The sequence below is a fragment of the Falco peregrinus genome, chromosome 9, assembly GCF_023634155.1.
Source record: "Falco peregrinus isolate bFalPer1 chromosome 9, bFalPer1.pri, whole genome shotgun sequence".
In the NCBI taxonomy this organism is placed as follows: Eukaryota; Metazoa; Chordata; class Aves; order Falconiformes; family Falconidae; genus Falco; species Falco peregrinus.
In genome coordinates, this window is record NC_073729.1 from 11,791,044 (window position 1) to 11,935,222 (window position 144,179).

The following is a 144,179-nucleotide window of genomic DNA, read 5'->3' on the forward strand; positions in this document are numbered from 1 at the left end:
CATAATGCTCTCCTTACAGCAATTTTAACTCCTTTGGCAAAAGTCCAGTCTCAGAAACAAAAACATTGACTTCAGTAAGCATTTTGAGCGTGGCTCTTACATTGTGTTGAGCCCTCTAGGCTTAATTTGAAATAAATAGAAGCTGAATAGTTGGTGGAAATCTCTCTTTCTTAATATTTGTATCAGGTAGGATCTTTCAAATTAAGAATTTACATACCAATTAAAACATAAATATCAGGACACAAGGAGCAATGATCATTGACAAATAATCTAAATATAAAATGATGGGATTAGGGTTAGAGATACTGAATAAATTAGAATGATCCTAAATATGAATATAACCTCCTTTTCTCCTAAGCAAAAATTTATGTAGAACAGAAACAAACAAACAAAAAATTACTTAGCACTCATTTGGTAATATGCATGGTCTGGAGGTCTTTGTGTAACTTGCCTGCAGCCCAAGGTTAAAATTGTTAAAACTCTCAAACTCAGCTTAAAAAAAACCACACACACAAAAACCCACCACAAAAACATGTTGTCTATAATGTCTAACACAGGTTGGTGTTCCTTTATTTTTTTACAGAGCTTGAATACAAGAAAAAATCAGAAAGTTTTGCTGGCACAAACATCAAAATAGTAGACCTCATGCAGTATCTACCTCATCTTATGGACTAGTGATATATTGGCCCCATTTATCAGTAGAGCACTGAACTTTGGGGCAGTAATTGTGGGAGGGTTGTGAAAGATGGGAACAGAGAAAAATGCAGAAAACTGAGAACAAAGAGGTACAATATTTTTCTTCATAATTTTATTAATTTTCCATTCCTTTTGTCCATGTACTATGGACATGATGAGATGATTTGTATGATTCCCATTAATTGACTAATAACCTTAAAATAAAAAGACATTTTAATGTTAGATATACGAGGATATTTGTAGAAGAAATGTAATTATGTGGTAACATCTGGATGTTAGCTTGAAAACAGAACCTGTGCCAGCCCTTCATTTTTGTTGCTGCTACTCCATACATTTAATGGGTGTAGAAATACCAGGTAACATTGGGATTGCAACCAAAGATATGGAAGGAGCAGTAGGAATAGACTAACTCATGAGAAATAAAATCTAGTTTCCATAAAAAGACCTTAATTAAAAAAAAGGATAGGGAAGGGGGAGGAAAAGAAACACAGAACTCACAGAAACAGATTGCTTTTTATGGCTGTATTTTTAGCACTTCTCATGGGTGACAATTATTGTGGAAAAAAGGCTTCTCTAATGCTTTTTTTCCCAATATTGAGTATGGTACAATGTGTGTATGAGTATGAATATGGATAGATACCGGGCTAATATTGAAAGATTTTTAGCATGACTTCAGTCATTTAGTCCATATGTTAATTCCCATTTAAACTTAATCTGATTTTGTCATTTAAAGCTGAATTTCTCTAGACAGGTAATGGAAAATAACCTCTGTTGCTTTTTCATTAGTTACAAACTTCATCTTCTAATTTAAATGTACCTGAGCTGAGGTATTCTGTACCACAAAGGCACATAAAAGCAGATGTGAATATCAGAGAAATAAGCATTCTCCTCTTGTGTAAAGAAACAAACTTATTCCTGTGCCTGAGGATGTAGTGAAGTATCAGAAGACCCAGTCAATCCCACATTCATTTGATGGTACCACATCATCCTGATATAGGTCAGGGTTTAAGGGCTACAGGGGAGTCCTCCAGTATGATTTTCACTTTTCACTTCTGAAATGTTTTTCTTGGGTATTGTAGATACGTTGATTACAACTGATAATATTAAGAAAACATATTCCTCCTCCTCACCAGCATGGGAAGAAGTCCCACGTATGCATGTACTCACATGTGTACATTTACTGTATGTAGTGCAGATAAATGGAGTCATTAATCAACTTGATTGTATCCAAGGAACGTGGAAAACATAAGATTATTGTGGTTTCTTACTATCAGAGACCACGGAAGCTAGGAAATTTTTCCAGGAAAAATAGACTGGATAAATTTTGATGGAGATTCATCTTTGGAACCAGTATGGGCTGCAAATGTGATAAACTAAAGCAGCTTTTCATAAACAACATTTTTAGTTTATTAGGCAAAGTAGTTTGATTTTGGTATTCTGAAATAACAAAGGAGATACTTCACTCTATTTCTATATATATTTCTATGGCTCTGCTTTTCTGTTTCATTTGTTTTGGAGCCTTTGGAGATCTTCTTTGACAACCCACTAAAGTTGTCAGGATTTTTTCTAGATCATTGCCTTTAATTCTAGTCCTCTCTCATTTTTTTCCATCATATTCTCCTCTCCTCTCAGTCTCTCGTGTATTTTTATTTTTCTTTCCAGCTATCTTGCTGTTGTCTTTCTTTCCAGTTCTCTTGCTGTTTTGCTTTCTGATTCATTATTTGAAGTAATTTTTTTCTCCATTTGATGAAGAATCACAGGCATGATTTACATATTTACTTTCTTCAAATACAGAAATTTATTCCAAATTGTGGGCAGGAGCCTCTGAGTAATGTGATTTAAGAGTATCTCTTGAATCCCTGGAGTTTCAGCAGAACACTGATTACTACTGTGATAATGTTGTTCAAAGTTAAAAAGACTGTCAGTAATGTAGAAAAGAAAAGAGAAATGGGAAGACCATTCTGAATCTGATGTGAGGAGAAAGCACACTGGAACAAACTAAAACCCCTTAATGGCAAAGCCTTGTAGAAATAAACAAGGCTTGAAGCTGGGGGTGTATTTATTATGGCATGTGTTGCAGAAGCTCAGCACAGATATTTTTTCTCGTGATCTCTTGAATAACTGGGAAATATATAAAATGTTTTTTGTGTATAATGTAGACAGATAGGTAGATGTAAAATGTCTTGAGCAACAGCAGCTGTTTAAAATCATGCCCGTGAATTTGTTGCACTTAGATGGGACAAGATTTTCAGAAGTGATGAGTGACCTTGAGTGTCTATGTTCTCGTGTCACAAAGTGACTTGTGCTAAGCCCTTGCTGCAAATTATATTTATCTCTTCCCCTAAGTATATTCCCAGCTAGGCATCAAAAATGGAAGCACATTGAATCAGCAAAAACTGTTAATTTTGCTTTAAAAGGAATACTGATAGGGAGAATTCTCAGCCTCCTCACCTGGGGGCCTCTGATGCAGAAAGGGCAAGAAGATAAGCATTTTATAATGAGAGAACAAGACTAGTAAGAAGAATTGTTAGCAGTATTAATCACTGGTCCTTCAGTGGTGTCCATGGAATGGCTTGGCAGGATATGAGCAAAACGTTTCCATTTAATAATATGTTATCAATGGGATAAATGGACAGGAAGGTTCTGCAGTATAGTCTTCATATGATTGCAGTGTAACTTGTCTGAAAATGCAAGTTAATTGTAGAATGACTGCTTAATAATATCACAACTGTTTTCATTAGATTGCAATGTCAGTCACATTTGCCAACTCATGAATGATAAGCCCTTTGGAAAGCCATTAATTTTTGAACACTATCATTCCAGTCTCTGATGGGCTGGGGCAACAGAATATAGATGTTGAATGGTTAAAAATGTGAGGTGGCAGGAATTGCCTGTGGTTGATGATGGATCTGGCAGAGACTATTAATACTTTCCTTTGCTATCGTCCAGTTATTCTGCCTCTATTCTGACATCCCTGAGTGCAACATATACCTCCAAAAAGAATGGCTTGCAATTACCAAGTTAATAATACCAAGTTAATGATATCCTTAAACAAGGATTTATTTTTTATAATACTGAAGAAAAAGAAGCACTGCAGTCTTTTGTTAATGTCCTACCTCTGTCTACTCTATGTGTTCGGGTCCTTCTATTTTATATATAAAAATGAATTAACAGATGTGCACCATGTTAAACTTGTTGACTTAGAATTTTATAAACTGAAGGATATATTAGATTAGGTATTCTTTTTCCTCACTGTACTCAACGGCAAAATTCTGGGGAGTGTTACTGAATGCAAGAATAGGTCAGAAAGCTGTTTTTGCTTGAATTAAATGAAGGTACAATAGATTATTCTTCCAAGAACTTGGAGCCTATTTAAAACATTTGTGGGTTTTGGTGGTTGTGGTGGGGTTTTTTTGTTTGTTTTTGTTTTTTTTTTAATGAGAGAACAATGTGCAGTCATTGTTTGCATGAAAAGTGCACTAAAATGACTAAAATCCTCTAATGAGTCACTGAGGGACTGTACTAATGCCTTCATCTGTTACTTATATGCAAAATGAAAGACTTTATCATTCAAGCTCAGTGCTGTGAAACAGAATGTAAATTTCTAGCAGGGACTGTTCACTGCAATTAGGAAGCGGCAATGGTCATTGGAAAGATAGAGACTCCACCTTAGTCTAGACTAAAGGCCTTCTAGCAAAGATAATAGAAATCTTCCTTCAGAAACTAGATGGAGTCAGTAGCATTTTGTGGTTTTTCAGTTTCTTAGCAGATGACCAGAAGGTCTCCACAAACTAAGGTATGGAAGAGTTCTAATTCTGCCATTTCAATAGACTTGACTTGCCATTTCCAAATTACGACTGTGACAAGGTTACATCACAGCCTGAGAGCACCACGGAATCCACCGTGAGAGCTCCACACCTACCAGATACTGAAAAATATGCAAACAGAAAAGACAAAGTTTATTAGGTGGTCACAAATTCAAAAATCATAAATCATGTGAATATCACATGACAATCACTTGAAGTCTGGAAGTAACAAATGTGGATGGGTTAATTTGCTTTCTGATTTCTGAACACTTTAGATACCTTCTCAGAAACTAAGTGAAAGCTGAGATATTCATTAAGCGTCTTGGTTCTACTTCAGTTTTAAGGAAAAATACTGAACATGTAACTGATGAAAAAAATCTGGTGTTTTGTGTCACTAATGAGCAGAAAAGCATGAAGTAGGCATTTGGGTGGAATTTAGGTGCCTAAATCCACAGCTGCAGTTATGAATACTTTTGCTCTGTTGAAGATATTTACATGAGTTTTGCCAAAGCATTAGATCTGTGAGATACCAAGTTTTCAATTCACTTGTCAAAATTTTATGTAGAGAATCAGTGGCTGAAGAAGACCTGAATATCCAGTTATATTTTATATGAAGAAGACAATTAACAAAATGCAGAAACAGCCTTGGACCAGACCATGGACTAGAACATGGGTTTGACTGTTCCAATTGACAGACAGAACCTTGACTGTGACTTTTTTTTTTTACTTCTTTCACTTATTCAGCCACTCCATTTCACTCCATATCTTCCCTGCAAACTTCAGAAAAATGGGTCATATCACCACTCTCCTTACATAACCTGTTATTACACTGTGGTATAACCTATCACCACATTATTTAGTGGCTTTATATTATTTTGGGAGGTGGCAGCTGGTAGGTTTGAAACCACGAGCTAACAAAGAACTTGTACATCCCATATACATTCTTAATTTCTCTACTGTAATCTACTCCAATTATTAAAAAGTATGGCCATTGATTCAGATCAGAAGGTCACATTTTCATAGCATCTGGCTATAGCTAGTTGATATAATTATTACAAAATCTACTTTATGCCTGGCTGGTTTGACTCATCTCTAATTAGCATCCCATTGTGAAGTGTGCATCATCGTAACTTGAAGGGGCTGTTTTCATGAAACATCGAAGGTGATCATTCATTACAACACCCTTCGTAATTGTCAAATGTTGTATTTGTCATTTGATGCCAAATAACTGCATAATTCTGAGAAGAGGCAAATAGCTATGAAATGATACGTTAAAAGATATGAAGCAGAAGAAATTTTTGTTACTTCAGAAAAATTACAAGCTCTGGTACATTTTACAATTTCATTTTAACTGTAACTCAGCTTGACTGTTTTCACATTAATTACTGAATTTATATTATGTGACTGTACACTGGCAGGCCTTCAAATCTTAAGAGCTAATTTAGGAAATAATATTAAATGACAAAACTTCTTTAATAAAACATTTTGTTTTATAAGTTTACAAGTATTTTTATGATTTCTGTTATTTCTGTCCTTTGACATTGCCAGTAATTTTGTGAAAAAAATTTAAGTTTATAATTTCTCAAATAGTTCATTATGTTTTGTAATGTTCCCTTTTCAATTTTTTTTTTTTTAATTTAATGGTGGCTTATTTACAATTGGGAACATATAATGGTGGGCTATTAAAAATCTATCTCCATTTTATCTTAATTAGTTTCAGGAGTAATTTGGATTAATAAAGAAAAAATAACTTCTTTGGATTAGTTACAGAATAAACTCTCACTCAAATACTGTAGCCCTTGCCATCAACACAGCTTGATGTATTTCACAGGTAAAAATATATATCCCTGACTTACAGAAGGGGAAATGAGGCATGGGTTGATGACATAGACTTGCGGAAACCAGCATTCTAAATGAAGGAGTAAAAACTCATGTTCCTGTTGTATTACTGGCACTGTGTCCACTTCATCATCCTGACAGAAGCAAAACCATCTAATGGGCTTCCAGGTGAAGTTGTGGACAGCAGGTTATATCAGTGAGGCAGCACTGGGTTTGACCTCTAGTATAAATACCTAAGAACTTTCATGGATACGCTCGCATCTGGAGCTAAGGTTAGAGACTTACATCTAACATCTGGTTTTAGTGATAGGAAGTACTAGAAACAGACTCGCAGCTGTGCCTCTTGGAAATGATCTCTTACTATTCTTAATGCCCATGGTTATGTTTAAGGCTTACAGCTTCAAACACATTCATATGAATTTGTATCAATATTCACATTTGTATGAATGAGCCATGCTAAATCCCTCCTATACAAAGGTGTTATTCTGGGGGACTTTTTACTTCTTGATGAGAAGATAAAGAAAAATGGCTGATTCTTTGAAATACATTTTGCTAGAGAAGACACAATTAGTGGAACAGATTTTGAATATACATAGGTATACATAGTAAATGAGTGTTAGTTAACTCCTGCTTTTAGGAGCAAATCTATGACTGATTTCTGTTCACTTTTCTGTTGTTGAAAGTGTGTTTTTCAAGTATCTATGCAGATTGCCAGAGAGCATTTAATGTAAGTAGTAAAATGGATCAGAATGAAATTTCTTCAAAGATAGATATGTAGCCTGGTTTCTGTTGTAGCTTTGTGGCAATAAAGCAGTTTTACCAGCTGACAGACAACAGAAATTTAGTAACTCCAACACTGCTATCCTTTATAATTATTCTTCTCTGTAAGCTGTACAACATGGGTTAGGTAGCTGAAAACCTGGACCATCTGGCTGGCTGACTTCCCAGACTCTCTTTTTCATGCTGTTGAAAAGTAAACAAAGTAGTTAAGTTTATCTTAAGTGAATTAATAAAATGTCTGCATAGTTGATTTTTTTTTGACAGGTTTCTTGCCACAATCTAGTTGCAGCAAAATTGGAGTCAGTAGGAAGACACTAAAATAAGTGGGATAATAGTTCCCTTTCTAGGTACCTTCCTTTGACCATCAGCAAAGGGATGAAGCATTCTTTATATTGAAGAAAAAAGAAGTCTGCGTCAGAGTTGATCTGTATTTAAGACATTGCAGCATAAGTGGGAAAAAATGAAGAAAAAAAAAAAAAAAGTCTTTCACAGCTTTCCCAGCAGCTTCAAGGTACTGAGAGTGGTGTGAAAGCTTTAAAGTCCCATCAGAGAAGAATGAATGCCTCCTCCATCTACTCTGCTGTGGTGGTTCTTTCCACAAGTTCCCTAAAAGGGAACATTGAGTTCTCCACTGACTCCCTGCAGAGCATCCCTGGCATTATGCTGGTTTTAAGCTGCCACAATTGGCATAGAAATTGTGTCAGTAGGTGGAAGAAGATCAAGAGACCAAGCATATTTTTCAGGCTTCTCAAATATATACCAGTTCTTTGAGTTTGTTCTACACACTGCCCTGGACAGCACAAAGATGATGTGTGTTTCTGCTGCCATTCTACTGTCCTGTTCTTTGGTAAGCATATCAGAATGAAGAATTGGGCTCAAAAGTTTTATGTGTCGTGTGTGTGGCTAGCTGCAGAAAAAAAAGATGGTCATTACTGAAGGTAGAAACTGGGAAGTCTGCAAAAATCTGGAGTGAAAAAGCTATGCTGATGGGTTGAAGTTTTGATGGAAAATGCAGCGGGGATTTGTGTGGTACCCTACAAAACTCAGCATTGCACATAAATCTGAGTCGAATTGGCTTTTATCCCACCTACCTGCAGTGGATAAACAATACTTGATTTTACCCCTCAATTAGCAACTTGACAATTGCATGTCCTTTCACTGAGAAAAGAGATAAAAGGCTCTGTTTGCAGTCCTGATATCCATAGAAGTAGGCTTCTCTTGTCATTCAATAGATGTGGTAATTTTTCACTTGGAAACAAATTTTTGTAGGTTCAGGAATTTGGGAATCTGAAATGCTATTTATGAGCAGTATTAAATGGTAATGGTTTAATTGATGGTTGAACCTGCAGACACAATGTGTACAAGCTCATAGAATCATGGAATGGTTTGAGTTGGAAGGGACCTTAAAGATCACCTAGTTCCAACCCCCCATGCCATGGGCAGGGACACATTCCACCAGACCAAACTGCTCAAAGCCCCATGGGCAGGCACTCCTTCCACCAGACCAAACTACTCAAAGCCTGATCCAACCTGGCTTTGAACACTTGCAGGAAAGGGGTGATCTTTTCAATAATATCTTTTCATGGAGCAACAGGTTTTTGTAATTTAGGTCTCAGACAGTAATTACAAACCAGATGCTATTTCAGGCAGTCTGCAGTACACCCATAGCGCTCATTTTGAAATTCAAAGTTTCAAAAAGCACAAAAAAACTGTTGGAGCACTTAAGGCAGAACGATTATTTGAAGTCATGTAAGGTAATGTGGCATTATGCATAGATACATGAATTGCTATAAATTGTTATAATAATCTCTATCTGGGTTCACTGCCGTGGAGCACGACAGTGGTTTTGGTAGAGTTAGTTTTTTAAGGCTTCGTGTTGAATCTTCTGGGTCAAAAAGCTCAGGTTTCATTTGCAGACTGTGTTGCATAAAGATCACTGTGTGTTGGTATTTGGGGGCTTCGAAGAATCAGAGTGAATTCTTTGCTGCTAAAAATTAAGGCTTGCTAACATTTGAGAGGCATTCCTGTAATAGTGTGTCAGGAGTCTGGATAAAAGACATACTGCTGTTCAGGAGCAAGATCATGTCATACTCTACCTCTGCACCCCATGCTCCTGCCATATTCAAAGCAGACTGCATTCTCTGCAATAACGAAGGATGTGTGGTGGTCAGTTGTCTATTAGACTGCTGCCTAATCTGTTGAGGCAACAGGAAGGCTATGGTATATTCAGGATGAGAATTCTCCAAAGAGAAAGGAAGGTCTCCTGGCTGAAGGCGGTAACTTGGGTGCTCTGTGCCTGCTTTTCCCAAAAAGTTCCTTGACAATGCTAAGCAAGTAATTTATGTTGCAGACCTCATGATTCATCATGCCTTGTATTATGTCCATGTCCAGAGTGCTTTCCACAGAGGGAGGATACTGACCTCTTAACATAGCAGTTGGGCTTTTGCAGAACTCTATTTTGAGGAAATAACCTGCTCCAGGACGCTTATTATTGTGAACCCACACCCTCAGTTTTTGAACTGGCACCAGAATGAATTTGTTAATATTACTTTCTCTATGCTCCTGCACTCCATATATAAAATGGAGATTATATACCAAGCTACTTTCTTCCTTCCTTTTACAGCAGCTCATTTTATACCTATTGCTTAGAGTACAGGACAAGTGAAGTGAAATCTGTGTTCTGAAGAGCCATGTAGTAGAATTCTCTCAGAATGTGCTATAAAGATTTGTGATGAACCTAAAAGGCAGATTGCTTTTGTGCTGTGGAGGCTGATCATAGAGTCAGCTCGTGTGGGATTGGCTTTAAATTTCTTTCCTTCAAATGGCTTACTCTACATGGGAAAGAGTTGAGGGGAAGATAATCCAACATGCCAGCCACTAAGGAGATAGGAAGATTTTCTTCTACTCTGTGTCTTGCTTGATTGTCATCTGCTTCTCTGAATGTTGTAGAAGGAAACTACTAAGATGCATCTTTCTTTATAGTAGTATGTTTCTATCTCTAAAAAAAAGGACTCAGTGACAGGAGATGTGAGAAAAGGTCTGATACTATGTTTATATTCCTACAGAAAACCTATTTAGGAAAGAAGGGCAGTGGTAGTGGCTGTAAGCTGGTTTGATGTTTCTCATCTTTTACAGGAGTTATAGTTTTGTCCAGAACAAAACAGACTCCACCTTCCTGACTTGGGATTTCCCTGGCTTACTGTGTCCCTGAACATTTCTCTGATGTACATATGGGGTATTCTCTTTGTATGGCATATGAGCATGCATATTGTACATCTGCTGTTTCCACGCATGTTTTCAAGAAGTTACTCAGAAGGATATACCTAAAAGGATGTGTGATGGAATCCTGACAGCAGAACAGGAAAAGTAAATTCTTTTAATTCTGTGAGTAGCTAGCAATCATTCGTACTAAATTCATGGTGTTTTGCATTCCTCATACATTGAAGAGCTGCTGACTTGTCTTACCCCCTGAAATGTGCTTTTTACTCAAGCATCCCAAATAATGATTTGGAGATTTCAGATTTTTTATTTTGTCTCATGTTATTACCCTTTTTGAAACAGTTCATAGAAGGTGCAGGATGTGGCAAAAGAGAAAGAAAATTAATATAAAGCAGTAAATCCAAATCTTTTTTTCTTTAGAGGTCCTTTCTCTTAAGGACAGTAACATTAGAAGTTCGCTGTGTCTTTGGTTTAAATAAAACTTCCAGAATGTATTCTCAATTAATGTTGGTATTTGGGTAGTTGGCTAGTGTAAGTTATTATGTCTGTTCACCTGAATCCTATGTTAATACCTTTTCTAAACACTGCTCTCTCACCTGTCCATTTGCTCTGTGTGTTCCTGAATTACTTTGGACAAGTGTCAGAATGCTCTGACATTTCAGGCTATATTATGACTTGAAACATTTTATTAATGTACTTTTCCAAACTTCACATGTATTGACAAATGTTTGATGTCTTTAGGAACAGACATGAGTAGGTATTGATTTTGTGATTTGCTGTCGCCTTGGATTTTGCAGCATTCACCAAAGTGTTTCAGGCCTGGCTATTACTATTAACTCATTAAATTGCAATCTGGCAATTTATTCTACCATGTTCTGACATTCTGTAGCAGCCCTTACGTCCCTACACTCTTGGTCTGTTACCTGAAGACAAAATACACACCTTTCTAATGAAAATGCTATTGCTGTCAAGTAATAGCAGATGAAACGTGAGTAAAGGTTGAAACAGCTCATTACCAGCCTTGTCTGTTGAACCTGGTCTCACTGGAAACCTGCAGGAGAAATCAATGTGCTCAGGAAAGTTTTCTTATATATAAAGAAAGGAAATTATTGAAGCCATCTTTCTAGTAAAAATCACTGAGGGAAGGATGATGAAAGAAAGATTTTGAGGAAAGGAGGAGAAACAAAAGCAGATACCAGGAGGGAAAAGGAAAAGTAAAACCAGTAGACAATTAAGATGAAAATCTATTAGGTGTATATCTAGATGTAACTTAGATGTTACTTCTGCTTGCAATGGAGTTTCCCAGGCAAAGCATCTTAGATCTTGTCTGAAAAGCTTCAGAACTTTTGAAGGTTTAGCTGAAATGTGCTGTTCTGCCATAGCAGGGCAATGGCAGAAAAGGGATAGGAGAGAATGGCACTCCAGTTCTCAGACAGACTGGAGGAAATGAAAAAATGATTCCGCAGAGCTTCACTCCCAAACCTAAAGATGCTCCTGACAAAAGGAAGGCATTTATTTTTTGAGTGAGCTCAACCTATTATTTGGCAGTGTGTGGAACAATTAATTTTAATTTTAAGTGGATTTAAAATAAGAATAGGAGGAAATAGCTTCCTGTCCTTTCTCTCAAAGCGTTTCAGCTCCAGTGTCATACTGAGAATTCCTCCTTCTGTTTCAATTCACTTTTAACTTTTCAAATAGGTCAAGTAGTAGAAAAAGGGAAGAAGTCTTGGGACATTTACAAACAACTGGATAAAGATACAAGAAATTAATTAGTTTGGGAAAATATGACTGAAGAAATTATCTCCTCCTACCAATAGCAAGAAAACCACCCATAGTAGTAAAATGTTTGTTCCCAATGGCTGCTGCTGAAATTGTGTGGTACTGAACAGACTATAATCATCATCCCAGGTATACAGTAGGTTTCTGCTGCCTTTGACGCAGAGTACCACTTCAGGGATTCTTTTACCATTTATGATGGCCTAAATTTATTTTATTTATTGGCCAGAAATGTACCTGTGTTTATAATTGGTGCAGCCATAAGGCTTACAGATGTTTGCAGTTCCTATAGCTGCCAAATTCCTTTTCCATTAGATTTAAAAGATTTCATTAGATGTAAGAGATTCCATTAGATGTAAAAGCTTCCTTGAAGTAAGGAAATCCTAGTAGTATGGTGAAAAGATTGTTTTCTGGAAGACAGAATAGGTATTTTTACTAGAACAGTAAATATTGAAATTGATTTTCACTGAGATACCAGAACTGATTGGTGAGTTTGAAATTGTTTTTAAAGCTATGCAATTATTTATCAAATGTTATTTGGTGATTTATTTTTTTTATTTTATGTAATGAACTCTCAGCTTTTATTTTTTTAAGAAAAGTCCGAAGTCATTCAAAAGGTCCAAAACTGTCGCATTTTTAAAATATGTTTTTCAAAATTATATTTAATTTTTTTGGAGCCTTAATGTAGCTGAACTCTATTAATCCATTGTTTTAAGGATGTTTTTGTGTCATTTACCAGGATATAAATAATATGGTTGTAGTAACATTCCAGAAACAGAATTCTGCCTGCTAAGCTGAAAATTACAAAACTTTATAAAAGTTCAGTATAGATTTTTGTTGTTATTATTAAGAATGGTGTCCCTAACAAAGATATTTTTATTGACAGCTTTTCCTTTGGGTAGGGATCTAACACTAGCTGGCTTATTGACACTTCTCACCCTGCTAAATGGTTCTGTAATATTAAAGCTGCTTTTGTTAGGCTCTTTGAACCAAACTGTTTAGGCACATCTTACGTTATCAAGCATTTACTGATTTTCCTACTTGTGCTTGTATTGGAACATAGAGTCACTGAATGTCATTTGAACGTTATTAAGTGGTTTAAGGCCATGACCTTTTGGATGGTGTGGAGGACCAACTGAAGCGTGTGATTAATTAATTTGGATATGATAATCACCGAAGTATAGTCAGCAAATTCTTTGATGCTGTTTAAATGACGATATTAGAATACTGATCAGCTCAATAAAAACAGTGGCTTGAAATAGGCTTTGTTCTTGTCACTATTAAGGAACAATTTCAGGTCTCAATTCTGAGTGTTGGAACTTCCTATTTGCACAATCCATTCAGGGGAAGAATTCAACCCTGTTCAATCTACTGATTTCTGTTTCAAGGCAGAGAGGAGTTTTTTTTAAAAATTTTGTGTAGAATTTACACCACAAGCCTTATAAAATTTGCATGTTGCTTATATTATAAACCTCTGTTAGGGCTGGCCATGACAAATTTCAGTGACAGTATTGTCAGATGTGAATGGGATTAGTTGGTGGTACAAAATGATGTGATTTCCTGGAAAGGTTACTTTTGGAGTCACAAAGTTTGCCAACCTGAGTGTGCCTTTAGATGCTGGGGTTCAGCCCTGTTCTGCATCTCTGCTCCGTTCTGAGTTACTGATTTCTTACTGTGACAGCCCGTCTTCAGCTCCTCAGGGAGCCTCACTGGATAATATCTCATTAGGTATTAGCTGTGCAGAACCACTAGGTTTCTCAGGTTTAACATTATGTGGGAAGTCTTATTTGCTATTGATTGGGCTTTTTCTGTGAGGTTTCTCAGCCTTTGGCTTCTCACCTTCAGTTCATTAACAGGCCATTGCAATCAGTCCTTCAGCTGTCCTGGTCTTGATGGAGTTTTGTTTCAAGCCTGTAGGCTACATATAAAGACTCAAAGGGTGTTTCTGCTGGAAAAGTGTCTTGAAAGGAGAGACATGTGGGCCTGTTTTGACAGAGGAAAAGGCTTTTCCTTGCTTTTTAACAAAGAAATACAAACATGCAAAACAGTATTTTTGAGACATGAAAACAGTTTTGAAGTTCATGCATCTCCTTAGCTGTAGTATAGTTTATGGTGGCTTATGGGACAGAGAGTGTTAATTAGCACTACGTTCATTGCCAGGGACAAAATGCCCATACATGTGTCCTTTGTTAATCTTTAATTTCTTGTTATCCTAGCACACCAGCTGTTTGGGGCACCATTTACAGGTACCTGTGTGTAATGCAGAAAAACGGGACTCTATGTAGGGCCTACAGGTGTCAGCATTACTGAGGATAATACCATCTTCAAAACTACAGGCCAGTTCTCATTTCTTTTCCATGTGTCTGTGATGTCTGTAGTTCCAATAAGAGAACAGAGCTATATTAAATTCTTTCTTAGTTGCATGAAAGCATTATTTTGTGCCATGTTTTATGTCAGCAGCCCTTTATTAATGCGGTATGTGCAAGTAGGCTAGATCTTCCAAATGAGGAAAGACTGAGCTTATCCCTAAAGAGACTGAGAAACTCTTGCGTAATTAGATGTCATGCACCTGTAGAAGAACGCATGCTGATGCATATGTAATTTCAGCTGGTGTGAAAAAAAGACAAGGAAAAGGACAAGAGTATCACCTTTTTAGGTGCAGTTTGTGTGGTCATACCTTCTCTCTTTTCCATTTGCTTCTGGGCTCTGCCAGGGCATCCCTGGGAATTTCCCTGAGTTGCATGTCAGGTGTTGACAGGTGAATTGCTAATAGCTAGCCTGCTATTCTAAATACTAATTTTGGTAATTAAACACACTCCCGTTTGGTAGAAGCACTTCTGCAGCTTCTTGATTTTCTTCTTAAGTATATACGATATTAATCTTTGATATGTCTAAAAATCTTTTTGTAATGTTGATTGTGGCCATGGGATGAAACAAAAGGAGGTTTCAGTATCCAAACCCCCAAATTGTGTTTGAGTGCTGTAAAGTAACTGTTGTGTTACCAACTTTGTCTCTCTGGTCTCATTTATTTTATCAAAACACAACATCTATGGAGAAAAACTGAGTTAAAACATTTCCATAGTGTTTGCTGGCTTTCTGAATAATGAACTGAACTTTATTAAATACAAAACAGTAATAAATACAAGTGCACAATTTCTTACAGAGTTTTTATTAAGGTCAAAACTTATTTGTTCAGACTAGATTTATATAAATAAATCACAGTACATTTTTACTTGTGTTTAGAAGATTGTAATACATATTATAAAATTAAGAAATTTTTGTCCCTCAAACCATCACTGCAAAAGGAATCATGCATTATTTCTACTAAACAAACAAAATGCCCACCTAATTGAGAGAGCCTTGATACAGGTATGGCTCTACTCTCCAAAATTAGACATGAAACATAGAGATACCAGGACTATTTATTGAACAGGAAATAATAAATTACAGTACAATGTTCATGTGTTATTAAAAACAAAAGTATACCAAAACAACACACCTCTCTTCACACACCTTTTGCAATGGGTATTACAAATGACAGCTGGCCAGCATGCAACTGAGTAAAACATTCCAGTTTTACAATGTCTACTTTTGAGCAAAAGAAGGAGGAACTAAAAAACCCAGACAAAACAAACAAACAAACCAACTGCCCAGATGCTTACAATTCCTCATGTCATCTTCCCCTCTGTGCCATGTGCTGTGTTCATCAGCAGTTGAGGTATGTCCTGGTGATACCATTCCTGAATAGTGTCCATCACTGCCATCAGGATTAGTGCACTTGATGGACCTTCAAGGAGATGGAGGTCCTTTCAGAGAACTGCAGGACCCTGGAGAACTTCCAGCTGTAGTTCTTTGCCCAACCCACTGTATTAGAAATGAACTGTAAACACAGGTCTTGAAACTACTCAGCCATGAATGTGCAGTGTCCTTACAAGGTAATTCACACCTTGCACAGCTTGGTTCACATATTGTAAGGCTGTCACTTCAGAACAGAATTACGGTTGCAAGCAAGGCCTTGCACTAGTGACAGCAAGATTCAAGGTGACGCTGTTACGAAGCCTGTCCTGCCATTTTTCCCAGCACAGGGGGCTTCTATTAAATTCTACAGTATTGTGGATTACTTTCTCTACATGATTTTTTCCTTCTAGGTAAGAAAGCCATTGTTTTCTCACTTGATACAGAGATGTAATCATTTGACAATGCACTGTTATAAAGGGAATAAAGCATTTAATTGATGACACTTCAGATTGAATCACCTGGTCTATGTTTTGTTCACTTCTTTCTGTTCAGACAAAATGCATTAACAGTAATTTCAGATAGATTTCTAACTGGGTAAAACAGATTTTTCAACTGAATTTCCAGGAGTATTTCTCCCTTCCCATTTAGTATTTGTTACTTTTAAACTAAAAGAGAGTTTGCAGCTATTTTTTTAAATGGCAAATAGGTCCTCTCAGTGCTCAAATGTTGCCAAGTGATGAATATGTAAATATGTCTCTTGTACATCTGACTTTGGGTGCTCATGTTAATATAGCGCCATATCATGTTTGCTGTTTAAAAACACACGAATGAAACCCAACTGAACTAAAAAAACCCAACAAACCAAGAAAAAAAGTAACCAACTCCCCCCCAACAACTATCCCCTCAAGCCAAAAATGGTGGACTAAGATAACCTCTTATTTTTCATTCTTTAGCATTGCTCTTCGCTGTTATCTCACTTTGGATTGAACCAGTGGTCCCCCCACTGGTAGTTAAATTGGACCTCTCTGTAACAAGTTTCTCATATGTACTGCTTTGGTGTTTTATGGATCTGCTGGCACAGAAAGCTGAAGTGTGCATTGACTAGTAGGAATAGTGTGAGCACTGTCTGTTTTATACTACATGCTTGCTTTCTGTTCTGGTACTCCCTGCTTCCCCAGATTGAGATGCATGTGTGTTTGTCCGCTGCCAGGATTATTTACAGGGAAAAATGAAACAAAAGAGAACAGAAATACTTTTAATGTCTTGTGATTTCAGTGGAAACAAATAAATATTTGAGCTTCCAATTGCAGGAGGGTTGTGCTGTAAGTATTTTGGCATGGGAATATCACCACACAACTGCCCATTATACTCTGCCTCAGTGTCAGTAGCTTGGAAGCCTTTCCCATTGACACTCACTGCTGTTTCATAAAGCAGTGTCTGAAATGGTGGTGGCTTGTTATGGAAAACTAAAATTAACAGTTTAATAGCACGTTGTTAATGAGTGAAGTGGGATTAAAGTCTTGCTGAGATGTGTTTCTAAGGGGTTTCCTTTTCTATTTTAGAATTATGATACTTGTCATACAGCCTAATTATGCATTCACAGAAAATAGGAAAACAAATGAGGGTTGCAGCTTTGAAATTATTCTTGTGAGCCTTCTACTAATTTACCTCTGAGAATCATAGTTCAGAAAAAAAAGACTGAACAGTGTTGGGATCATAGGTTTCTCTGGGTTTCCAGGTGATTTTGTAGCAGTATATCCTCTGTTCCTTCCAATGTACTGTTGTATTATTGTACTACAGTCCAAAGACAACAGCAGTCTTCTACTGGCCCACAAGAACCATAACATGAGAATGTTTCAGATCTAGAGAACAGCACTGGTTAAGTGGAGTATAAAGGTGAAGGGTGAAGTATTCAAATATAGAGAATAGCTATCATTCTGTATATGCACTGTTATGATAAGGCAGATATTTGTAAAAAGCACATAGTAATGCCACAGCCTGAGTAACAATTTGCAAGTTATGAGTCAGCAAGAATAAGGAGAATTTAATAAAAAATTAGGTTTTCTTCCTCATCCCTAAACCTTTGAGGTGTGCTGGATTCCAATCTCAATGCTTACCGAACAAAGATTTCAGATATTTTTTTTTAATAGATCTGTGTTCAAAATAATTCCTTGATGCCAGACCCTTGAGCATTAAATAAACTGAGTATGGTAATAAAATAAATAAAATCTGGCAATTACACTGATACTACTTTTCAGTTGATGCCCCTTTGGCTTGCTAGAGACAAATCTTAGAAAGGCTTCTGCACTCTTCCATGGACACAGAATGACCCCACTGCATACGTAGTTTACTTTTTACAGAAGTTAATGTTGCTAACATGGCAGTGGGAAAGTGCAGCTGCCTGCTCTGCATTCCAGGCTTGGATGCATGCGTAACGATTTGCCCAGGAAATTGAAGAGCTCCAAAGGAAGAGGTCCTCTGTTTTGCTCATGCCCATCTCCCCATGTTGACACCTGGGGGGCAAGCCTGGGTAAAAAGTGCAGGATTTTGCCTGAAGCGAGGATCGTGCATGAACAGATACAAACATTGTACTGTATCACTGGCCCGCTGATACAAAGTTCCAGATGAAAGTGTAGTGGGATAGTTTTGCCAGGGCAACTTTATATCTGTATTTTTTGTTCTTTTGGAAATGCCCAATTATGTGTCTGAATTTTTGATTGGGCAGGTTTTGTAGAGCTGTTCAGTTTGACAGGGGGTATCCTTGTATGTGGTAACTGTATTCTCCATAGCATGGCATGAGATTTTTGAAAACCACTGTACTTACAGGATTTCTGCTTTATAGCTGCAGCACACATTTACAACACGTCCACGATTTTCTGCAAGTGCCAATCTGTGCTTAACCCAATAGCAATTCTGATTTTCTGGAAGATCCTCACTGATAGGTTATAACACTAATTTTTCAAATTTTGGATCAAAATATTATATATTATCTTCAATTTGTGCATGCATATGTGTGTTGGCAAAATTGCAAATCCAAAATGCTTGGTAAACATTCATCACATACAAGACATGAAGCAATATGGGTGCACATACACTTATCTGAACTACATATAAAGACCAGGGCTCCCTATCTGTAAGTACATAGCAGGCAACTACATTGCATAAAGTACCCATACTTCGGATTCGCATTTTCAAAATAAAAATTCCCATGTAAAATTTTGAATAAAATTCTCTCTAGAAATTTTGAAGGAAGAGAGATCTCTTTTATTTAGCGTGGCTAAATAAGTGGCAAAAATTCATCCCAGGGCCTCTTGTTCAGGGGCATAGGTTTCATCATGTGAAGGAGTTCAGTGTTTTGATTTTTTTTTTTTTAATGGTCAGAATTTGTCTGCATTTAAAATATACGAAAATAGCCCTGTTAATTCTACTACAAATAATAAAGTAAGTCTTCACAGGCACTATATATTTGGAACAGCATTTTTAAGATTACACTGTGTGTGTGTGTGCACATGCACACATATGTGTGTGCTTGTTTGTATGATAAAGCATAGCCACCTGTGATATGCTTCCAACTTTTTGCAGCATCATGGACACAACTAAGAAACATTGACTGGAAAATCATCTACAAAGGTTGAGGACTAACAGCCTCCATGTTATACAGATGGTTATCTTCTTTCTAAAAGAACACACTGTCATTACAAGTACCATATGTATCTTGTTCTCACCCAACAGAACTTTTTTTTTCAGTTTTTCAGATCTCAAGGATTTCTGCAAAGAACCATATTAATTTGTTTTCATGTAAGGTGAAAGAAGGCACCAACTGAGACTGAGGACACAACTTGTCATCAAAAAATAAATGTCTGATGACAATCATTCTTGAAAAAAAAGGATTTAGAAAACTATCCATTCACAATACTCCACCTTTTTTTGCAAAGACAAGAACTGTATTTGTTGCTGCTTCCCATATTTGTTGGTTTTCATTACTATCATGTTGCTTGTAAAACCTGGGTTATTCTAATGAACAGGAATTATGACTTGAATTTGGGTAACGCTTACGACCATACAAATAACCTATCAGTAGTAGTAGTGTCAGCTGGAGAATTAATGCTACAAGTGAATAACATTATGCTACTTATAACCAATAGCTCTTCACACAGTAGAAGACTGAGGGTCCTATTCAGCAAATATTCAGGGTCCTATGGCTGTGGCCACAGAGGTTCCAGAAGCTCTCGCTGAGTCTAATCCTGATTCAGGAACCAAAATGATATGCTGTGTATATATTTCTCTGCACAGCCTGGATGCGCTGGACACCCTCCCCCACTTGATTCCTGGGAAGGAAAAAAATATGCCTCTGTTTAGCTCAGTGACATAAAAAGCAATCCACAGTAATGAAATCTAAAGAAGTTAGCCAGGCATGTATGAAAAGAACAGGATGCCTGTGAAAAGGGAAGAGGTGTCAAAACCTAATTGTGGGCTCTGGCTGCAATAAAGTTTATCAGAGGGAAGGCAGGTTGGATATAAGGATGTAGACAACTTCTACTAAGAGACACTTCTCATATTCTGGGAAATAGTAACCATTACACTATTCCTCACTTGGAGATGTGTTTTCTAAACCCAGCTCCCGAATGCCCAGGTAGGCATTTCAAGTGTAGGCATTTCACTTTAGCTAGCTTGTCACTTAGAGCACAAATATATAGGCAGAGATTCCCTACTTTTCTCAATCTTCTTTCACAGCATACTTGCACGTTGGCAGCACCCATGCTCTGAAGAGGCATGGTACATTCCCATTGCCACAGAGCCTGTGAGCCCTCGAAGATCTCCCTGCTGAAACTGTGCTGCTGTGGTCCCCAGGCACCAGTAAATATAAGTGCTTATGGACACAGGGCAAGACTACGGTATTTTTGCCATTTTGTAGCATCTTCTTATTGCCCAACAATTATTTATGGAACAGCCTACTAGTAGGTAAAGTCCTCACCTGCATTCTAGTAACATGGCTGCACTCTGATGCATAAAGTATACTTAGAGAGGCTGTAAACTGCCTGCCTCTCTATATTAGGTGCTTATGGCATCGTTTGTGGCTTGATATTAATACTTTAGTCTTTTCTGTCTTTCAACATTGAGGGTAACATTGTGGCTGCTCATAAACATAGTAGGTTTTTTTGACTGGGATTACTGCCTGACTTTAGCCGCGGTAGCAACAATAAAAGTAAGTCATGGTAACTCTTAGGAAGTAATTTCGTTAAGTGTTTGATGAATTTTTGTGTCTTGTGAATCAGGATTAGTATTCCCTGTACTGGGGAGAGGATTAGACAGAGGGATTAAAAGGACATCTTTACCCCACTGGACTCTGTGGAATAGCCCCTGAGGATATGGCTAAGAAAGAGTTCAACAGGAATGCCAAATTTCTGCTGAATAGGTTAAAAGGGTGAGGAAGCCTCTTCGGCAGCCATCCAAGCGCAGAAGACCTGCATAACATTTCTGCTGAATAGGGCCCTAAAGACAAAAAACAAAACAAAACAAACAAAAAAAAAACCATAGGAACCTTGAAAAGCTTTTCTGATTGTGTCGCTTCTTATCAGTGCCTCAGATCTCCAGAGACACTTAAACATTTTTTTTTCAGTGCAGTTAGGCATCCTTTGAGATGTGCTAGTGGTGTGGATGATTTATTGTTACAAGAGAAGAAATCAAATTAAGTTGTTATATATAAAAAATAGGTCTTGATTATTCTGTAAACAAGGTCAATTTCTTTATATCAATTATCAGTGAAAGTTACCCAAGATCTTATTTAAAAAACAAAACCAAACCCTTAATCCAGTGTATAATGTTTAGTGTTTTCATGTATATATTAAAGGCATTAATTACTTTCTGTCTCCCTAAAATTGAAAGGAGCAGACTTAACTTGTGTGTTACATTTGACTTTTAATATCATTATTAATGAGCCCTTTTCCAGGATTCAGTGCATGCATGTGGATCTTGGTTTTGATCATAAAATTTTATCCAACTTCTAATGCCATATGGAAAAATATTCACAATTTTAGTAACAGGTCGGCAAGAAATAAAAGCCTTACCTCTGCAAGAGGATGCCAGTGAGCAATGGGTTTCCGAGGGTATGACAGCATTTCGTTCCAGTGGTCACGACCTAGACTTTCTGCATCGTTGCCTACTTGACATACTCCAATGACCTCATTGTGACCTACACTGTGAAAATGTTCCATAATATTTTTTTCTTAAAATTTTACCTTTAAAACCATACCATTTACATATTTCATTAGAAACGTCAATCATGGATTTTCAGAATTAATTCTTGCCTGAAAAATATAATGAACTATAAAATACATAGGTTTGCTCTTTTCATTTCCCACTAATCATGATAATTTACTATTTTCCCTGTTATAGCATATACTTTGTGTCAGTATGCATTTATTTCTTATGTTTGCATGAAGAATGTAATAAGTTATTTGCCTGTGTTCTGTAATTAGTTGCACATACAAGTGTACTCTAAGCTACAATTTAGAAATGGAGACATGTGTTGAAGGGGTTAGCATAATTGTGCACAAACAAAACATCAGTGTGTGGACTGTCTGATTATATGTACAGTTATTTCAGTTCTGGTAAACATATATGTGGCTTAGTTATGTCAGTTAAGGATGCAAATCCGTATTTTAAAATTTAGAAAGGAAATTCTGCCTGACGATACAAGAAGTTTTAGTCTTCTGCCAAACTCAACAAGACATTAATTTCCCATTTATTGGGAAAAAATAGTAACTTTATTTCTAGATGCAAATCTACTGTGCAAGATTTTATAAGCCAATAGATGATGTCATTTTACAGCTACAGGTATCTCACCGGTCATAATCCATAACAGCTATCGACAAGTTAATTTGGTCAATGTTTTCTGGAGGGACGTCAAAGACTATGGCTTCATTGTAAACAGGATTAAGGGTATTCCTCTTGGTGGAAGTTTTTCTTTTCTTTAGTCGCCTTCCTTCACACATTAAAGAAACCTTCACGTAGGGATCTGTGTGAATCATAAGAACAACGTTGGTTTTCTTTTGTTGTTTTTAAGCAAACATAAATGGAAAGTGAAGGGAGCAGCTTTCTTGTATGCCCATACCTGCTTGCAGAATCAGTCACCTGGACCTGACTGGAATCTGAGCTTCTTTATTACCATGGAGTGCCTGGGAGGTAGTGGAGCTTTGAAAGCTTTAACTGGTTGACTGCTTATAATGAACAATTTAGGCTCAAGAAGCTCCTTGTTGTGTACCGACTTCTCAAAGGGTATTAAAATATCCACTGAACCGTGTTATACATGACTGTTTTATACAACAGCCTGTGTATCAGCCTATTTATAACAGACTAATTACTTGTACAGGTTTGTAGGACAGACAGAATATGACAATATTTTACACAGTGGAATTTACTGATGTATGGTTAGATGTAATTCAAAGTGTAACAATTAGCGGCTTATATTTCTCTAGAGAATTATAATTATTTTTAAACTCCTGAACGTAGTAAAAAAAAAAAAAAAAGCTATTTCTTTGTGGCTTCTTTCTTGGAGCTCTACAGCTCCCTGCTAGTATTTAAAAATCATCTATGAATGACTCTTCATTTCAATTAATTTCTGGGTTTTATCATCAAATTTTGGCAGGATTGCTGAAAGGAGTCTGGGATGATCATTGTTTTGTCCATACGCCAACGACAGCAGAATTGGCTCAGTGGCTCTCAGAGACTCTCACTGAGGGTCAGTCTTCCTCTGTACCATAACGGTAACAAATAGGCTGCTGTACAAACAAATTCCCAGTGTGAATGCAGTTCTGCCAACACACTATTCTGAATCACATTGGCTTTAGAAATAACAGTCTTGCAATCTTTTTAAGAGCAGATTATTTAAAATTGTTGGTTGCAACTCAGCAAATTAAAATATTTATTTCTCAGAAACTCCTGTACTCAAGTAACTCAAAAGCTAGCAGTACAAGAACCCTCTTCTTGGAAATCATTCTGGCATTTGACAGTGCTGAATTCAGTGTCTCAGGAGGGAAATGGGACAGAAATCCACATAGAGCATTAAATTCATTCCTACCTGATGCTCCTGTGATATCCATTGCCTTTAAATTTCTTGCCTTTATTATTGTAATAGTTAGTCTACCAGCTGTAGGAAGGTAGCAGAGTGAAAACATCAGGTCACCAAGATCCACATTGTCCTGTTCCAAGGAAAGAGATAGAATATGAAGCGATAACAACAATTTTCTCACCCATAACAGGAGCTAAAGATAAAAATATACCTTTGGGGATCTACAGTTATGCAAGCAACAGCTGAATTCTCATTCTGAAACACATCTGAAAAAACAAGCATCCATCTGCATACAAGGTTCAGGTTGCTATGTTTGTTGCTATACCACCAAAGTTCTCAAGTGTAAATGTGGTTATAGTTTCTAGCACTCGGTCCTCGGAGATGAAACATATTTAAGTGATGAAGTACAACATGAGGCACCAGAAAACCTTTGTTCTATTTCACGTTTTCTAGTGATTCGCATGTGTCATTGACAAGCTGGAACAGACCTCTGTGCCTTTCCTGCTGGGTCTGCCAAAGGATACCCAGAGAGAGGTTCACAGAAAAAAACATTGGTTGCACAGGGCAAAGTTTTATGCAACACTCAGGCTTGCATAAACTCAGGTGTGATAGGTGTGAAGTCACTATGGGAATGGAGCAGTATCCACCTAAGGTGATGAGGACATTACTGCCTGTGCCTTGCACAGACAAGCTCCCTCAAGTTACCTTATCCACTTGTTTCATTGATAGAATGATTTGCCATCCTTTCCTGTGTCAGCAGCACTGGGGTTTCATAAAAGTAGTAGAAAATGAGCAAACCCTGTTTCAAGTTAAAAAGCATCTGTCTTTTTTTTTTAAAAAAGGAAATCCAGCTCTTCTATAAAAAATATAGTGAGTAAAGGATTGTATTAAATAGTTTCTGAGATTTGATTTGCATTTTTTTGACTGAGCAGTGAACTGTCAGTTTCATAGACCTATCTCCTGAACCTAATATTTCATTCCTGACTAAAAAAAGTTATCCTGTCTAGCAAATTCAAAGCTATGTTCTCGGTTTTACAGGGAAGTGAAATACAGCTGTTGTGGAATATGTGTATATTGCCCACTTAGCTTTGTGCAATAGTTTTTCTTCTTTCCCTTTCTCAGTCACCAAAAAATGAAGGGTGGTGGATGACACAAAAGAGTGAAAATACCTTGAAACAGCATCTAACAGGCTAGTGTTTGTCTCTGAGCTAGCTGCTGTGTAGACCAAAGCCCAGAGCCTACACAGTCACTTTATGTAACTTCATAAGTCAGCAGGGGAGGTGTGCAGGACAGAAAGAATTGCTGTCACAGAGTTGTAGAAAAATATTATGTTGGAAGGAATTTCTAGAGGTCACTTGATCCAACCCCTTGCTCAGACAGGCATCTTCACTTCAGTTTTCAGGTCATGCAACGAAAAAAGAAATCATGTCCATTCATTCAGAAATATGGTCTTCCCTGCTGCTGTTGTTGGAAATGCTGTCAAAGAAGGGAAAAGCTGATATTATGGGCCCTTTGTCAGTAATAACTAGCTTTTAACCCTGACTTGACTTCATTAACTATCATCTTTTCCATTATAAAGATCAGTGTTTCATGGTAGCTGTAAAGCTAATAAAGGTTGTGAAAATATCAATATAGCTGATATGACTGTTCAGTGTCTTTTGATAGCTCATACTTGGAAGTAGACCTGCTGCAACAAACTCCCTGTCTCTGACTGACTTTGACTGTGGGAGGATCAAAGTGCTGTTTGAGAAGGTGTTGCTGTAAGGAGTCACACAGGCTAAAGTGATGTCAGCACATCCAGGAGAAATTTCTCTTGGCTAACACCTGCACTTAATGTTATAGGAAGAATAACTGATCTCTGAAATTTTCTCAGTGGTCACCTGGAGCTTGATACCTATAACCTGGGGAACAGGAAGCAAAGATTTCACTTATCCTTCCCATTGTGAGGAAGGAAAACTTCCAGCCTTTAAGTGAACTTCCCCAGCTCTGAGGTGCTGTGACTCAGCCATGGAATTCTTTCTCATGCTGCAACTCTAAGGGGAGCAGACTTTCATGAGCCATTTAAAGAAATTACTGAGTGAAGCCATGTGTTGGTAATTTGGGGAATTTGTCACTCTAGTGAATTTTGATTGAGGTTATTTTTCATGAATTGGTTACAGACTTTTAGGAGAAGATAACATTGTTGAATCATGCAGGTTTTCCCTGGCTGTAAAGAAGCCCACCAGGCATCTGTTGTTTTAACTGTTTATCTTAGTATTTTTAGATACTGTCAACCATGGCAAAGTCTTTCTGTATTCAACTCCAGTGCTCCACACAGTGACTAGGTCATTTACCATGTGAATACTGTAAATGCTTTACTGTTCCTGCCAAATAGAAGAGTTTCCAGTCCAGACTGGATCATTCTGAATGAACATTTTAAAAAACTTTTATCAATTCTTATCAAGAAGTTAATAGGTAAATGAGTTACTATACAACCGTTTTAGATACAAATTCCAATAAAAATGTTAACCCTCTGCATAAATGAACTGGGTAGGAAAGAATGGATCATGTGTGTTGCATGCAGTGTTAGGAATTATGCTATAATATACTTATCCACAAGCTTTGCCTTATGTTTGAAAAATAATCATCACCCACACTATGATGTATATTTTAGGAAATGCTGAAATCACAATAATACTTAGTTAATGCTTTTTCAAAAATTGCACTGGGCATTGTATAGGAAAACCAACGTTAAACTGGAAGGAGAGCTTATAATTTCTTCAGTCCTTTCCAGTTCTAGAAGTTGTAGGTGTTGTAGCAATAGATCACAGATGATTGTGAGATTCAGTCTGTTTGTAAGCCAATGCTAGTAGTAACTCATAGCAGAGAATATACTTGAAAGAAAGCTTACAGGCAGCAGCAGCAGAGACACATATTTTTTTGGCATACAAATCCTTCTCTGAGTCTGAAAAAGAAGCCCTACATTCTCACACTTTCATTTTGATTTGCAGGAAATTAACTACTGCTCCTTAATACCGGTTACTTGTAAATCTTTTCTTAATTTTGGAAAGACAGATATTGTAACAAAGTTGAGCCTTTCCCAGTGCCCTGGCTATTCCACCCTGCTTAGCCTTATTTTCTGTAATTGAAGGGCAACATTTTTAACTGTCCCAAACATTGTAAATTTTGCTGTTGGGGCTTCAAAGTTCAACTTAATGAGGGAACATTCTTCAGAGTACCACCAGCTGTGACTGCACCACAGAATTTGCATGTTTGTGTTCATCTGCCTGGGTAACTGCAGCGAAGTGGCAAAACGCTGACTAGAGGTGGTGTCACAGGCATGACCATTACATCCAGAAAACGCAAGTCCTTAATATAAATTCAATTTCTTGACAGAAGTAAGGTCTATGTAACAAAGCAGAGAGATTATTGCACGTGTTCACTAGTTTAAAATCACTGTGCCACATGGCTTAAGCCACAGATTGACACTAAAGGTGTACTGTGTTATCAAGAAAGAGCTTTAGGAACAGGCTTAACAAGCATAGAGAGAGGGTAGGTTCTTCTGCAAGGTTTATGCTTCTGTTTGAATTGAATACTTATGTGTTACTATGTATGCTTGACAAAATCTGGTGATTTAAATATTACTCTGCCAGAAACACTTTAAAATTTCTGGTTAGGAAAAGATTTCATAATATTGTACATTATCAAGTCATGCATTTTGTACATTCCAAATTTTTGTCTAACTTTATTTAGTGTGGTAGTAATACCATACTGTGCACGTTACAGTGCAACCAGGACAGTCCTAATATAACCAGACCAAAAGTTAATATTATTAATAACTTAAAAGAAAATACTCAGATGATAATAAAATTACAATAATAATCATTTATAGGAGTATGGCCTATATAATTTTTGTTGGTCCTATTCAGCAGGAAGTGTATTGAAAGAACTGAATAAATATGCTGTAATAAAAATACCTAAGGTCCAAGCTCTTCTCCCATTGTCCTCAAAAACTGCCCACATTCAGAGGAATATAGCACTGCCTTAACTTTTAATCTATAACGTGCTCATTCCTGTATTCTAAAAAAAGTAGAACAACACTGGTGTCTGCTTTTCTGTTCCAGTGCCCCAGGCTTCAGCTTCAGGCTTGGGTTGATGGCTGAATGCCTTGACTTGGTTAGCTGTGCCTTACAGTGAGCCTCACAACCTGCCTGTTTCTGATTATCCTGCCTAGATTTTTTTCTGGGTCCTTGTTCTGGTAATGCAGTCCTTTATTCAACAGGGGAAGAGCATGAAGTTTCTTCCTTAAAAAATTGCCCAGTGTTTCCTGGGAGAGTTAGATGTATTCAGGGTATGCAATCAGTTGGAAAGTTCAGATCAGAGGTGTAAATCACAAGGTTTGCCTGAAAACTGTATCTGCACAAAGGGAACGAATCCCTTACCAGAACCTCAAGATAAATAACACCCTTTCGTTGCTGTTTGGAGTGTGGATTTACAAACTCTCTCAGATTGTGCTTCCTCCTTATTAATTTCTGGTGGAAATACTTCATATATCATAAAAATAATATTATTTATATAATTTTCAATGCCTTCTACTGAAAGGTTTGCTGTTCCTGCTTTTCCCAGAAAACATTTCTGGTTTCTCCCCTTTAAAATTAACACAAAATTAATATATCTTTTAAAATGCTGAACTCCAATAGTAAAGTTAATAGCTTGTTAGTCTATAGTTACACAGTATTTATGGATTTTAAAATTATTAATTTCAATAGAGATTAGCCTGCAGGATAAATCACTCCTCAGTACTGTGTCAACAGCTTCACCCGGGTGCTTAGGTGACTATAACTGCGCATATTAAACAGGGAGATGTGTAATCTTAAAGAGGACTGCAACAATAGGCCCTTAAATGGCTTTAGCTTTGATTCCTTGGAGGCTGCATTAAGAAGCTCAGACTGTACCAAACCTTCTCAGTGAAACCTGTAAGTCACTTGGTAGTTAGGGAGTTTCTGGCAAACGGGGTTGACATTTAGGATCAGATTTCTCCTCTCCCTTTTCATAAATACATTTGGGTGCAGAGAATGGGTATGTAAAATCAAACAAAACAGGCAGCAAAGGACAGAAGGAAACAAGACAGATTATAGGTTACAACTTCTGCTTTTGCCTCCTGTCTACAAGAAGATATGCTGTCCTTGACTTAGGCGATCATAAGTTTTGTGCCCATTTCTTCTGAAACTTGCATTTTGTATTTCTGGAGCAGACAAGCTGTGATAGGCGTGTGTTATCACGCAGTGCCTGTGCCTCTCTAATTAAAGCATATGTCTCAATTATACCAGGTTCCTCAGCTCCACATCTATAAAAAGACAGGCACTACTTTTTCACTTCTCTAGTATGTTGAAAAAATAATACTAATTATGTATTGTGAGGTGCTCAGACATATCTTTATGCACCTCATCAACTTAGCATTAATGGGAGCACTTACAGGCAGTAAAGGCCTTATTTATTTTTTTTAAAGTTGCTAACTGTTGAAACAGGTTTTCAAGGCACCAGTGATTTTAGAGATTTTATAAATTCTTATTGCTATGTCAGAGCTGAACAGGTCAGGTAGCTTTGCATACTACCTCCTTTAGCAGTTTGTACCTGTCTCTGCAAAGGTCACTGGAAAACAGAAAAATAGCAGAGGTTCCATGAAATAAGATGATAACATTTGAGCTTCTGAAGCACAGAAAAGATTGATTACCAGTATTTAATTCAATTCTCTCTTTTTTCCCCCCTCCTAGCTGAGGAGCCTTAGTTATATTTTAAACAAAAGAAAATCTTCCCAGTTCTTTCATAATCTTTCTGGGAATTAATGGAATTATACTTCTGTAATGCAAGACAAATTTTACTGAACATCATTCTAATATTTGATAATGTAGGGTTTTGAATTTCACAAGGATTTTTTTTAGAGGAGGTTCGCTCGCCTAAAAGAGGATAATTTAAGTATACTTGGTTATGTATTAACTCTAAATGAATTAAAAATACTTTTTAAAGTACTATCTGCTTTTTGGGATATACATTTATTGAATTGTTCATCTGTGTTGAGAAGTCTGGATTCAGATTTGAGTGAGCTAAGATATTAATTTGGTTCAGGTACGTGTCCAAGACACAAGTATTATGCAAATACCACACACAAAAAATTTGAGACTCTAATCTGTTTGGGAATGATAGTAAATCTAAAGTACTTAAAATGATGAATTCATGAAGGTAACTCTACATTTTTTATTATTTCATCATAGACTTATTTTGACATATCTATGAGAAATGCATATCAAGAAAAACTATTTAGAAATGTTTGATATTAATTGAATTTCCACATGACTAGAAGAGTGTCAGCTGCTTTCTTATTACACATTTTAAAATGAATAGAGAAGATACAACTGGAAAATTCTATTTTCATGACACCTTAAATCAAATAAATGAACTCTAGTAAAGCAGGTATTTATTAATGCCTCAATCAAACAATATCTACAGATATTTGATTAAAGTTTGTGGGACATGGGAATGGCCTATCTTTGACAATAATTCTTGCAATACATCAATATCAGGCTATATTTGATGTTTTAGGCTAGTTTGCAAATTGTATTATTTTCTCAGTGTGATTCTATTTTTTGCATTTCATTGCCTGTATTTCTTTTATTCACAATTTTCTTTAAAAATGAAAGCAAATAAGTAAAGAGTCTTTTAGAGCTAGGTATGCAGAAATGAGTCTGAATTAATTTACTAGGAAAGAGCATTAAAAACAGTTCTGAAGCTTGGTTTCACTACAGTGAAGAAATATAAGAAAGCTTAAGTGTTTGCATGTAATTCACTCTGGATTTTATACTGCTTTGGGTACACAATATAATTTTCATGTCACGTCATAGACTGGCTATTAGCTTTTGTGCCTATACAACTGTACAAAGTGTATATAGAGCAGCCAATCTGATGGGATGCACAAAAAGGCAGGACAAGAAAGCGTACATTTGAATTCCTAGTACACTCTTCATGGGCTTGTCTGTAGCACAGCATTTGCTACTTGGCACACATTGATAAAAATGCTGGACCTGCGAGATTCTTGCATGACTAATACAGTGAAAAGTATCATCAGCTAAAGAATTTAAGCAAAATTCCCTTACAAAGGGGAAAGGAAGCACTTAGGCTGGCCATCCAACAGAAGGTGTTTCATGTTCTAATTTTTTAAAAAATAATCTTCTGACAGCTAAGTTTAACTTTGCTGCTTAACTAAGTATGTAGCTTGATTTTTCTCTATTGTGGTTTATATTAGTAATTCCAAGATGCTACCACAACAGAGTTTCTATTATTTTCTCTCTGAGGTATTCTAGAGCACCTTATAGTCAGACAGACACCTCGCCTGACAGACCAGTGCTGAATACACCAACTTTGTGCTGTACTTTGTAAGGACTGAAAGAAGTAGGAATATTTCCAGCAGACTGGGTTGTAGAAAGCCACTGTGATTATCAGCCAGGAAGTTTATGTTCTTATTTTAACTTACTCATAGTTTTGCCTAGCATCTTGGCAACTTCTATATAAAGACTATCAAAAGTAAAGCATCCAGCAGATAGCATATCCTCCATTTCCATTTCAGAGCCTGAAGATCTTTTCATAAGGAGGTTTTTTGTCTTTTTCTCTCCTGTTTCCATCATCTTTGTGCCATGACTACTTTTCTTTAAGGCAGATCACTGCAGTCCACATAAGGAAGATCCACCAGACACGACTTAGGTGTCTGGTCTAGTGAGTCAAGGTATCTTAAAATGTGAGTAGCTGGAGTCAAAGGATAAGCCTTTCACCTTCATATGTTTCAGAACAAATTCAATTAATGCCTTGGAGAAGAACATACACGTAACTTGCTTGTGGCACAATGTCCTTAGTAAGTCAAGGACCGAGGCCTTTTCCTGTAGGCAGTCAATGTACTTATCTCTCTAAAGACCCAACATCTCCATTGTCATGATTTAAATCCTATAAATAGGATGGCAGTGATTAACTGAAGCTGCCATTCCAATTGGTTAGCTGCATATTGTCCTCAGTGTTCTGAATGCATTTACAAAATATATTTATTCTTACTGAATCATTTAAGACTTTATTGACAAATTATTCTGTAATAAGATCCTTACTTTAAAAAGACCTCCATTCAGTAAAAATAAACTTCATACACATACTTATTTTTAAATATATGCTTAAATCCTAAAGATTTTAATGGCTTTGGATCCTTTACATAGATTTTAAATTCCGAACAACTAAAGTGCTTTGCTGAATCTGGGCCTAAGAGTGCATCTAATGAATTATCCTGTAGCTATTGAAATAAAGATAATGTCTTAATTTGTTCCAAACTAGATTGATGAACTGGGGAGATAATCTGAATTGAGCTAATGAAAATTAGTAGAGACATGATTGAAAAAGCTGGAGTTCTTGTCCTGTTTATGTGTGTGTGGCCATGTCAGAAATTGATTTCACAGGAAAAACAGAAATGAGGCATTCTGAAAATGAAGCTTCCATAGAAAGTTAATATAAGCAGTTTTTAACTTCCTCATCAGTCATTAAGAGGAAAGTGTGCACCGAGTTGTTTCTGGAGGCTTGCTAGATGGCATTGCTGGTTAGAGAAAGAAGTTAACTAAAGTTTAAGTTTCTCCTTGCAAGGTAAACTGTTCCTCTGAAAACTGTTTTGTTTTCTTGAATTGTAACTTCTTTTTGCAATTCTTCTATGACTTGTTGCTTTCTACAAAATACAAAGTCCAGTATAGATTTAATAATACAAAAAAGTCTGCCCTGACTCTTTCCCAGACATTGCAGGCTTTTGTGATTCTGATTATTATGAGGAGGCAGCAGGTGCATGCATGCGTGTGGAGGATAAGGAACACTTGAGAGCTAGAGAAAATAATCTTCCTGATCTAATATTTAACAGTGAAAATGTCATAACCTGTAAGACATGGGTTTACTAGAGATGTGCAGTGGACAGATTTGCTCCTCCGTTTCTTTCGGTGTATCCCACTTCAGCATATCCCACCTTGTCAGTGTTTACAGATTGCCTCCTTTGGTATTGTGCTTCAAAAGTCTTTTGAAAGGGAAGCCTCTTGAGGGTGAGTTTGATTTCACAATGCTAAAGCTTTAGAGGAGAGTACCTAAGCATCAAACCTTTCCCTCTGCAGAGAAGGCAGTAGTGCTTTAGAAATGTTGACAAGCTTGGGAATAGCTATGAAATATAAATTGTTCTACAGAGGAATAGATGTTTGGAGGGCAATTTTTTCTCGAAAGGAAATGTAAGGGAGAGCTTCAGCTGGGAAACATAAAAGTTTTGATGGCAGGTGAAGACATTAAAAATGGAAGGACAAGTAGGTCAGGCAGACAGGGATGCCTCACAAAGGGCAGTTTCACGAAACAACCTAACAGTGCAATCTGGAAAAATGGGCAGTAGTTTCCCAAAGTAAGGACCAAAGCTTTTAATGAATGTCCATCAGTATCTGTCATGTCAAGCCCAATAATTTTTGAGCAGGCTGTATTTGATTTGGATTAGACTGCAACTTTTTGTGGAATACTGAGATTGAAAAAACAAAGAAAACCAGAGTCACTGTAGTGTGCAGTATTCTTACCATACCAGCTAACCTGTCTGGGCCAGCCTTGCTGACTTAAGAGGAAATTCTTGATGAATATCACACAGATGGAAAGAGATGAGAAAATAAACGCTCATGATCTCAAGGCTAAATGCTAGCTTGCTGTAAGAAGGGGAGACTAAATTACACGTCAAGTGTTCACTATCTCTAGGCAAACGTGAGCTTGTAGAAAATGAAGCAGCAAATTCATTCTAAGGCATAAAATTATTTTTACCATGAATTATTTGCCAGTTACTTACATTCTTACATTAAGTTATATATATTGTAAGTTATATATATACTTACATTAACTTCCATTAAGTTCTTGCTTACATTCTGACATAAGTTGAAAGTAATGTTTAATTATCTCTATATCCCACTAATAATGAAAATCTCAAATACATCCAAGAAAAATGCAAGGGAGGAAGCTGGTTTTAAAAATAAGTTAGCTGATCAAAATATTTTAATCCGAAATGTCTTGCCTGTTAATATTTCTTCCTTCTGTGTTAAAATGAAAATGTCAATTTAAACTAATCTTTATGCAAATTAATAGATTGGCCTTTCACTCTACCTTGAGTTACAATGGCTGCACGTGACCTTACAGCTCCACTAAAATATCGAAAGATACCCTGTCTTCTAACCCCACTCAATCACCCGTTCATGTACAGGGACTGAGAGCACGCAGTGGGCCAGGGCCCAGGGCAGTAACAGGCCCTACCAGCCCTGGCCACCACAGGGCCTGCCCCCACCCTGCCGGGGCCCAGGCCCTCCCTCCAGCACAGCACTGCCCAGCCGGGGGCTGCTGGGGGCTGCCTCAGCCACACCAGTGGGTCTGTAGCTCCCCACAGCCCAGTCCTGCCTGGCCATGGGCCCTGCTGTGCTGGGTCCTGCTGTGCCAGGCCCAACCATGGACCCTGCTGTGCCGGGCTGCTCTGTGCCAGGCCTTGCCATGGGCCCTGCTGTGCTGGCCTCCGCTGTGCCAGGCCCACCTACAGACCCCTCTGTGCCATGACCAGCCATGGGTCCCGCTGTGCCAGGCCCACCCACAGGCCCCACTGTGCCAGGACCAGCCATGGGCCCCGCTGTGCCAGGCCTTCCCATGGGCCCAGGGCCCAGCCTAGCTCGGCCTGGCCTGGGGAGCTGGCTGATGCCCAGGGCTGCCACCTGGGCTGCCTGGCTGGGTGGGACCTGGATGGTGAGCAGCCAGCCCTTCTGCCCTGCTGACATAGCCTGAGTTACGGATAAAGCCTCTCGCAGAGTGGCCATACTGTATTTTTAAAAAAAAGCTGATACAGACATGGTGCTGCAGCGTGATGATATTAAAAATTTGGGCCCTCTAGCAGTCCCTCGCCTTTGCTTAGCACTGAGTGGCATTCTCAGTGAAGGCATTTTGTGTTGTGTAAAGCACAGGCCCTTTATATCATGCATTCTGAGAACATCATTCGGAAAAATGAGAGAAACCAAGTACCTGGATAGTGCTGAAAAAAGATGGAGAGAGTCATAGTATCAGGGGGAAAAAAAAGAAATACTTTTTTCAGTCTGTGTAAGCACCTGTAGTGTTTTGTGGACATGTTCATTATACTCAGGTCTTCTGTGCTGACTTCCTTGCTACTCAGGCTTAGCATAGGTCATATGAAAAATGATTAATAAAGAAAGGCCATTTTTTATAAATCTGAATCTACTTTTAACCTAAATAAAAGTTTGCTCTACAGTTTTGGGTTTGAAGTTGATATGAAAGAGGATGGTCCAGATAGTACAGTGTGCTTGAAAAATAGAAAGCTAATGTCCAATTCTATGTTGCAGTAGCATGTCTTTCTTGCCATTCCAGAGCTTTTCTCTGGAATTTTTAATATTTTTTTTTTCCAAATCAGATTATCTCTTGTTGGATTTTGCCATGTGCTCTGTAATTCCATCCCAGGTCTAATTTCAGTAGAGAAGATATGGTGGGCTGGTATATGTGTACCTGTGTTTGTGCCCTGAGGAGGCCGGGAGGGGATCCTTCTGATCAGGGCTCTAGTGTAATGAATACACATGTGCTTTGTTCGTTGTAAACAAGCAGCAAAGCAGTACTTTGGCCCGAGATTTTGACCACTTGAATACAATGGGCTTCTTTTGCCAACCAGTAAAATAACTATTAGTGAACTGTGTATTGCCATTAATCCAAACTCTGTCTAATTATTTAAAAATTCTTGTGATATCTGGAAATCAAATCCAAGTTCAATGACGTCCCTGGTGTGTCCTTTCTCTTTCTTTCTCTTTTGGATCCTTTTTGGCTTCACACCCCACTAAAAAGTAATAAAGGAATTATTACCTCTGTTAATAAGGTATACCTAAGGCAGACTTTTCAAAAGAAATGTTTTCTATGTGCAGCTCCCTTTAAGTTCAATGCCCATTTAGCAGGTGGGGAGAGAAGCATGGTTTTATGAATCTATTTCTCCTTTTTTTCTTTTCCTTCTTTTTTATTTTTTTTTTTTCTTTTTGTATGAGTTACACAGAGACTTTTTTCATCATGATTTAGATTAAAGTTATTGTTTCTTTCAAATAGGTACCTTTCCTGGGTTTTCTTGTGATTTTAAAGCCATGGATCAAGTATCTTTCTGCTGATGTTTCTCCATGTGTTTTGTTCCTCTAGAGCCAATTCTGTTGTGTCCTGTCATGCAACCCACTCAGGTCAGGAACCGCTGATAATACTTCATGTTTTTTTCTAGTAAAAAGTAGCTTTTTATCTAGAGCTCCCCGATGTTCAAATACTGTTACCTTTGAAATGGGCTTAGTTACTATTACGTGGTGCAACTAAATACAAAAACCTGGCTTGTGATCTGTCACCTGTATAAATAATAACACTGGTGCCCTGCCAGACTCAAATGCACCATCCACAGAAATTATCAATATAAGAAAAATGGTGCAAAGGGATCATTATGGCTTAAAAACATGTCTGAGAGCATTCCATGTAACCTTCCATTAGACTGAAAGCACAACTAAATTTCATAACATGTATTTTACCAGTAACACTTTGCTACAAAATTACCCACTTTTAACAATATAAAAGCAATTTCCATAGAAGTTTTGTTTACTTCTTAGTAATTTATTTAAATGGGTCACATAGAAAAGAAAATCACTGCAAATTTCAAAGCAAAGCAACCAAGGTAAAGAGACTACTTCACTGCGAGCAATATTCTGTTAAAAGGTATGCAGTTGTACTGCTTTGATTGTCCTTGCACAGCAATTCCATTTTAATTGGAAGTTAAGGGGAAGAATATAATCATGGACACTAAGGTTAATCCTACAAAAGCCATACATGAAATATGTCAAAATAGACAATCCCCCTAAATCTTCAATACTGCAAAATTGGCTCATTTCATACTTTAGAATCTCTCTGCTATTCAAATACAAAAGGAACGAAAATAATACAGGGAAGAAGGAAGAATAAGAATGACAATGAAATTAATGATAACAAGACAGTGTCACTCCAGAAGCATGAAAACGAGGACTGCTTTCATCCTTTGTTTCTCAAACCATGCTACAAAGAAAACTTCACATTTGAATCAGGAGAGAAGTTGGCGGCTTGGTGATTCTTTTTTAGGGGTGGTAGGGAAACATGAAAGAGAAGGGAGGCTCTTTGTTTCTTCCCAGGGATGCTACTTATGATTTTGTAACAGACTGCTATGTCAAGTTTGCCAACTGTAAAACGCTCTCAGGGCAAACCTCCCTGACTCACCTCCTGGATCAATGCCATGGAATCTGTGGTGATCTAGCAACAGGGGGTTACTTTTACCACTTCTTTTAGGCAATGCCAGGAACATTTCAGTGTTTCTCAGTATCTTAATTGCTGATGCTGCCCAAAAGCTCATGCAAATCCAGCTACCTTCTTTTCTTTGGAGACAGTTCTGGACTATTGCCATTAGGACACTTAGGCTATGCGGATCTGGTGAATACGAATTTATGCTGTTGCTGTGTATCTTTCACCTACCTTGCAATTAAATAGAATATTTTAATCTTGAAGCTGGTAGGAAGTGTACCAATCCAGTACTACATCTACTTAGGAGCTGTACAGAAGAAAACAGGTTTAAAATAAAACTAAAGACTGTGAGGAGCTGATGGAATGGTAAGGAAGAAGACAGAAATCCAGTTTAGAAAATGCAGACTCTGAAATCAAGTTTTCTCATCCAGGTGGCTACAGCATAAGCAGGAGAATATGTGATTTTGTAAAGTGTGATAACAGTTCTTTTTCTGTAATACTTGTTCTCTATCAGATATGCTCGTGCCTCCCTATTATATTTAGACGTGTACTGCAGACAATTTTAAGACCACTTTAGTGAGCGTGTTTTCTCTTTTAAAGAATGCACAGAGGGTAGTGTAAGGTGTGAGATTAAAAAGAGCACTAAATATAGAAGTGCTTTAGTGCTTTAAGTCCATAAAAGTGAGTCAATAGAACTTCTTCCTCTTAGAAGGATTTTCTTCTAACTTGTTTTACTTTACACATGCTACATGAGAAATGTAAATAGAGAGAAAAATTATTTTTTTCTGTGGCTTGTTTTGCTCTCCTCCTCATGTCCATTTGTGTGAGGTGAGTCTGTTGCACTGCCCAGACTGTTACCTGTTTTTTTTTAATGTTCAGAATAAATAGTATTATTAAGTACATACTAGCCTATGGATAGGAAAAAAATGTAGCGTTTTTAGGAAGTCTGTGAGTGATTTAGTAAACAGGATCTCACAGTCACTTAGATGCCTTCTCAAATTTTTGGTTTAGTTGCTTATAATTTAAATAATTTTACAGTTTTGTAAGGAAATCAAAGTTGTGAGTTGACTTGGTATAAATGGTTTCACTCTAGAACTCTTTTGTTACATAGACAATGGTCAGTGATTTAGGGTACTCAGTTTGATACCTTAAAAGGGCCTGACTTTAATTTTTTTGGAAGAAAGTATGGTTTTTGAAAGAATTCAGTGTAGTTATCTTTGACCATCCTGACTCAGTTTTTGAAACAAGTCTGTCTGAAATGAAGGTTAGTATCATTTTTTATATGTGCTGCTTTAGCACGGAAAGTTTCCTGAAATAAATGATTTTTGAGAAAAAGAGAGTGGCTCCATGGCTGTGAAGAGAATGAGCATCTACTGTTATATCTACTGCTTTGTTTTTAAAAAATATCTATATTTTGTTGAAAAACTATTACAGTTATAGATAGGATGAAAAGCTTTTTATATGTTGTTTTATAATAAAAGTTTTGTATTGAATGAAATGTTTCTTGTGGCTTTCCCAAAAATGTTGACACTTTATATACTGAATAAAGCAAAGAATTTGGAAAAGGAGCTGGCAAATGAGAAATGCTGCAGAGCTACTGGAAGGAATAGGTCCTGACTGAATAGGGATGCTCACTGTATTCTGTTTTCTATTTGGACTGCTACATCCAGTCAAAAGTTGAAGATGTGGATGTAGAACTCAGGTCATTTCTGATGGAAAAAAATCTATCTTGCTTTCTCCAGGCCTAAATTTGACAGCTCACACATATTTTAGCCATCAGATTCTGGGGAAGGAGGAGAAGATTCAAATCTTTGTTGAGCAGGTCATTGTCATGTATTTATATTGCAGAGAGTAATCAAAGGATGGTGATTTGCTTGTTCTGCTGTTCTAGTGAATTTTCTGTGTACATCTCCAGTTATTTGTTTACATTATCTCATGTGGCTTTTTGTACTGTTTACAAGACAATATATCCAAACTATAGCAGGAGGATATGCATGAAATCTGAGCCTCAGTGGGAATTCTTTCCCTGACTTTACTGTAGTCATGATCTTATCCTGAGTACTACTCATTTCTACCTGCATAAAATGTTGTGGTCCCAATGGTGAAGTTTATTGTTGGATTAGCATTTACTGTAAGATTCTGTGCTCAGTGGAGTGCAGACATTGAAAGGTTTTCATTATTTTAAAGTAATTCCTTTCTTCCTGATGATCATAAATAATTCTCTAGGGGGCTTGAAACCAAAGTCTGCTGTTTTCTTCCTATCTTTTTTGTTCGCGTTTGTTTGCTTTATTGCATACATTTTTATTTTATTGTTGGGGTTGCTTAGAGGAGTTATCGTAATATAGATCAGATGGTTGATTAAACCACAGCTGGCTTTTAAAAATATTTATAAAACCCCAGTATGCTTTTAAAAAGAAAACACACACAGAGTTCTGTGAAAACTGAAAACAAATATACAAAATACAGTATGGAGAATTGTTCTTTTGCTCTTCCATGTAAACTTTCAGAGTGTTTGGGTAGCAGCTTCTATATGAATAGAAAATATTAAGTATTGGATGATATTGCCAATCTCCTATTCACTGCTACTTTAAAAATAATTTTACTGCAGGAAAGAGAAAAGTAAATTTTAGGTAGGAGGAGTGGTGGATTTCAGCCACTTGTACTGTGGCTGTTAGAAATTGGTTGCCTGGCAAGCAAGGTTATGTTTTCTGATGTTGTGATAAACTGCTATTTTTAAGATGCCAGATTTGACCCAAGAATCTGAGTGGGGAATTTTATCCCAATAGTTCATATAATTAGCTGTGAAAACCTCCAGCTGTCAGTTGTTTTTTGCTTCCCTACCCTTCACAAGCAAGATGCCATTACTAGTCGGAAATCTTCTTCCAGATGGTGTATGTAGCTTTAATTTTGAATTTGTGTGATGAAAGGAGTAGTGAATGTTAAGCACTCAATAAGGTAAGCTGTAGCTTGTGACTACTGTTTTCTTGAGTAAATAGAGCAAGGTGTTTAACCAAGCAATGAAGTGCCAGTAACATGTAGCCATACAAATCTCAAATGCCATGATACCACAGATGTAGCTAATACCATCTTGTCATTTGAGCCCGTCATGTCACCAAAGTACATTCTGTGAAATATTCATTCCAATTCTCTGCTAGGAAGCCATAGGAAAGCTCAGACACTGCAGATGACTGTATGCTTCATTTACCTCTGTGAATACATCCAGTGAGTTCAGCAAGACTAATTACAGAAGTTATTATATCCATAATTCTAGAATTTGAATGCACGTTGCAAATTGCCTTTCAGTGTTTGGGAAGACCAGTGCAGAATGCGGAGGTTTACATGTGTTTGTCATTTAATCATGGATTTTTTCATGAAACACTGTACTTTATACATTGTTCCTGATACACATATATCTTTCTGAATGTTTAGAAAAATGTGTATGTATGAGGAGAGATTAAATAAAATAGTGAGTTAAAATTAAGATCTCTGCTGTAAAAAGGTAGCAAACTTGGAACTGATAAATCTTGATGAAAAACTTTTAGTCAGGTTATAGGTCTGCAGTTTTGCCATTGTTTTGTTAGCTCTACTCTCAGAAAGACACTTACAATAAGAGAGTGATGTCTTTCTCTCCCTCTTCCCTTGGATAGCTTGGCTTCCAAGTAATATATTTTTAACAAAGTGATATAATGGAAAAACATAGCTATGTATCTTTCTGTGATAATCTGAGTTACTACAGAGCCTTGGAAGTGGCCCTCATGCTCTGAAGGGCTGGGGATTGAATAGAGAAGCTGCCACATACATCTCTGAGGCCTCCCAGGGACAATTAGGGCCTCTACAATATCTGGAATTATACTTGTTGATCATATAACCAAATCTTAGCAAAATATATTGTCTTTTAAAGTTGCGACTATCATTTATGTCAGTTCAGTTGTTTCATCTTTTATTTCTTTCAGACTATATGATTAGCTGCTAAGATTCTGCTAGACTGGGAGAAAAGCTAAAAAAGCTATAGATACATATATAAGACATATTGTGGGAACTTCTTCACCAGTCAACTCAAACTTCAGCTGCGACTTCTAGTGTTTCCACACACACACAAAAAGGCAGGGGGGAGGAGGTCTGGAGAGAACCCTCATGTAATTATTTAGCAAATGTTACAGCCTTATCTTGATTTTGGCAAGCTCTATAATTTAGCCTGTAAGCATAAAAAGTGTGCTTCCTAAGCACTACCTACAATTATGATCCAGTAATGCCTTCCTTCTGTACAGACAAGGTTTTGTCCTCTGCAACAGGACTCTGGAAAGATCTTGGAATCCTGAATGGTTAGTGTGAGACAGGTTACATCCTCTAACAAGAGTTTGAAAGGGGACAGACAAATCTTTTGGTAAGAAGAAAAGCCTGTATATAGCGGCACTTTCTTTTCTGTTTACCTGGGGCACGGATACTAGAAAAGATGAAGTCAAGGCTGACCCCAGCAAGGACACATTTGACGATGTGTTAAACAGTCAGGTATGGTGTGCAGGACGTGCTTCCCAAGTAGCTAGGCTATCCCCTGCACAAATATCCAGTATGTCTTGGTAAGAGTTCGGAGCATAGTTACAGTGAATCCCTAAGTAAAGAACACACAATAACAAAAAAGTGCACTTACTGCTTAAATATGAGACCATGAGAAAATAACATGAGAACTGGGTAAACAGACTGTACGCAGAGGAAAACTGTAAAACTCTGAAATACCCCGTTTGGTGGAGAAAGATGCCTGATGGCTGTGATATCTTGTGGGGATTAAAGACTAAAAATGGCTTGAGGCTTTTCACACAAGCACAGTATGTTCAGAGGGAAGAATACTTTCAAGTTTGGCTCGAAATATTGAAACTAAATTTAAAAAGTAGGATTTTTCAGAAATTTTGATGAATCCATAAGCTATTGAAATGCCCTCTGTGACCTCTTCTAGAAAAACAAAGTAAGCATTCCCAAAACTGTTCAATAATTAAATGCATGTTTGAAGTGATTTTTTTCCCCCTGCCTGGCTAAATACATGTTTAAATTGAAAGTTATATAACAATGTAGAAAAAAGGCACAGTCTAATCTTGAATTATGTGCGGAATGGTTACAGCCAAGATCACCTTAATACAGCTATTTTAGCCTTAACGCTGTGAAAGTGCTCTTTGCTCAACTTTGAGGAATGGCTGCCTATGAATTGTAATATACTAGAGCATTTTTGTGTTTTTGTTTGCAACTCCACTAATGATTTTGGATGATACAATCAAAGGACAGGGTTGGCTCACTGGGATGACATTTTGGTTTTGCTTTATGTGCAGTCTGTATGCTATTGTGGGCTGTTTCACTGAAGGCTATCTCCAAAAGCCTTGTTTAGAGAGAGTTTTCTGGGAAAAAGAGACTTGGCAGAGGAAGATGAGAGGAAAGGAGAAGGGGGATTTGTAGAACAGGGACCGTTACAGACTCTTCCACTAAGCTGGAAAACCAGGAATTTAGGATTGGGTCTAACATTTTTTAGCGTGCAGCTAATGTGTCGAGGAAAATGTTCTTCATTCACTATTGCTGTTCTGGGGCTGTCACACCAGGGAAACATGTATGGTACAAAGACAAAATAGAGAGCTCAAGAGTATGCAGCATTGATGAGCAGGGGAAGAACCAGTGTGGAAACCAGGATTTTATTCCGTTTTGAAGCATAATATCCCTCACTTGACTTGGAACATTTTGTTCTGATAAAAACCAGGAAGTTTTGTTCCCGTTTCAACTTTCAGAATTTTTAAAAATGTTGCAATAGAAGTGCATTCCAAATAAGAAATCAAAACATCTTATTCTAAAATTTCAGTCTTCTCATAATACTTTTTATTTTTTTAAAAAAATCCTTAAAATTCTTTAACTGAAGTTTGTCTGCTTTATTTTTGACTTTGTTTTTGTTTGTCTGTTTGTATGTTTTTTGTAGACTGAAAAAGCTTACTTGGAAACTCTGATGTCCATACTTCTGGGTTCTGTGAACTTCAAGTGGTACATACACAAATACACAGGTCTCTGAATTACCATCTTCTTAAACTAATCCCAAAACCCCAATAAATGTTAGCTGAGGCTTCAGTGATACTGCACGATTCATCCTGTTTCTGACCATGCCTGTGGGGCACTTGCACGGAATAATCACCATGATTTTTAGAGACAAGCTTGGGGTGCTTGTACCACTAACTCAGGACCAGCCTAGCTGCACCTCAAACCATTGCTCTTCAAGGCATTTAACTTTTCTTTACTTCAGACACCACCCCAAGTTTTATTGAATATTATTCTGTATACCCAGTTGCTCCAAAGAGAATTAGGCATCTGCTGTCTTAAAGTTTTCTGAAAACATATGTCAACATTTTATCTCTATCTTATAAAATTGTACATAACTGTATCTGTCCTTTGTGTAGCCATGCTGAGTGCTGTCTCCTAATCTTTTAGATGTATTTAATTTCTGACAAACCTTCTCCTACAAAGTAATTAGCAAAATCATTAGATTAAAAAAGAAAACACAAGAAGTCAAAAGGAAAAGCCTTGTTTTGAAAATGAACCCATTTAAGTACATGGTTATTAAAAAATGTAAAACTGTAGGAAAAACACTGGCTACAGCTTGTCCTGCACTGTACGAAGACTACTATATCTGTTGAGCTGATGCTGAAGGCTTATTAATCTCTTTTGCTTCCTTATGTGGTGATCTGTAGAAATCTGAAGAACTAAAGATCTATGACTTTTCAGCATCTTTTGACTAAGAAATGGTTCATTACACATGGACTTCCATTTTTTCTGTACATTTCATTAAGAACAGTCAGAAAAATAACAAAACAGAGTGACCTTTGTGACTTAGGAGAAGATGAATATTCACTGACCTGCCTCTTGACAGCAATCATGCTTTCGATATTTTTCTCAGTACTTCTGGGTTTGGTTGTGGAGTTGTTGTGATTTTTTTGAAATTACTCTAAAATTTAAGTGAAGTGAATCTTACCTCTTGTATTTACTACCTTAATGTGTCTAGCCATGAAATAATTGTTGTTGCTCCTTAAGCTTTTGGCATGCTTTAATGTGGGCAAGACACATGGGTTTGCAAATCTATCTTTTCTAGAAAGACTTGCATTTGATTGCCTCCCTGATGCCAAAGCCTACTCATTTTAAACAAATGGAACACCAGATTAATACTGGATATTTCTGTACTACGAGGAAAAGAAAAATAAATCAGCTAATGTTTCCCATTTACTGCTACAGTCCTAAAAGTAGACATGGCACTTCACATTGATGGTTTGGATTTGAATTCATACATAAAGCCAGGGATTTGGTTTGTTTCTGTTCCTTCTCAAACTGTTGACTCAGAAATTTTTGTTAACAATTGTAAACATTTTAGATGCTTTTCTGAGATCTCACTCAATGCCATCACTTTTCTAAACCCAGGAACTTGCCAGAACAGGAATTTTAGAAATACTAGCTAAAACATCTTGACAAGCTAAACATTTTTTAAAATTGGAGTAGGTGGACTTAGTTGACTTACTGCCAGCTACAGTATCTGTACACTGTCAAAGAAGATGAGCAGTGCTACATAGAGTAGATTAAGGCTGGTGCCAGGAATCTGCAGATTCTGGACCCGGTCTCATTTCTGCTGTTAAGTAGTGTCATGTCTGGAGCAAGTCACATCCTTTTTGTGTGAGTCTGTTCCACTGTCCATGAATCAGAAAAAGTATTTACCTACTTCTTTCAAAGCACAAGATTTAATTTTCTCAAGTTTTGAGGGTGTATACCCTAAGGATTATGACCTGTACCTATGCATGTGTGTTTGGCACACATTAAAATGCTCACAGCCTCTTAGCAAGAATGGTCCTGAGCAATGCAACCTGTAAGGAAGTGTTTTTTCAGTTTGAGGACAGAATAGTTTTGAACTGCAAAAAATCTGGTAGGTTTAGTCATTTTTCAAAATTTTAGATTTTTATTATGCATTCCATAAACAACTGACTGAAATAATTTAGTCTCTTTTTGTCTCTCTTCCACACATACTGTGGTTGGCATTAACATCCCTGAAACAGGGAACTTGAAACTTCCTTCTGGTGATGTTATGATTCCAGTTGCATCTCAGTTATACAACATAAATGCCTAAAAATACAAATTATGAAATCTTTCTTGGGCAAACTTGAGAACAGTTAGCATTTCTAGAATGCAGAATTTCAATTTTTATAACCATCCTACTTTTTAACTGTTTCTTTGTGAAAACACTAGCATGTATACCAACATGCAACTTAAATTCATTTGTTTTTTTTTAAATACAGTTTTGTTTACTGGATCTGTGCAAAAGCAAATCAGCATTTTCTGACACACTTGTATTCTTGACCACTACATATGCCCTAAAAGAGTTTGAAGATTCTTAAAAACAGGTGCAATCAATTTCTTGGGTTGGCAACTTTTAGCATATGCTAGCTCTTTCTATATGTCAAGCAACTTGATATAGAGCTTGTGTTTCTTTATAACTTTGAGCTATCCAGAACTATCTTTTGGATTTTCAGTGACCCATACACATTCTATAAAGTCTGTGACATGTTACTTCTCAAATTCTGTATGTATTACCTATGGTTTTCTTTCTGTAATCTCTTCTGTCTTTCTTTCAGAAATATATTTCTTCTATATTTTCACTTTCCTTTTGTATCCTGATATACTGGTTTTTAACTTTGGGGATGGGTGCTACACTCTTCAATGCTTAGCTAGAAACAAAAGTGGAAGTACTTCAACACAGCAATTTTCAAAACAACTTTTGAATCCTTTCTAGTACTCTGATTGTTTGCAGATAAAGAATAAACCATGGTTTGGATCTGACCAACTGATTTACCTTTTTCAGAGTTTCAGTTTACTTCACACCTTCACAGGAGGTGGATACAGCAGAGTCTCAAAGGAACCACAAGATAAGGATAAATGCTAACAGTCAATATACTGCTACAATTTGTAGAATATTAGGTGCGTAATCACGGGAAACCTTGTTAATATCCTTTGAGAAAAGAATGGTCTAGAAAGATTCACAAAAACAGGTTAGTCTGGGATGTTCAGCCTCAGAGTGAGATGAGATAAAGGTGTGAATAGGGTGTTATGAGTACAATTTTTTTTTTTAAGTGTATATATAAACTTAGACATTCTGAAAAAAAAAAACAGTTTTCATTCTACCATGCCTAGATCACAAGTATAACTATATCTGACAACTGAAAAGATAGCATCAGTGTCAAAAGCTATAAATACTATAAGACCAAAGTCACAAATTTGCCTCTGAAAATGAGTAGTCATTTTGGAAATGCTGGCCCAGCTAAGAATGGAAATTTACATTGTTCTTTCTTAATCCAATTATTCCTCTGCTCTAAGGGGAGGCCACTTTTAAATACTCCTCTTGTCTAGAAAGATCAGCTGCTTAGCAAGTGACAAAGGCCAAGCATTTTGAGAATCCAAACAGCCAGTATGAACCAGAGCTAGATTTCCAGTTCACAGAAATCCTTCTCCATGCTCTACAGCTGCCTGGTGATATTTAACAAGCAGTTCTTGAGAAAAGATTTTCCTTTCTGGGTGCCCAGCAAGTTGTGCAAGTGGATATGTAGCACCTTCTAAAAGGAAAGATTCTCTTTTATCTGAAATGGACTAATGGACAGCTTCAGGTCCTTCACAGTTGTTTATCTTACTTTGTGACAAAGCCATGCATTTTTGCCTGATCTGAGTCTGAAGATGTCAACCAAGGAAATATTAACATCCCTTTTCTCTTCAGAACATACTATCAGTCTATGAACATTGAAAAAAACAACCCCAAAAACCCCACCCCAAACCCTGAATGTGTTTTAGAGGCTACTAAATAAATCATACCAACTACTGAAACCCATCCTAAAAATAAAAAGCATCTTTCTTTCCTGATGAGCCAGAAACCAGTGTAATCTGTCTGGTAGATATACAAAAAGCTTATCTAGTTCATTTCATGTTCATCTAAAGTTGATCCACTTAATTATTTCTTCCATTAAACAGCCCACTGCTGCTTTTTTTCTGGTTGGAAAAAGTGTCAGTGTTACAGGAGAGAGATTTTATGCTCAGAGGACCTGGGATTAGAAGATCAACAATTTTGATATTGGAGATTTGTGTTTGGAGGCAGATTGCTTTTGAGTGTGTAGAAAATTTTTATGCTGACACCCGTCTGTGTTATGAAATACTTTCAAACTCTGGGATAGGAGCAGATGTTATTGTCCAAAGAATCAAAATTGTTGGTTTTGAATAAAAAAATCTTCCAGTGTTATTAGAAAACAGAAGAAAGCACATAGCATAATAGGTCTATTTAACGGCATTGTTTGCAGTAAAGCTGACATTTCAGGCATAATCTGCAGTGCTCACTTGAAATAGGCCATTTTCCATTTTTCTGGGCAGAGAAGGATTTAATACATTCTTTTATATTAGTGTGTCAAATTGGATTAGAACATAATAAAATGGAGAATGTAAAATAACGGCCTTTGGGATCACTGGTTATACAGCATAATAAGATGCACAAGGAATTAAAATGAATGTACTCTTCAGAAGTATGACAAACTTGTCATGTGTAGTTGTGTGGAACTTCCCTTTTTCTAGTATGTTTATCCCTTGTGGCTGCACTCTTTGTTGATCTGCATTGAGTGAATTTCCTTCATAAGTGTGCCCAGCATTTGTCTGTTTTGTAATTATTACTATTTGAAACAACAGGACATTCAAAGATAAAATGAGTGAAAATTTCCTACAGCCAATACAGTTTGTTTGCAACCATAAACTGCCCAATGCTGCTCAAAACTTTGCTAACATTTATTTCAGAGATTCACTAATACTGCCTGCTGGCCTGGTTTGGAGTGCAGCCACAGGAGTATTCACTTCAGCAGCTTCACCGAGTAGCTCATAGGATTCATGTTCTGCTGTCGGTCTGTGAGATACCTAGGCTACTCAGGCAAGGAAATGTGCTGAAACTTGGCTTCTTAAATGATGCTTGGAGGGTTTCTTATAACTTTATGGAGTAAGTTCTAACCTTTGAAATTTTGGAAACGTTAATTAGTAAGCTGAGTACTCCACACTTTCATTTATCTGATACTCTTATCTCAGAACTCACATTAGCCAAAATTGGATTGTGTGTCTTATGTCTTATTATTCATTTGCTTTGATAAGGTCTCCATTAGTTAAAAACTGGGTGACAAGTGTATATGGCAGGTCATGTGTTCTGTTTGGATAAACAAACTTACACTTCACACAGGAATTAATATTAGTAGGTGTTAATGAATGACTCATGTTTCAGTCCTGAATTTAATTTAATTTCAGAGATTACAGAACATCTGAATACAAACTATCTGCTGCATCACTTTTGAAATTTGGAAGGGGAAATGATTAAAAAGAAAATATCGGAGTCCATTTTTTGCCAGAATTAAAGCATGGAAAAAGGACTGGTACATATCAAAGTAATTCCAGTGTGCATGTGCATTCAATTTTCAGTCGATTGTAAAACTGAAAAGTTGAACTTGGGACACTTAATGTTGCATGAAGGCAGGCTTTCACTTGGAATGACTGTCATCTCTCTGTCAGATTCTTACTTTTCCCTTGCAGTTGAAAAGCAATAACTTTTTCTAAGATAAAACAGGTTCATCTTCCTTTGACACTGAGTGTCCATCATCCTGCTTGTACCTTGAGTGAGGGAACTGCTATTGCTGCTGCTGCAGTTCTAGTGTGGAAGGAGATTGTGCAGCGGGTGCACAAGCACGTTCTACACATGTATAGGTAACACTAAGAACACTGAGAAATCACCTTAGAACAAAGACAATGTTCAAAAAGAAATTCCAATCAAAAAAAAGGAATCAGTTTGGTCTGTAACATGGACATGCTACCAGACCACAAAAGTATAAGATGAAGATCTGCATTCAGGAAAGTATTTGTCTCAGAACATCCTTTACTTTTCAATGGCTTCTTACACTCAGCTAAGCATACACTTAAATGCTTTCCTGAAGTCTAACAAACTTACACTTTGATCTTACTGTTAGTAATGTTTTGTTTATTTCATCTAAAATGTGTACTCCATTTGAGTATGGTTTGACATAGCAAATGAAATATTTACTGACTCTTGGCACTAGTATCTCACCTTTGTGGATTTCTGTAATGTATCATTCTCATTGAAGGTCTGTTCTCCATAGGATGCACGTGATTAAATTCTAATAGCATTACAAGAAGGTTGTGTTATGCTTTGAGAAAAAAGCTCTTTCTTTACCAAAACTAATTTTTGTGATTTTGTACCTAATCACTAATTGGATCCCTGCATAGAATTTGATACCAGAGACTTTGGGATAACAGAAATGTAGAATTATTTTGTAAGATTCCCATTTCCCTATGTAACAAAAGTGATGACAAACAAAGAGTTAAACCAATTCAGTGTGTTTCATTGCTTTCATGGAACAGCATTGTCAAACTTCTGTTTGCCTAAATTATAGATGTAGTGTTAGCTCACTTTATAAGAATACAGTCTTTTGAAGGACTGAAGGTCATGCAAATCATGCAAAACACAGAAAGACAGGCAAAATAAGAAAAGTAGTATTTCCTTAAGTAAATTTTAGATTAAGTAAGTTTAAGAGAAAAACATTCTCCAGTTTTCCTACCCTATCAGTAGGGCAATGACTAAACCATGATCTCCTACGTAAGACATTCTTTAATATATCCAAAGAATGAGAAATGAGGACTGAAAATGTACTGTTCATTTCCTTGGATTAAGGTCAAAGCTTGAGAAAGAGAGAAAATAGAGTATTTTCCTTCATAAATCTATCAGACAATTGCAGTTATAATCAGGTTAAAAAAAAATCAGAAACAAAAAGATTTCAAAAAGAAAAATTATAATACTTACATTGGTGACATATTCAATATCCTTCCAAATATTACATTCCCTGGGAAAATCTGCCAAATCTAAAAAATTATCCACTATCACTTGGCCAATCAAGTCATGCCTGGAGAATCTGTCAAAGTCATACACAGAGAAATGGAGTTTCCTTGTGTTGAGATCATTGTATGGGACAGTAAATAAAAAAACTTCATCAAATACTGGATTTAGGGTCTTTCTGTGCACTTTAGTCTGGTGTTTTGTTTTCCTATCAGGAAGCAGATATATCTTCACATATGGATCTGAAGTTCCAGAGAAGTCCTTTGCTGGCAGGTTGATGGCCTTGTGTATCTTCACTATCAGCTGCTCTAAATCACAATCATATTTCAGAATAAAGTTCAGTTTTCCACATGCCTTGCTGTTACTCCTCCGGCCATCATCTGTGTCCACTGATCTTTGTTTATATAGCTCTGGCTTAATGCGGCCAATTCCTGTCAGTTGCTCCTGTTTCTGAACCTGCTGGATGTTGAAGTCCGGATTGGAGAGGTTGAGCTGTCTTCGGATTGAGTTATGCCTTAGGTGAAAATGAAAGAATTGAAACAGATTGTGTTGGAGATGATAAGAATCTGTGCACAGCTTTACTTGCATAAAGTGATAAAGCATGATACCCAACAGTTGTGAGAGCTCACCTTCAGCATTAGACTGCTAGTACCACATAATTTTCTGTTCCTGTGTCTTAAGCTAGTGGTACACACTCTCCAAACCTGGCTGAAGTACGTGGCAAATGCAATTTCATGGCCATTGCAAATCCAGAGGATCTGCCTTATTGGCAAGTATAATGCAACATGACTAAGAACTGTAGCTATTCTTATTGGTTATCATTTTCAACCGAATCCTTTCGATTAATGCCTATGAAATGGGTTATATTATGTAAACAGCAGTAGGATCTGGCCTATTATGCCAGCTGAACTTGCTGATTTCTGGTTCTAAGGTAAAGCTGGACAAAAGGAGGATACTTCCTGACATCTCTGTATTTTTATTACTTGTTGATCTCTACAGCTGCTCTATTAACAAGTGAGCTGTTCTGGTCTGAAATGGTTTGTTGACCACCCCAACAATTCTCTCATACCTGATGTAATAAGCTCTGTGGTATTTTGGCTGAAAAGCTACTTTAGTTTTATTACCCCGAGGAGAGAAATTTGCTTTTAGCTTCAGTCCAGTGAAATTTATTAACTGGAGTCACTCAGTTATTGTGATTGAAATTTCCACTTCATGAGATGATAACAGAAATCAAATTTGCATCCCTGTCAGAGTAGTGGGATGTGGAAGTTGTATTCGGTAAAATCCTAATCTTATATGAGTTGGATTCAACTTTTTTGTCCTATTCATATGCAGCGATCATTCAGTATATTGGCATGCCATGAGCTGTGGTTGAACACAGAAAGAGCACGTGGAAAATTCTCGCACAGGATTAGTCCAAAGCTATTTATGTTGAATGTAATCAGCAATAGTTCCTCTGCTTTCATTGTTCATTCCTTCCTTGTAAATATGTGTTTACACATGCTTAAAACAGCCTCTTATATACTATCCTATTTTTTCTCTTGTTGCATAACAAATATGTAATTTTATAGCTATCCATTAGTAATTTTCATCATAAAATATTATCATGTCACAAAATAAAAAAATAAAAAAATTATTGTTCGACCCTTAAGCTTCTCATGGCAGCGGGAAGTGCAGAATATCCTGGGGAGGAATAAAAGGGAATGCACGGGAGAGACAGCTTAGCAGGGATTGTAGTAGGGGCAGGTGCCTGGTCTCTGGCCACACAGCAAAGCCACAGCTGGCTACCCAGTTATGCCAGAAAGCAGCAGAGACAGAGATGAACAAATGAACAATGCAGTACAAGGAAGATGGGCCCCTCCTGATCGGTGAAAGAGACTTTTGCAGAAGACCTGGGCAAAAGTAAGGGGCAATGAAAGAAGAGCAAAAAGCAACACATGTATCAGCATATGGTACAGGGTAGGGGTGAGACCTGGCCAAGCCATGCCCTTGGGTACAGAGAGCCAGTGTAACTAACACCTGCTAGAGAGAGCCAGACTGGGAACAGCTGACAGAAGAAAGATCTGCAGAGATTCACAGGAAGAAGACATTGTCCATGCACTCAGGATGCTGAGGCAAGTTCTTCACAGATTAGGATTGCTGCTGCTTCTGGTGAGATGGCTATGCAGTGGTGATACCATGCATTTATCATTTGATTAAGTATCAGAATTGCTGCCTTGTTGCAGCACTAAAAGCCTGTATCTGACTCAGTACTTTCACAATATTGAAGACACACATGAGAGCTCTTGGAGTTAGATGTCGGATGTGAATCTTCTGTTGTTAATGAATCTCATGACATGCTTATTTCCCAGCAGTTTGAAAACACAGCAGCATCAGCCCTGTACTGTACTTCTGGGCTGTTAGTCCTTGGCTGGAATTCAATCTTGTGTGTGGTAGGGCAGATACTTTGGTATCCATAATTATGGCTTTGACCTCCCCAGAAATTCCTACAATAATCTAAGCCCAAGACATTTTTATGCTAATCTACAGAGGAAGGGCACCTGGAGCTTTTGCTGCATAGTATTAATAATGTTCCAGGGACCTCAAATTTTTTCTAAGATATGCTTTGCACAACTGGTTATTACTGAACTGGCTGCTAGCTGCTGTCATCTTACCCATGTTCAGGTGTGCCTGCAGGCAAAACTTGTTCTCCCGCATGGCCAGAAAGAAGGCTAGCAAAGAGCAATTGGACTAGTGCTGTATACCTTCTCCAGCTGAATCTGCTTTGACTCAGAAATTTACTGGCTTTTCACATGCTGATCCTTTTTCTTACTGTGTGAAACATAATTCTTTTATCACCTGCCCCTGCACATACTCTCATCTCCCTCTTTCCTCTTCCCCCCTGTACTGGTTCTCCAGTTCCCCTGGAGACCTTGCTAACTCTTGTTCAGTCACTTTTCCCCCCACAGTCATGATTGTGGCTAAACTCTATGATTTTTAATTCTATTTCCTAACTCTTGCAAGTGTTTCATTAGCTTGCCCTACTTTTCTTCTTTGGCTGTTTTAAAAATCTTTGAGGAGATATCACTGAGTGTTCAGCATCAGTGCTAAGTGCAAATTAATATGCTTTACAAGCTAAATCTAGGCTGCTCTGGTGCTTTAAGGGACACACAGTGCTTTGTCTTGTCCAGCTCCTGAGGGAGAGGCACAAATGAGACAGCAGTCGATCGAAGAGTGGAATAGCACTGTGATGCTGTTTTGCACACCTCAAAGAATAACTTGTGTGTGGTTTTGGTTGGTTTTTTTTTAAAGAATGTGGCAAGGAAATTATGCATTTTTAATAGATCAGGGCACTGGATAATCAAGCTGTGCTCTTTTGACTGCATCTGTATTCATTAATATCAGACAGGAACTGGAGTTACTGACCGAGCAGAAGAGGTTGGTTCAGTGATCTGACGATGCATTCGCACATTGTGTACACAGTTCTCCTTCGTTCCCGCCTGAGCATCTAACGGAATATCAGGGGAGGTGTGGCTGATCTTCATGGAGGACTCCGGATAGGCTGTAGGCTGACCCAGATAATCCTCACTGTAGTCATGGTCATTGGTGTCTGTATCTGTGTAGTTCAGTGTTTCTTGTTTGTTGTCTTTGTTCCCAAATGGCAGACCACGCTCTCGCCAAGGAATCCAACAAAGCTTCCAGGATACGAATAGAGAGACACCAAACAGAGCAAGACCACAGGCTGTGACAACTAAGGAGAGCAAGCTTATTGAGATATCTGCAAACAAAAAAAAACAACAATGCATGTCACATCTTTGTAGCCTTTGGAGCTCTGCATCTCCAAGGCTTACAATATGGGAAGTAAACGCATCTGCAATGCAGACCTACAAAAATTAAATTCTGGTCCCTGCAACAGTCATATAATAGAAACATCATAAACATCCTATTCTTCCCCTCCACCCCACTCCCACCACCAACCACCCCCTCAAAAAAAAAAAAAAATTGAACCTTGTTTGGAATTCAGTATAAGGCTTATCTTGATGGAACTTAGTTCATATTTCCCCTCCAACAGCTGTGTGGGATGAAGGCTTATTCTAAGTATGAAAAGGGCTGTTCATTTGTTCACTTGTTCACTCAACTTTATATGGAAAAAAAGAGCAATGCCTGCAGTAAATTTTGTCTTTTATTTTCCTTTTTTGCAGTGCAGTTTCCTCCACCTCCTTTACCAGATCTTACTGTTACCTCTTCCAGTGTCTGTATTATACTTAAACACTGTGAAAATACGCACACATGCACATATGTGACATGATTTTTTATATTTTTTTGGTATTCAACTAAGTATCTTCTTTTAATTCACTTCCTTCTAATCTTAGACTCATTCTTAACTTTGCAAATTATTTTGGACTACCAATACATGGCTTGTCATTAATAATTTAGTTTAGGTACCGATATTTTTTCAAAACTGAATTTTTTCTGGTTTTTAACTCTAAAAGTTTTTTTTCCTGTTTTCAAACTTCTGGTATAAAACGAAATGTGGAGAAGAGTTTTTTGTTGTTTTCCCCCACATTCCTAGCATTAATCCTACTCCATAATAATATCAACACAAACAAGTTACAACTGGGAGAGGCTTTTTCTCTGTTTTGCTTTAAGTTGCATGTTGGGAAAATGACTCATTGGAACAGCTGTTTTTATGGTTACCGTGTTTTTGAAACCAAGTTTCTTAGTGGGTTATACAGTACATCATGCCTTAAATACAATTAGTAGGAATTCTGTTTTACTGCCTTAAATTATAAGCACAGCCTGATCAAAGTAGTTTTTCACACTGTGTGTAGGTTCAGAATGTCAGGCTGCATCTCTTTAGCTAAAAGCTAGCCTAAATTTTCAAAGGATGGCATGAGGTTGAAATGTACTGCTCCTTCTAGGACAATTATTTAAGAATGACAATTCAGATGAAACTGCCTCAGTCAATTTGAAAAACAAAAAGAGGAATATTTTTCAAAAAGTCAATACCTTCTGCCCCTGCTGTGAGTCTCATTCTCACTGGCCAGACAGGTTAAATTTCTACAGAGAGGAGAGGGTGACACTGCAATCAGTTTCACTCAGGAGCTGTCCAGTTTATTTTGCATGCTGAAAACCAATTTTAACCAATTTTTGCCAGCATGGCCCTTTCTGTCCTTCTCCCAGTCATACGAAGACAAAACTCATTAACACTAGGGACAGCACAGCAGCTGTTTGGAATTATAGCAAAGAGTTTCAGAGCTGAAATTAATTAAACAAATTCCTCCCGTGCATAAAAGGCAATTTAAGAGAAAGTAGAATGGTGGTTCTTGATATTTTTGGAATATTTACTGGTAAACAAGTCTGGCAGTGGAGGCAGAGCACAACCTCTCAATTTGATTAAAAAACAGAGGAACTGGGGTCCAGTAGTGAAACACCTTCAGAATAAGGCAATTTGTCTTGGATTCCCTGGGGAGAAAGGAAATATGTCAGAGGTCTGCTAAAAGGTCAGTTTTTAAAAAACTGATTCAAGTAAATGATCCAGCATTAAAAGAAATGTGAATCTGGGAGTTGTCAGAACCAGTCAGAATATTACAAGGTGAGAACTGGACACTGCCTGATGCCAAGGACATGTGAAGGCAAGGAACAATTTGAAAGGTAGACCAACATCCCCTACCTTGAAGATGACTTTACCAGAGGACACAGTCATCTAGAGAACTGACATCATGAGAAAAAACACAAGAGCAATATGAACTATGTTCATTTGGAGAACTTGAAGGGCTTTTATAATATACCTCTGCATTAAGTAACATAACACTGAGTACCCTTATCTCACAGCTTACTTTCAGAGAAGCTGGGTAATACACAGTTCAGGTAACTTGCCAAGTCACAGAGTAAGAAGGGATTGTTTTTCATCTTGGTTTTACTTCTTTCTGACTTCTAAGGGACAATCATGTATCTGTCTTACTTCTATGAAAGACAGTGGGGCTAAAAGGCAGTGCTCCAAACTGTTACCTTTCATTACACACTCATTTTCATACACTGCAGAGCTGGCTGGCAGTTTTCAGCAGCTGGGCAGATCCAGTGTGAATAGCTGGGGTGAGTGCAGTCTCAAGTGAAGATATTTTTGGCTGTGTCCTGGAGCTGCTTTTACTTTAGCCGTTTGTACTGTTACATACTGTTTTCTGTATAATTTTTACTCCATCTTTCCAGATGTCTCAGTTTTCCTAAGCCTGTTTATCTGTATTCCCATGCGGTAGCAGTACTCATCTGATGCCAGTGATTTCCTCTGCTTTGTAATGAGAGCAGGGTAAGTCTTGTTTGTCCTTACAAAAATCAGAGATCTACAGCACAGAAAGTGTTCCTCAAAAATCCAGCTGCTTCTCAATTCACTCTGCTTTCACAAGAATTAGAGCAACATGTTTTCCAGAGCAGTATCTGATGTAAGTCTAAACTGCAACTGTGAATCAAAGTGCAGGCAAGGCTAAGCAGTTTACAGGCAGGCATGGGCTTTGGAAGCTGTGAGGAATGGTGCTGACTGTTTCAGGAAAAACAGTTTTTTTCAGTAGCATTGCAACATATAAATTCACTGTGTACATTTTGCCGTGTTTTTGATGATCCTCTGTGCTGACATTTAGCATTTGGCCAGTTCCATTAGTGGCTAACTAATATATCTGCTTTCTATACCTACTCTGCATTCATACAAGCTCTTTATGCTCTGCAATGGAGAATCTCATGAACACAAGGAAGGCCTCTGTGCCACACACAAGTACTTGCACTGATCTCTTCCCTGGTGCAACCACAATGCCAGCGAAATATCTTGACATGTAGCTAAGAATTCAAGTCAAAATTTCACAACTATACCTTCCTGATCATGGTTGCAACATGACTTGAGCTCCAAAATTCCAGCATGTCAATACCTGGACAGTATAATGGCATGTTGATAATGAATAATGTATTCTTTAGAAAGTAAGCCCAAATTTCTGGTTAAAAACATGTACTCTTAAAATATTAAAGGGATATTCCAGCATTGTTGTAATATACACATGGATCTATTAGGTGTTGTTTGGCTAGCAAGAAGTGAAATAAATCTTAGCAATTTAAAATCTTGCAATACATATATTCTTAGCCCAATACAAGCAATCTTTTCTGATTTAAAACCAACAAATTCCAAACGGCATTCAATTAAAATGATAAAATTAACTCACTATGAACAATTATGCTACTAGACTTTAGGATGTATTGGGACAGACCAGTCAATCTTTGTGAATAGGATTCTGTCCAAATTCAATGGTAATTTCAAGTTGTCATTTCCTGAGAAAAAATGTTCTTCCTTTCATTAAGTTTTTGTTGCTTAGGGGGAGATTTTAAGGAATATGAAGTGGTTATACAGCTAACTTCTTGAAAAACAATGGAAACATCAGTGCCTACTGCTGAAATCCTAGCTGTGCTTTTGAAAATCTAATTGTCTTTCTTTCATGCAAATACATCTATGGAGGGTCAGCCATAATTCAGCTCTGTAATTGTGCTATAAAGTATTTTTCCAGAGAAGTGTTGTTAGGATAAGTTTTTAAAGTACTTAGTGAAGCTGTTTTAACCTAATATTGCAGTGTATAGTTTCATTTGTGCTTCACAAGTTTTTCTTAATTAACATAGCTGGCACTTGTTCAAGATGAAAGGTGTCTCTTTGCAAAAGACTCTTGAGACAAAGGAATAATTCTCAGCTAATATATTCTTCTGTGAAATATTACTGAACACAGTTAATTATCCTTAACACTGTGTTTAGAAACTTTCTGGGAAATTCTTTAAAGTAAGGTAGCTGAAAACCCAAGGGAGCGAATCTCAGATTATATTATTTTTATTACACTTACATACTCCAACTCTTGTCTGTCTGACCCTGAAATTTATGAATGTGGAACAACAGAACAGGCCTAAGTGAGATCACTGTCAGGGTTTCATATAGTAACAACATTTTCCGTGTTCTAAAAATGTACTGTAACTGGGCTTTACGAGTATTTGAGGCTGTTAGTAGCTGTTAGTGACATTTTTTCCAAGTTGTGTGTTCTACATCTTATAGGTAGGCCTTAGGATATGAGTAGCTCTTGTGTTGGTTAAGACCCTGTTCTAATCCTCTTGCATATTTTTTTCTTCCTAAATAGTGTTATGAATTCTGGTTTATCAGTGTGTGCTTTCTCTTCAGCTGCTTTCCTTAGGTTACAGATTTGTGTAATGTTTTCTCCAAGTATTGCTTAAAATGAGCTAAGTTTCATAAAAGAACTAGATCAATGAAATATAACCCTAGGATTTCACCAAGATAATTTAAAATTAGTTTAAATCTACATAAATTCCACAGCACAATTTCAATATGAAATCAGAATTACTAAAGCATCATGCAAAATATTCACCACAGAAGTGCACAAGCAATAGAGATTTGTTTGCTAGGGATATTTTTCCAGCAGCAATTGCTGTGACATAATTCAAAATTGACACAAGATTGACATCATAATTTATTGGTAAGATCACAAAATTAGAGCCTTCAGAAAAAAAAAATTGTTCATGGACATTCATAAACAGGAAAAAAGGACTCAAAGTATAGCAAAATATTTTTTATTTTGTAGCAGCAGATTCTAGTTTTGTTTACTAAGAAGAAAAATTATGTAAACAGAGTATTTTGTTAGTGATTCAGGTAAGGTGACCTCATATTGAGGTAGCTTATTAATTGCAATCAAAATTGTATGTGAGCACAACGCTTAAAAGTACACTTGCTGAAGAAAACTGATCAGTCTCTATGATAAAGCTTAACATCTGTAATCCAATAAATTAAACTTGTTCCAAGAAGAATTTCTTTTTGTTGCCACAAGTCTTTCCTCTTAATATATTTAGTCTGTGTAAATGCAAATTTCCTTGACAACTTAGCTGACATGTAATACTCTGCTAGAGTTTGTAAGTGACAAAAAATGTCTTTACTAGTCAGACAGCTGGCTGAGTGAGCAGTGGTTCTTAAAGACAGGAGAGGAGTCATATGTTCAAGGGCTTGCATTTTTCTTTCTGACATCTTGCAGTGGTTATCTACTGACAAAGAATCATGTTGCTCCTCTTGTGAAAACTGAAGCTTCTGTTTCACAAGCAACATGGATACAAACAAAGCATAGTAGAAAATAAATTTTTTTGTGACTACATATACTTAACTGTAGTAAGATTCATCCAAGCTCCCATGCCTTATACTTGTTTTTTTCTGGTTGTTACCATATTCTCTTTGAATACATACTTTGCACAACTGATTAAATATGCAAAATTACTGTATACATTTGGTCTTCGAATAGCTGATAAAAAATACTATATAGTATAATCTGGAAAACATGCATAAATAACAATATAACAGAAGAGAGGACACCAGTTAATGATACCGTGCCAGGTTGTCAAGTACTCTGTGGGTAACGTGACATGGAGATGGCCTCAGCGGCTCTGTTTCATCCTGTTAAGCAGAATCAGTTAGGGTGCTACATTTGCACGACAGGAGATGTAGCTGGAGCAAATGAATAGCAAATCTTCTAAAACCCATTTGGCATTTGAGACGCACTCGTAGCTTGTTAGCTAAAAGGAGAAGCTGGGGACATGCTGAGTGGGAAAGAAATTTTTGGGGTATACATTTCGGTGACTGTCAGGCCTGTTAGGTCCTTCATAGTGCTAAAACTGAGGAGCTGTGCTTTGCAAGAGCTACAGTTCACACGACTGTAGTTAAGACCTGCAATGCGTATTTCCACCCACCCACTTTTCCAGCTACTTCTTGGGGTATGTTAAATAGAATCAGATTAATTACCTGCTTAGGATAAATAATATGATACACTTAGACTTTTCTATTTCTTGCAGGATCATTCACAAAGTCAACTGAGTTGCTAACATAATTTGCAATTTTTTATCCTGGTGCTTTTTTAGGAAATGAAAAATAGTAGTTCAACAGGTTATTGAAGAATTTAACTTCTCACCTAGTTGTAGAAAGTGACTAGTCACTTCTGGCAAATACTGTGTAGGTTCCCTCATTGGAAAAATGAAAGGTTTTAATAGAGAAATGAATGATGAAGAATGAACAAAGAACAACCATTCTTTTTAGTAGAAATTTTTGGAAAAATTGTGTGTGTTAAAAAGTATGAAACTTTCAAGATTTGTGAACATTCTCATGAATAAGCCATCAGAGCACACATTAATCTTGAATGTTATGACCCTATGAATAATAATGAAGAGAAATAGCCTTTTATTTCTGCAATATATAGCCAGCAGCAGGAAGTCCGCTGGTTATGGAAGAAGAGCAAGCAGCTTGCTTAAACCATGCCAGTAAGCTTTAAATTCCATTACAGTCCTTGAAAGCCCAGTAAGTTGCAATAAATAGTAAAGAAGCATTTGAGAGCACCAACAGAAATAACAGATAAGCATTTAGTTTCCCACTTGTATAAAACTGTACAGTAACATTGTACCAAAGTGCTCAAAACAATAGTTATAGAGATACGTTATGAAACATAACAATGAAGTAGCAATATTTTCTGCATATTTATAACAAATTCCTTTTAATTTTGATCCCCTTTAATGCACAATCTTTACAAGGAAAAACAAAAAAAAAGGTAGAAAGAAATAAATGTTTCATTGAATGACTTTCTTTTGGTTGGAAAATTTGGGAATGAAATTACTTTAAAGGACATGGGAGATGTGGACAGACCATTACAGTGTTTAAAGGGCTGTTTGAGCTTTAGCAAAATTTAAGTTTCACATTCGTATCTAAAGACATATGTACGTATATATATATATATACATATACATACACATCTATAATGCGATTAATATGATGTAATATGATGAAAAAATATTTTCACAGAACTAGCCATAATTATTTCATTGAAATTAATAGGTAGGAGTTGCATCACTTATATAGTTCTAGAACAAATCTATATATCCTTTTCTTTCAAATTTCCTTTTTCTTTTCTACTGGAAGCATCCTTCTATTGGAAGTAAGCAATCTACCAATTGGCTACTTGTCCCTTTGATTCTCTGAAGCTCAGTGGAAACCATTATTAGCCTTTCTAATTTTGATTAAACTAAAAACATTGTCTATTTTTGAACCTTACTTTCTTCATTTTGGAATGAAGTATATGAATATATATTTATTTCATTTAGGAAATAAATACTTAAGAAATAAGAAGACAGTATTACTCTTCTGGGCAGTTTGTGCAGGCTTCTCCTTAAAAGGAGAAAGGAATGGAAATGAGGTCAATTATTTCATTAGCTTCCTTTTCAAATCCAGCTACTTTAAGTCTATATTATGAGAGTTTGGCACATCACAGTGGTTCAATATTTACAATCCTTGCTTTACATTTAAGGAAGAGCCAAAATTCATTTTCTTTCTTTATACTGGCAGATCATAAAAAGGTTACCCCAAGTGTTGAAACCTCACAAGGGATTTCAGGAAAGTAGCCTGCATAGAGTGATATGGATAAAGAGGAAATTTATTACTTATCTTGACCTGCGTGAACATAATGAGATGTTTATACCTGTTTTTCAGTTTGGCTGCTCTTGCCCACACCCTTCATCCCCCCCTCTCCCAGAGTGGCTGCACTGTCATCCCTACATAATAATAGACTAGAAAGATAGTTTACAATATTCTCAAACTGTTCTGGTTAGGACTTCTTCATATTAACTGATTGTTCTGGACTTGTTACTCATTATTCTTCCTGAAAAGTAAACTGTCACAAACCACTAGCATCTTAAACTGATCAAATAGCCTGATATTTTCTTTTAGGAGGGAGATTGGAAAAGGAAGTAAAGACAGCTTTGAAAGCATTTATCCTTCTCAGATGAGGAGCCAGATGCACTGTAGTGCTCAGATTTTTCAAAAATGTATTTCAGAAAATCACCCATGGTGAATGTATTATGTATCTGTTGTTCTTTGTGAACGTAGGGTTCCCATTTTATAAATGAAGCTTTTTTGGTCTGATCCATATGTAGTAGGGTGTGATGGAAGTGTTACTGACAGGGATATTTACCACTATGAAAGATAATGAATTAGTAATTTACAATCAGATCAAGTTTACTATGAATTTACTGTTAGAAAAAATATTTGGAATACATTTCTTTCCCATTCACACTCCTTTTCATTTCCAGAGAGCAAAAGAAATGAGTTCAAAGCTTCTACAGACTTACGAGTGAGTAATTCTGGAAATCCTGTCTCTAAAATACTGTCTAAAAGATAACTGTAGAACAGATATGAAAACAGAGAAACTAAGAGCAAAAACTCAAGAGAAATCTAAAGTGAAGCGGCTTAAAAATGTAACAGCTAAAAAATAGAATTGAGAAACAGATTTGATAAAAAATTATCATTCAGACTGCACTTCTGCTTTTTCATTCTTAGAAAATGATTATTTTAAACCTAAGATGCTCTTGGAAGCCTCCCTAATTTTGGCAAATCCAAATACAAAGAACTTCAACGTGCTTATTTTTGCAAAGCCTGTATTAAATAATGTATGCTTTGAGTAAGAATTGAACATAACTGGATTTCTGCTTTCCTGGGTGTAATTGTAAACTCATGCAAGACATTCCTTATATTAAAGGGAGTCTGTAAAAAGAACTAGTTGCAAGAACTCTTTGAAGTTTTCTTATGAGTGACATAATTTCATGTTGTACTTAGTTGTGAATGTAAAATTGAAACTGGACAGCTTGAGGGGGTTTTCTTCTTGTATTTAACTAGTTTTATGGAGAGGAAAGCTGATACACTTTAATGATGACCAACAAAGCAAATATTCAACACCCTGTAGTAGTGACAGATGCCCACCTATCCCAGATTAATGGGCCTGCCCTGATCAATATTTGTTACTGAGAGGAAAGCAGTAGAGTCTAATCCTCTTGTTCTGTGAGTGTACCCAAACTGTGCACTGGGTTTCAGAAATGAATGCATTGAAGTTTTGATAATTGAGAAAGGTGGTAATGATCTTCATGGCCAAGTTACTTTCTGAGGCTTGTCAGAATTCCTCCATATCACGCAGGAAGCATCCAAATATGTGGCTTTCCCACCGAATAGCAAACTGGCAGGCAGCTTGCTGTACTATAGTTGACTGTAAAGATAAATTCAGGGCTATACTCTCTACAGGTGCTGATCTAAGCATTTTTGTTGAGCTATAATAGATTAAAAAAAAAAAGAAAAAATCAAGAAGTTAATCAATCAGAACAGCGCATTTCAGCATCAGTGAAGTAACCATGGGATTGCTACTCTCCAAAATCTAGCTGTCAGAGTTCACAGATGTGATATAAAATGTTGCCAGTGACTGGTGATTAATGTGCCCTTAAATTCCTTGGGTAAAATTGGACAGAGTTATACCTGGAGAAACATGGCCCTACCACATGGTCAAAGGAGCATGCTCAACAAATCAGTTACTGTGAAAGGTCAGGAGTTTCTGAGAACCTGTTAGATTCACAGGGAAAACAAATATTTAGGAGGAGAAAGGTGGGGGACAAGGCACAAAGAAGAAAGCTTGCTATAACCTGTTGTGCTGCTAACGACAGAATTTGCCAGTCCCTCTTGTACCTTCCTGTCAGCAGTACCCATAGCTGTATGCTATAGAAACAATCAGATTATAATAAAACATAAATGCCAAAGAACAATATCAATAACTAGTTCATTAAGGCTAGAAATTCTGGGAACTGTTGAGACTAAGATGTTTCAGATTTTAAGGAAAACAGCTTATTTTTCCCTTGCACCTATATGTAAAAACAGAGACATTTTTTAACAAACACAACCCTTCAGAAAGGCCTGCGCAGTCAGAAGTTAATTTGTTTTTCATTCATCTTGACATAAAGGTCAAGTTACTAACACTTCAGCATTTCAGGGATTTAAGGCTGATAGTAACTTAACTGAATACATTAGCTTTGCATCTGTCTGGAAGTTTCAAAAGCTGCAAGGGGCCTCAGGGTGCATTTTGCACCTAAGAAAAGCAGGAAGTGGTTTTATTTTAGATATTTAAGAAACACGATGAGCCTTTTTATGCAAATAAGGAAACATCTACTTGTGAATATTGGAAACCCTGAGGTCAGTGGAACAATCAGAAGCTCTTACACTTCATACAAGCCATTTATAGCAATGACTGCCTGTTGAACCCTATTTACTAGTATCAACCACTGCAAAGAAGTATGTTAATTCAATGCATCTAAGATTGTCCAGCAAATACAAAATCAACAGTTAATATTTTAAAAACATCCCAAAGATTTTGATCTATTCCCCTCAATGATAAGTTCATTAAAGTTCATACATTCCATTTTTCAAACACTGCAGGCTCGGACAGATGGCTCCAGACTGATTTACATTGTTTTGTATGTTCAGAGGTTTCTGCTCTGCTTTCTGTTCTCCCTCACTTCATCCCTCCTGTCCGACACACACACTCACACATGTACATCCTAAGTCTAAAATATATCAGCATAGGTGGAAAGCTAAGATTCTGAAGTATATATTACATTGGTAGAAAATGACCACTGACATAAGCTTAATATATCATACTGCCTCTAGGGCTCTGATGTTTTAAAAAATTACTGAGCTCTGACGAGTAAAATAGATATCGAGGGGAACAACAACTCTCAGATCTGTAAGGCTGGAGCCACAGTTTACTGTAGGGACCTTGATCCCTTTTGAGTGACTGTGTGAGAAAGCATTGCCAAATGCAAGCTTCTCTCCTTGATCATACAGGTCACCATCCCTGGAGGCATTTAAGACATGTAGATGTGGTGCTTAGGGACATGGTTTAGCAGTGAACTTGGTGCTGCTGGGGTAACAGTTGGACTGGATGATCTTAAGGGACTTTTCCAACCTAAATGATTCTATTCCATGAATCTATGAAAAAGTCATCAGTTGATGACTCATCACTGTGACCCCAGAATTACAAAAATAAATCTTCTGTGCACTTACGATACCCTGATTTTTAATAGCAGCTACATACAGGCTTAGTGTATGCCCAAGACTGTAACTATTCAGGAGTGATTAAGATAAGGGGTCGTCTGACACCTTTCTTGTCGAAGTCTTTAGACTGCCTCTCTGATGCATGATGTAGTCATCATTCCTGTCCATCAACTAGCAGTATGCCTCCCACCCTCTTGGATGATGACAAGAACGTCCAGTCAAAATAAATAGTTTCCTTCAGTAATTTCAAATATCATGTGAATGGGTAAAGAAATGTAAATCCAGATTTTTAAGAGAAAAGCAATTTAAAAGATTTTAAAGAGAAATTTGCAAGCTTTTTTCAGATTTTTTCTTTACTTAACAGCTTTAACCATTTATCTCAGACATAAACAACAACTTTCTGTCTTTATTTAACTAATCAGTTATGTTGCCATTGTTGATAGGATGAGTAAATTATTTTTTTAAAAAAAATCAAGGTTTATTCATGAAAGCATTAGAGTTTTCCATGTTTTCTTTCTGAGTGTCTGGACATACACGGTTAAAACCATTGGGAGTAAATCTGGATCTGAAAAATGTTAATGGAATGTAAACAGTGCAACAAATGTGTTTAGAAACCCTAATGGATATCTGAAGAATGGTTTGTAGTTTTTTCTACCCACATTACCAAGTAGCTTGTAGAACAAAGCTGTTAAATTATCACAATGATTAAACTGTTTATCACCTAAGTAGCTTTTCCCCTCCTTCTATAAATGTCAAGGTTATTTAAATGTCTTTTTACAAATAGGCAATAGAAACCAAGATACAGCATAGTTGCTTAAGGTGAAATTGGGTAAATCTGTTGAAAAGTTAAAAATGGAACCTGGATCTTCTAACTTCTAATTTTGTGTATAGCAACTTTCCAGATACTTCTAGTGAAACAATATGAAATTATTAGTGAAACAAAGTAGAAAGGTGAAACTATTAATGAAACTAAATAGAAAGAATGCAGAGTTTAAGAAGCATTGCTTAGCACACAAGCAAGATTTTGACCACCAACCAGATGGTATAGCTTTTTCAAATAATCTAGTCATAAATGAGTTAGTTAAATAACTGAGTTCAGAGAAAGCTGTCATCTCTCCAAATGTACCTGCTTTCTGTGAGACAGTAGGCATATTGCCAACATGTAAAGTACAACTGACACAATGAACAGACCTTTGCAGAAAGGAAGTGATACAGACAATTGAAAAGCCATGTCACCATACTCTCCAGCATAAAGAGACTGCTAAACATCAATTCTTAGGTTGTAAAACAAAATAATCTCTTTTTTCAGAGTAGGTCCCAAAAAGCCTGAAATACCACAAAACCCAATTACAATCAATATCTGTAATAAAACCCCAAAACATAAGTTTTGATAGATGTAACAGTGCTGGAAGATCTAAGCAGAAAATCCAAACAGTGGTATTTATGTACACTCTTTAATGATTCCTACAGTAAAGATTTGCAGTAGTCTTAGAATCATAGAATGATTTGGGTTGGAAGGGACCTTAAAGATCACCTAGTCCCAACCCCCTGCCATGGGCAGGGACACCTTCCACTACACCAGGCTGCTCCAAGCCCCATCCAGCCTGGCCTTGAGCACTGCCAGGGATGGGGCATCCACAGCTTCTCTAGGAAACCTGTGCCAGTGTCAAACCACCCTCACAATGAAAGATTTTTTTTTAATATCTAATCTATATCTACTTTCTTTCAGTTCAAAGCCATTCCCCCTTTTTTTATCACTACACGCCCTTCAAAAAGCCCCTCTCCAGCTTTCCTGTAGTCCCCCTTTAGGTACTAGAAGCTGCTGTAAGGTCTCCCTGGAGCCTCTTCTCCAGGCTGAACAACCCAACTCTCTCAGCCTGTCTTCATAGAAGAGGTGCTTCTGATGATCAGCCCTCTGATCACCTTTGTGGCCTCCTCTGGACTCACTCCAAAACATCCGTGTCCTTCTTATGCTGGGGGCCCCAGACCTGAGCACAGTACTCCAGGGGGCTTTCATGAGAGCAGAGTAGAGGAGCAGAATCACCTCCTTTGACCTGCTGGCTACACTTCTTTTGATGCAGCCCAGGATATGGCTGACTTTCTGGGCTGCAAACGCACATTGCTGGGCCATGTTCAGCTTCTTGTCAGCCAACACCCTCAAGTCCTTCTCCTCAGGGCTGCTCTCAATCCATTCTCTTCCCAGCCTGTGTTTGTGCTTGGGATTGCCCTGACCCACATGCAGGACCTTGCACTTGGCTTTGTTGAACTTCATATGGTTTGCATGGGCCCACCTCTCCAGCCTGTCAAGGCATCCCTTCCTATCAGCATGTCAACTGCACCACACAGCTTGGTGTTGTCAGCAAACTTGCTGAGGGTGCACTCAACCCCAGTGTCCATGTTGCTGACAAAGATGTTAAACGGCACCCTTCCCCTGAGGAACGCAACTCATCACTGGTCTCCACTTGGACATTGAGCAGTTGACTGCAACTCTTTGGGTGAGACCATCCAGCCAATTCCCTATCTGTCTAATCCATGTGTCTCCAGTTTAGAGGCAAGGATGTCATGTGAGGCAGGGTCAAATGCTTTGCACAAGTCCAGGTAGATGACGTCAGTTGCTCCTCACTCATCCACCAACACTGTAACCCTGTTGTAGAAGGCCACCAAATCTGTCAGACACGATTTGCCCTTAGTGAAGCCATGCTGGCTGTCACCAATAACCTCCTTATTTTCCATGTGCCTTAGCATAGTTTCCAGGAGGATCTGCTCCATGATCTTGCTGGGCGCAGAGGTAGAGGTAAGGCTGACCACCCTGTAGTTCTCCAGGTCTTCTTTATTTTCCTTTTTAAAAATGGGATCTATGTTTCCCCTTTTCCAGTCTGTTGGAATTCATCAAACTGCCACAGCTTCTCAAATATGATGGATAGTGGCTTAGCAACTTCATCCGCCAGTCCCTCAGGACCTGTGGATGTACCTCGTCAGGTCCCATGGACTTGTGCACCTTCAGGTTCCTTAGATGATCTCGAACCTGATCCTCTCCTACAGCAGGCGGTTCTTCATTCTTCCAGTCCCTGCCTTTGCCTTCTGCGACTTGAGTGGCGTGGCTGGAGCACTTGTCAGTGAAGACTGAGGCAAAAAGTCACTGAATACCTCAGCCTTCTCCATCTCCTGGGTGACTGGGTCTCCTGTTTCCTTTTGGAGAGGGCCCACATTTCCCCTAGTCTTCCTTTTATCACCAATGTACCTATAGAAGCTTTTCTTGTTGCCTTTGATGTCCCTGGACAGATTTAATTCCATCAGGGCTTTAGCTTTCCTAACCTGATCCCTGGCTGCTTGGACAACTTCTCTGTACTCCTCCCAGGCCACCTGCTCTTGCTTCCACCCTCTGTAGCTTCCTTTTTGTGTCCGAGTTTGTTCAAAAGCTTCCTACTCATCCATGGAGGCCTACTGGCGCTTTTCCCTCCCTGTGTGCTCTCCTGCACCAGCCACCACCCTGCGCCCTGGCTGCCCGTCCTGGTCATAGTGCTCCCGTATGGGAGCTTCCATATGGGTTTTCCATACCCCATGTAATATATGCTGTCTTCTTGCAATATGTACGTGGGCATGTAATTGCTGTCACAGTTAATAGCCTCTTTTAACTCGGGATTCTGCAGATTTAAATCTTGTTATGCTTTCTTCTAAAGCAAACTCTGCAATATTTCTTTTACAATCTTTTATTATCAAAACACCATTCTACATATTATATAAGAACTTTAATCTGATAATTAATTGAATGGAGAATAGCAAAATAATTAACTGGATTAAAAGTAAGCTCTAAAATAGTTTGAATGTGCTTCAAATCAGTCCATGATATTTAGGCTTGTCTTTGCACTTGCAGTAGGTAAAATAAATTCAATCAAATAGTCTCTTGTTTTCATCCTGCATTCTGATAGAAGATATTTCTAATATTGTAGATGTACAATTATTGTAATTATTTATCATATTCAGACTGTTGGAGAGATTTTGTGCTTGCAGCAAGTAGAATCTACACTCTCATTCTACTGGATTTGCATTTTCTTTAATTAAGTTAATTTAGCTAGATCCGTATCTTATCTCCTGAAATTATTTTTTCCAGAAAAATCTGAACAGCTAGTTTCTTAATATGAGGAACTAAAGAGTATCCTCTGCTTTAACAAGTACAGCAAGGAAACATCAATAGCTGTTCCTTGAACAATCCACTATGAAATGAAAAGAGCAGGTGCTGTCAGTCTAAACTTGAAAAACAGACCTGTGCCCCAACATCCAAACCCTGGGTGATACCAGGGGACAACGTAATTTTCCATCCTTGTGAAGGAAAATTTCCTGTCCTTTATCTGTATGAAGGGCTTCACTTCTGCTGTCCTAGACTGCTGCTTGGCAAACCACTTTCTTTTATTGAGGTTTCTAGACAGTCCATGTTAATTCCAGATCTTTGGCTGTTAAAATAGAAAATATTGCCAGGCTAAACGAGCAGATGAATTCATGTGAGCAGTTCAGTGCTTCTTCTACTTTGTAAACTAGAATATGCGGAGGAAACCTATTCCTTTCAAGAATTACTGGACAGTTCCATATGCAGAAAACAATTGCCCTGTCTTACAGACAGCAGAACAATTTGTTTCAGCATCTTTAGCTGGAGTCTTCCTAAATAACATAGGATGTGTCCACATTAGTGTTTTAGCATTGGAGGAGGGAGAGGGAAGGATTCTTTTTGCCACAGTTTTGCCTTGAACCTATACTTGCAGCCTGGCAGCACTCGCTTGGGTGAGACACACCGCTGGTGGCTCTGTTTGAAGTAGTTTTCCTCCTGGTGGAACCAAGGCTGAAGGAACTCCGGGGTTCAGCAATGTGGATGCAGGGTCCTCCTGCAATTAGTGCCCTAGGCTTGTCTGATGCGTGCCTTGAACTGGCTACTGGCTCAAGTTTCACTGCTGGCAGCAGCACAACAGGGACATTCAGTCCTATAACCAGAACGGTGTGCAGCAAATAACTCCTCTCGCTGTGCCACACAAGTTGGTAATTGTAGATTTACCTGTTCTGTCTTCATACACAAGTTACTCTCCCTGAAGTTAGTGAGATTTCAAGGTCAGGAGGACTATGAGTTTGGAACATGACCTACATTAATTTTTTTTTTTTCTATGCTGAAAAAAATCCCTCACCACAATGATCCTCTTACTTTGAACTGTATTTTTGTAAGCAATTAAACTCCCCAGGTTTGAGATCCAAACAATAAAACAATAATGTATTGGGCACTTTAGAATAAATACAGTATAGCTATTACAGTTAATTGCATATGAGATTCTCAATGAGACCTAGGATAAAACAAAGGTGACAAGCAATTTCCTAGACTGCATTCTCAGCGCCAACACCAATTACGACATTTGAAATCCTGTAAACATTAATAGTAATTAGTGAGCTATGTGTCACTGTGCTTCTTTGACTGATGTCCAGCATGTACTGTCTTGTTGTGTTTAGCTACAGGGAAGACTTACTAACAAATCTTTTAAGAGACAGTCTGCAGCATACATTTGTAGAGGGAGAACAAAATATCCACATATATATATATACAAACTGCTGCTGCTGCTGCCGCCAGCACCTTGAGCATGTTTAGGCCAGCCTCTGGATGTCATTGATAGCATAAATATGGAATAATAATTAATTACTAGGCAATGCTAACTAAACCAGAATGAAGCTGCGTTTATAGCAGTGAGCTTATTCAATTTGGCTCACTATTAGATGATGTTAGCACCAGGGGATTACAAAGCCCTTCAGGGGTTATTCTGCAGTGAAATACCACCAGTTGCATAGTATCTTACTTCTTCTAAAACATAATTTCAAATGTATAAGGTTCACTCAAGCAATAAATAAGAAAAAGAGGATAAACAACCTTACCAGAGAGAGAAATTATAATCATGGTATACAACATAGGTTTTTTTAAGACTAGTTCAGTTACAGTCAGTGATATACCCTCCATGTTATACACTAGTCTCTCCAGGTGGGTGTATGTAAACAAATGGGATGTAGAGAAGGGACCATCAGCTTTGCAACGGTTTTCTTGCAGACTTACAGCTGCTCTTCCTCAGGCCTGTTCCAAGGGGAGAACAACTGCTTTCCTTACCTCCCTCTCAGAATTACAATGAGAGTGTAAAGAAGAAAATGTTGGCAGCAGCCCCTTGTTCCCAGAAACCATAATACCACAGCAGTGGGATACTTAAGAAAAGTGTGGAAACACTGAGCCACAGCTTTCATGTCTTCTCTCCTCCCCCAGGATTTGCTCAGCTGGATTGCTCTCAGATCTGGGGAATTCCTTGCGTTTTGAAGAATTCTGCTCCTTCTAAAGGAAAAAAACAGACACACACAATAGAATAAACTGATGGTAAATGTCTAGCCACTGTTTTTGCATCTTCTGGTTGCCACATTTTTTATTCTTGCCCAGAAAATAATGGAACTAAAAATAGTAAGGGGGGTTTCTTCTCAGCTTCCCAGAGACAGCTACCACCCACTTCCCTTGCTAACTGGAATGTGCTGATGGGATGTGATAATTTTTCAGCTACTTCAGATGAATGATTTTAGGATAGTTATTTTGAACACTTGGTACTTTTTTGTCATCCAACATTCTTAGGTAGATAAGTCACCCACCAGTTTCTACTGCTTATCCTGGTCCATTATGCCCCCCCCCCCAAATAAATGACGAAAATGAGATTAAAAAAAAATAATCACAGTTCTGATAGTTTGACTATATTATGAAAAAATATAGCTAAAACTGTATTACCTGAACATTTTCTTAAATCTTCTCTTTAGAATCAGGTGCTCGTATACATCCTTCTCTCAGGAAATGTCTGTGATCCTGTTTCCTTTAAATTAACACTAATCCCACCATTGGGTTGACATTTAACAACCTATATTTGCCTTACTAAGTTAGCAAAGATTACTTTTCACACTGTAAATTTCTAACTTCTGCTGACAGTGCATAGCATTGAGGAGGAAATTGATCACGTCCTTATATTTTTAAAAAAGAATCTGTTAATTCTTGTAATTATGCTTTTTATAGCATACATTTATTATTCCAGTACGGCAAAACGAAATAAATGAGATAAGGTCATTTCAAATGGATCGCTATAATACTGGGATAAGTATTTTGAACAGAAGCAGTCATTTATTATTTTATGTAACCACAAACCATAAGGCTTGGATGTAAAAAAAATACATGAAGGGGTTATATATCCAATTCCCATTCAGCTTCAGTGGGGTACAGTAGCTTCACTCATGTGTATTTCTTTGAAAATTTTGTTCTTAGAGGTTGAGTGAAAGTAGTACTACAGAGGTCATGAGATCACATTTAGTGGCTCTGGTTTAGCAGCTTTTAAATCTGACTGACAGCAGGATTACGCTTTGCCCCAAAATTATAGAAACTCAGATGAATATCGGAAAAAGGAATCATTTTTTGAATGACTAAAGTGTGAATGTTAAGAAAAGAGAAAATTTGTCACTCGTAAGTGTAGAATTTCATTCACTTAAGAAAAAAACTGACAAAAAAAAAGAAGAAAAAGGGAAGGGGAAAAGGAAGAAGAAGGGAAAAGGACCATGCACGTAATAGCTGCATGTTCCAAACTTCCAGACTTGCGCAAGTCAGGCTGTTAGTGGGTTGCTGAGTAGAGTTACCTCACTGTTGAACACTTTCTCTAGAGGACTTCGATGTACCGGGTGGGTGATTCATTTTGTAAGTTTCCTAAACATGGGCAAAACATACACACTGAGGTATACTGAAATTAATAAACAAATATACATCCTCAATATCAAGTAAATTGAGTCAGTAAAAATACAGTTTAATCCCAAGCGTCTGTGTGTGTATGTGGCAAAGGGGAGAAGGGGAGCATGTTAAAAAGGCCTCTCCCTCCAAGAAACATACTTTGTATTGTGCATTGCTGCTACAACTATGTGCTCAGGATTGCCATTATCATAGTCCTTTCAGTTTCCGTCTCAAACAGTATCATGCAGAGATGTGCATTTGCAATCCAGCCCAGGCTGTAAAAGCAAATGTTTGAACTCCTATGCTGAAAAAGGAGCACTAAACAGCAAAATGATGGGATACACCAAAGATAACTAGAAGTTACCCTGTTAGTACTGTTGCACAGTCAGATGCAGGCTAGAGTGTGGAGTGGGATTTACGTTTGAAAACATAAATCCAAGCTTGCAAACAGCTATCATGAATAAATTCCATGGTAAACATTCAGATTAAGCCCAGCACAGAAATAGACATATTGAAATCTTCCTTAGGCTTTTATTTATTCCTATTTGAATGTGTATTCTATCAAATCTCTGCCTCTCAATTATGGCTTCCTTGCTGATAACAGAGGCACATTTCTATTTGCTAACCTACACAGGAGGAAAACATATTCTTTTTATTATTTATAAGAGTAAAGTGCTGAGAGGCCCCAACAAAGCAGAGGCTCTTGTTGCCTGTTCACTATGAAAATAGAGCACGCCGTATTCAGAAAGGCTACTTTCCACTTAAGTCGTGGGCCCACTGTTTTCTCTTGGCTGCTTTTTAGGCAGTTTTCTGCTCAGTGCTTTACTGACATCACACTTGAGACGTGCCCTGCTTTCTCTGCTGATTACAGACAGGGGATTAGCTAGGATTTTAACTGAATATCAGTACTGAAAAAGCAACTGAAGGAGCAGGGGAAAAGCAGCACTGAGAGATTTCTCCGAGATCACACCCCAAGTGACTGGCACAGTTAAAGAAAAGAGCCTTAGTTTTCACAGTCCCCAACTAATAATCTATTCCAGCCAACTTAAACCATGCTACTGTCTCTAAACACCATCCCTGCATCAAACAAGTTTGTATCAACATATTGTAGAGTAATATCTGATTCAGAGGATTTACAACCAGACATCTCCTATGCCAATTTGTATGTTCACAGTCCTCCTTAGCTAGGGCTAAGTCCTCCCATTACCTTGAACCAAGTGTGTCAGCATCGTTCCTTTCACTGAATTCCTGAGTCAGGAAATGCTCTGTAAAAGCTTGCTTTTTTCCCTTTTTTTCCCCCAAAGATTAATGGGTAAGAGAATATCCAACAGTCAGGTTGTTAAACTCAACAATATTAATATTTATCTCAGAAGTACTTAAGGACCTGGCCTCTATCTGTTGTCATTTAGTGGGAACAGTACTGCTTGAAACCTTGTAAAGGGGGTCTTTCCTTGTTAATCATGGGTAGCTATGCAACATTTCCGTATCTAACATTTTTTCTACTCCTGTCCTAAGAAAACTGGTTTTATTTATTGGTAACATCTCAGATTTAATAACCCTGCCATGTGTGTGCTATTTACAATTAATCCAAGTTCTTATGTGAATATCCACTTTGAGGTGATGTTTCTTTTAACATCAATGATGTTATGATTGCAATAAATACACTGGGATGGCTGCCAACCATGGTTCAAACTATTGGGGCTGCTACAGAAAAGTAAGGATTGCTCCTCTTTTACAGCTTAGGGTGTTTTATACTGTTGAAGTCCAAAGACTTGTGTATTTCCCAGATGCGGCTGACTGTTTTATCTGTCATGCATTCCACTACACTCCTTTACTGATTGTTTCACTGCATCTAGTTTGCTCATATATCTTTGAGATAGCATTTTAAGGCACTAATCTTACAGCTTTCTGATCCATCTTGCTTACTGAGAAAATAAAAAGGGATTTTTACATGGTAAACATACTAGGTCTTGATGCAGCAGTGATGACTGGAGAGAGGAAAACAGCAGAGAATGGAGGGACTGCACCGTTTCTTTGCTCCTCCATCTCCCATACAGCATACATCATACTAGATGCTGTTAACAGGGTTGGGGAGAAGAAACAGAGAATGGAGAGAGAAAAGTGAAGGGAAGGGAGAGGGCTGAACTTCTCTCTATACACTGTTAAATTTACCCTTTGCAAAAATATCGCACAAAGTCAGCAAGACCATCCAGAGAGGAAATCCATTGTGGGAAACAATTAGGGATGCTGCCCAAGAGAACAGGGCCTGGCAAAATAAAAGGCAGTACTGATTTGGGGGTTTGAATCCTCCAGTTCCCCTCCTCCCTGGTTCTCATGATTCTGAATGAAACATTAATACTGCTTCAGATGCTTCTTCCCTCCAAGGCCAATCAGCTGCTCGGCAGGGCGTGAAGCGCTTGTTCATTTGAACAGCTAACGAGGGAGTGGAAGGACAGAGCTAATTTTAAGGCTTTTCCAGCACTGCTGAAGCTCACATTTGCCTTGACACACAGGGAATGACCTGAAGAGCTGCTCTCCACTTAGGAGTAAGAGAAGTGGTGCTGTATTAAATCTGCATAAACAAGCCTGACTTGTCAAAAGAGGTAATTTTTCACAATACGACAATAAACATAGTTTTAAGATTGGACTAGACACCTCGTCCTGCTTAGTACCATGGCAACAACTACCACTGGAAATCCTCCTTATAAAGAGGGGTACAGAAAAAAAGGAGGCAGAACAGTCAAACCACAGAAAATGTCAAATCACAAGACTTCCATTTTAACAAAATTCCTGTTCCTTCCTCTCTTGGTGCACTGAGCCTTTAGGATGAGAAGTGAATTCTGAGACTGAATTTTTCATGTTCTTGAAGGTGAAAAATTGCTTCCCTCCAATTTGGGAAGGAAAAAAAATTGAGGTGGCTGAAGGTATTGCTGGTTCTGTTGCTATTAAGGTCTGTTCTGATTTCCAGCACACACACACCCCCCCCAAAAAAAAAAAAAGAAAAGAAGAAAGAAAAATACATCAGAGGAAGAAAGAGCAGTTCTTGTTCACAGTGCTGGCTCTCACTTGTACCACTACACCACAGAAGGACAGATACAGTAATTACAATCAAATTTGTCTGACAAAGCTATACCTGTGCACTGCACTGCTATTTTGGGCACTGCTTTTAGCTATTTCATCAACACTGGCTCAGCAGCAGTACGAAAGAAGTCATCTTGACTAGGCAAATCACTCCTTATAACATAACGACAACAGAACAAGAGACAGGTAGAGAATGAATAAGGTAGGGAGGAACAAGACATGAACTTGAGAATGAGAGCAGATCTAAAAGCGTTACACCTTCTGCAGTTAAGAGAAGCTGGCAGGAACAGTGATGCCGCTGCACAGGAAAGAGCCGAGGTGGCAGGTTTTCCTTATTAGATCAAGCCATGATGGCCAAGCTTTCTCCTTCCTGCTTAGCCATAGCCCTACCATCAGTGTCAAATCATGCTTTCTCAGGCAGGCTTACCAAACTTTGAACCCTCAAAACCCCCGAGAAAACCCACCCAAACCAACAAAAAAAAGCAATAAGCATCTGATGGGACCCCAAGACAGGCAGAGCATTCAGACAGATCTGCTTTTATCTTTTTTCTATGGTATACTCTCCAAAGAAGCTCAAAAGTCTTTTAAATTCAGAAAAATGCCAAATTTCAGTATAATATAAAATAGAAATATAACTTCTTGCAACAGAAGTATAACAAGATATATCCACAACTTTTCCTGTCTACTATGCCCCTGTAGGCAGGTCCTCAAAATCCCAGGTTTCCACTCAGTTAACTCAAATTTCCGAGTGACAGCAAATCTGCTTGGAGCGTTTTGGTCTCTTAGGAACATGAGTGCTGTCTGCCTCTTCTAAGTCTTGGCCCCCTGTTCTGCTCCTCACATCCACCTCCTGAGCAACACAAGCAGCACGGCTGTACCATGAGGTATCACCCCTCTTTCTTTGTGGAACCGCTATAAATTTAGAACAAAAAAATCAAATGAAAAAAAAAGTTTGCCAGCTAAACCTAATTTCTGGTCTCTTTTTTCTTTGTTTTGGTTTTGGTTTTTTTTCTTTTGACTCATTAATCATCCATAGTATTTGTCAATTTAAAAAAAAAGAGAGAGAAAAAATAAAAGTTTTAAATCAGTCTTTTGTTACCGTGGATGCCTTAGTGGCATCTGCAGAAACAGGAGCCTTTCTTGATGGCATGATCTACTGCAGAAAAGAGGACAGTTATAGAATTAAACAAAATTGGAGCTATTAGTTTAGATTTGTGTCTTATATTACCCGAAGCAAATCGGTAAAGCTTAAAAAACCAGGACTGATAACAGAATTTTCTGTTCAGAGCTTTCCATATTTTTTTAAGCAATACCAGTTCTGTTTTCTCTTGTATTTGGTTGCTAATGGACCTAAAAGCTCTTTTCAGCAGGTAAGACTTGCCGTAATGGCACTGCTAGATATCCTGCATCAGTGCTACTATGGGGAATAGAACAGCACTCAGCAAGGACCAACTCAATACCTGTTTTGTTTCCCTGTAGCCAGACTCAGGAAACACTGTCTTCCTTGTGCAGAGAGACCTTAGCATAATGAATACTTGAGATCACCCTATTTATGGTAGGCTTCCCCAAAAAAGAATTACTAGGCATTAATTTTGTTCGTTAAACTTCTCTAGGGGAAAAAAATAATAAAAACCCTTCTCTTTTAAATGGGTAAAACATCTGCTACAAATGGAAACACCTCATAAGACTGTTGGTCTCGTTGATCATCTTCTGATTAGCATTGTACATTCCTTTCTATATATTATAGCACAAGATATATATATTTATATAGTTACCAAATTACAAGTTGTAATTATTTATATTTACAATATTATAGATGTGAGAAACACCTTTTCTAATATCTTAGTATGTATTAGTGAAACCATTAACTCCAAAGGCATGAGCCTCTTGCAAACTGCAAAATAAGTAAAAAGTTTTAAAAGGGAACTCTAAAGTGAACTTGATATAGCTGTGGCCAGATTCTCCATGAGATAATCTGTGTGTAACATGGGTCAAACATTATACATTCATTAAGCAGCAATACAATTACATTCTGAAATTACACTATATGTGAGGAGGAAACAAACCATACTGTTGAGGTCAGAGATTTAAAATAGAGATGAATTAAAAATATTAGAAATATGGGCAGTAAACAAAATGAGATGCTGCTTGAGAAACGGACTGGGAACACCCAGATGAAACAACATCTGAGACACAGGCATATACACACACAATCTAGAAAATGCATAGAGAAACCAGACACATAGTAACCTGGGCAGGATTGAAGAAGACTTGCTTACAAGAAGAAACTTTAAAAGATAAATATTTACTGTTTTGTATGCGCACAAAAAAGGTCCATTGCATGGGGAAAGGAAATATTTGGGGAGTTTCACAGACAATAAGATAGAGTTAAGAAATTTTGAACAAACTTCCTGATGGAAACATAGCAAACTGAGGAAACTATTTCCAAGGCAAGTCAGTAAGGCTTCCTTTTTGTGTGCCTGTAAAACTAAACTGGAGAAAAAATAAAAAGTGAGAAAGTATACTAGAAGGAACGATCCTATTTCAAATCTAATTATTACTTTACATGCCCTTTGAAAGTTTTAAGTCCAAAATCATTACTGCCTGACTTTTTTGTTAGTACGGTGGAATTACTTCAATAATCTAAAAGCTTTTTCTGACAGATTATATATTCTTGGACTCTTCCAACATTTATCTTTGGTAGATAACACGTCAACTGTAAGTTGGCTCAAGACATACAGACACATATGCCAGTTTCAACTGCATCCACTGTATTTCTGAATTCCAACTAACCATGGGAAGTATATAAGATAAAATCCTGTAGCATATGTGTCTGCCAGGGGAAGCCAAACTGATGTTACTTGGCTAATAAATGCCTAAAATAAAATAAAAAATGCAGCTGAACATATTGAGCAACTTAAATCACACAAGATTCAGTGTGATTACAATAGCTAATGTAACAAATGTGCAAACCACCAGCTGTTATACATAACATTTTCTCTATGTGACAGAATTTGTTCTGTACTCTCCAAATAAATACTTAACAGTACTACAGAACACACAGAAAAGATTTATTCTGTGAAATGATGAACTTTAGGAATTACAGATTCTATAAGTTTCAACTGACCGCATTTTTTTGAAAAGTCCTTCCATCTGTAATTAACTATTCTAAATTCTTATCCCTTGAACTAAAAATTATGTTAGCAATATGAAAGGGACGTAAAGCTTTAGACCAAAATAATCTCTTTTTATCTCTGTGGTCTAAGTAAAGCCACAGAAGAGCTTAAATTAATGACAAAACATAGCAAAAGATGTACAATACAATGTTTTTAAATACAGCTTTGCACTAAATCAACAATGGTCATTATTTTCAGCGGGGGGAAAAATAAAACCTAGAAATGTGGTTTTAAACATGCATACCTAAACGGCAGTTTATGTTCAGCCTCTGCTTATAACACAAGAAAGATGCTATAGTGCTACACAGCCTCAAGACTGAATTTAACTGGATCTGCTGTTATGACAGCAATAATTTTGGACTTATATTTCTAGGTCTCTGAATTGTCAGTGTAATTAAACTCTCACAAATTGGTTTGGAAAGGAAATTTCCAGAAAGCTATCTGGGGGAACATGTGGCCGATCATTTGTACTTGGGTCACTAAATGTGTGGGTCATACAAAATCGTAACAATTCAGAATTCTACCAGTACTGAAAAACGGCATTATTACAAGCCAGGTTCATGGTTTTTTTAGGAATTAATGACCCATAAATCCATTACAGTAACACCTCTACTTAAGTGATCAGAGCTTTGTGTCTCCAAACATAAACTGTTGCCTGAGCAAAGCTCATGGATATTTCTTTGGAAACTGTAACTAGCAAATTCTTCCCCCTGTCCGTCCGTCCTGTCCCCCCCTTCGCCCCCCATCTAGGAGGAATGTGCAAATCCCATTGAAATAAGGGTTATGACAAAGGTAATGATAAAGTTTTAGTGGTGAGCACAGTTGTATGTACAAGGGCTAAATTTAGCCTACTGTTTTTCATGAGCAAAACTGGCATTTAAGATGAGATATTAGGTGTAAGAGAGACTGTATGCTATTTAGCTATTCTAATTTTCAAAAGGTTGATGCTTTTGTCATTACTCTTTAGGTTATTTTCAATGATATGTATTTTTGTTACTCACAGTTCAAAATAACCATTTTATTTAATGTTCACCACGCATTTGGAAAAGCCTTGCATAAACTGTGGGGCAACTGTAGACTTAACTGACTTCTAATTCAATTGGTGTGCTATTCTAACTTTTGGGATTACTTCACAAATCTGCTTGCAATGACTTCAGTAAATAAGGTGTTTATATATATACGCACATACAATGAGTATAGTATACGAGTAAACATACTTTTTTCATTAAAAACAAAGGGGTATAGCTGGCATCAGTCTATTTAACACAAGCATAACACAATGTTATGCTATAGTTTCAGTGCATTAGTGCATACTGTAAACAACAGACTTGGGTATAATTTGCACATAGGTGAAGAAGCAAAACCAAAATGAAAGCCCCAGAAGGCTCTTGCTTTCCACACCTATACTGAATATGGATGCAGAGGCCAAGAAGGGCTAGAAGCCACCTTCCTCTTGTCTTTTTCTTATACAGTAAAACTTGCTCTTCTTCCCCCAATGTCCAAGAGCAGCTACAGGACAGCAGTGGCACAAGTCTTGGTCAGAGGGTCTACAAAAAACCTGCTCGTGTTTGTCTTGTCAAGTTAGAGGAGAGTACTACTACATTGAAGTTGCTTTGCACTACTGAAAAATATAAATTGATTTCAGTAGCGTAAGGATCTGTCCTTTCATGTTTGAATAGTATTTAATATGACATTGCTCCAACCTGATCCAAGCTCAAGATCAGTTTTATTGTAAGAATGATCTTTGTAGTCTTCCTTTTCTCTGGTTCTGAAGTGTAAATTATAACTTAAACATCTATACATCTAAACATCTAAAAATCCATTCTAAGAAAAAGTTATACGCAGCTATAGTAAAGCAAAATCTTTAATTTAAATCAATTTAATTAGAGCTTCAAACTGTTAAGCACACAAGGTAGTCCCTTTTCTTTGGATAGAATTTGTTCTTTTCTATACTTTGTTATTAGTTTTGGTAACTTTGTAATAAGTTTAGTTATCAGTTTAAAACAAACTTCCCAGGAAAAAGCAATGCTAAACTCACTATGACAGCAAAATCTCTGAGAGGCTGTTTGTTTAAAGGGTATTAAACTAGCAGAGCATCTTAGAATACAAGGAACAGGAACTAATTACTTTTGCCTTCTGCAAACTTGTTCCTGCCTTTTCAAAACAGAAAAAAATTACATATTTTTAATCTAAAATACATAACATCACTGTATTTTTTACAACTCTTGAAAGTGCACTTTGGTTCTTGAAACCCAAAGAACCTGAGCTTCACACTTCTTCAGTCATTTGATATCATGTCAGTGAACACGATTCATACTTGTCCTCTGTTCCTCTGTCTTGCAAAGAGTTTTGCACTAGCATGACATACAGAATACTATCAATTTGGACTGGCAGCGTTTCACATTCATTTTGCAGGAGGAACACAAAATTAAAAATACAGAAAGCAATGGCTCATAATGAGTAAAATAAAAATAAAAAACAGTGAAAGTAGTTTCACCCACTCAAATATTTTTGTCTTCACAACTTGTAAATGTTTTTTGCATTTATCTAGATAAATCTAGATGTGCTTAGCATCTTGATGAAACTCTGCAGCATGGTATGTCCCTGGAAGTTTGGGGGGTGTGTGTGAGAGAGAGAGACAGAGATATAAAAATTAGTAAGTCATTTGAGTTACAAAAATTAAAAAAAAAAACTCTTAAGAAACAAGACTGCTTTCTGAAGATGGGGTTTGTTTTTAAACTCAGTTCTGAACTAAAGGGAAGCTTGCTGAGAGAGTACTATTTAATTGCGAGTATTTGCTTCCTCGGGAGTGACCAGTCTATTGCCATGGTACTCCCCACAGAAAACCTCGGCGCTCACATTCCACCAGTGGGCTGGGAGGCCACAGTTATGCCAGTCAGGCCTGTTTTGTTTCTTCGTGCTTTTCTCTTTCCTGAAGTTGAAAGTATACATTAAAAATAAAGTACTGATTAATAAGATTCTTAAATTCTACTGCAAGGTCATTACTGCACCTTCTCATACATTGCATTTTCAATAGTCATCACATTTACATGCCCACATTTTTTAGTTTCTTGATTGTCAACTACCTTTACCTCCATAAAGTACTAAAATCTGACTTTGTCACTGTACACTATTGATCTCATATTTATGATCTGTAGCATACTTTATGCCTAATGGCCATCACTATACCCACAATATTCACCGTGTATTCTGTTCTAGCATCTATTAGTCAATTTTAAAGCACATGATTCAGAATAGTTTAAGGCCTTACTGGCTTATTCTCAAGATCTGCAATCCAACACAAGAGAAATGGAGAGCAAACTTTCCTTTTTATTTCTATTCATTTTTCTGCTATGAAATTAATGGAAATTCATTATGATTAATGGCCTAGAATTTTTTTTTTTATATCCCTTACCTTCGTAAGAATCTTTTTTTATCCAGTCCTCAGGGTCATAACAACTTCCTCTGACCTTTTTAAATTTTTTATTCCAAGTTTTCAAGGGTTGCATACTTTCTAACTAGAGGAAGAAAAATCAGTCTGTAGAATGTACTAAGGAGATGAAGTTTTGTGCAAGGCAGTCTCAGTGTGCAACTCTTATACTTTTCCTTTATAGGACTTAATTTTACTGATACTCAGCAAATGCCAGCAAACACAGCTATGCATTAGGCACTTTGTTGCTACACCTAGCAGTCACTGGAAGGTATGCAGGCAGCACAAGTTGCTGCAAAGTTGGCAAAGTACTACAACAAAAGGCAGCGCAGAAATTCATCCAGTCTACAAAGAGCAATGTCAGCCTACCACTGCCATCTCTGGGAAGCTGGTTCTTTAAAAACAGATTCAGTACAGAATAACAACAAAAATAATCCCCAAAAGGCCCAGAATCACCTGCACCCAAGAGCTACAACAACAACTAGCAGCAAAAGCTTTGAGGTTGATTTCTGAAATTTCTGAAATGCAACTCTAAAGCAGTGAAATCGGCTCTGATGGAAGTGTAATTCACAGTCACGTACCAGTTAAACCAAGAACAGGGCACTAGCTCCAGCCACCAAAATACTTTCTTCTGCTCTTCCACACCAAACTCTTAAATATCCTAAATCAAAACCATGTAACTCTTCCTTCTGACACCACCCCTCCACCCCCACCCAAATGTCCATCTATTAAAAAGTCCAAAGCCACAAGTACCATACACCCTTTCAGGCAGGCTGGATTCATGCCACACCGTTTTTCAGTTGCAAAGTTGCAAGGTCAATCTGTTAGGGGAATAGTCCACAAGGAAGTGCAACATTTTTGGTCCAAGTTCCCCTTTCAGTGGTCAGCCTCTCCAGTAAGATTTTCTGCCTTCATTTTTTTTATTTGGTGGTGGGTTTTTTTGTTGTTGTTTTGTTTTTTTTCTGGGGGGTGTGTGCTTTGGGGGAATTTTTGTTTTGTTTTGTTTCGTTTTTCTACACACGTCAGCACGATTCTTCTAGTCAAGCAACTCTTATTCCTAATCTACAATATTTCCTTTATCTGGTGTCATGGGGTGGTATTACATGATCTTGAGTGATCATTTTCAAATGACCATATGACTAACATGGGTTTCACTTGAATACCTCTAAGAGGCCCATATGACTGTCCCTTATGAATATATTACATACTTGGTGTGCTAAGACTTAGCAATTTACCCTCATAAGCCCCTTCTATGATACAGGAATATTACCAACATTTTACAAATAGGGAATGGAGAAATGGAACAGGAAAAGATCCATCTTATTAAGGTATCTAAATGCTTAAGGATACCTATTGGGATTTTCAAGGGTACTCTCTGACACAATTCATATTAACTAATTGATGATTTTTCACTAAATGCCTAATTGGCATTTTTATTTTCTGAAAACCTTTAAAATCTGATTCACCCATGTCACCCTTTAAATCCAGCAGACCAGTATGTTAAACCTGGAACTCATTAGTCCTTAACTTATGCTCTAAGCACTGTGGAGTACTTCTCATAATAGGGCAAATTACTTGAAAAATAAAGATGCTGTGCATACCACAAGTATCTAGTCCCCTCCTGTCCCCTTTCTCCTGCCCTCCCAGTTTAAGTCACGCACCAATACACAAGACAGCAGGGAGCCATACAACCAACTGCATCAGATGTCAGACAAGAAACGAGTGGGTCTCCGGGGATCTGGCTGCTCAGTGCTGGGACTGAGGGGCACCAGGAGGTTGAGCTTGTAGACAACCCCCAATATCAGGCTCAGCAACCCTTCAGCTCGCTCCCTCCCTCATTAGGGTTTGAATTTTCCAGTAACTTCTGCACCTGTACAGCCCCTCTACCACTCATATAATGGAGCCAACGTACGTGAGTGGCTCAAATGAAACATGCTGTAAAATCATCTGCATCCACCATGTAGTTGGGTTTAGGCAAGTAGCAACTTCATTCAGAAAAACTGCTATAAGCATGGGCAAATGTTTTAATTCCCATGCAAAAGCTAATAATGTATGTTTTCTAACTGCACTTTTCTCTAACAGCTGTACACATTTTTAGATAGCTCTTTCAGCTGGCCTAAGAGGAAGTTACTCGGTTTGGCTAAGGCACATCACCTTCACATGGCGGGGGGGGGGAAGTTACAACAAGGATAGCTTCCATCTTTTTCTGCACGGGTTTTCTTCACACTGCTATGTTTAGATGACTAGTGGCTGGAAAGTGAATGGATCAGCTGTCAGGGCTTTTTACATTTTGCCATTGTTAAGTCAATGAAACTCACTATGTAAATCAAGCTGGATTTGGTCAATGTGCTAACCTTTGATTGTAAAACATATTACTTCTTTCTGGAAGTCACGTATACCATCACATGCCAGGACTAGCTAAACAAACCACACGGGCAGCCAGTTTATTGGGGCAGTAAATGCATTTGAATCAAAGAAATATAAGAAAAGATAAGTTAATAAGTTCCTGACGTTGCTACTCTACAGAAGTGGTTTCCAAGTCAGGGCTTATGGATAACATGTTGCCTGCTAGACCCTCTGAGACTGGCTGCAGCTGCAAAAAATAAAAATGTTAAAATTGAGGCCAATGGGAAGATGCTGCCTGCAGCATAATTGCTCACTGTTGCTGCACATTGGCTGGCAAAGGTTAGGGACCGCTGCTCTGTGTAATTGAGCAGGTTTGTAACAATACCGGGAGGCTGTTGTATAATACCGGTTTAAGCAAAAGAGGTAGAAATAAATACAGACTTTATTTTTTTATATGTCTTTAGGTAAAGATGATAAATTTTTACTGAGCACACCATGTTTCAAAAATGCTCCCAAACAGATGCCAGGTACACTTTTTGCCCAAGGCTGATGGAAAAAAAAGCAGGTAGCTTCTGAAAGAAATCTGAAAAGCTGTTATCCAAGTAGCTGAGGTTAAAGTCTCCACATGTATTTCAAGTAATTTAGTATTCAGAGTGAGTACTGATTTAAGTAGGCATTTTTGGAATCATCACCTGATATACAAATACGTGATTGATCCCTTGGTAAATGAAAATTACAGAAAATCACAGGTGTCTGTCACCAAAATTACTGCTTATATGAACAAAGCAATTAAATCTGCCTACATGAACAAAACAATTAAATTTGCCTAATTTTAAAGAATCCTTATCAAACATTGCATAAATCACTTTAATCTGAATATTTTTGAGTGAGAAGCCAGAATGGCTGCAAATGGCTTTAGATACAAGTGAACTGAATGTCAGAAAATTCCTTACTCATTCATTGTGATAGCAGACCTTTTTTCCCCATTTTTGTTTTATTTATTTCTTGGTTTTACTTGTTTTCTGCAGGACTTTTAGTATATCCAAGTGCTTGTCAGGAAGTTGCAGTGTTACTTCAGATTCACCAAATTACAGAAACATATTTCACAACAGTGTCATTAGACTGCCCTATGCTAAGTGGACTGATTTATTTTACGGAATATTCAAGACATTGATACTGTGCTGTGATGATCAGCTAATCTAACAGCCAGGCTTTCCAGTACTGCAAACGTTTATCGACTTCTCTTTTAACTCTCTAAATTTCTCCCCATACCAAGCAAACTCAACTTGATGGTGTAAAAAATGAATATAATAAACTCTTACTTCAAATTGCAATTTGCCGTTCCCTTACGGCCAGGGATGTACGGAACGGAACGAAACGAAGCTTTCAGCGTTCCCGTGAGGGAGGGCTCAGCTGCCTTATTAAAAGGCTTCCTTACGTTAAAGTTTGTAAGTCAGTGGTATGCCAAGGTATGGAAAGGCAACCCCAGTGCAGGCACACACACACGCAGCCAGCCTGTGTGCACCCTGTCGGACGCACAGCACCCACCTGCTACAGACACGCGAGAAATGGACTTTTTAGCTTGGGAAACACAGAAGCGCAAAGTTAGGCTTCACGGTGGGTGCTGCGTTTAAACTGAGGACCGACACACACACACACACACCACCCCCGCCTTTGCACTTAAGGATGGCGAGGGCCCCCGGAGCACCGGCGCTGCCCCCGGTCTTGCGGGGCGGCCGCGGGGCCCGGCGGTGCGGAGCGGAACGGTGCGGAGCGGTGCGGAGCGGAGCGCCGGGGCCGCGCCGGGGCCGCCCGCGGGAGAAAGTTGCCGCCCGGCCGCGCTCGGGCACTCGGCGCCGGCCCGCGGCGGTCGCTGCCACAGGCGGCGTGTGCACCCCCCGCGCTGCGCCCGCTGCTGCCGTGTCCCCGGTACGGGCGGCCGGCGGCCGTGTGTCCTCCCCCGGCCAGACCGGGGCCAATGCACCCCCCCACCGCGGGTCCCCCCGCACCTCGGGGCGGCCCCCGCCGTGCCGGCAGGCCTCGCCCCGCCGCAGCCGGCCTCCGAGGGATGCTCGGGGATGCTCAGCCGCCTCCGGTAGCCGAAGCACCGGGGAGGCCGCCGGCGCCCGCGCTCCTAACGGCGGCGGCCGTACCTGAGTCGGTGAGGCGGGGCCGGGCTCTGTCCCGCAGGTAGTAGATGAAATCCCGGCAGTTCTCGTTCTCCACCGCCCCGACGGAGCACAGCTCGGCCAGCAGCTGCAGCGCTTTCTGGCAGATCTCGTCCTCCCTGTCGCCGGGCATCGCCCCGCAGCATCCTCGGGAGCGGAGCGGAGCCCTGCGGTCAGGCGCCGCGCCGCTGCCCGCCGCCCGCCTGCAGCCGCCCGCGCCGCCGGGCCGCCGCCCGCATCCTCCGCCAGCGGCGCCCGCCCCGCCGGGCCGGGCCGGGCCGGGCCGCCCCCGCTGCCGGCTTCGTCCCGCCGCCTCCCGCGCCGCCGGCGGGGGCGGGGGTCCCACCAGTTGAGCGCGGGGGCGGGAGGGCCGGCGCCGCGGCCGCCTGGCGCAGCCCCCCCCCCCGGCGGCAGCGGGCGGGTGTCCGCCGTGCCTCCGCCCGCCCGGGCCGGCCGCCGCCCCCCAGGGCAGGGGCTGCCCCCGGCCCCCCCTGGGGACCCGGCCGAGCCCCCCCCCCCCTCCCCGGGCCGAGCCTCTGGGCCGCGGCCGCGAACTTCAGAGGCGGCAGCGGCGGCGGGGAAGGATGGTGCTGAGCGCGGGTCCTGATGGGCAGCGCCCCGGCCGCCGTCCCCCCATCACCGGCCAGGCCGAGGCGTCCGCTTGCTGCCAGCAGAGTGTCGGTGCCGTGCGCGCTGTGCCTCGGTGCCTACCCCTACCAGAAATGATGCTGTTCGCCCGGTTAATTGACTTGAAATTATCTGTTATAAATAATGCGTGCCCTCGCTGCCTGAGCCTAGCCGGGGGGTGGATGCTGGAAATTTACTCCGGGCACAACAACGTTCTTCAGCCGGCTCCTTTTGGCCCGGGCCGGGGCTTAGAAAGGGTTAAAGTACCGGTGAGCAGCCTCAGGCCCCCCAGCCCCGGCCCCGGCCCAGGGTCAGCAGGATTAGTGCTGCGGAGGCGCGGAGCTGTCTGCCATTGAGCGCGTGTTTATCCTGACGAGTGGGAGATTTGTGAGGTGCTGCTTCGCTTCCTGGGTTCGTAGGCAGCGAGGCTGGTGGGTGTCATGGGGGGAAAAGCTGAGAGCTGGCTGCTCCATTTAACTTAATTTTTTTTTCTCTTTCTCCCTTTTATAATAGTTTAAGCGAATATCAGAGGCCATGATGAGCTTGGAAAGTTCAGACCAGTGTGGATGTTCAGTCTGCTGTTTAAAGACTGGTGATAACGGCTCTAGAAATAGCATAGATGGCAACATCTAGTAGAAGCCTCGTGTTTTTTAAGGAAAAAAGTATAGCATTGAAGTAAGTTAGGATGTAGTCTGCAAATGAAGTGGATGTTAACAACAAAAGTTGTTGACTAGTATAAGTTGTTGTCTCCTAGTGCTGTGGCAGCATTGCTTATGTCTCAAAGGCATTACTTCTTTTCATCACTTTTGATGGAAAAATGATGCCTGTAAAACATGACTGTATAAGCCAGGTATAACGCCATCGGTAAACAGGCAATTCTTCCACGCTGGCTTGTTAGGAATTCATAACAGATAATGAAGTGGTATGCAGCTGTTAACAGTTGTTGAGGTCATATTTTTGAAACCCAGAGGGTTTTATGACATAAATATAGGTTTTCACATCTAAGCATGAGGAAATTTCCCACTAGTCTCAATAAATGGTGCACAAATGTTTACCTCGGTGCTAGAAATACCAGCATGAATGGCTTGTTTCTGCAAGCATGCATGGAAGGGGTGGAGAGAGGCAATTCTGAAGAGATGCTGTCAATCACAGCTCGCTCTCTGAAACTAAGGATCAGGCTTTAGTAGTACTGCTGAAGTTTGTACTTCAGTGAAGAAGGGGTAAAATTTAAAGAACTCGGTAGAACCAGATACACCAGAATCCCTTTTTGGGAAAAACACCTTCAAGAAGGCTAATTATTTATATGTATGTAAGCTCTCTAGGAGTAGAAACTTTTTCGTCTGTAACACAAAATCAAGTCCTGGCCAATGCTGGTGATATGTAATAAAGGGGAGGAAAGACAGAAGAGCTATCAAGGACGACTGACAGAGACATCAGTGACGTACAGTCCGAGCAGTCCAGCAACCGTGTGTGACCAGGTTTTGAATTACTGTGTAATTTGTGCATCGTGACTCATTGAGGCAGGTTATTTGGATATATTTTGGTAGTTTGGCCCTGATCTAGATGGCTGTGCTGTTCTGTAGCTTGTACTCTGTCCAGGATAGACAAATATATCAACTGCAAAGTGATATTAATGCATTTACTAGAGTGTGGGTTTTATCCTGGGGGACCACAAGCCCATTGCTAGCCTGGGATTCCAGATTGCTGCGGAATGAACTCTGGACAGCCTGGTGATGAAGTGGTAATTTCTCTATCTTTTTGCTGTAACTAAAAGATCTTGCTTCATTTTTTAAGTAGCAGTGATCTGAAGGTGATGAGATGTTTGTAATGCAGATGGTGAGGGTTGGAAATTTTTCATTCTGGTGGAGGAAAGACCATGAAATAGTTTGGACGTCACTGCTAGTCAACAAAGGCATCTATTTTCAAAAACTCTGAGCAGCTACTGAGTGCACTGCATAAGCAAATGCCCATGCCTCTTTCTGGAGATAACAGTAGTAAACGTAATCTGCTGTGTCTCAAAGCAAATGTCACTTTTCCTTCCTGTGGCTGTTTGTGAAAACTGGATTATATCTTGCCATTTTGTTGTCATCAATTGCATGTTTCTGTTCTGGCAGGCACCCCTAGTTGTGATGAGTTTAGTCTTGGGAGAGCTGCAGATTTTGCCCATTCAGGGGGACATGTTATGTTCGAGATCTCTAGTGAATACTGTACTAATTAGCTTTGGTCCTAAAAGGGGCATTGCATGGCGCAGTGGGACACTCCTGTTAATCTTATCTTGAGAGTTACAACTTGTACCTACCATAAATCTGTTTTTTTCTGTTTAGCTTTGAGCTGCCCTCACACAATACAGTGTACTCAGAAGTTAGGAAAAAAAAATCCCCAAACCTGCTACACATGGAGTCAGAATAAGTTTAACTCTTTGACCTACAACAGTTCTGTCATCATCAATTGACACATTCTTCTTTCCTTTCTTGAAATAAAGCTTTTCCCCAGTGTTCTGGCAGTAACACAAGGGTTGCTTGGCAATGAAATCATCTTCAAAGCTACGGCATTCATGAAAAGAATGCCTTTCTGGAAGAAAGTAACACAACTTACATGAGAATTTTTATTATGGCTATGCTGCAACCAGAACTTACCAAGTATTTGTATCAAGTATTTATAACGGTTTGAGTGACTTTTGGCTACAAATAGGTGGACATAGCTCATCATGTTAATACTTTTTTCTTTAACAAAAGGGAAGAAAGAGGCCATGTGTATTTCAGGAAATCAAGGAAACATGTAGTGCGTTAAACTTAATATATGCCAAATGACAAACAAAATAATTTCTTTTTTTCTTTCTTTTTTTTCCTTCTTTTTCCCCAAAAGTCAAAGTGGGTGAATTTTGCGATTAAAGAGTAGGATGAAAAGGCAGAGATCAAGGAGGATGTTGCTGTGGTTAAAGGGTGCCATTGCGCGACGTGCTGGTTTTGGCTGGGATAGCGTTGATTTTCTTCTTAGTAGCTGGTACAGTGCTGTGCTTGGGATTAGTACACAAATAATGCTGATAAAACCCTGAGTTTCCCATGCTCTGTCAGAGAGCGGGTGCACGAGAACCTGGGAGGGAGCATAGCTGAGACAACTGACATGAACTAGCCAAAGGGATACTCCATATCCTAAAGTGTCATGCTCAATACATAAGCTGGGAGAAGAAGGAGGACGGACAGGGGGGACGTTCAGAGTTACAGTGTTTGTCTTCCCAAGTCACCACTACGCGTGATGGAGCCCTGCTGTCCTGGGGGTGGCTGAGCACCTGCCTGCCCCAGGAAGGGGTGAAGGGATTCCCTGTTTTGCTTTGCTTCTCTGTGCGGCTTTTGCTTTGCTTATTAAACTGTCTTTACATCAACCCATGAGTTTTGTAATTTTTATTCTTCAGTTCTCTCCCCCACCCCAACACGGGGGGAGTAGGCGAGCAGCTGTGTGGGGCTCAGTTGCAAGCTGGGGTTAAAGCATGACACACTAAAGGCAGTTGCCTAAAGTCCAGGCTGGAGAAGGGAAATGCCATTGTGCAATCAAAGACTGATAGATCTATCAAATCTTTCTGTTACTTGCTGTGCCAGACTTTCTGCCTTGCTCTCCCCCACATAGGCATATACTCTTTACCTTCTGCTCTTGATGGACATAACATTTTATACTACTAAAAAGAAGAAAATGCTTAGGTGAACATATAAGAAATAGGAACATGAGTAACAGATTTGTAGTATGGTGCTTTTATGGGCAGCTTCATTCTTGAGATGCGTTAGTTGCTCTTCGTAGAAGGTTTTAGGAATGCCTTTAAGGGAAGGGTAGTTAGAAAGTAGGTATGCCCCTATTTGGGCTTTTTACTCATCACTGACTGCTAGAGGTCACGTGGAAACAGGTTAGTGTTAACCAAAGGAAAGGTAATACCATTTTGAGAATGTCTTATAAAACTTCTATAGCTGTTCTTGGGTACAGCTAATACAAAAACATTTAAAGATTTTGAGATCAGCATTAAATACTGTGATGAAGGAACACAAGAAGGGATGGTGGTGTATTTTCATTATGGTATTCATAAAATCTTCAAGCTTTTTATGTGAAATCACATGTCATTTATCGACATCTGTTCAGATTTTTAAAACATGATGCGTAAAACCAGTGTTAAGCACTGGATAGTACAAAGCTTTGTTCTTTTCTCTGCAGGAGGCCTGTAAGCTGTTTCTGTGTCTGAATTAGTAAAATGTCATTGCAGAGTTTTCTGAATGATGGTAGGTAGGTTGCTTTCTCACAGCAGGTCCTGAAGGAAGAGCAAAATATCTATCCTGCACTGAGCAGAAGAAAGGTATGTCAAATCTCAGATTCCATTAAGCATGACTGGAAGCCGTGCTGTATTAGAGGATAAGGAATATACATCTGACAGCCAATGTCCCGATACAACTGGGGCTCAGCTACATTTTATGAAGTGAGTTAAAGATGCGTAAGTTAGTTTGAAAAAAGGTTATGAGAAAAAGCAAGACAGCTACTTTAAGTCTACTGTAGCTCATCAGTGGGATTTTTTTTTTGGGGGGGGGGAGTGTTTTGGTAGGGTTTGTTTTTTTTTTTTCTCGTGTTGCTACTGGGCAAAGCTTTACTGCCTAGGGAAGAGAAAGAGGTGCAAGCTCAAAGTAGAAGATATTGCCCAGAAGACTGTATGCAGTGTAACACGAATACAAGCTACTTCAGGTGATGGATCACTTTCCTGACCTTTTTATAGCAGATAACCATTTTTTTCTTGATCTTCATACCCCTCATATTGTTAATAGAGGGGACTTTGGGTACTGCAGCTTATCATCTGCTATTTTCATCTATCTTAATAAAGCTTCCTCAAAACTAGAGAAAGAGGGAGGAAAACATGTCTTCTGATTTGACATTAATTCTAATTAGACAATCTCTTCCTTGACAGCTTTTGCAAACACTATGGGGAGGGGAGGAAGTTTATTGAATAATTCAGTCTTGAGAGTGAATTGAGCTTGAGGAGAATTGTTGAATTCCCAGGTCTGTGGTTTTTGTTATTGACTGCTCACATGGATTAGAAGTCCTGTCTCCACAGTCAGTGGTTTTTATGTCCCCTTTGGATGCTGCAGTTTTGTCTAGCTTTCCATCCCTTAACGCCAGCGTTCTGATCTTGCAAATATGCATATGAAGAATTGTCAAAGAACCTTCTTGCTACCAAGGGGAGCCATAGCTCTCATGCTACCAGAGCTCCTTTCTAGCTGAAGTTCTGCATGTATCTATGCAACTATAAATCAGAATTTGGCCCTGGACCTGAATGTTGAGGAGAGTCCAGTGAAAGCTGACAGAGTCAGCACACTGAGTATGGAGTCATCTTTTCTTACTTCTAAGGTCTGGTGGGGGTTTTTTCTGTTCTACGGGGTATTAATTTATGACACTTTCCCTAAATGTTTGCCCGTTCGTTGATGTTACTTTTATTACTGAATTTTAATCTTACAAATGCACATGAAGGCACGGTGTGACAAGGAAATTGATATCCCAGACAGAAATAATGAAATGAACACTTCAGTTTCACCTTGCAAGTAAAGGATGGTCCAATAACCAAATCATCACCTGTGATTTCTTTCTTTTACTGCTAAAATGTGTTCCCTAAACTGCACTATAACTGTAGCTAGGTTGGAGCCACACCATCTTCCTCTCCCAGAGCTAGACATTGTCAGATAAAGAGCAGAAGTATTGACCTTTACATTGCTGGGTGAACTACTGTTTAGAGACAGGGAATATGCTGAAAAGAGTGTTCCTACAATAACCTGGACAACCATTGTACTGTTCTTTTCTGAGGCACTGTTGCTAGTATCCTCCCCTCATGTGCTGAAGCATCCAAATCCTTAAGGAAGAGGAAAGCTTGATATCAGAAAAGAATCTTCTGAAAACGGAGTGTCTTAGTCATGCCAGATATACCCATGAAGTTTGTTATTTATATTAACATGCTAACAGGATGCCAGATGATAACAGGATGGGAGTCGGTCCTGTACTTTATGTATCTACAGTCAATAAGTAACAAAACCCCTAATCTTTCTATCATTTGATACACACACACACACACACACACACATATATTTGAGTCATTTGGGTATTTTTAAATGCTTAAAAAATAGAGCCCATTTTCTGTAAGGTGGAATGATGATGTGATAAATGTCACTGAAAGTAGCTTGTCCAGAAAAAAAAAATGATGAGGCTTGCTAATATTCAGGACTGTAAATAAAACCTGAACCAACCTTAGCAAACCTTAAAGCCACCGAAAAAAGTAAATGTTATTATCTCCAATGCATTTTTTTCCTAGTTCAAGAAGCAGAATCATCTGCAACAAAAATAAGTCTGAAAATTGGTGTCATATTGTCTAGTAGAACCTTTATATAATTAACTCTTATTGATGATCTCACTCAGTGGTGCAGTTCATATGAGTAAATATGTAAGAGTTCAATCATTATGTGGACTGCAGGAAAGCTCTGCTAATGTATTTCCACTCAGCTGCTTACAGCTACATGTTACTATTTCCTAACCAAAAGAAGGAATAAAAATGTTGTGTGGTTTTATGGCTTATAGCTTGATGAATTTGTAAGACAATGCTAAGAAAGTAGCTTTTGGTGGCCAGGATGTAGGCCATTACCTTTGAACCTTAAAAGATTACAGAACCTGCAGCTAAACAAGAGTTTAAAAAAAAAAACCAAAAAACCCACCAAACATCCAAAAGAAAACCTTTTTTTTTTATTTATGGTAATTTAATGCTTTGTAAATTATAGATATCACTAGTGTTTCTGTAGTCATGGCCTGCTTTTAAAGGTAGGTAGGTCTAGGAAACATTTCTGATTAAGTGTTAGATCCAATGGGATCTGCTTGCAAGTAAAATAAGCCCAAAAATCCCCTTGTGGATTGATGAAAAGTTTTATTCCTTTTAGATCTGTCTTTAGTTCTGGTTAACATATAATCAGTTAAGCTAGAGCCCATCCAGAAGGCAGCAGTGGTTTAAAATAGTCAATTAATTGTGCTTTCTGCTAGATATTCTTGAAGTAGAAAGTGTAGAAACAGTAACTGAACTAACAGAAGAAATGACTTAATATTAGTGTGTGTTTGAGGATTCACTTGACAGAAAATTCAGCTTCTGTATTGCAAGAGTCTGAAAAGTCCAGGTGGCCTCATTTGGCATGTTCTATTTCGGATCTGTGTTCTCTAGCTAATACACTCATGAGTAGACATGGACTGATGTCATCTCTGGTAAAGAAAATACAGGAAGAGAGAGGGTGAGTGTTGATCCGGTCCTCTCCAGGTCTGTTGAAGAGCAGCATTTTCTTGCTCAAGTGGTCCTGTTTGGTTTATTTTGAACAGGGAAACTTCACAATAGTTTATTTTCAGTCTCATTGGAGTTCTTCATTTTTTTGACATGCATTTGCTGCTTGCTTTCTGCATTTGATTGGACATAAAAAAGGAAAATCTGGAAAAAGAAGGGGAGAGGAAGCCATGGATTTGTGTTCTGGCAGTAAATACCTATGTAACACTTGTATCTATTATTTTATATGCTAACTACATTTTGGATAAATTGTGAACACAGCAGTGATGTTGTTGCACGTATGTTGTCCCAAAAGGCATGTTGGACCTTTGGGATCAGGCCCTTATGCTGGAGGTCAGGGATAATTGTCTGACTTCTTGAAAAGGTCACTCAATATTCTTCTTTCATAATAAAAGAGCAATATAAAGCAGAACAGTGACATGGCTTTTGGCAACAATATAGAAAATATTTAATGCAAGCAAATATATTATCTTCTTGAGAATAACTTTAACTGTTCTAAGGGTAGTGATGTTGGCCATGGCTTTGACAATGCTGAGGACAGAAATTGGTGTGTATGTGTGTTTCAGAAAGGGAGGTGCTTTGCAGCAGAGCAGGGAGGGAGAGAGATGGTGCAGGGCTTTTTCTGGATCTCAGTAAGAAATGACCATCAGCAAATGACTTAGTAAGATAACCACTTTAATAAGACAGAATAAGAAGAGGGATATAGATAGTAAGCCTTACATCCCTTTGTGCCATGATGGATGGAGCCTGGATGGATTCTCCTGCGGCACGCTGCACTGCACAGAGCAGCTCCTGTCTGTGGACAGAAGCTCTCCCTTTGGTTACCCAAGCTAGTATAGGATTTCCTTACGAGGAAACAACTCTGTTCCTAAAGGACACTCACATGAGTTGCTGCACTGCCAGATGCAGGCAGGGTGAGGCGGGTAGTGCAGATGCTGATACCAAGGAGTGAGCTGGCCTAGGCTGCCCTGCAGCCAAGGCACTGCGAGCATTGCAGAGCCTGCCGGACATGCTGGACATGCAGCATCGTGCTGCCCAGCACCGGCCTGGGCATGCTCCCGTTAACTGTTGCATGGATCACTGACCCCTAAATGTGCAATGTGTCTCTCAGTCAGGATGGGGAACATGCTAGTGCTCTCCCTTGTTTATAACTTAAACATGTGGATTATTAAATTGCGGCCATCTTTAACAGGGTATGGTATTTTGTTAAACTTTTCCTTTCTCCTGAGTATTCAATGAACATTTTCAAAGTCTGTGTGGCCCATGAGCTGACAGTGTGTGTGTAAGTGTAGGGACTACACACCTCTTTTCACTTTTGATGCAGCATTATGCTGGTTTGTAGGAAAGGTTTTGTTTTATATGTCCAGTTTTCTTCTTTTTGGAAGTTTCCTTGGCTTGAGTCTTTTTGTAATACCTCTAGAGCATGTGTCACATCCATTGCTGTTCTGGGCTCAAGGCAGACTTCGGGTGTGTAATCCCTTTTCCCACAAGCTTGAATTCAAATCAGAGTTGAAGCATGTGTATATACATTGCTTCAAGCACCAGAATACTTCTGGTTTTAATTAAATGGGACAATCCATGTCCCTAATGTTAGATGCTTCCCAAGTATCACTCTGAATCAGGACTGCCTACAGTAATGCTCCTGGGCTGCTTGTTCGTGTAAAGATGGTAGGACCTTTTTTGCCAAATCTCTGGCTAAAGACGAAAAACTTCACCCTGAAAATACCCAGCTTTTATAACAGCTAAATTGGTCACAGCCTTGTTGTGACAGAAATAGCATTGTTCAATTTCCTCTGCTTTTTTGCTTAATTTGCTTGAAGAAGATTAAGGAATCCCAGCTGAACACGATGCTTTGGCCACAGTGTAACTTGTGGTACCTCAGTGCAATGGCTGCTGGCCTTCTGCTTCTGTGCAACCACAGGACCCTGTGCTTGCCGTAAATCTGCGTAAGACAGCAAAAGCTTTATGGGTAGCTTGGACATCTCCCTTCCCAACAGACTAACGAACAACTTCTTTCTTCTATTGCACCTGAAACATCGGGTAAAGAAATGAGCTGTGCTGCGATACATGACACTTTAGAGGGGAAACCAGGTAAGCTGTTTCTTTGGCACAGGCATACCTTAAACCTGGCACTGAGGCCCCATATATTAATGAGTTTCACCAAGACTTACTGGCAAGACAGTAATAAACACTTTGATCAGAAGAGTAGTGTTTTGGTGGGGTTTTTTAGCTTAATATATCTCTGTGATGCTGAGGCAATAAACTCTGCAGTTTGCTTTATTGGTTGCAATAATTACAACCTATACCTTAGAACAGCTTTTCTTCCACCCCCTGATCATCCCTCCAAATCTTTAAGAGCTATTTTTCCTTCTCTGAGGATGTTCTCATGCAGTTGATGCTATGTGGTAGGTCCTGGCCACCTGCTTTACTTGCTCATGTGAATGCTTTCTTGAGTCATACTCCCAAAATATGTTGTTGCCTAAATCTAGAGAAGGCTGTCAATTGGTAGCAGTTGAATTTTCATATTATACCAGAGTTTATGTTAAAGATAAACTCTTACAAAAATGATCAGTGTCTGGAAAACATCTGGGTTGTTTGCTAAGAAACAAGGGGTATTAAGCATCTAGTTTTCTGTATGGGAGGGGTTTTCTCTTGCTGTTAATTACTCTAGGAACAAAAATCCACAGTAGACCACTACACAGGAAAATGAGATTCTCTGGCTTGTACTTCTGTTGTTAAATATTGAAGCTGTCACAGAAATGTTTCCCATCCTATGTCGGCTACTCTTAGCATTAAGAGCCTCTTCTTTAGGCACTGTGAATTTTCAGTTCTTGTCAACAATATCTTTTCAGCCAGAAGGGTTAAGGTTGCTTTAGCAAGGTGGAGGGCACAAGGTGTGTGTAAGTGGGCTGTTAAGTCATTCTGTGAGCCAGAACTTGCAGGTAAAAATATTTTCTGCAAAGTGGCTCTTGGTCTTGCCTCTTTGGAATGGGTTCTAAGTGAGATGCTGTTGTACTGAGGTCCTGTAATTTTGTCTACTATGTCTTTTGATTTTAACCTCCTGGAAGAGTGTCTGCCTTTGGGTGAGGATTCTAAACAGAGTTCCAGGTGGATGATGGGGTCCACCTTTCAGTCTGGAGGAAACGGGGAAAATGTAAAATACTGTGCTGATCCTAGCATTCCCCTGTGCTCTCTTTGCAACAGTACTTGGAGTGGGCTGACTCCAGCAAGCTCTTTGGTCAGTGACTGAGCTATTTTGATTTTACTGAGTTGTGTACCTGTCCACGTGGATCACGTGTGAATGTAGATGGCCCCTTTCCCTCGTAGTAGAAAGTGGAAGGTGAAGAATGCATTCCCTTTTGGAATAACTGACCAGAGCAGGACTTGGAAAGCAAACTGTAGGGTCATAGGGAAAACCAGACGGTCAACAATGTGAAACTATTTGATTCTACAGTTATATAGGAGGAGTGTTAGATGGAAGACAAGGAACATAATAATCCTGCTTTGAAATTGCTGAGGCTTCATCTGATGCAAGTTTTGGATGCTGAACTTTCAGATATAGACAAGCTGAAGAGTCTCCAGAAAAAAAGAAACAAAAAAAGTCTTAGAAAATAATGCTTCATAAGCAAATGCTAAAAGAAATAGGAGATTTAATAAGATTTTTCTAAAGGAAAAGAATGATCTTTTGACTGTGGAGAAGTTTGTTATGTTTTCTGGCTTCTTTAAATAGAAGATGAGTACATAGAAAAAGAGGGACAAAATATAATCAACTCAACAAATAGTAAAGAAAACGCAGTTTTCTACGCAATAGAAGGCTATCTAACTGGATAAGAAAGAAACTCAAGTGAACAATACATTTTTTTTACTTGAATACAAATCATGAAAAAGCATTTTGTCTTGATATCTTAGCAGTGGTTTAGTTTTGCAAAAAATTATTTTAATTTTAAATACTTTTTCTTGTGTAAATTAACATACCTTTGCACTTGCTGTTGAATATATATTAAGCTTAAACAAAACATAAAAGCTTGTCTTAATTGTTTCTAAAGCAGCCCATCTCAGACCAGCGCAATTCCCAGCAAATTCCTTGTGAAGACTATGGTGACTATCTTTACACTGTATAAGAGCCTTTACTCATAAAATTGGGTAAAAGCAAAGTAATCTGTATGGGTGCCTGTATTTGATGTTATTTGGTGCAATAGGAACATTTCAGTAGATTGCAGCAGTTGGTTCTGAGATTTGTTTGTGTGGGGTCTGGGGATTGTGGTTCAAGATGCATCTCGTCTAGTCCTCTGGACCTTAGGTTTGTATTTGTACATGCAGTTCAAAGCTGACCGGTGCTGAAAGCTCATGGTTTCAAACTCCCTCTGGGGTTGGAGAGCATTTAGAGGGTAGCTGAGGCATATTTCACTTCCCTCAGAAACAAATTAATTTTACTCACATCAACTTTGGACTGTCTTGGAGTACAGTAAGCACAGATAATTAGGGGATTCACTTCAATACTGTACTGTTGCACTGAACCGAAGGATAAGGAGATAAAACCTTTACGGTTCCTCCTTGTGAATCACACAGTGGACATTCCCAACTTACCACACTCTCTCCCTTGTTTTTCCTTAAAAAATACAGAATTATTAAACCAGACAGATAGGCCTACTTTTTCAGTGTATACTTTATCACAGTACAACTGTGAGCAAACTAAGGAATGTATGATATGATTTTTTTGTTGGTAGTTCTCCTCACTGAACTGTCAAAGGCGACTTAAATTTCCCTACTTAACAAAGATGTTATTGGTAAAAACTTTGCTTTTTCTTGGTAGGCATGCCAAATATCAAGGGTACAGAAATTTATACACTATTATTGATAACAACTAGACATTATTAAGATATTCATCAAAAGGATCTTTGAACTTTTTCTTCTGTTCAACGACCTAACACTCATGTGCACATCTGTCTGTCACAGGAGTTCTTTAACATTTGATCAAAGTATCTGAAACCATATGGTAAAGGCCTCAATAATTAACAGGTCAGGATTTGCCTTGTTATGTCTCACAACATAAGCTGTGTTTGTGTGGATGTAGCAACAGAGTCTTCTGACTCGATGTGCTGCTTCTCACATTGAGAACTAACATTGCTTAATAAATGTTAATTAACTTACTGTAGCCTTACATAATCAGAATGCAACTTTTTAAGCTGACAGTTTCTGCCCTTAAAGTTGTATTTATAGTTTGTATATGAATCCAAACTTTCCTTCTGTTCATTATGGTACAACCAGAGTTGGATGAGAAATGTCTTTCCAGTTTTTTGAAATTTTCAGGAATGTCATGATAACTTCTGTTCCAGTGTGGGCAGAAACCATGATTTTTTCAGATTGTTTTGGATTGGGGTTTTTTTTGCTAATAAACATGGGACTGTTTTTATTCGGCCACTTTGGCAGTTGGAACACACCATGGGAAGAGAGCACCTGAATCAAATGATCAAATGATACCTCCTTCTACATGAGTTTCCTCACAGTTAGTTTTGCTATATCCAGCTGAGAGGAAGGAAGACCTACCTTTCAATTTTTTTTCTTCCACACTCTTTCAGAAAGTTAATTTTTTTATTACCTTCCTAAACCAAACAAACAGATTGGCAGTTCCTTACAGAAACTTGTTTAGTTAAAGCTTTCCTGGCAATTCGTGTTGCAGTCTCTCAAAGGCTTTGGCAGAGTAAAGGGTGAGTGGGGCTCCTTTATTGTGGTTCCAGCTGCTGAATTTGGGTTGACTAGTAAGATTCTTCTTCCTCCCTTGAGACCTCAGATGGCTTCCCATTTCTTTACCTTTTTTGTTGTTTTGGTTTGTTGTTTTGTTGTTGTTGTTTTGCTTGTTTGTTTGTTGTGGTGGTGTTCTCCTCTTGTGCAGTTCATAAGATCTTTACTTAAAGACATGAGGGGTTGATCATCTGATTTCCCCAGGAGTCTGAACTCTTCAGTCCTAGGCTCCTCCTTGCCATTAGGTCAGCAGGGCTGATAAAAGCTTGCTTACTGCAGATTGGCTTCACCCAGTGCATCCAGCTATTTTTCCCTCAAACCACGTGGAGAAGGAGAAATGATCCATAGCTAGCTATAGTCTTTGTTTTTTCCCTGCTGTTATGTTTCTGTTCATACACAGGCTTTTCAATTTCACGAAGCCAGCTTTACATGAAAGCTGAAATGTAATTGCATCCTCCTGAGTAAAATGGACAATTTCTGTGCCAACTGCATTTTTAAAGAAAAAGATTACAGCATTCATTCTGCTGCCTGATTTCTTTGCCGATGAATCCCTTTGCTGATATAAAGGGATTAAATATTCTAAAACACCAGCCAGAGCAATTATTTATGATTCCATAAGTGCACAGAATAAAACCTTCATTATTTTTGTCAGGGAAAGAAGTAAAACATAACAGGTAGGCCTCTTCCAATACAGCTTGGTTTACTTCAGCAAATACTAGTGAGGATTCAGTTCAGTATATATCTGCTCACTGTTCCTCTCAGCTCTCCATGTTAACTTGAACTTTAATTATCTTGCAGAATTTGTGCTTTTTGATATACCTTGTACATCTAAGGCAACATAATAAATATTGTACAGTTTTGGGGTTTTTGTTTGTTTTAAACTGAAGACCCTAAGTGTAATAATATTCGTTGATGTCATGGGGAAAAAAGAAAGTGTGCATGGTTGCACACAAAGCAGTTTCAAATATCTTTTTCCTCCCTTTTTTCTAGTTTCTAGCATTGTTTGTCTTGTTCATAATACCTTTACATGGCCTCAGGAAATGGGTGGCTTTTACAGAGTTGAATTTAGTTACAGTATTTTGCCTTTCATTGATCACATTTCCTAAGTTTTCCAGGCTTACTTATGCATTTTATGCTTGCTTATTGACAGTCATAAAATAGTTTAATTATAGTTATGTTGTGAGCATAATTATGCCAATATATCTCACTTTCTTTGAATAGTGTACAGAATTATCTTTTCCCGGCCAGATGATGTTGCAGGCTTACCTGAAAAAAGACTTGGTAGGAAGATAGTGCAATGTAATTCTTGTTCCCAAAAATGCGCTTGTCCATCTCAAGACTGCACAATCCTTCCCTTAACATTGGAATTTATTCTTTGAAAGCTCTCTCTGATATCCCCCAGAGTGGTCCAAACCAAATGGTATTCTAGCTGTTTTGAAAAGTTTGTATTTGCGAAAGTGGGAGAGGTTAGGAAACTCAAGACAACCTGAACGCAAAAGTCTGGAATATCTGGGGTAAAATAGTTCTTCTTTGGGCACAGCTAAGATAATTGGAAGTATAGTTAAACTGTAAGACTTGTAGTCTCCTTCAGGAGGTGCTGAAGGGGTAATTCCTATTAATGTCCAGTTCAACAGATATTCTGTGTCACAGGATGAAGGGGGTGACAAGGTCCTTCTCCTTCAGTTACTGTCACAGTTACATCCATCCTAGCTAGTGATTACGGTGACTGCAGGAGAGGCTCAGTGGTGCCACATCATTGACTTTTTGAGCACTGCATGTTCATCTCAACCGAGAAACACAGCAATAACCAGACAAGCCCTAAGGAAGTATTAGAGCCTCTGTCTATAAAATAAGATTATGTTCTGAAAGATGCTGAGCATCAACTCTGAATAAAATCAGTAAGAACAGAGAGTGTGCAGGGCAACTCAAAGCAATGCAGAAGAAGTACTGTAAGCCTAAGAGCATTGGAAGCATGAAAGAAAATTATGAAATTAAACCCAGTGAGATGTATATAATTATACTCCAGTAGACTGGATTATAAACCAATGTGAGCACTGGTACTTAAGAGGCTTTGGGGAGGAGAAGGTGGGTAGATCATCAGAAGAACTGTAAATGCCAAGAGAAAAGACTGAAATATCATAATGCTGTAATATCCTCATGTGGGGTCAGAAAAAAGAGTGAAACTTTAGAATGGGAATTGTCATCTGTGTATTTGCTTCTGTATGTGGAAGTCTAATGGATTCTGAAAGGCTTCTTAATGTGCACTTTTCAAGGAGTTTCTTTAATTCTTATTTCTTCCCAATAATAATAGAATTTTTCTTGCTGAGATGTGCTACAAATGCTGTGATATTTTTTTTTCCTCATTAGGAAGCACAAAAAAAGGTCTATATTGCATTTTCAGAGAACAGCTGGGTCTTTATAGTATGTATTCTTGCTCTTAACTTTACTAAATTACAACCACTAACCATATTATTTAACCATACGGTTATCTAACCATAACCACTAACCTGATTTCAGCTGAATTAAAGCTAACTTACTCTTCAATCTCTACCTGAACAAAAACATTCATCAGTGGTGTTCATGAGTTCACAGAATGCTAAGATTACAAGCAATTCTCATGTATTGTATAATCATCTGCAGATCTTAATGCATCTTTTGGCGGCATCCTCTGCCTAAAAGGAAAAATGGTTCAAAGCTATTGTGGGAGAGGATGGAGTTTTTTCTCCCTTCTAAAGCAAAACTTGCCCTTCTTTCTTAGCACAAGTCTGTAACTATTTCAACCTCACGAAGTCAGCCTTTCAAGAGATGCTTAAAATCATACAGGGGTAGTACTCGAAATCTGAAGCCAATGTGTTTTCTACCATCTACACTGTTTAAGATGTATAAAGATGTCTGTTTTAATGGTAAAAGCAAGAGCACTTTATTCAAGGTTTTTGATGATTACTTGCTTTTGGAAACACTGATTATTATTTTTTTTTGGTGATGTTCATGGACTTGAGTCTAAAGTTTCAGTCTTTTATGGCAGATGTTTCTTCCAGGCCTTTAGACCTTTCCCAGTCTAGTTAGTCTTTGAGAAGTCACAGCCTATGCTTTTGTACAAATGCTAATTGAACCAGCCCTATACCTTGCTTAGCACTTGAGAAACAGTATCAGCCCTCTGTGAGCTCTTATTTCCCAGGATTTAATCCTACTCTAAATCCAGTCTTATCCTTAGCATAAACTGGTATCTGTCTTAAAAAGAGTGGTAGCTTAGATCTCTCTGCTTCCTCCAGCCATCATTTTAGCCCTGTGAGGTTTTAAACAGTTGTCATTGATTTCAGCTTTCCAGCTATCCATTCCCAACTTTAAAACAGCTTAACCTCTCCTCTCGACTGGTGCCAGAGGCTCTGTGCCTGCTTTAGCAGGAGTAGTGACTCCTTTATGGTTTCTTCCATGTGTCCTTATTTTAAATCATTCATGATCTGTGACTAGTTTCACCTCTAGAGTTTCTCTTTTCCTGACCAGTCACAGCCTGAGCTGTACCCCTGAGTCTCATACCTGCTTTAGAAGGAGTGACGTTACATTTCTTCCAATTTCTTCAAGCTCTTATTTTAGCTGCATGAGCATGTCAAGATCTATCACTCAGCTGCATATGCTCTCCTTTTTTCAAGCTCTGTCCTTAACCTAAATCCCATCTTTCCAGCAATGCAGTGGGACTTGACATACCTTATAGCCAGCGGCAGCATGTTTACACCTCTGTCCCACAGTCCTCATGTCACCCTGAAGGCTCTTAACCTGCAGCATTCATCTCACGCCTGCTTCTCTACTTTCCTGAAAGCTAACCCGAAAAGTGGTTGTAGGGCTAGTTAGTGCTTGCCTTAACTGGAGTGACAGCTCACGTAGCCCTGCTTCCTCCAACTCTCATTTTGGGAGCACCTGCAGAACTGAAGGTAGTGCTGAATCTTGAAGGTCTCATAGGGCTGGAGTGCACTGGGCGGGAGAAGAAGGTACAGTCTGGTCTGCAGGGTTTGGGAGAGGGTGAAACGTGAGTTGGATTTTTTAAGACCTACAGGGCTAAAACTGGGCAGGTATAAGTTGTATGTCTGGTGTAGCTTCTAATTTTTTAATACATTTTTACCATCCTTTTACCTGTCGTCTTGCTTGTCTTTAGTGATCTGATGCTCACTTCAGCTTTATAGGCTCTCCTTTCTTGAGCAGTCCCTAACTACAGTCTGAGCTGCGACTACTGGGCTGTTATTTGTCTTCCCATGCTAGAAAGTCCTTTAAAGATCTAATGCTAATGCATTTTTCCTCTCATCCCTGAATATATCCCTGGCCATACGACCTGCACTTCCCATTTAAATTATACATCATTAACTTGTGCTTTCATCATAAATGTATCAGGTGGAAGAAAGCTGTATCTCTTACTCAGGTTGGAACTGGAATTAGAGTTATATTTTGGAATATTGTTCTCTGGAAGCTGTCCAGCTGCAGCAATGAGTCTAGATTAAACATGCTCCAGATCCCTATACAAAGATAGCTTTTTTCTCATTTATCATTTCTAGCATCCAGCATCACCTTAGGTCTTTAGCCCTTGATTTCCTGATCCCTGTTCATAGTTTGGTCTGAGCTTTATTCCAAGTAATAAACCTAGCCCAGTGATAGCAACCTGTTCTATTCCCTAGGTAGCCAGCCTTACAAAAGTAAGTTTTGTCCAAAATAGAGGACTAATCCAACAGTAATTCTAGCTTTACAGCCCCTCCTGTGCTGATTCATAACCTTAGTATTAATTAGTCCAGCCGCTCCTGTCTTCTTCCTAACCTTGAGAGAGTGGCGTGTGGGGTACTGAATTTAGCTCTTTGTTGTGTTTTCTGGAATTCAAACCTTCTTGACTATCTGGCTTAGCAATATACAACTGTTACTTTCTGTGCTGTGTTTACTTCGGTAGAGAAATAAATTGAGTTTATATCTCAGCAATACAAATCCTGACTAAACTTTTAATTCAAAAGCATGCAGAGATAATGTATTTGCATAAGCAACTCAATATACATATACACATTTTTATGCTTAGAAATTACTATTTTTTTCACAGAAAGCTATCATATATACTAATAGGACTATTAGAAAGAAGGGGGTTTTTTTGTGTGTAGCCTATCTCTGTGCAATTATGTTACATTTTCAGAGCATAAGGAAAAAGGCTCCAACACTCCACCCCCTCCCTTCCCCTAGGGCTAGATTTTTCCAAGAAGTTCCTCTCTTTAGGAGGAGCACAGGGAGTACGTTGTGTGCTGTGCTGTCTTGAAAAATATGTCAAACTGCTATGATCTCTACACAGCAGCTGATCGCTTCAAAATCTGGCTTTCATCCAAGTCAACCAGCATATATGTATGTAGTACAGCCTTTCTCAGTGGACACATGATGAGCTTATTAAAAAAGCTGTATACATACCGTGATTTTTCATATAGATTGAATTCAATCTAAGCACATTTTCACTGATGCATTCAAAAATACTTCTCAAGAGGGGATGCTTCTAGGCAGCTGCTCAAGTATGTTTCTTCAATCATTTGAATGGTAGAATTTTTAAAATATGTAACCCTTTTGATGATGAAGTGTATTTATAAAATATAGTCTGTCTTCCAAAAAAAAAAAGATTATTAATTTTGCAAAGGATTCACTGTGAATTAAGTGCAATATCCTAGCTGTAAATAGTAGAATTTAACTGGGAAGGTTAACTTTCTCAGGGTAGGTTGGGAGCAGAAAACCCAAATTAAAATTAGTCTATAAACACAGTTTGTTAACACAGCTTCTGTAATGGGAAATCAGTTTTCAGATCTTGATTTTTCAGACTGAACAAGATCCTAGCACACTGTAATGCCCTACTGTCAGATTAGATTCTCTTTATGAAGAGATTTCAGTAAATGCTCAATATCAAGCGAGCATACCTTGCATACATGGTGATTGTCAACTTTTAACTCTTCTCTAAAGGGGATGATGAGGAGTGTAAAAGAAGACTGGCAATACTTAAATTTCCTGGAGTGGTACAGATGCTAAAGGTCTTTTCTAACTTAAATAATTCCATGATTCCATATTATGCTAAGGACTTGCACCCAGCAGCTATGAATCCCTGGAAGACTTTCTGCTACAGGGATCCTGTGCTCTTCTGGGATAAATCAGGTATAACATAGCAAATTCCACAATGCTGTTTATTGCAGGTAAAGAAGGTCCTTTACTTCCCATGGATTGAGATTGATGTGCAGCTGCAAATATCTCTCACCAGTTTATTGGTAACTCATAAAAGACAGGGACCTAAAGAGCTTTGATTAGTCAAGAAGAAGCCCCTCACTCTTAGCCAAATTATACTGCAGCTTTTGATTTATAGCTTTATGGCATACTTGTGGTTTTGAGTCTCTTACTGTGCTTTTAGTCTGAGGACTTTTGAATGCAGACAGATGCTTTGTTGCTGCCAGTAGGAAAGAGAAGAGCCTTTCTAAAACCAGCAGTCTTAGTAAGAATTCCATGACTAAGGTTCATACTAGTCTGACCTTTCTTTAAACTGTGTACAGCAGTCTTTTTTTACTATTATTATTTTTTATGAGATGAAAAGGATTGATACCTTGCTTCATGCTATGTGATTTACCATGATAAAATATAATTTTGCCTTGGGCTTTCTGCTGACTGTGCTGTAAGGCTTGTACCCCAAAATGTGTTTGTCAGTATGTATCACATCTCTTCTTATCTAGTTTGGTCTATCTGCCTATTTATGTAACTTTCTGTATCATCAAATGCTTATCAGCACAGGGATTCTGGCAAATTCCCTGTCACAGATGTATCTGCGCAAGAGTCCTGTGTTTCTCATCTCGTTTCTGCAATGATGTCACACACCTGTGTCAGGTTGTACCAGCTGCAAGTGTTAAGGATCTTGTAATTAGGTGAGGCTGTGCTTCCAAGGACAATTAGGAGTGAGCACAGGACTGTGAACACGTTTGATTTCTGATTTGTTTTGTTTTCCTTTCTATCTGTGTAATGAGAAAGCTCACAGTAGCAGGGAGATACTATATGAATGAGCTATATAAGTTTCTCAGAGAGCCTTGAGGATAGGGAACACAAAAGTGGTAACTGAGCACTTTTTCTCTAAAAATAAATTTCTGTGAGTAGCAACTCTATTTGTCTATCGTATATAAGGTGAAAAACTATCCTTTATGCAAGCAATTGGAAAGGAGAGAATTAAAAACCAAATAAGAGTGTAAGGCGTGCTTGACTAGTCAAGATGTAGAATAGGATGCAGCAATATGTATATGTCAACAAAAGGGTGTAAAAATGCAGAATTCTGTAGTGGAGAGAAGTCTGATTGCAGCTGGCTGACTGCAAAACTCATCATGAATAGTGGGAAGTGTATGATCCAAGCAGGTGGTGAGTAAAAGAACCTGAGTGACAATTCTGTTGTTGAGTTTGTAGTGGATCGGAGCCCTGCTCGATGGCAGAGGCACTGTAAGCATTTGCTAGGCCACTTCAGTGCGGGGGTTTTACCCTGTTGCTTTCTCTTGTGTATGTTTTACCAGCTGCAGGATCAAGAGGAATAGAATGGCCAGATATCTTTGGGTAAGATATCTCTGTGATTGTGTTTGGGTTTTGTGTAGTGGTGGTTTTTTGTTTCAGGTTTTTTCTTCTTTTTTTCCCAAACTTCTTTATTCTGTTTTATTACTAATTGTACTTAATATCTAATCCCTTAGTCTTCTGCAAAGAATAAGCAAAACTGGTATTGAATGTGTTTGGGGGTTTTGTGTTTGTTGTTTGCCTTATTGGGGAAGTCCTGGGCTTGCATTTTTCTAGGTCTTGGTTTTTATGTTTCTTGTTGCTGTTTGTGTCTTTTTGCTAATCTGTTTTGAACTGCAACCCCCAGTTCTCGTGTTACATTCTAATGTTTTTCTCCTGTGTTTGTTAGCATTGCGCTCCCTTTAATGCATCTGTGAGTTTGACCTATAGCTCTCCTGTTGCTGTTCAGCTTCTCTCACTTCTTATTTTCCTCAGAATCATGGGCTCTGTCTCCATGATCTCATTCAAAACACCTTCACACATTTATGTTCTCAAATGCTTTATTAGTCGGGTCCAAAATAACTCTCTCTTCTAGATCTTTTTTTTTTTTTTTTCTGTCTTCTGAAACAAAAGTTTTTCTCTGTGTATTTTATGGTGGGTTTTTTTTTTTTTTGTTTAGCCTGTGCCCAGACATATGTTTAGGATGCAAGGACTTACATCAACATTTGTGAATCTTTTAGAGATACTTTTCAAGTCCTATTCACCACAAAAGAACCTGTTTATTTACTACACAATTACAAAGAAGAACTGGTATCTAGGGCTTTCAGGTGTCCTGATGATCTCTTGGTTTTCCTTTATTACTATCAGCTGAGATTGATTAGGACAAGGTGAAATTAGTCCTAACTTTCCACAGGTTTGTTATTTGCATGCTGTTTGCTCCCTGTGGCCTACCAGAGTCCTGCAGCTCGTCATTTCCATCTCTGTATTACTGCAGTATTCTGCCTGAAGTGAATATGTGGATGAAAGATGGCAGGAGAATGAGGGTAAGGGACATAAGGAAGTCTGAAGGTGTGCAGGTGTCTGGGAATGGGCAGTGAACTTTAACTTGAGAAACCTGAAGCAGTTTCTCAAAGAAAAAGTTCAATTTTTATCTAGTATGTTGTAAATGTGTGAGTGATACTTGATAGGGAAGTGGGAGAAGACAGAGAATCTCTTTAACTGTATGGTTTGCGAAAATAAATCTGCTTGCTGGAGATTAGGAGGGCATTGAAAATATGATTATATGTGCTGTGGGCTCCAGTAGGTTTCCTGAGCTTGGCTGAGGAAGAAAGCACAATCCTCCTGAGATTCTGGAGGACTGGAATAGAGACTTGCTGATACAACATAAATATTTGCTTCAAAGTACTGCTGATGAACCGTGGAAGGATGGCTTTCAGATCACAGGGAGTTTTGCCCCATGTGTACTGAAGTTAGATTACTGCCCCGGTCACGTGTGAGTTGTGGTATACTGTCTGTGCTTCCATATAGGAGCCTTTCTTGCCTGTGTTTTTCCCTTCTTTAAAATAAAGATTAGCAACATATGTTACAGTGAATGCTTTGTTAAAAGGAAGGTTGTGAACTGGCACCTGTAGTGAAGCTGTATTGGTAAACAAACTACCCAAGTCGTTAAGCTTTAGTTTTGGGGAGCCGATTGTCTCTCTAGCATTGAGCAATTTTCTTACAGTTTTTAGGGCTTTACTTGCTATGATATGACTTTGATACACTTGTTAGGAGAAGCATGTAGAGGTCACTTGTCTCCTTGGAAACCAGAAGATAAAATTACTCTAGTTTTATCTGTTGCCTGTATTTTGGTATAAATATTTTTTTGTTTCCCAAGGGATAGCTACCTAGGTATGGAGGCATTAACTATTTTGTAATGATTTTGTGTTCTGCTAAGGCAAGGGGGTCTTACACTGGGCAAACAATAACAGCACTCTCAATTGACCAGCTCTGATACACTGTCTGCCTCAATCACCTTGCTTTCTAACTAGAAATCAAGGCATTACAAGGTGTTCCCTTCGCCTCTTCCTCCTGACAGTTTGTGGGGTTTCTCTGCCTTTTGTCCAGCCTTCTCTTCAGTGCAAGGTTGTTTCTATGCAAATATTTAAAATAAAAGCCTTGTAGAATATGTTCTTTCTATAAAACTTGGATGGCTAATGGTAAAGAGCTCATTTATAATATATGTCACCGAGGTAGTTCGTATTCCCATGGAGATACTAATGCTGCGCTGCAAGGAGAATGAACATGGGAAGGTGCTAAGAGTCTGATGACTGTAGGTCAGAAGCACTTAGCAGATGTAAAAGAGGAGCTATGTTCTCGTTGAAAGGTAGATACAGTGTGACAGGTGATTTTTACTAATAGCGTGGTAACAAGTGGCAACCAGACAGATGCGGTCTTGGGAGTTTTTGTCTCAAAGCATCTTTATTTACTAGAATATTTCTTGTACATTGAAGTGTTTAACGCAGGGAAAACTGACCACCTGCAGTGAGCCTACTTGGGATTTGATCTGTATCACAACTATTGACCTTATGATTTGATTTTAGGCATGAGAAAGATGATAGTATAATAGGAATGTTCTCCAAAATAATCTGTACATAAAATACAGTCTAATACATGTACTCTAATATAATTGTTTCTGCAATACAGAAAAAGTCAGCATTTCATCCTTTGGTCTATCTTTTGATTCTTTTCCAGTTGCCAGTTATGACATCTTACATAGGTAACAGCAAAGACTCGAGCTTCTTAACTCCTAGTGTCCTTTATACCGTCCTTTGCTTATAGAGGGATACCACAAGGTTTGCTTCAGCGCTCAGCTTTTAAGAGAACTAGAAGAAATCCATTTCCAAGACTGAACAGAGCAGTGTATTGGTATGGGTTTTGACCTGTGAAAGGTCTAGGTGAACAAAAATCTACTATCAATTGAAGTTGATCAGAGGAATCGAATGCTAAGACAGTTTGAAAGTCCTTTGGTTGAACAAATTAGCACCAAATGTGTGTATCTGTGGAGGAGGATGTATTTTGTTTTTTCTTCAAACAAATTGCTAAACATTCTCTATAGAAATAGCTAGTTTCATTGCCAGGAGTGCATTGCACCATTCTAGAACAGCAGCTATGTTTATGCTGTCCCATGTGACTCTAGAGATGACTTTATTTCACACACTGCTTTTTATTCTGGGCTAAGGCTGTCCAACTGGCGGATCTTTTCTCTAGAGCTATTAACAATTTTGTAATTAGTATGGTATGACAATCCACATTGTCTCCAGTGGAAAATGCAGTCTCCAAGGCTGCTGTTATGCTAAATTTCTGAGCTACTAAAAAATAAGGAAGAATTGCCCTGCTGGTAAAATGTGTGCTTCCTTTCCGCTCCTTTTGTGCCTTAGTTTTTATGGAGCTCTCGGAGACTGTTGGTGTTGATGGAACTGGAGCACACCGCTTCCAGCAGTGTTCTGATTCTCTTTCCCAATTTTCTTCTGGTCAGCCAACTTTCTCCTATCGCTATGCCAACCAACTGCAGTTTGTCATCAAAGATCTTGTGATTGTGTCCACTGAATGATGAATTTGGAAGTTCAGGTTTTGCGTTGTTGGGTTCTGGTTTGAGCAGGTTGCTGTGGAGCTAGAAACAGTTTGACTGAAAGTGAAGCTGGGCGTTTGGGTGCATTGTGTGGCAGACGTTAGGTGGCAAGAAATTGTAATGGCATTGGAATGGTTTGTATACATGTTGTTTCAGTGACTTTCCAGCTCAAAGCCTGATTTTAGATTACTTTCATGTACATATGTCCTGATAAACAATGTCTGGAGCCTAGCTTTCAGTGCTATGTTGATACCCCAAAGGGAAGCTTATTGTAATCTGAAACAAAAATATGAAGTAAACTACTTGGTGTCAATGTAAAGCTTGTTAAGGGGTTTGCAGGTGTTCAAATTAAATGCAAATAGGGACTGGTGCCCATTTCTCCAAGGAAAATTTAATGTTCTGCAGTATTTTTCTGTGGTTAACCATTGGGAACTTTAAAGTGACAGGAATGTGCATGATGAGTAAATTGTGCACAGTGGCAGTCTTCTATTACTTATATGGAAAAGTTACTACTGTTTCTTTTTCCTGACTGATAATATAACAAGGAATTACCAGTTATGTAGCACTGAATGTAGAAAAGCTATGCCTAGAACGTTTCTTAATTTTTATTTTTAGCCCCATATACTAGGAGATTTTTTTTAAACTGCCTGTTTGTAGTGTTCTTTGATGTTTTAACTGGGTTTTGTATGAAAATACTTCTATTTAAAACAATCAAAATGGCTGCTGGAAACACAACCACAGGGGAACCTTAGGTGTAAGGTAGCAATCCTGGTAATAGTGTCAATGCTTAGCTTAATTTCTTTAGCTTAAAAAAAAAACCAAACCAAGCCACCAAACAATCCTTAAGAGTCTAAGGGAGTCTGAAGGTACTGAGTGTTTTGGAATAATTTAACAGATTTAACTGTTTTAGTATGACAGAGAACCTTCTCAAGAAAGTAAAATGATTCTGCATTATGAATGATTGCAGAAGATATCTACAAACACTACTGATTGTCTGTATTGCACTTCTCCTTCATTTAAAGTTTTTCTGATTCTACATCACAAGGTTGTAACACTCGCCAAAGCAAAAAACAGTTTAATGGGAAAAGCAATTCAAGGGCTAACACAGCTTAATGTTTGCAATATAAATTACAAACTTAATATTATATTGTGACACAGCTAGCTAGTAGAAAGTTAAATGGTGAATTGGTTTGCCTTTTTTTTTTTTCAGAGAGTTCTGTTCTATTAAATGCATGGCTGCTGTGGTATGAAGAAAATCTCAAGTACGTTGCTATCTAAATCTCTGTTTGAAACACGGCTCTGACTTTCAGTGAATGAGTGACGAGTGTAGTAGCATATTGGATGAGCAAAATTGAAATAATGACAGAATTACCCAGATGAGAATTCTTTTTTGGATAACTAATCATAGTGTACACTTTTGGTGAAGCTTTGATAAGCATCTTCCATTGGCTAATTTGTTTAATGTGTTAATATAAAGCCTATTTATGTATGTGTAAACTTGGATGCAAATTAATAGGTAGATGATCATCATACCTTAGCTTATTCCATACCTTACCGGTACTATCTGTAAGCTTTGCTTATTTATTCTGTAAGGTGGTCTGTATTTAGCTACTGTAAGTATTTTTTAGGAAAACTCCACTAGAACTTTGACATGCAGCACAACACTCTAACAAGCAAATGAAACTATCTAGAAGCAGAAGAATAGGACATACATTTGAAAGTCAAAGCTACTTTCCAAAAGACACTTGAATTACTACCAGAAAATACATTGTCATGCATTTGGATGAAAACTAACAAAATTTGAAAAGCTTAATTTTAGTAACAGAGTCATCGGTAAATGGAAAAAGTTAGGAGCAAGTGCCTAAGTGTCAAGTTGTCCAGAGATGCTTACTTTTGTGTCCTTGTAGCCAATGTGGTGTTAAGGGTCTATATAGCTTGGTGAATGATGCTGGCAGTTAACCTGTGTGGGGTTTTGCTAGTCTCAAAAACAAGCCTTTGAATTTGATAGAGTGATTTGCTGGGCAAATATATCCATATTACCTGCAGACATGACAAAACTTGAGTGCTTTGATGCTTATTTTTTTCCCCAAAGAGTAACAGAATGGAAACCCTTAATTTGGATATATAGTGTCAGTGGCAATGATATTGAAACCTAGCAGAACTGGTTTGTAGTGGTGACTTTAGCTTATATCTTCTAGTGCTTAGGAAACTAGCGGTGATTGTAAAATGAGAGATTATATATTGGCACTCACATCTGAGGAAATGTCATGGAGATATTTGTGAAAGTAACAAATCCAAAGGCAGCCAGTTGCACAACTGAAGAAAGAGGCTGAGGAAGCTTATCAAGACAATGCAATAATAAGCAGAAGTCTGCATGTAAATATTGTATAGTCCAAATAAAGCTGGAGTAGCCATAGATGAAGTCTTATGTGCAGAATTTACAGGGCCCAGGGTAGAGTCTTATCTTTTTTGGACTGTCTGGAAAGTAATATCAAAAGCTCAAAACCGTTTTGGTTTTGTTTTCCCCAAGTATTTTGTGCAAACTACTATAAAGGCACTTAAATGCCTGTATCAATTAGATTTTTCTCTGTGGAAATTGGAGGAGACTGCTGTAGGAAGTGAACATGAGAGAATTTTTTTTCGTTCTTCAAAAAAACCACAACATTGACTTGTTGCCCTTTCTGAGTCAGCTATATCACTCCATGTGATTTAACTCAGCTTTCATGGAAATAAGTTGTGAATTGTCTCACCCTTTCCCAGTCACTACTAAAAAAAATTAATGCTTCAGGATTGCTCTAACAAACCCTTCCTGGAATAACTAATACCAAAGTGGTTAGGTAAAGACTGTTTTAATTTTTCTGATTAATACTGTCAGGTTTTTAGACCTATTAGGTCTAAAAAAAAAGCTGAATGGGTGTACTAAGGGGAGCTAATGTTGCATAACAAAACTTTGCTGGCTATAGGTGGTCTGATGTTCCTTCATTTCCAGATAAAACCTTACTTTACCTATACGCATCTCGGATTTTTACCCACTTTCACTTTGTGTCTATGGCACTGGTATGAGTATTTAAGAGCAGAAAGCAAGCAGAATTAGTAATGGATTTTTTTAAAGTTACATAATAAAAGGTACTGAAATGATAGCTTGATTTTTCAGTTGAAGGTAAAGTTTATATAATGCAGCTCTACTTTTGTTAAGGTATTTATCTGAAGTTAGCATTTTATTACTTGTGATAGATCTTTGGCTTGTGGAGGATCTCTGCAGCTAGATGTGTCTTAATAAATATGTTGTTCTTTGGTATGCATAGTTATATTAGCAACTAACTGCAGCGTGGTTTAAAATATTTTTATCACACCCAGAGGAAACTGGGAAAAGAAGCTGGAAAATAAAATCAAACCCAAATATTTTGTTCTAATAACAATGCTTAGTTTTCTGAAGAGTTCATAAAAACTCTGGAACTGGGTTGTTCTAAATACTATATGCACTAAATACTGGAAGTTATTTACATGAGTCAAGGCTGTATGAAGCTTCTTATTAGCAAGGTGGCATTTTCAATATAAAACTTTTTTTTTTATTAGGATTTTTTAAATATTTTGTTAGCCTAACACTTAGTATTTGCAAAACCTCTTTCAAAAAGCTTTCCCAGGAAACTGCAAGTGATCTCACTTTCCAAAATGCTTGAGTAAATTAAAATGTAAAAATTGATGCAGAATTTCCTGTTTCCTGTGTAATCAATGTAAATGTGTAGGAAAGGTAGTTTGGGAAGCCCTTGTTCTGTGGAAAGGTTTTTACTGTGTATAAAAGTTGGTGACTTTGACAAACTATTCATAGTCCAAAGGGCTCCTGAGCATATGGGTATTTTTAATCTGGTCCTAGGGGATATGTATGGAGTGTTAATGGTGTCTGAAATGGGTACATTTGTATTATTTCAGCCATCGCCTGTTATTTAATTTGCATCATTTGATGCTGCAACGTCTGTTACATTCTAAACCGACCAGATCTGTAACTTTTTGTTTTTAAAACAGTGTTTATATAAATAATATATTGTTAGGTCACTCATTTAATATTTTTTGCAGTTTACTTGTTGCTGCTGCCAATAGTGCCAGGAGAAGATAATTTACCATCTGTTATATATATCCTATTGACCTATGCTGGTTTTACAGAAACCGAAGCAGACAATTTGTCAAGCATATTTAGTGCAGTGCACTAAGGCTAAAGAAGAATGCTGAAGTTTTGCAGTTTCTTAGAAACATTAGGCTGACCTTGCTTGTTGGCTTAAAAAGAAAAGACTGGTATGATTGCTGCATTAGGTTATTGAGGCTATTTGCTAGGATCTGTTTTGGGGCAGTAAAAAAAGTGCTAGACTAAGATGCAATGTAAGAAGCAATAGAAGTACTGCTTCTACTTCTATTTAAGTATTTTTGTGGGGAAGAGAGAAAAAAGACATGTTCAAGAGGATGCTGGGAAACAGTCAGTGTGTTAAGATATCATCCAGTGGCTTTTGCCTTGCCACATACAAACAAATGTGGCAACAATTGCTATTATTTTTGCCATGTAACTCCAGCCTCCTGGCGTAAGTATGCTTGTGACCTCCTATAATTTATTGTGATAAGTCAGAAATCATTAGATAAGAAATGTTTGGATTTTACTTAGACTAAATCTAAGTAGTGCTTTCCTGGAATATGATAAAGACATCCAACATCTGACAAACATGGATATGAAAAGTAATCAAATATTAGAGCTTTTGCTGTAGAGTCAGGGAAAAGATCTTAAAGACTAGGATAATTTCCTGTAATTTCTTTTTTTTATGATGAATAAAAAAGGACCTTCATTAAAGTGTGTTGTGTATAAAAATGAAACCTTCCTATACAGGCAGTTGGATGCAATATGCAGTAAATTGGTAGTAAGAGCTGAGAGTTATCAGATTAAATGCTGCTCTCCATCCATTACAAGGAAATTAGTCTTTTTTTTTTTTTTTTTTCTTTTAAGGCAATATCAGAGCCAAACATTAATGACTGCTCTTAGACATTCAGAAAGCAGAATTTAAGAAATAGCATATGATAGCTATGTTGGCTTAAAAGTACATGAAGTCCTTGGAAAAATTTCTTCTTACCTAATTCGCTTCGGAGCCGTTGGCAGCAGCTGTGTGGGATACAAGTTGTAGAAATCTACTGGGACATAAATACTTAGATGCTAGAATTTTTCCTGAGTTTTCTGTTTATATTATTGTCAATTCCACCAATTTGTATGGCAGCTTATTGAATCACAGAATAAGAAGAAAGGTGAGGGTTTTTAATAGTTTCCAAACGTGCCAGGTTTGTTATTTTTTTAATAAAGCACTGCCGTGCTGGACACTACTGTTATGTTTTAAAAGCATACATAATTTGAGTGCACGTGAGCAAGAAATTGTATTGACATTAAAAAAAGAGCAGAACTTTTGAGCCCTAGCTGCAAACTTGCTATCTTTATATAAAGTAATTTTTTAAGGGCTAGGTGGAGTCCTTTGACTCCATTGCAACTTGAAATGTTTTCCCCCTCCAAGAGGTCTGAGAGGAAGTTGCTCCTCAGGACACAAACTCTTCTTTCTTTGCCCTCTAGAGCTCCTCTGTTAAGAGTGGCTTTGCTGTAAGATAAAAGGGGTAACTTCCAAAGTGTTGCAAAATTTATCCTGCGTGCGTAGCTGTGTTTTCTCCTATTCCTCAGCAAAGCTAGTCATGTAGCCCCTGCTCCTCACATGTGAACTCAGAGCCAAGCATGTCCTGAGTGGGCACAGTCAATACATTACATTTCTCAAAATGCTCATCTTAAGGTTTGAGAGTAGTAAAAAGTGCCCTCTGCATGCTTTTTCTTTGTTCAAGCCTAATAGTGAGATCCAGCACGAGTCAGAGTTATGATGTTGAAGAGATGATGCTACCAGTAATTGAACTGAAGGCTTTAAATTGAGAAGTAGCACAAATGTGTTTCTGATTTTGTGGTTAAGATGATCTGGGAGAGAAGTAGAGTTCCGTTAAGCTGTGGGAGTAGAAGGGTGCTGCTCAACTGGTCAGCTCTGCTCTGGGCACAGCTGGTACAAAGATTGCTCTCCCCTTGCATCTGGGTGGGAGAAGTGGCTAAGACTTTCACACTTGGGTCTCTGTACACCGGGTGAAGCCTATTGAGAGCAGGCTGGTTTGGTAACTGAATTTATCTTCTGATAGCTGTTTTGACCAGACTTAATACCTCCAGTGCTGTTTGTCTTCTGCATGAGGCTGTACTAAAATTGAAATGTATAGAGGTGCAGTTGTTATTGTGGAATGCAACCAAGCCTTTCAGAGTTCTAGGAGCATCTGGATGATGACCTTAGTCATGTGGTTCTGTTTTAGGTAGTCTAGCAAGGGGTTGGACTTGATGATCCTTATAGGTCCCTTCAAAATTGAGATATTCTATGATAACGTCAGTTTCTAGTATTTTTTTTTTTCTATTTGGCAATGCTGCTTTTCCTGGGGCTTTGATATGAAGTTCCGGGGCAATACTGTTACAACAAAGGTTTGGAGCTTTTGAGGTTGTTTTGTTTTGGCTTTCCTTTAGGCTAGTTAATTACATTGTGGTATTTACTATTGCAGGATGCAATAGAGGGCAAACTAAGAGTTCAGAAAATAATTTGGTATAATTATGGAGAAAAAAACAGAGCCAGAGTGTGTAGTAGCCTGGTCATCTAAGGTTCAAGAGGCTTCTAAACAGTGGATTTCTAGAAACAAGTAGAATATGTGAGTAGAACAACCTTGGGGTTTTGTACTCCCACGCCCCCAAAGACGTTCTTGGTCTTTGTCAGAAAGTAACTGATGAAAATAGGTATACTTCTGTTCTGAGGCATTTATCTGTTCCTATGTCCGGTCCCAGCTGGGCTGCCAGGGTAGGTGTGAATGTCCTCTTTCCAGAAGCAAATTTGAGACCTGAATCTACTGGATTTGAAAGTGGAAGGTATAACCAGAAAAGGACAGTGAGGGGGAGGAAATAAAAGTCATCGGCATTGTAGTGGCATTTATGCCACACTTTCCAAGGCTGTCCTCTCTAGACAAAGCCATCTATCTGGCAGGCTCCAGACATTCTGCATCCTGCCATCTGCTACAACTGGTAAAGTTAGAACAGTTTGTCCATTGATTATGTCTTATTTTGAAACATACTGATGTGTTTGAGACAATTTGCATAAAATGGCATCCATGTACAAAACTTGGTAGCTCTGAGCCAGATGCTTTTTGAAATTATTTACAGAATATTTGCTGAATAATTTTGGCAAGGGAAATTCTGTATGACCTGCTTGTAAATAACTCATGACAGTACATCTTGTTGAGCATTTGAACTATCTGGGTTAGAAGTAAAATCATGTGTTGTTCCTCCTTGATAGGATAATGTGTAACTCTTAACAACTGCAAACATGAGGTAGTGTTGCTTGTTTGCTACCATTTTAAGACTGTTGCTTGCAAATAATGTATTTCTGTATTGTCAGCGTTCTGTACCTCCGCCTTCAAAAATGTGGTATTACTGTTAATAATTCAACTTATGAAAGAACACTGAAATAACTATGGAAACACTTCTTGCAATGTGTACTGCCTTCTTATTTTTATTATCACCCTGAATATAAACACCTGTATTATTTCTGAGCAAATATAATAAGAAGTATGTAACAAAACCTTGATAGGAAAAATCCCTGTTGCTTTTCTTCTCCTATTCTACATCATCAGCTTCTTTCTCTTCTTACCCCACACATCTGAAATGACTTTCTCTTCCTGCGCTGCATGTGCAAGAAGGATTTAGGAAATCTCTGCCTTTGAGGCTGACTTGCACAGGAATCTTCAGTGTCCATCTTTAGAGGTCAGAGATTTTTGAATCGGATATCTGCTGGACTATTAAAAAAAAATTCTTCCTGGTGAGCATTACTATGCCATCAGGCTAGGAATAATTTAGTAATCCATGTTTTCTGTAGATCTTTCCTTTTCTTCACCTACTTCTAGCACTGGAACTGATGAAGGCACTGGGACCACGTGTCTCTAAAATGTCAGTTTGCAGGAAAAAAACCCAAAACGTTATGGTCAGAAAATACTAAGTGATGCTAAACCATGTTCTAAGCTGTTTCTGTCTTAAGGTAGTAAAACATCCCCTGAGGAGTGTGCGAATTCCCACTTAGGCTGGAGAACTATTATGAAAACTATATTTAAAACCACTTTGAATCAGTGATGCTAGTAAGAACATAAACCAGCTACCAACACTATTACAGGCAGCAATTTCAATGGGGGAGATGAGAGAATAATGCACAGAACATTTTGTTCCAGTCCTTGATTCTAGCTACCCCTGCTCTTAATAGTCAACAGTGTTACGTTATCAGAGGTTGGGACTGTTGCATTGATATCCTGTGGCAGTATGTGTATTTAAAAGATGGAGTACATTGAGAGAAACTACTAAGCAACATTTCCAGTTAACAAAGGAGAGATTTTGCTTCAAGTTGTTGTACACTTGTAAGAAAGTTAAGAACTAGCAAGGAGAGTAAATTTTCTACCTACACTCTAGTGGCTTTCATGCTTTTTTTTTATTATTTATACCTCATGAATATTCCAATGCAAGTAGTCTGCTTATGAACATATGGTTGGGAAAGATAGATGTTGTAAGAAAGAAGATTTTATACGCTGTCTCATTATTATAATTATTCAAAGGACAATGTTTTCATATAGAATAAGTTTCAGTAAAGAATTTTAAACCGGGTGAAATAATAAGCAAGAATTAACATGGAGGTAATAATCAGATGGCAAACAAGTCCTGTCACATTTTTTTGTAAAAAACAATATAAAAAAATCTGAAAATGTGATCAGGATATCTGGGCCAGCGTTTTTCAACAGTACTGTTGACACAGTGTCCATCAAGATTGTTTGTTTACTGTGGAAATCCTTTACAAAAATAAATCATTGGGGGAAAAAAAGCAGATAATGTTTTTGCTGGGTATGCTACAAGACAGCTACAGTGAACTTGGTATTTCACTTGGGACAGGTAGAGTTCATCTTAACAGCCACTTCTTTCTTTCTGGGTCAGAGCCCATCAACTGATGCACAGTCGTGCAATTCCTGTCGCGCACAGCATGCTCATCGAGGGGGAGGGAACCGTGGGAACTGTGACCCCTCTGAGGTGGCTGAGGAAAAGGGAAGCCTAGGGGAGCTGAACCCTTGCTGCCATAAGGTACTGTTGGGGCATTTCAAATTAGTGGTATTTTAGATACTTAAAACTCCCAAATGATATATTCTGTGTGAGTAAAATATCAGTTGTTTTCTATATCCCATTTTGCAATGTTGTGAGGGCTGGAACTGCTGTGACTAATGCGATATAAAATGAACCCATTTGGGACTTTAAGAATCTCATGACTTTAAACCCATCACTTTGTTGTGTACATCATTTTCAGTCCTGCAGGAGACATAGTTGGATTGAAAATACTGCTTGTGGTGCTAGGGTCCTGACTGAAACATCTTTGTTTGAATCCCTTTGTTTTACCCATGTGGTACCTGTTGCAACATGGAGATTTAAAATCAAGGATGCTTCAGATTACTGGTTTTCTTTTTGTTGGGTTGTCCCTGTCCCCCCTGACCCCCCCATGGTAAGGAAACCATTGCAGTATTTCTGAAATCTCCACTTAATTTTGCATCTCCACAGAATCTTTGTTCTCTGTTCCTGCTGGCCCTGTGGAGCGTGATGTCTCCTGGGGGAGCGGGTTAGTGCTTACATGAGAGAAGGAAGCCACTGGCTTGTACAGAAATGAGGAATGTGTAAGCTAATTCTTCTAAGAAATAAAAATAATAATTAAAAAAGCATTAAATTCCAGCAAAGTTTGTGACTGTAATAATTCTGTCATCTGTTAAGATCTTCAGCCCTTGCTGTGAGCACTTGTACCAGTACCGCTCAATATACTGAATATTTTCTTGTTATATGCTGAGTAAAAAAAGGCAGAAAATGTGTGTAAGTTAATTTTGTTTAAAGTAAGGGATTATATCACAGGAACTCCAAAGGTCCCTTTCAACCTTAAAATTGTTCTGTGATTTTTGCTTTTGGTTGGATACATTAACTGAAAGAAATGCTGGCTGTAGTCATGTGTGCGGTGTGTCCACAGGCTTTCTGTAGCATTTCAGGGACTTCTTACATGCTTTCTGAGAGGCATCTAACATTTATCAGCAAGTAAAAATTACTCACTGGGGCCTTTTACCCACTAATGCGAAACACTTATTTGAGAATTCCAAAGCCAGTTTAAAATAAAATCAAACCAGTTCTGCCAGCGATCATCTTCTCAGATCATTAGCTTACCAAATCATAGGCTTCTCCACAGAATTCTGCAGCTCCATCTCGAATACATTTGCATTACCTGTGAGTGTCCAGATGAAGCTACTCGTGAATGATCATCCATCCAGCAGCCAGATGGGTTTGGAAAAGGGCCTTTTAGAAATGATTGTCTTTTGTTTAGGGATAGAAACAGGCATGCGGTTTTTTGCATTAGTCTCCACTGCACTGTTTTAATTTCTCTGTTGGTTCAGTCCGGGAGGGTTGTCAGCAGTTGCGTTGTGGAAGATAGTCCTTTTTTAATTAAGCTGCTCCATGATGCAAAGACACTGCGTACTGAGATTCCCTGGTAAGAAATGTACTGTGAAGCTAGCTCCCTTTCCATGCTGTGCAGAAGAGTGTGCGTTTTGTCTAATGCCTCATCCTAATGACTGTCTGAGTGAGGCTGCTGTGGCCAACCCTTGGGGAATCCTTCAGTAGGAGCGTATGGTTGCGATTCCCAGAGCTGGAGCTCCTATATGATGCTGCATTGGTATGAAGTAATCATAATGTTTACACAATGTTATCAGCACTCTGAAAGCGGTATTCCTTCGTCTAAGAGCAAGAAATAACCAACAGAGAGAACAGGTAATCATCTGCTAAGCTATCATTTGGCAGTTGTAAAGCATACTCAAACTTAATATTTAGGATACACTGTAAAAACAAATAATGCTATAGAATACTTTGGTTAGGTGGAGTGAAAGTAATACCACGTTTGAAATCTCTTGGCTTTCCCAGGGGTAGCAAGTGCTCCTTTCTGTATTTATAATAGTACATAGACTGTACTTTTGTGTTTTATGGTTTTTTTTTTAAGTTATGCTTCTCTTTTTTTGGAGATTGATATACACAGACAGAAAAATATTTTAAGCTGCATCATGGTTTTGTGCTAGATAAGCAGTTTAGTGCTATGGGCAAGAAAGAATGCAGGTAAAGAACTTATGTTTTCATGGTTTCTTATTTTCTGTCACTTCTGCCAGGCTGCCCTGAGATTCAAGGAAAACCTTTCAGGTATGAACTATGGGAAGCAGCTCCTGTCTCAGAGAAAGAGATCTAACTGGTACCTGGCCTTGTTCCAAAAGGAAGAAAGAAATTAGCAGTGGTGAAATGGTGACTGTGTATGTCCTTACCACATAGCAGTTTGAGGTGTCCAGGTTTTCATAAAGGTTATCCAGATATGTGATCAAATTTATATAAAGCTGTGGTTCACTTCTGAATGTGTGTACTTATTCTGGAAAAAGAAATAATTTGTGAATGAAGTTTAACATTACCTGATGACGTGTTTCTGGTTGTGAAATCCCTGTGCCTTACTTTATAAAAAAAGTGGCCAGTTGCAGACAAATAAAAAATGTTTTGACTGTAAATGACAAATACTTTTTTATTTTTTCATCATCTTTCAAGGAAAATTAAATTTATTTTAGCATCAATAAATTCAGTTTACTTGTGTTCATCTCCATATTTGAGAAGCATTATAATGTGGAAAAGAGTGTATCAAAATCAACCAGATACACAGTCCTTTCCAGTTGCATAAACTTAGTTATCTTCTTGTCTGATACAGTCAGTCAAACTCACTTTTTTTTTTTTTTTTTTTTTTCTTTTGGCAAGCATCCCTGTTCTCAGGGGTATATTTCTGGTGCAGGAGGACAGAGGCTTGTTTTCCAGTGGGCAGTACCTACCACAAGTGTAATTTCCCAAAGCAGCATTGAGCCCTCATCCCACGGGAGGGGAGCAAAATGGATTTGCTGTATGGGATTGTTGAACATACCTATTCCTCTGCAGGACTGTTGCTGGTATTTTAGAGGTGGAAATGACCAACAATGAACTTGTAATCCCTCCACTTCACCCATCTCAGGAGGTGGAGCTTGGTCTGTGGGAACCGTATGTTCACACCATAGCTTGTATATCTTGTATTGCAGCTGGTTGTTGAATTAGCTGTTGATGCAGGCATGAGAGCTGCTGGCTCTGTCCCACACCTGCCGTGGTTCCTCTTGCTCAAGAAAAAGGCAGTTGCTGTGTTCTTAGCTAAATAACTGTGGCTTCTCCTCTGCCTCAGCCAGGTCCTTCCCTGGCTGCATTGCTTGCCTTAAATCCCAGAAACTGTCTGCTTTGCAGATTGGTTGGATGTGATTTGAGTTCTTTACAAAAGGACTCTTTGGTTTGGTATCTTCATTTTTATGGTTGTGCAGCTGTCACAGATGAGTGGAATGCACCTCACTCAAAAGAGAGAAGCAGCAATATATTTTAATGAGGTAAAAGATTTATTGAACTCTGTCAAATTATTTTGATGGGATTTAACAAAGTTTAATAGTGGTTTACCAAGGTTCAATAAGTTTGACAGCAAGAGCCACCTTATTAATTACTGCATGGAAAAAACATATAAAGGAAAATTAAGTTAGAATTGAGTTAGAATGCTTCACACAGAGGCCAGAGATGCAAAGGATAGGAAGACCCTCCCATTGAGTCATGAGGTTCAGAGCAAACCCCCTTGCTTTCCAAACTCTTTATGCAGCCTAGGTGCAGCTAGGTCCAATCTTCTTCTCAGACTTGGACAATGGTTTATGCCTAATGAAATTATCTGTACAATGTTTATAAGATATTGAGTAGCTACATGGATTAATAATGTTTCATTTGTAGTAATTCAGCATGCTATCAATCGCTTGCTGAAGAGGTGTCATAGGTAAAGGGATCTCTCTGCCTTGGGCAAGGAAGGATCTCAGTCTTGGGCAATAAAACTTAAACCTTGAGAGGCACCCCTGCTCAAGGGGGGAGTGACCTGGTGTGCCACCCAGCTGCAGTCCAGGGAGGGCTCAAACTGGGCTCATCCTGACAGTAACATTGATAGAGCGAAGTGGCTGGCTGCTAGTTAATAGTATAGATGAGATAGACATCTTGGGTTTAGCTCTGATATCCTGTTCTGTACTCAGGTTATCTTGCATTTTTTGGTGCTTCAAAACCACCTTTCAAAATATCTTTGAAGCACTTTCACCTCCTTGTACATCAGCCAGGAGCTTTCCAGCTCACAGGTTCACTGTGGGGCAAGACCTGTTGCTCCATAGCCAGCCCAAACCAAAGTAGGCTAGGGTCAAGCACGTCTGTTAAGCAGCTTACATGTAGTCTTGCATATTTTCCCTTTCTTCCAGTGTCTTTATACTGTAAGTTTCAGCACCAGTTTAGACTAACATTTTGAATTTTAAGTCGTGAATCTGAGATTTTGTTGTAAATTGAAGAACCTAGCTTGTGAGTGGCTTGGACTTTGATAAACTAGTTAAAAAAGAGTTAACAAGTGGGTTGAGATTCCCTCTTGTGGCTACACTATGTAACTAAACACATTCAGGAAAACAGCTGAGCTTAATCCTAAATTTTTCCTTGGAGGAATATCTCCTCTGTGACTTCCCTTAAGATTGCTTGGAATCTGCTGGTTTTGAAGGCCCCAGTAGTTCTGCTACAGGCATGTCCTGGAAGTTATAGTTGGTGATCAGTTACAGTTCATATTTACTTTACATGAAAAATAAAAAAAAACAAACTAAGAGAGACTAAACAGATTAATGGTGATGAGGAGCAGCAAATAGTAAAGAGTAGGAAACTTTTTTTTCTCCTTCTGGCACTTGGAAAAAAGTCCCACTTACCTTGCTGAGTCATTTGGTCTCAGGGCTCCTCTCTGCCAACTCCCTTCACTCAAGGAGGCAACGTGGTATGAATTAACAAACCGTTGATCATTTCTGTATTGATTAATACTATCTACCTTTATTGTTTTCAGTTTCATATTTGTTGTGGTAGAAAGATGTTTGGGTTTTTAATGACGTTTTAAAAATCCTGCACCCTGAATGACTTCTATCATTAACAGTTTATAATAGTCAACACAATGTCATATTTGGACGTGTCCCTCCAGGGGGGAGGTCTGCCATTTAGGGGTGCTGCATGTACACGACTGGGGTGCTTACTGTCAGTGCAGGAGCCCACAGTTACCTGGTAGGGGGTAAAGGGCTGACAGTGGAACAATTGGCACCCTAAGCCACTTATAACTAGAAATACTTCACAAATCTTGTGTGCACAGAGGTTAGGCAGTGTTATAGGCGATAATGCAATGATTGTAGTTGAAAAAATCAAAGAATTAGTGTTGAAAAAGCTGAAAGAATTGTAGTTAAAGAATTGAAAAATCCAGCTGACAGCCGTTACAAATGAACTCCAGCTGAAGGTTAAAAGCTTCTTGAAAACATAATACTTACTGGAGTTTGAATGTAAACAGAAAAAAAAAGTGTGATTTTTCCTTTTATTAATCATTAAGCTTCAAGGAAAATTATTACATCAATAACGACTTTCCTCGTTTACTTGTAATACAAGTGGTAAAGTGGAAGTCCACTTTGGAAGTGATGCTTAGCTGAAAGCATGCTAAGTTTGTTTGCACTATGGGGAAATTGTGTCAAGATGTCACAAGATAATTTGTCTTAATACCTAAAAAACTTAAATATGAAAGTTAAGGGATTGTAATTGCTCATCTGGAAGAAATTTTTGTAGAAAAATAGCTACAGTATGTAGAATATTCTTACAAGTAAATAATAATATTAAAATAAAGAAGATGGAGTAGTTAATACTGTGGAGATGGTATGTTTTTCTCTACATTATTCTATTTATTTCTATAACCCAACACTTTACTATATAATTTTGGTTAATCAAGAGGAAAATCAACATATGTTCTTAATCAATATTAGTAAGCAGATTTATTTTTTTTTGTTAGTATACAAGACTTCACCCCTTGCGAATATTGTGGATAATTTTTCATGGATCAAAATGATCTTATAGCATGAACTATTTTTATCTTTTTGAGAACACATTCAAAGAATAACATTTCTCTCAATTCACAGAATATTTAAAAATGTACTGCAGCCTGAAAGGAGAGGCAAAATCAGAATCATGTTGTGGATCCCAGGAACAGAAGTTACTGCAAAAAGTCCTGAAATAAGCCTTGTGTTTTTTCTTGGTAAGTTGTTGATCCAATATCCTAAAATACTCCTCATTACGTCAGCTTGGTATTACATGTTTTCATTTTCTGAATCACTTGATTCTAATATGTTTATTCAAAGTAAAGATTTACTATACATTATTAAATCCATGTGTCCTCTAATTTAATAATTACATTTTTATGATCAGCAGCATGATGTCAGTAGTCAGTATTTAACATTGACAACTTTATTATTTTAACATAATATGGTATATATGGTTTTCCTTACTCCATTGGGATACAAGCTGAAAGCTCTGTGTCAGCCTTTGAAGGATGAAGAGACTAAGGATGATGTTTAAAAGCTAAAGGAAGTATTAGTAATTGTTTATCTTTACAAGTGGATTACAGAAAGCAGTTTTAATGGTGCTTTATTTTAAGGCTGTTTAATATGGTGAATAAAAGGTGAGTGTGTGTGAGCATTATTAAAATTCATGCTCTTGCTATCGTTTTTGGGGTAGACTTAATGTGTTTGGCTGTGGAAATGTAAGTGGCATTGAGTGACTCTGAGGAACTGACTTTTTTCTTTTTGATGTATCGGAGCGCGTGATGTAAAACCAAGGGCAAGATTGTACCGGTGAGATCTTCTATTACATCATTTTGCTTTGATGGGAGGTAAACAGGCTGCTTAGTAAGCTGTGGCTTTGGGGCACGCTGAAAGAGCCCCGTTCCCCCCCAACATGTCAGCTGGTATTGGCAGGGTGAACATTTTTAGTAGGTTTAGGTTACTTGGTTTTATAAAAGGTAACGATAGTATGTAACTTTTTGGCAAGAGTTCGTGGTGTCCAAGATGGGTCTGCTTTTTTCTTGTTGGAATAGAAGATAGTCAAATGGTATTTTGGGTCCTGTAATAAATGTTATCTTGGTACCTTCAGTTTATTATGTATGTCTTCTAAAAAGATTACTGTTGTGTATAGATTATAGAGTGAATGGCCAGATGATAAAATGAAAGGATTTGATTCTTAGCTGTTACATGCCATGAAGTTGTGTGAAGAAAATTAACTGACTAGTGAAGTCATATTTAGACCTTAAGTGGGGATATTTAAAACCATTGGACCTCTGATCAGCTTTGTTTGTGTTTGACTATGAATTTTATTTTTTTGTTTGCCTTTCTTTCTTCAGCCTTTTATATAGAGAAATATATGTCACAGCACTGTGATTAACAGCTGAGTTATTTACGCTATAGCAAGGATTAAGGGTGATTTTGTTCTTAGTAGTGAAAAATTGTGTTTCTTCAGAATTGCAGCACTGATTTGATGGATATTAAATGTATTTTCTGAAAATATTCATTGACATCTGTAAATTTATAATGTGTATCTTATGTCATCAGAGGAGATTCTCTTTGTACTTTGAATATAGCCATAAGTCAGTGCAATCTCAAATATATATTATATTTAAAGATACTTCTGAGGCTTATTATTGAACTTTGGCTTTATTATAGCTGGGAACACTTTTCACGTGACTGTACATTGAAATTCTATCCTTCGGTTAATTTATCAAAAATCTTCACACCTAGTTGACTGGCAGGCTTTCACATAGGTGCATATAGTCTGGTTTTTTAAGGACTGGTAGACAAGCGTTGTTTCTTTTCGATATTCCTCATTCTTCCGGCCTCCTGCGATTCTCTTTTGTGCTGTGAGACGTTAATAACTCACCTTTCATCACTTAGATTTTTTCAAGTCACAAAGGATTTTTAAATTTCTGAGACTCCCCAAAAGAATGTCAAATGCAACAACTACTACAGAGTACTCTGGTACTGTAAAAATTTTGGTTCTGTACAAGTGAAAAGCCTTGAAACAGGCATCTTTTCAGATGTCAGGAAGTGAAATTGCTCTCTTCCAGACACTGATGATCTTCAGGGGATCTCTGCTTCAGCTCTGCAGGTCTGTGGAGTCTCTCAGGAGTCATTTTAGAGAAAGAAGACAGACTGAAAAGTGATGGGATAGCTGATAAAAGGGTCAGGCTGCATCACAGAAAGCAAAAACGGAATTAGAATAGAGAGCAAATCAGTAGATTTAAGGATGAAAAGCTAAATTCCATGATAAAGGAGATAATGGAGGCATCTGGGAGAAGAGTAAATACAGAGATGTGATATTAGGGTGAAAATGATGACAATATAAAACAGAAATTAAATTAGACCAAATTAAATCAAATGAAGGGTGTTTAAAGAAATCACCTGAAAACTGGGAGAAGGAAGCTAAAGGAAGGTGGTACCATGTTAGGCATCAAAATGAGCTGTAGAAACCTAGGTAAATAAATTTATCCTTTAAAATAAAGGAATTAAAACTACTTAAAAACCTGAATGTACTGCGCATAACACTCTGAAAAATGAAAAACAGCACACAGTTCAGTTTGCCTGTTTTCTTGAACTAGTTATAAAACATAATCATGTTTTCTTGAACCAATGACCTCATGGCTTATGATTTCCTGTAAGCTCTTTGCTTAATGCTATCATGTTTACAATTCATTCCAAGAAGGATGACCTCTTTTGTTATATATTGCATATATTCTTCTAAGTTCTGTGTAGCTGCAGTTTTTTCCCCTTGTCAGTTTGTTCTTTTTGTCTTCTAAATATAGCTTTTATTCCCTTGAACATACGTTACTGGCCTGACATACTGTCAATAGTAAGAAATATATTGGTACATAAAGAAAACATCAAGACTTAGAAAACCACTAATGTTTCCCAGGTTAATTGTGTGTGAGAGAGCGCGAGCAAAATATAGTAGCTAGTCTAAAGGAATATTTTTAGGAATCCATTTTTTCTTTGTATTCTGAATAACCCTGCAGTAAATGTTCTTGGCTTCAGATACAGCGTCCTTTTATTTTTCTGTATTAAGCCATTGATTTTTTGCTGCTGGTGAACATTCTTGTGTTATTTAATAAGCCTTCTTTGCACAACTAATGTGATTTCTTTGAATTTAATCAATCCATATTAAAAGTTCACCAATCAAATATATTTTCACTTTCTCATTTGTAGCCCTATTTTAGAGATGATACCTAAACTTTATTAATGGATTATTTGTTAGCTATTAGAACAACTGCTTGCACGGGCAAACCTGTTAAGTGTTTGAAGTCAATGCCTCAGTCTTTCTCTATTGCTATGCTAGACTACTTAAGTACACAGAGTAGTCTGGACAACTTTACCCCAGGATGCGGTTTGCACTAGAGGTGTATCTGCTCAGTGTAAGGCTGAATATACCTTAACTAAAAACTGCAGATGAAGACCTGACACCATGAATGCTTTTTGACAATTAATAATGTCAGCAGATGTTTCTGAACATTGTTAATCATTTGAATGTTGATACTGATAGGTCTAGAAGGCAGCTTTGAAGTGAGATAGAGGTCTCCTGAAACTAAGTGGTAATATAGTTTTATTCCATATCAGAGTGTAAGACGTTCTATGGGAATGTTATAAAAAGTGTGATTCTCAGAGGTCTAATTAAGCTCGCAGGTAGAACTGTTTTCTCTGAAGTCAGTTCTTTACTGGTTGAAATGGAAACAACACTTTGAAAAATCTCAAGAAGGATGTTAATAAATTAAGTTTACAAAGACATTTCAGCTTGGGACAACCTTTTGTGAAAAAGAATCATGCCAAATGTCACTTCGCTGCCTTCTTTAAATTAGGGCTGCTGTGTGCAGTAGAGAAGGTTTGATAACAGCCATCAGAATTAGAAGCATCACATTTACATTCGGATATCTAGAGCCTGAGAGGCTAATGTGAACTGTGTATCTCCTCTAGTAACCATCCATGAATCAGCATGCTCTCTAATTGAAGTAAATTTAAGAAGCTGCTTCCATCAGTTCTGATGAAGTTTTGGCTTCATTTTCCCAATTTGTGATTGTGTTAGTGTGTGCCTGTATGTGAGGGTGTATTTCTGACTTTTGAGAGTTTGAGGATAAATTGGAGGGATTTTTGTTCATGAAAGTCTGAGACAGAATTTATTCAATCTTCTCAAAGAGAAATTTGAAGAAAACACATTATTTCAGTTATGTTCTTTTTTAAAAAATAGCAAAGAAATACTTTGAACAGGATATCCAGATGTTTGTGAAACATGCTGGCATTTTTTCCCCGTGAATGACTCTGGAATTGGGTAGGTCCCTAGATGCCTCATTCAACTAATCATGTATATTCTTCTTTGTGATGAAATTACATCAAATGTCAGTGCTATTCTTCTGTTCAAGTATTAGCTAGGGCTATTGGCAAAGATGCAGGGGGTGAGCCTTCCTCTGAAATAGCATTGAAACACATTTAGTTCTCGTGGATGGGGTTGGATAAGGAGCTTTGGAGGCAGAAATCCTCTGCTTATCCAGAGAGCTCACAGTGGAAGCAGTCTAAGCATCTGATGGTCCATATACAATTTTGATCTGGAGAGCTCAGTAAAAGTGATAGTTCATTTGGATTCACCTTTGTGCTCAGTCAGCAGGTAGTGTTTATAAGGAAATTTTTGAGATTTCACATTCAATTAGGACCAGAAGTCTGCAAGGGCATATCTCCCTCCCTGAACATGTTGTGAAGCTTATAAGCATTTTCAATACCTCAGGATTTTTACTTCCCCATTGCATTTAACTGAAATTTGCAAATGGATTTACAAGTCATTGAAGTTATGCAGTTTCAATGCACAAATCTCATTTCCTTAGGAGATCTAGCTAAGAAATAAATTTGCTTATACCTTAAGAGGAAAAAGTTAAATGAGAAAAAGATTCCCTTTTGTAACAGTTTAATAGAAAGTACCAAGCAAGCCTGATTAATTTAAATGACAGTAGAAATTACGGTTGCTGCAACAAATACTGTTTCTCATGTAAAGCCTCATTTGTTTAAAGCTATCCAAAGGTTTGTACAAATTCAGAAGCACAAATTGCTTTATTCAGAAATATAAAAACATCCACCATATTATTCAACGTATTGTGCAGGTACACAGGGGAATAAGCCAAAGAACAATTGGAAAGAGCTGTATAGTTCTGTATTGGGGTACTGGACTTTAATCCAAGAAAGGACACCTCATTCATTGGGCTTTGTATATTAGATGATAATAGTCATTGGGAGATTTCTTTTAGGCAGTCCAGAAATGATTTTAGGAATATCAGTAAGGCTCATTTGGTGAATTTTTATTTTAAATATGATTAAGGATTACTTCTAAGAAAATTTTCCCCCTGATAATGACACCCAAAATGGAAAGTTAAAGTGAAATATGATTATTCCAATTCCTGTACCCGTAAAGACTGTAGCCAAATTATCCCTTTTCTAAGAATTTCTGCAGATTTCTGATGGAAGTGCTGATCCTTAAAATACTGGGTTTCTAGAAGACTGTTGTGACCATCAATATGACTTTTTTTTTTTTTTTTTTTTCCCCTTGAATGGTAACAAGCAGCATAATTCTGTTGATGAAAGACCATTATAATAGAAGAAACCTGTCTTTAACAACAGTCCCAGTCTCTGACAAAAGAGATGAAACTATCTAAGGACAACATGTTTCTATTGAGTCACATATGGAAGTCCAGTTAACTTTGATAACTGGGAACAGGGATCTAGAGCAGCTGGGAAATGTTAGTAAAGAGCCACTAATGGTGCTGCTTTTAACTCCACATCTCTGGCTGTGAATGCAGAGCAGGACACATGCCAGGCGGAAAGTGCCTGTGTGATTTTTGCTAGACAGTGGCTGTGTGCTTTGTTATTAGATTACTGAATCTCTGGCCATTTGCATTGATTTTTCAAAGTGAAGACCAATCTCTAAACTTAGAATAGTTGAATGGGCTCTGAACCTGAAAACTGCTGACTGCTTCTCTTTTGTAAATACTATATCTTTTCTTTGGGCTTTTAAAAAATCCCCTTAGTTTTGCCCATATGTTTTCTGAATCTCCCTAAAATGTTTATAGAGCTTTGCATGCTTGTCTCTTTTGCTTCTGCAGTGACATTTTTGGCCTGGGATTGAGCTTTTAAAGAATACTCTTTTGAAAGACTAAGCACTGGTGTCTTACCAAGATTTTTAAATTGAAAATCTCTTCATCAGATATGCGTACCTCCTTAAAAAATATATTTATATGGCAGAACAATTACTACAAAATTATATTGGTAGAATATACTTTACATGTATGACTAGTTTGTATGCACTTGAAATTTAAATTCAGTTTCTCCTTCCCCATATGTTCCCCGTTGTGGCTTGTTACTGGCAGTGAATATCTGTAATAACCTGAAAGGCATCTGATTCCTTCAGTTTATTAACTTGAAGCCAATATATTTTAGCATAGCTATGTCTCATATATTTTCAGTCTTCAAAAGTATTAGTTATGTCCTATAGGAATGGTTAAACTTTCTGTTTGCATGCTGCTTAGCTTTCTTAATGTTTGGGGAAAAAAACATTTAAACCTGTGTTTCTGGTATAAACTGTGAAAATAACCTGATATTAAAATAACACTGAATTGGAGAGCTAAAGTGGCAGAAGGTAAAGATCCAGGAGGAATCTTATTATTGATCTTTTTGTAAGGTAGAAAGAGAGAAACCTCATCAGTTTCTTCTGGGAGAAATAGCTGGACTCCAGAGTTGCTTTGAACATGGCAAAAAGAATGTTGCAAGACTATTTAAATATTGTGTGAAACCCAAACAGTCTTTTCATTATGGCTTCTATTATAATTTTAAGGATTTCTAAAGGGTTTGTGCTTTCATGAGTCTTTCAGGTTGGGAAAGTTTTAACCCCGTGATTGCTTATAGTTATCTCCTTGAATGAAGCACCACCTTGCATGACCGTTTCAAGCCTGGGGAAAGGTCAGGCCAGCTGAATGTGTGTTCTGTGTGAAAGGATTAACTACCAAAATTAAAGAGCGTGAATGCATGCCAGATCTCTTGTCTGCCGATCCTTGCAAACTTGAGTTTAGGCTCCAAAAATGAAATTGGGATTTTTCCACTGGAGGCCCACCTGTAAATGAAAACAAGCTGTCAAGTAGCCCTGCACTAAACCAGTTGCCTTCGCGTAGCTTGGCATATGTATAAAAGGCTGTTCTTTCCTTTGCATCATCCTTAGAACTACTTTTTTAAAATCTATCTAATCTCACCCTCCTGTACCTATGTTTGATTGGAAATGCCACTAGGCATTTTCTAAAAATAAATAACAAATACTTACTGATATGACTGAATAGCCAATGGAAACCATTATGGTGAGTAAGAGGCACCCTTTCTTCACCATCTTCTTAGCGTAACATAGGTATGTATTGTCATATAACCATGCTTTGCTTTTGTGAGTTATCAGTAATTAAATACTCATGGACTTCTGTTGCTAGAAGAATGAATTAAGGAAAAATAGTAACATTGTTAAATATAAAGGAGAATTATATTTTTATATTTAAAAAAAGCTCTGATTTTTCTTAAGTGGATTGCAAAATTCTTAAGAATAATAAAGTTTTTTAAAGTTCTTCAACATTTGGTAAGGTATATTCATTATTCATAGAGGTAAAATGAATAAGTAATACTGAATGAGAGCAGATAGTTGTATTTTGCTTGTAAAAGACTATGTTTAATGGGCACTGCTGTTAGCACACATCATGAAAACAAGCCTGTGCTGAATTAAAGCAGACTCAAAAGTCTTTGACTTATTTATTGGAGGGTTAGGACTTTTTTACTTTCTTGGTTTGTTTTTTTTCCTCAAGTCTTGTCATCAAGGCAGCTGGGTCAATAGAACAAAGATTAGTATTTTGTTCTAATCTGGTATGTGATACCAATTTCATTATTTCCATCTCTCTAGTATACTTTGCTGTAAAGGAAGGATCCCCTAATCTTTGCTTTTCCAGTATTTTAATTTGTATTTGGTGAAGAATCCCAGGAAACAATGCAGTGTAAGCTTGGGAGGAGCCCTTTGGCTCTATCGAAAGACCTACATTTGTTTCCATTAATATCATTTTAACTTGGAGAACTAAGTGAATTTTAGAAAGTGAAATTATTCTGATCACTGGAAATGTTCTTTTAAGTTACAAATGCTTGAAATTATTTCTACATTATCTGTAAAACAAAGTCAGGAAGGGGAGGAATTCATCTGACGAAGAGGAGGCAGTTTTAGCTGACTGCCAGGTGCCCGGCTGCCAGCCCGGGTGGGAGAGGACCCCACAGATCCCCAGTCATACCTTGTAGGCCACTGAGATACCTACGGTGGGAGTAAGGGTGGCTGCAGCACTTGCGTTTGAGAAAATAATGTCAATTGATAGTAGAAAAAAAAGCTGTGTTGTGAAACTAGTAAGAGGATGGAAGGAAAGGCACTATTATGCATGGACTCGGTGTAATTTAATAATGCTTTAGAAGTCTGGGCCACCAACTATAATCATTTGTTCGTGTTTGACAGGACTAAAACTTACATAGTAAGTGTTACTGGCATGGCTGTTACTGGTATTCACAAGCTCCGAACTTTAAAACAGTAAAATAAATGAAGGATACAATAGGGTAAAAGTAACAAAGCACAGTTCTGTCTATTCGCTACTCCTTGCCATAATAAAGCAGATGAGGAGGAGAAAATAGTGAATTACTTTGTACAGACTAACGTAGTTTCCCTAATTTTTTCCTTTGTGTGTTTTGTGTTCTGATAGTACTACCTAACGAATGCCACTTCAGTGTCTATTGAATGCCACATTTTAGTTGGGATAATTTACTACCTTCTAATCCAGTCGCTGCTCTTGCATTCCAAGTATCATGAGAGATTTTTCTACTGTATTAAATCAAAATGGATGAGAGTTTGAACTTATATTCTTTCCTTTGCTCAACTTGAAGTTGTAATGACTGTTTAGGGAAAGCACATTTGAAACAAGTGTGAAAAATAGCTCAGTTTAAAGCAGCAAAGTGAATTTGGGTTAGCTTGTTTAGGAGCAGTTGAATCAGCACACAGGGATAAAATTGTCTCAAATTCATACGTGTGATGGTGGGAAAGTGCCTGCATTCTTTGCATCCTTCCTGTAGTACTATATACTACTTGCAGCTTTTAACAAATACTTAGCAATATTTTTACTAATAAGTTGGGTCCATGAAGGTGATGGGAAAACCACTGTTTTGAAACAAATGAAAGATTTCTGAATGTTTATGTTAGGATGATTTAACGCTGGGGACAAATTTTACCCTCATTTGCCATTGTGTTCCCTGCTGATTAAGCTGTTGCATGGGCTTTAATCAGTTTGTGTTTTGTTTCTAATAAGCATCAAACTACTCTTTGCTTTTGCACACCTGTTTTACCTCCTTTTTTCCCCACATGGCTGGTGGGTCGAGATGTCAGTAGTGTTGTAGTTAACTGACTACAACTTACTAGCCATCTTTCCGTATAAATCTTCAAAGGCTATTGTGGCTTGATGGTTGGAGAAAAGATTGTTTGCTTCCAAAATTAGATGGCATACAAAAAATAGCACAAACAGGGCTGTATGTTTCTTGGTGTCATGGCTTGGACGCTTCTTCACATTGTGGGAAGGGTCCTACTTCTGCAGTTGTCAGCTCTTACGATATTTCCCTGGACTGTTTGGTTCTGCCCCCCAAAGTAACAGTGACAGCAATTGTGCTCTCTGAATTGAAGTCAGCAAGTGCAAAAACATTGCCAGCTTGACTACTGAGAACAAGAAATACAACCTGCTGCACTTCCTAGATCAGCCTACTGAGCACTTCACTTAGAACAAGTGCTCCACTGGAACAGTGTAAAGCAGGTAAAAACGTATGTTATTCACAATCATTATTCATGAAGTTATGCTGATTCTGCACACCGGTAGTTTAACCTGTGATAATGATGGCAATATTCAGTACAATCACAGGCCACTTGAGAGTTGAAATAAGAGGTTCATACTGTACTTGGCTCTTTTCTGCAATCTCCAGCCACTGGTTCCACTTGCAAGTTAGCACAGGTCAGGAGATGGAGAGGCTCCATGTGCAGCACAGAGTATGGGGGGGAAAGCCCACAAGAACAAGGGGAACAACTTTTTCAGGGTTAGGAAAATATCTGGAGTGGTGGAGTGGATGCCTACACATGAGGGATAGGCTTATTTGAACAAAAAAATAATTAAAATGCTGGCACTTAACATTTAAAAGGGTATAGAATTGGTTTTAAACCAAAGCAAATTTCTTACTGGCAGAATGGGGACTGTTCAAGGACACTGTACCAGAAAAACAGAACTAATGTACTTATAAAAATGTTTTGGGAAACAAAACCAGAAAGAAAGTGGCATTGTTACAGAGCAGAATAAGACAACTGTAAGAAGCAGGAAAACATCCCCCCAAGAGGTGATTCTGTGTTCAGGTGGGAAATACACAATGACTGATTGACTGTGGCAGGTTAAGTGTAAAAGCACAAGAAGTGGAGGTGGATGGTGGGTTAAAAAGAGGAACATCTTGCAGACAGAATGAAGATGAATAATAAAGCTGCTTTTTTTTTTTTTTTTTTTTCATATACCTCAGAATCAGGAAGCTAGAGAGTAAGGCTGATAGATGATCAGATGTAGAAGGAGCACTCAGAGAAAATAAGCCCACAGCAGAAACTTAATCTTCGTTTTTACTTTTGTGCTTTTCACCCAGTGCAATCAGGCTGTGGAAGCCTTTGCAGTAAGATGACATAAATTCTGAAAGCTTACACAGCTCTCAAGAAGATCAAAGAAATTAATGGAAAAGGAACTTACTGAGGGCTAAATACAAAGCTGTCCTCTGTTTCAAAAGTTACCTGAGCTACACATCACGAGATGCTGGGAGTGCATCACAGTATATTATGCACATTTCTTACATATTTCCCTAAGCATCCTCTTGCTGCCTTGCTCTCCTCTCCCTTTCCTGAGTGCTGCAAAGCTATACTAAGCGACTCTGCTACAGCAACATCTCAGAATACTGGAACAGGGTCAGGATTTGAAGTGTCAGTGATAGCATGAAACAGGATACTGCGTACTCTTCTCACAAGCATGTCTTACGCAGCTGCTACAGTACTGCCAACGTGGCAGCCAGCGCTGTGGGACAGAGGGGTGCAACAGAAAGGTAGTAGCAACACCGGAAATGCAGCAGTTCAGAAAAGGGTGGTTGTTTTCAGACTCTCTGTCAGCCCCCAAAGCAAATGTACAATGTTCAGTTCTCAGTCAGTTTTCTAAAAAAACTGAAAAAAAACCATTGGGTTGGGTATAGACTCCAGGCTGGTCTGCCCATGGTTATCTTCTGTACTTGTAAATGTTGTGCCTTTCCTACCAACCTTTCACAGGTAGCTTCTGCTCGTTACCAGTGGGAAGAGAGGGCTTGCTGGCTGCCACGGGCTGGGTCACACGTCACCAGCCGTGTATGGAAAAGCTGCAGTTTCTCCTGCAATCATCTTTGCTCCGAATTGGGTTATGGCAGTGCTGTATATGGCCTAATGGAGCTAGAAAAGTGACATTGGTCTAGCTTATTGATAAATTAGTCAAATCTGGTATAAAACTTTATTCACCTTTTCCCACAGTATTTCCTGTTACTTTGTCTATCAGACTGCAAAGAAGTTCGCGTGCTTCACTCTTTTCAGGACGGACTGCATAACAGCTATCTGATTGCTGTTTCCCAGAATTTACCTATGCGTTAGTCATCTTAGGCTACTGTAGAAGACGTTACAAAGACTGAGTAAACTGCTTCTATATATGACTGAAATAATACTGCCTTTATTTCCAAATAAATGTTGTACTGCTCAATGCTAGGGTTATTCTTCTTGGGAATTTTGTATATAGATAATCTAAACTTAAAATGTGATACCTATTCCCTTACTCTCTGTTACTCATTACATTTGCTTATTACATCTCTTGTGTCTTAGATTACAAGGTTTGTAGAAGATAGGGACCAGAGCATGTCAGAGATGGTGGACCCTTTTCTGCTTTTTACATATTATACAGCAAAACATTTAGTTTTCCTATTTGTATCTTGGTAATGTACAGTGCAGAAGTGGAGAGGCTATTGAACTCTTACTATCGCTTTCTGCTTTCAGTTCTAAACACTCCAGGTGGTTGCTTGTCTCATTTTGTGGCCCTGTAGCATCACTCGGGCTGCTCTGTGACCTAATTTGCTTATCAGCGGGTGAGATACTGTGAGCACTTTCCTTGGGACCAGGAGACTTCAGCTTCATGATTACAGGCGTAGATAACACCAGTGGAGAGGGAGACTGTGCCTGGGCAGCAGAGGTGCTTTTCACCAGTGGGCTGGTAGCACTCTCTTACAAGAAGGAAGAGATGAATAACAGAAATAACTGGGCCAGGGTTTGGAGAGCATATTTCCTTGTCTTTTAGGCAGGGAAACCTCTCATGTCAGGGATCCAAGAGCACTGTATGGTCAGCAGTCATGGGACTGGGGCTGACTTAACCTGGATTTTAGTTTCAGGAATAGAAACTTTGTGTTGGGTGTTATGTCCCTGGAAGATGAATAGGATGCAAGGGTTGGCCTGGAAGAGATGTACAACATTCAGACCAAAATCTATGGGGCAGGTGGGGTTTGTGACGTTTTAGAGGGCTGAATAGAAACTAAATGAATACACTTGGATACTTTAAAAATTTCCTCTAGGGCAAGAAAAATATAAAGTGTTTTAAAAGAACTATTTTTTATCTTGTGTATTCATTTGCATTTTTCAGCTAGTTTACAGTTAATTATGGATATGCTTAAGTTGTTGTCTTGATCTAGTACTGATGAAAATCTCTTCTAGGCAGAAATAAAAGAAGAAAGATTGGTACTCTTGGTGGTTGTCCAATTTCAACATGCAGAAGGTGACTCTTAAGTCACCAGCAAATCTTGCCAACCCCAGTCCCTTGATTTGATGTGGGTGTTACAGGGATTTTTCTTTGAAGGTTTAAACTAAAAACTGGTGATTAATTTTGTTTGATTATTAATTTTGAAGCAAGCAGGTTATGGAATTGAACTCTGTGGCTTCTTGGGCATGATGCGTTTGTAGCTGACCACTCATCACAGAATATTTTTAACATTTTGAAAAATGGGAATGAAAAAGGTTTAAGGTAACACATGATATTTGTTGAATGAAACGTACCCTCTTGCTACCTTTTGGCTGATGAGATTGTAATTCTTCCCCAACTTTGTGCCGATCCAACTAAAATGATTTCAGCAGCACTGCATCAATCTTCTGTCAATGTTAACTACTTACAAATTCTAAAACACATTTTCAAAGATATTCTCAATTGTCTTTTTATAATTGCCTTGCAATTGGGAGATGGCAATACTTGAAATGTTAATACTAATCAATTTTTTATTAGGCAGGCCTTTTCTGAAGTTTGTTTTGTGTCTATACTATCACAGGTAGAAGGCTGGGAACTGTAAGTGAAACTGCTGTTGGGCTTTTTCCTAGTGTTTTCCTTGATTGTTGTAGGAAAGGGACTAAATGAGGAAATCATACAATTTAAATCTATTCATTTGATAGTTGCCCTTTGATATTTATGCTGCGTAAGCAGGAGACAACAGTTTTAAGGAAATTACTTGGAATGGTTTTATAGTTATGTTTGTATGTTCCCAAGACTAAAGATGAGGTTTGAATACCTATTTAATTTGTTCAGGGTACCTAACTGTATGAAATGTGTAGTGGAAATACTCAATTCTGAGTGACTGCAATACTTAATCCAATATGAGTGTCCTGCATCCCCTGGCAATGCAAGGAAATAATATTATGTCCATGTCACAAATAGCGTATTGAAGTGCAGAAGTACCTGAGGCACAAACATTCAAAGTTATTTTAGATATCTGTGCGGGGCAGGAAATTTCCTGCATTGTACAGGTCATGTTGGCCAGGTAGGTTTGAGCTAGAGCCACTGACCAGGGAGCCTGTAGATATTCTTCTTGTTTTGTTCAAGTTAATACTGGAGGTTCACTGATGCACGTCTGCAGGTCGAGAAGTGCCTTGACACCAGTCAATTCTTATGTATTCACCTACTGGTAATTTCTTTATAAAATCCTTGTCTCATACGGTCTTCTACACCTCAGTAACTGCAAACTGATAAGAAAAAGTTGTCTCGACTAAAACTATTCTTTTAACTTGGCTGTTATTTACTATCTTATTTGAGCTCTGGTTACTGTCTGAGTGATCGTTGATGGTTTGTTTCATACAGTATCAAAAGGATTAATATGAATCACTGCCAAAGGTGGTTCAGCCTAGCCTGTCTCGGCACAGAAAGGGGCATTCATGAAATCAGGTCTGGTTAATGCAGTTATAGGAATTGTTCTTGTTGCCTCTCAGGCATGAATTTTTGCAGGTCTTTCTACCATACTATTCAGTCTCCAAAGATGTGAACAGGAGGGAGCCTGAGCATCAGGAGGCTGGCTTTGCACTGCTGAAGGCACTTGGTGGCTTCCAGGCATGGTCAGAGGGGCACCCTATCGATTACTAATGTGGATGGATACCAAACTGGTTGGCAAACTTGGGCATAAAGAAGACTTACAAGATTAAACCTTCACTTGACTATGTTGGAATGCATGGTGATAAATGCTCAAGATGGAGGTCCTGAGTGACAGAACTGTTCACCTATGCTAACCATGGGCATAAATTATGTATTTTCAAATTAATGTTTAATAAATGCCACTATTAATTATGAACTTCAAAACCATAGCTAAGAAAAAAGTCATTTCATCATCTTAATGTCTCTTTGAAGGGAGTACTTTATGAATGTTTGCTACGGAATGGAATTTCTTAACAAAATAATTTTTTCACCACCCATAGCCTTGATACTGAATGTATGTAGGTCTGTGTACCTTAAGCAGGCCCCCTGTCCGGAGTAATTTATCATTTTGAAGTTCCCTGCCTGGAAGTGAGATTATTTCTGTTTATAATTATATACAGATAACCAAATAATCCTCTACTTATTTTATCTGTTTCAAATCTGTCTAGCTTCAAATCCAGTCTGTGTTTACCTTCTCTCCTCTAGCTGCTCCTTCCACACCACTGCAGAGTCCTTGTCAAGGACAAGCACACCTTGTCAACGTGTGCTACCTCGGGTGACCTGCCTTCTCCTTGGACCACCCTGTCTTCTCTCTACCTGTCTCCTCGCTTCCCTTGGTGATTTATCCCCCATGCTCTCTCAGTCCCAGCCTCAGCTTGGTTTTATCCCTTGCCTTTGCATATTAGTTGGGCTGCTCCCACCTACCCTTCCTCTTGCCTCTCTTTGCAGAGGTCTGCTTCAGTGCTGGGCAGGTGTGAGAGAAGTTTCTGGGAAGGTTCTGCACCCACTGCAGGAATCTCCTTGTTGTGGGGAAAGCAGGGAGAAGTTAGTGCTAACAAGCCTCCTGTAAACTCCAGGATGACTGTACAACCCCTAGCTGCAACTTCATCTCCGATGGAACAGTTGGAACCCTGGAAGATGGCGTGTCTTGCTCCGTGTAACCTGATTGTGATTTAATCGTATGATTAGAAGTGACAAACTTCTAATCATACAGTTCTGATATGTGCAATGGCACCTGATACTTTGGTTTTGTTTGGCTTTTCTAATGGGAGAAGGGTAATCTTAAACATCTTGGACTGCCACAGAAGAACCATCTGTGACTCCATCTAGGTTTTCTAATACTTTCCAGACTACAGATCATTTTTGTTGGAGGAGTTCTATACTGAAGAAACTGCACAGCATTCATTTTACACTTAACACTGATTTCATGAAGTAAGGAGGAGCTATACTGGTAACAAATACCAAACAGCTCATGTTCAATGAGAAGTTTTATCTGACAAAGTTTAGGCCAGAGAAGAATACTTTTTTTTTTTTTAATTGAAAGAAGGTGTAAGTGGAAGAACTTAAAATTTTGTTTTTATTCCTTCTTTTGCTAAAGTAAATCATGAAAAAGTGAAGGCAAGACATGCAGTTACAACTATATAACTGTGGCTTATTAACAAGCAACCAGAGGGAGGTCTTGCCTGTTGCTGAATATTTTATACTTTTAAAATGTATTATGTATTTGACTTCTTGCTCCATAAGGAGTTTGACAGATGGCTGTGTTTGCATCGGGGGAATACGCTGGTATTAAATTAGTCTAAATACAGTACAATGACTTGGGATTTCTTTAAATTTGCCTGTATCTTAAGTTCAAGAAAAACATTCTGCTATTTGAGATGTTTGTGTTTGGGTCACAAGATGTTATTCATAAAGTTGCAAGTAATTTTTCTGATTGCATAAACCAGTCTGTAGCCCTGGAGAAGCACTACCATGTATGCTCTTATTGCGGTGTTGTAGGAAGAAGTGGTTTTTTGCAAGGGGAGTTTTCTTCTTTACTTGTCTACCAAGGACCAGTTCTTGAGACAGATATTCAGACTTTGCTGAGCAGCTACAATCTCAGTGCAGCTTTCTGTGTTGCTTTATCACTGATCTGTTCCTGATCTGGTGATGTTACCTGGAGAGGACAGTATGGTAATGAATGGAGAACACTCCTGCTGCCTGGCTCCAGTTCATTCAGGCACTCTGGTGTGTGTCCATCTCATGTATGAAAAGCCCTATAGAAATTAGCTGTGTGTTTGGAGTGCTTTGCAGTGCGGAGTCCAAAGGCTGACAGAACTTAAGGGATCAGCACAGGTGTGATAGCAGGGTACGTGCTTACAGAGATCCAAAATCTAGAAACCCCTTTTTCACCCAGATTTAAGTTAAGGTTGTGAGGAGTCTCACGGACCGCTGTGAAACTTCTAGACATGTGTACTGTGCCTAAGCTCAGTTGGTTGTTTTGGCTTTTTAGCAAGGGCTTTATTTCTGGGCAGTGTTTGAAAGCCTAAGTGCAGGAGGAAATGCCCAACTTCATCCCTGGGAAATGTTGTGTTGTGGATTTAATTTTTCCTTTGTTTTACCTTTCTGAAGAATGTAGTTACAGAAATTGAAATGAATTTTCTTGTGCTGACCTTTGTTATGGAGTTACATAAATCATCCATCATGCAAATACCAAATACATTATGCTAAGTGTTTCAGGCTAATTGACAATGTTCCATTAATTTCCACTGCTGAAAGGGATCTGGAACATTTCTAATGTAGTTATTTCTCCTTCCAACTCATGCATCGCAACAGCCCTCTTAGTGTTG

The 144,179-nt window shown here is 38.3% G+C and overlaps 1 protein-coding gene across 3 annotated transcripts; it reads right to left on the minus strand.

Moving 5' to 3' along the window:
- Positions 1-15,268: 15,268 nt before the first annotated feature.
- Positions 15,269-87,465, minus strand: SYT9 (synaptotagmin 9). Of its 3 annotated transcripts, XM_055814593.1 has the most exons (8): positions 87,036-87,465; positions 53,588-53,939; positions 50,150-50,696; positions 23,935-24,055; positions 22,701-22,872; positions 21,923-22,052; positions 21,191-21,347; positions 15,269-20,182 (listed from the first exon to the last, which is right to left on the minus strand). In XM_055814593.1, exons 1-7 carry the CDS (start codon positions 87,181-87,183, stop codon positions 21,240-21,242), a joined length of 1,578 nt encoding a protein of 525 aa, XP_055670568.1. In that variant the 5' UTR covers positions 87,184-87,465; the 3' UTR covers positions 15,269-20,182; positions 21,191-21,239. The 3 variants fall into 3 exon arrangements, with proteins under 3 accessions (XP_055670568.1, XP_055670569.1, XP_055670570.1); XM_055814594.1 differs by lacking the exon at positions 21,191-21,347; XM_055814595.1 differs by lacking the exons at positions 15,269-20,182; positions 21,191-21,347 and having other exon boundaries at positions 21,934-22,047.
- Positions 87,466-144,179: the final 56,714 nt, after the last annotated feature.

Bases quoted from the DNA above. Each gene is read 5' to 3' on its own strand.
- SYT9 (XM_055814593.1), bottom strand. From the start codon at position 87,183: ATGCCCGGCGACAGGGAGGACGAGATCTGCCAGAAAGCGCTGCAGCTG. The intron at 53,940-87,035 runs GTACGGCCGCCG...TTTTGTTTGCAG, and splicing joins GCCCCGCCTCACCGACTCAG to ATATCTCAATAAGCTTGCTC. The intron at 22,873-23,934 runs GTAGGAATGAAT...TGATTCACACAG, and splicing joins GGATATCACAGGAGCATCAG to ATCCCTACGTGAAGGTTTCT.